At 52.0% G+C, this 142,601-nt stretch overlaps 1 protein-coding gene across 1 annotated transcript; it reads left to right on the forward strand.

Moving 5' to 3' along the window:
* Positions 1-19,695: 19,695 nt before the first annotated feature.
* On the forward strand, positions 19,696-116,386 carry CNIH3 (cornichon family AMPA receptor auxiliary protein 3; the record flags this gene model as incomplete). Its single annotated transcript, XM_071219568.1, has 7 exons — positions 19,696-19,742; positions 25,066-25,111; positions 69,985-70,053; positions 72,702-72,749; positions 102,649-102,761; positions 106,553-106,696; positions 110,243-116,386. Coding segments are annotated over 7 exons (495 nt in total), but the record flags the coding sequence as incomplete, so codon positions are not given.
* Between the last annotated feature and the right edge of the window lie 26,215 nt (positions 116,387-142,601).

The raw sequence follows: 142,601 nt of genomic DNA on the forward strand, positions 1-142,601 counted from the left end.
TCAGTGTAGAAGCTTTTTTATTGTTTCTGGGAAAAATGATTGGCCTGTGCTCCCCGAATTACCACGCCGCTCTCGGCCTCGGTCCCGATCCACGCAAGGGCTGGCGCCAAAGGAACCGTGTTCCCAGTACACCCGGGGAACTCTGGGCGGCCCAGCTGGGGACTCTGGCCAGGTTCTGCCGTCACCTTTTCAGGTCACACAGTCACTCAATGCAGCAGTGGTGATGGGGGCCAGTGCAGCGTCACCTCATTGCATGGGATTTCCTTAACGGTCATGACTTTGACAGTGGTGACATTTCACCACTGTTTGAAACACTGTGCCCCATGCTCGCTCTGCAGTCCTCCTCCCTGCCCACCACGGTCGGGAGGTCTGTCTCCGGCAGAGCACGGGGAACACAGGATAAAGGGGACACAGGGTGCAGGACATAGGACACAGAGAACACAGGACAAGGGAAACAGAGGACATGGGACACAGGGAACACGGGACACAGAGGACACAACATGGGACACAGGAACACAGGGCACAGGAAACAACACAGGACATGGGACACAGAACACAGGACATGGACACAGGGAACACAGGACACAGAACACAGGGGACACGGGACACAGGGAACACAGAACACAGGGGACACAGGAACACAGGACAGAGGACGCCAGGAACTCAGAGCACAGACACAGGCAGGAAAGGGACAGCAGGGGGCACCAAACCCGCACACTTCTGCCTGGAGATGGAGCTCCCGAGAACGGCAGCCTCTCAAACTCCTATTAGCCTGTTTGCTCAGCGCTCTTTCCCGGAATTTGGCCACTTCTTCGCATTTAAGTTAGATTCCCAGCGGCACAGCAGAGGACATCCTTTGTAAAACAACAATGGGGCCACTGCCCCCCTCCCCGCCTACCTCCTCCCGCTTCTGTTCTGAAAAAAAGAAACACAAAGCTGCCCAGAGATGGGAGGAGTCCCTAGGAGGGGCTTGTGAGGGTCTGGGGCTCAGAGGTCAGGGGCCCTGCCTCCAAGCAGCAGAAGCTGTCGCCCCCAAGAGCCACCTTATTCACCATCCTTTGATTTGCATTCGTTCCTCTTACAGCAGGAGCCAGAGACCAAGTGCTGTGCCCCAAACGCACATCCCCCCTCCCCCTCCCCCTCCCCTCTCCTCCCCTCCCCACCCAGCGTACCTGTTGAGCCCCAACTCGAAGGGTGGTGGTGATTGGAGGCTAGGCCGTGGGGAGGGGCTTAGGCCCTGAGGGCGGGGCCCTCATCAGCGGCGTTAGGGAGGGCTTCCTTGCGCCTACTGTGGACACAACGCTGAGAACAGGGAAGCCCTCACTAGACCCTGTATCTACCAGCACCTTGATCTTGGGCCCTGCAGCCTCCAGAACTATAAGAGAGATGTTTGTCGTGGAAGCCACCCAGCCTGTGGTATTTTTGTCATAGGGGCCTGAGTAAACCAGGACCCAGGGCAAAACCCGAACTGAAACGTGTCTGCGGCCTCTTGTTTGCTGTAAGGGCTTTACAATGTTTTAGTTTACACCTGACTGAGATAAGAATAATTGTGGTTTCCGACCTGGGCACTAGGTCACGGTCATCTATTCTATGACAGTTACATCCCACCTCTCCAAATTTGACATACAAATCGGCACTCTGGTTAAATTATTTGCTTAATATTTTGAAACCCACTCACATAGAACTCACATAAGTTGATTTTAAAACAAAACCACGACCATCAATAGAAAACTAGTATTCTTCAAACACATATTCAGATGAAGAGTTACCATTAAATTAAAGTCATCTGGGACACCTCCTTCGCTTTGCGCATGGGGCACTAATGTGACTCGCCCCAAATCTCTGTGAGTGGCAGAGCTGGGATCAGCTGGGTGTGTTTCCTCTCTGGGACGTGGCCATGGCCAGGGGGGAAAGAGTCTGGTCAGACTATGGGTAGGTCTTACGCCCTGGGCTTGTCTCTGACAGTTATGAAGATGCAGTGCCCAGCCTCCTTTCTTAACATTTTTCCTCTTGTGGCTGAGCGAAGAAGTTCTTGGGCAGTACAGGGGGGTCTACGTGGGGATCCAGGCAGCTGAGGGTTGTTGCATCGTTAGCAGTGGCTCCCGAGAGGCTGGTTGCCCGGTGTTAGCAGTGAAAGTGTGCAGTGCACACCCCCCACAGAGGTGCTCACTCATTTGTGGTTTTATACACACACTACTGTGCCACCAGTATACCCTGCTTGTTAGAAAGTATGCATACCAATGCATAAAAGGCACGGTAAAGATAATGAATGTAAACAGTATTGTTAAGTGTCTTGTTAATTGTGCCGGTCGTTAGCTAATATCTCAGGCACCTGTACACTTAGGATTCTGTTCCTCATTACCAACCAACAGTCAAGGTAAAGCTGCATTTCACACGGTCTTCTAGGCAACTTAAAAACCTTCTGGCTGACTTGGGGGATCTGATTATACTGCCATCTTTTTCCATTGCAACGTGGCTGACTCAGAACCGGTCAGGCTTGCCCTTTTCTTCTTGACCACTGCAATCCGTGTCTTCTTTAAAAAAAAAAAAAAGTAAGCCTTTGCCCATTTGGGGGATGGTCAGTTTAGTGACAAACTAGACCTACTCTATAATCCCACTCACCTTGGCTCGTCTAAAGCAGGTCACGTGGTGCTAGGTGGGAGCCCAGGAGCGAAGTCGCCACTGTCAGCCTGTGTCCCCCCCTTCCCCCAGAGTCCCTCAGACCCCCGACAACTTGTGATCGCTGACGTGTGGACCAGGTGGAAGCTTGAAAGTCATTGTTTATAGTGAATACTCATAGAGCTCAGTTTGTTTGGTGTTTAATCATGTAAAAAGAAATGTATAGATATTTCATTACTTCTTTCCTTCACCCTATGGATATCTTTTGCAGCCCACAAAATCGGAGATCGTAAATGCAGAGACATGGTCCAAGCGCGCTGGCTGGCACGTGGAGCCTTTCACAGTCCCGCCGCAGTCGCCTTTCTGGCTTCATATTCAAGGCGGAAGCCTGTCACTTGGCCACATCTGTGAGCTTCGTGGGCACCCTCTTTTTCCTTGTATTTTCAGAGGCTCGATGCCTCAGGGGGCCAGTTCTTAGTTCCCAACACAAAGGTGCTGCTGTGAGGAGTCATAGGCTGTCTGCCTTTTGCTCTGGGCCTGAGCAGACCGCAGCACACTCCGGACCCTGGGGCCTGGTCCTCCCCATCTCTCCAGGCTTCTCCAGGCTTTTCCAGGCGCCCGGGCCCCTGCCTGAGGCTGCGCAGCAGGAGCTGATGGGCCGCTGTGCGCCTGCCACAGACAGCAGCTCCGAACAGATGGGGCAGACCGCTGACTCTGTGGCACATTTCCCTCCCCTCTGCCATCCTCGCATCACCCCATAGGGCTCCATTTGTGTAAGCTTCAGAGACAGGCAGAACTAGTGTGTTGTGTTAGAACTCAGGTGGGGGGAGGGGAGGGAAGTGGGGTCGTGATCGGGAGGCGGCGCACTGGGCTTCTGAGTGCCCTGGTGGCGTTCTGCGTCCTGACCTGGTGATGGCTTTGCTGCCATGCACACCTTGTGACAATGTCCTGGGCTGGAAGGACAGGGTTTCTTCACTTCTCTGTAAGTCAATAACATTTTTAAAAAGTCTTCTAATCATAGACTCTGGAAGAAGAGACATGGTATGAGAGCACGGATCACCGATTCATTACACTATTAATGATCCCCTGGGCCGCAGGGCCAGAGGCAGATTGGCTGAGCCTTCCCACTCCAGGCCACAGTTTTGAATGTCCCGGATGCAGAGGATACCTCAGAGACCATTAAGCTGAAAAGGAGGGTAGAGTCCTCAGGCTGCTGCTAACAAACAGAGCTCCCAGGCCAGATTCTAGATTAAGGACAATATCTGTTGCTTTGGTTAATATCCCATGAAACGACCAGATGCAAACCAACCAAGAGTAATAAGTACTGAGTTTCTGAGGCAGTTGTTTTGCCAGAGAAATCCCAGCATGGCCAACGAGGGCCTGTGGTCGCTCAGCCGGAGTCCCAGACCTGTACCATCTGGAAGCAGGTCACTACAGGACCCTCCCCAGTGTCCCCGCTCAGGTGTGGAGATGGAGGACAGTGAGCAGAGGGAGCACTCCTGAAGCACAGGGCCAGGGTCGTCAGGTGGGCTGGTTGGGGACCTCACTCACCACTGGTGCATGGGTCCTCGGTATTCTCCACCAGTGGAACGCGAAAGGGGGGGAGGACTTCTGACATCACACACTGTTTCCCCCTTTCATTTCCGAACGGGAGACCCTGTCGTGTTACCCCATGTTCACCCCTGTGTGCAACAGCACTGTCGTCTATGGCAGGAGTGCTTCCATCTCCCAGTTAGTCTGGGGGGTATCAACAATCTAGGAGGTGCCTTATCTAGATCCCACGGGGTGGAATCTGCATGACGCAGAGGCCCTGGTCGTGCAGCCAGATACAAAACAGGCCGTGACGTGGGATGGTCTGTGACCAGAGAGGGCTCTTATTCACCGCCCATCTGTTGGAGGAATCCTGGCAGCCACCAAGATAATTTTTTAATCCTGACGGAAAGAGACAAAGTACTTTTCTTGCCGCAGGAGGCCTGACCTTCGTTTCACAAAAGCACCGGTGAGAGGGCCGTTGGGTGAAACTGTGAACTGGGCCCGGTGGTTGTCACTAAGGCAACAAACTCTGAAAGAGGGACTGACACTGATAAATCCTGAGTCACATGAGGGCTGGTACTGACGACACAGGTGCTGGTGGCGGGTTCTGTTTGACAGACATTCTGCTACCAGCGCCTCCGTTGTATTTATAGCATGGCGTGATTTACCAGAAATCTGTAATGGATGTTATATGGAATTTCATACAATGTCCTCTCTGAAAAGACTTCTCAAGTCATAGAAAATTGACCCTGGTATACTATGAGGCACTAAAACCAGGCCCCAGTACATAAAGTTTGTAAAAACTTGTATGTATGTGTACATGTGTATAAACACAGATATATTTATCCACATCTATGTTTGTACCTCTACACACACACAACTAACAGGGAAACGTCCTATGTTAATAGTGCTTACCTTTAGGTCACGGGATTACAAGTGGTTTGGGTTCTTTTGCATTTCCAAACGTTCTATAATGATTATGTAGTACTTTTCTACATGATTATATATTTTACGATTGGAATACGAAGACGAAAAATGTTTTTTAAAAAGAATGAACTGAAACCTCTAAATGGTAGTAATGTACCTGGAATTGTCATAGTGGGTCAATGTCTCAACTCTCCCACATTTTATTTTATCTTATTTTATTTATTTATTTTTAGAGAGAGTAGAAGGAGAAAGAGAGGGAGAGAAACATCAATGCGTGGTTGCTCCTCGTGCACCCCCTACTGGGGACCTGGCCTGCAACCCAGCATGTGCCCTGACTGGGAATCAAACCTGCAACCCTTTGATTCACAGCCCGCCCTCAATCCACTGTGCTACACCATTCAGGGCTACTCTCTCCCCCACTTTAGAGACCACCCACCTCGAGTGCGGCGAGTCTGAGTCATCACATGGCCTCGTGAATATGGGTCACCAGCTTGTTTTAGTTCGGAGCAGCTGTTCAGCCTTGGTCTTCCTTTGCTTGTGCTGCGCTGGGATCCAGTCATTTATTGGTACAGAGAAACTGAGTCTTTCCCCTTTGATACATCAATCTGTGTCAACCTTCCGGTATATTTATCAGAATATTTGCAAGAAAGTATGTATGTGGTAAAAGGAATGAATTCAGGTATGTGCAGGGTGTGGATGCATAATTATTTTATTCCATCTTATCAGGGCAGGGGTTTTGATGGGAGGCAGGAATGCTATTAAGTGGTCGATACTGGCAAGAGGGAAGCGGTGTCTTGCAGAGGTGCCACTCTGAATCACCAGGAGGACCCAGCACTTCCTCCAGACTCACACAGAACCGCAATGAGCTGCTCCTCCAAGGTATAGCTGGGACCCTATTGGGTGGAGAGTCAGTGCGACAGGAGAGAGGGAACTATGGGGAGGAAGAGATAAGGAGTCAGAAAGGGCAGATGATTTTCCAGGGCCCATCTGAGGAGTTCCCTGTGTGGACTCCTTGGTGAAAATAAAGAATCCTTTAACTCTAGTTATGCCTAATCTGCTAAAAGTAAAACTTCTTTCTGGTAATGGACTCTAGCTTCATGCCCTACCAGGTGTGATGGGCACAGTGAGGGGTTAGAGGTGTAATCCTACATTTCCACCTGCTGATTCAGGCATAGGAACCAAGGCTGTTTAAGCCACGGTTTGCCTGAAGATCCACAGAGGGGAGCCTGCTTGGCCCTCCTGAACACCTGCTGTGTGCTGGCATTGCTGAGCGCCTGACCTAAGTTTGAGAAGAGGTTAGACTCCATTGCCTTGTAGGGGTGGAGAATAGAAAGAGGACATTCCAAGTAGACGGAAATGTTCTTACCAAGTCACAGAGTCGGGATAGAGAACAGAGCATCAGAAGAGCATTGGGGACCAATCTGGCTAAACTCAGGGGCTTACCTGTAGTTTCCCATGGCTGCTGTAACAACTTACCACAGACTGCATGGCTCAAAACAATAGAAATTTATTCTCTAACGGCCTGGAGGCTAGAACTTCAAAGTCAAGGCATCAACGTCAAGGCATCAAAGTCAAGGGCCATGTTCTTTCTGAAGGCTCCAGCGGGGAGTCTGTCCCATGCCTTTCTCCTGGCATTTGGCGTTGCCAGAAATCCTGGGCATTCCTCACTGCATAGGTGCATCGCTCCAGTGTTTGCCACATTATCATCTCTTGTGTTGTCCCTGTTGTGTCTGCCTCCATGTCTCTTCTCCTCTTAAAAGGACACCCACCAGTCACATTGGATTGGGGCCCACCCTAATCCGGTATGACCTCATCTTAACCATCTGCCAAGATCCTATTTCCTAATCACACCCACAGGTACCCAGGTACCTTATAGGTACTTCAACATATTGTTGGAACTTCAACATATTGTTTTGGACATGGGTAAACCCATCGCATCTGCTGAGCAAATAATAGATGATTAGTTACTATTTGTTGAATGAATGACACCTATTGGGAATATGGTGTGTACACGGTTAAGTGAGATTACTGAGAGTCTTAAATGCCAGGTGGACAGGTTTGGACAGTGCTTTACCAGGGGTGATAAAGCTCATTAATTCAAATGCTGAGTTGATTTGATAGGGCCAGGCACTGAAGAATTATAATTTATAGTTCAGATTTAAGAATTTTAGATCTTTAATCTTTCTAAAGATGTCACCAGATTTTTGTCCTTTGATTCTATTTAAAAAAATGACTCAAAAATAGCATTTGCCAGCTTGGAACACCCAAGTAGCAAGTCTGTGGTATCAAAACAGAGATTATTTCTCTTGAGTTAAAGTCTTTGAAAGCAGCAGGAAAGCAAACATGGAAAAAGCCAGTGGCAAGACCACCGTGAATGTGCTGTCATTTTCCACAATGACAGAGTTTAAGTGTAGCCTCCGCGACGACACATCAGCACCACAGACAGCGCCTTCCACCTGCGCTTCCTAGGTCGTTCACAGGCAGGACCCAATGCATTGCACTTCGCAGCTTTTCATGACAGGGGCTGATGTTTTGGTTTTACCAGTAGGACTGAATCTGTAATGAACAAGTCAGGAGGAGGCTGGTCTCTTCTTGAGTCCCCGTATCAGCTCCCCAGTGGCAGGTGCAGGTGCTGTGCTGGCAGGTAGGAATCAGCTGCAGGCAGCACGCTTTGAGGATTCAGCCTCTTAGAAACATGGGGCCTTCATAAATACCTAGCAGCCTCAGCTTCTGAACCCACCTGTTATGAGTTGAGTTATGCCTCCCCAAAAGATATGTTGCAATCCTAAACGCCAGGACCTCAGAATGGGATCTTTTTTTGGAAATAGGGTCTTTGCGGATGTAATGAAGTCAGTATGAAGGGATGAGGTCATGTCCATAATCCAACATGACTGGTGTCCTTATAAGAAGAAGGCAGTCTGAACACAGACCCAAACGGAACACCATAGGAAGGGAGAAGACCATGTGATGACAGAGGCGGAGATGGAAATGCTGTTGCTCAAGCCAAGGAAGGCCGAGGGTTGCCAGAAAATGCCGGAGGCTAGAAGAGGCAAGGAAGGAGTCTTCCCTGTAGGCTTTTGAGGGAGCAGGGCCCTGCCGACCCCTTGATTTCAGACACCTAGCTTCCAGACCTGTGAGAGAAGACATTTCTGTTGGCGGAAGCCCCCTAGTCTGTAGCACTGTGTATGGCAGCCCTAGGAGGGGAACACACTGTTCCTTTCACCCCAGTTTCCCTGTCTTGCGCTTCCTTATGTCCTTGTACTCTCAGGTTAACTAAGCAAACTATTACTAAGCTGTTTGTGGTTGTTGATGGCATCATGGGGTGCATAGGGAGCTGCCGAGCATGGCCTGGTCTGTAGAGGGACCTTGTTTGGTGGGTCACCACAAATGTGGAATTGAGGAGACACAGGAGTAAGGGAACTAATGGGGATGGTGAGCAATGACTACCACCAACTGGGGCTAGTAAGAGAGGGCGTCATTACCACCCTTTGGCCTGAAGGAGACAGGGTAAGGACGACAGTTACCAAAGCCAGGGCCAGTGTAGCTGTGGCTGCAGGAGATGGCTGCCTAACAGGACCAGTGGCCTTCTGTCACCTTCAGCACAGCAGAGGGGGAGACGGGGTGGGCTGTTGTTCTCCTACCCTGTGGTTTCTGTTAGCTTCACCCCACCTGCTGCTGGAGGGCAAGATAGCCTTGTGGATGCTCTCTATAAAGGTTGTTCTCCTTGGGGTACAAAAATGGGTGAGTGAGGTTCCCAGGAGGGGGGGTGTGGGGAATGTATACTGACCATGCCAGACGGGCAGGGGCCAGCGGTCAGCAACCCACTACTCCCCTCAACTGTGACTTGCCCAGTCTGAAAAGTTCCCCTTCAAGTCTGTTGGCATTTTGGTGGTACTTTTATTTATTATTATTATTGTGGGAAATAGCTGTATCTTAATGCTCAGTCCTCATACAGATTCTGTTAACGCTCAAAGATGATGGGGCAGCAATGGAGGCAGACACTTGACCAGGACGGGACAGACAGTGGTGGTCTTGTTGGAGCAGAGGCAGAGACCGCCAAAAGGACAGTGCTGGCTAGGGGTGCGGGAAGTAAGACTCACGCACAAAGGAAGAGGACGCAGAGTGGGTTCCAGTTAATGGAGAGAGCGAGTGAGAGGAAGACTTGGGAAAGGGCCCCGGACCCAATCCCAAGAGAGAAATTGGTGCAGGGAGTCTCTGAGTGTGAGAATCAGGGGGAGCACAATAGTATCCTCTCACAGGGCTGGGTGAGAAGCAAACGAGTCCATGGTGGAAAAGTGATTTTTAGCCATAAAGCATTATACAGGATACATATTAAGTGTATAACAATTAATACGATACCAGGCCTCTAGTTTGGGGTACGGGGAGATGTCCGAACAGTTTCAGCTAACCTGATGGATTGTGCATGGCTACTCATGGTCAGCTCCACCCGTAATAAATAAAAGGGGCTCTATTTTCTCAATGCAAGGTAGAGGACCCAGGTTATGAAGGCAGGAAAGACCTAAGAACAGAAATCAGACACATTAATCGAGAGGAAGAACCTCAGCTTTGCCAACCCCCTGGATTTGTTCCCTGTTTACTTCACCCCACGAGAGTCTCATGCATGTGGTCATTTTCGGTATTGTAACTGACTGGCCAAGAAGAGATGCTTCTGAATCTCTTACAAGCAAGTGCATGGAGGAGAGCCGGGGTCATAATCCCATTCCTAAGGGGAAACCCTGTTTAATTTGTTTGGTGAGGCCATAGCAACAACAAGTAGCAGTCTCAAAGAGCTCTCGAATCCCCAGCCTCCCCGTGCGTCCTTTCTTTAGCTCCCAAGCAGAACAGTCCTCTGGCTCTCTGGTTCCTTCTGGTTCCATCTCTACTTACTCTTCAAATGTAGCTTCCCTCCAAATTTCATCTTCCTCTCTTTTCTCCTCTTGCTCAGGCTCCCTTTCGGAGGTGTCTCACCTATATCCACTGCTGAATTTCTTGTGGTGAACACAGATTTCCAGGGGTCTCCTGGAAATCTTCACATGCATTTCTCAGCAGTAGCTAAACCTGACCACATTTCATTCAACACCATGCTGCTTCTCTTGCCATATTTATTTGTCATGGCTCTTGGGACTTCCACCCTTGTTGTCACTTGGGCTGGAAACCTCAGTCATCTTTCATTGTTTGCTCTCCACTCTTTCTAGACTCCAGATTCTCTTGGCATCTAGATAATCAGTTGCCAAGTCCGCCCCCCCCCCCCCACCTTTTCTTCCTTTGAACTTCCTTCCCAGTCCAATGCCTTGGTTCTGCTCTAATTTAAGCACTTACTAATGCTCGTATGGATTATTTCAACAGCTTTGATATAATTCTAGGCCATTTTCTTCATTGTCTTATGAGTTATCTTCCTATAACACAGGTCAGTTAGTTTTACACTCTCAAAATCTTCAGTGGCTTCTTCTTGCCCAGAGTATTCGGTTCAATTCCTGGTTGTGGCTTCAAGACTCTCTGGATTTGTCCCAACCGATCTCTCTGGATTTACCACCCACTGTGCCTGCCTTCACGCTCCTACTTGTCACACCGCACACCTCGGCCTTCCCTGAACTTGCCCTTCAGACCTCTGTGTTTTCACTGGTACTGCCCGTGGAATCTTCCTCACTTCCATTCAAATCCACGTCTCCATGTAGCTTTCCCTGAGCCGCCTCATTGGAATCAATCATCCCGTTTCACCTTCCCACGGTATTTTGCTTACTCCTCTACTAAACTACACTTTGTCACTTTGCTTCATGTGATAGCTACCTGCCTTTCCTCCAGATCGGGAGCTTCTCCAGGGCAGCCACAGCATCTTATTCCCCTCTGGGTCCCTGTGGCTCTGTCCCACACAGCTTTTACACATAATGGGCTCTCGATAAATGTGAGTGAGTGAGCCAGTGAATGCTATTCAAATTACACAATGTGGGTAATTGAGAGTCTGGCTTCAGAACTCCTGATCTTCCTTCGCCGTAGTCAGAAGTTCAAAAGAAGAGACTCCAGTTACTGGAGGGGCAGCCAGTGGGACGTCTGAGATGGAAGTGCAGCTGCACTCTCGTTCTGTTTGGCTCCGGTGGTTTTGTCCCATGGCCTTGACTTGACATTTCAGTTGGAAATTTGCAATGCAACCAAAATAGTTTCTTCTGTTTCACCCAATAATAAGGCTTTCTAAAGCCCTTCATTTTCACTCACACATTTCCCTTGAAAATCAACGCCGCTGCAAAGTGGGGCTAATTCAACCACCACCCATGCGGATGTGGTTGTGAGGATGACTTGAAATGGGACATTTTTAGACTCTCCAATATGTCAACAAGTTAAGCATTTCATTCACTTAAAAGATGTAAATAAATGCAGCTGCATCTGTCTATATGAACAATGAAAGTGAGATCGCAGTGCTAAGCCAAGTGAGAAGATGCTCTAAATTGAGAGAGACACCCAGCTTTTGAGGATAATTTAAGGCACGTTAATAAATATATTTAGAAAACTCCTGTACCATACATAACTCATAACTTCAGCTCATCTTTTTGTCCCTCTATGAGCCAGCAGAATTCATAACGATAGTGGAAGAACAACAAATAAAGAACTGGCTGCTTCCCAAAACCAATTAAAGAGCGAGAAAAGGAAGCGACATGCATTAGACATGCATGTTGAAATTTTGCATTACAATACTAAAAATAATTATATAACTTCATATCCCTCATTAGGGTCTTTTATTGAATTAAGCAGTGTTCAACTTTCAAGAACTAGATTTCCAGAAATCAGTGTGAAAGGCTGTTTGTTTAGAGACATAATGCATTTTCTGGTAAAAATGCCATTATAAATGCAAGTAGGTACCCAGGCTGCCCACTAAAGCCATTTAAACTCACAATATTGATGCCACATTGTATCTTTGCAAGTAAAAAAAACCATTTTCATGGCAATATTAGCATTTATGTAAGTAATTTACTGTCTCATCCCTGAAATGGATGAAGAAAGGTTTTCCTTTTTGCTAAATGATAACGCTGGTGAAAATAGATTTAATTAAAGAAGATGAAAATGTGGGTTGGTACCGTAGTGGAGAGTCTGAAGGGGAATTTGGGCTCTTTCCCAGGCTTTCTTATTTGATGCTTTGGTTTTTTATGACATTCAATCTCACTTCCAAATGTAGGACCTTCCTTTTTCCTCATGTGGATATATCACTGGCGCTGCTTTAAGCCTACCATTCAAATTAGGGTCATTTTCCTTTGGCTCCCAAATGCAAGGAAAAGGGGGCAAAAGGGGGGGGTCATTTTCCTAGGGCGAGTGAGCAAAAGTTACATGAGAGCAAAGAGGGAGAAGAGTGTGCGTGCCTGTGAAAAAGAAATTTCCCACGTGGGTAAAATGGGGCTGAGTCAGCAAAAATGCATGATTTCCCCTTAAAGGAGAAGAAGCCATTCCTTAGGTTTGAGAGTTTCCCTGCCAGTCATGGTCATGCTGCGGCCCCCTGAAAGGCAGGCAGGACCACAGAAGCAAGTGGAGAAAGGACAAGCACCACGTGCAGCTGGCTGCTCCTGTTTGTGGGATGTTCACAACTTGGTTGTTTGTAGCTTTGAGCCTTACTGTTTATTCTCATTAGCAACTTGAATTTTACAAGTATTATTATGATTTCTTCCTTTTTCATTTTCCATTAACTGCTGTATCCTTTTTTAAAAAAAAAAATTGAATCTACCTCTCAATTTCCATCCCCATCACCTGCATCCAGGTTGCTACCACTCTTTAGGCTCATTGGACCTTTATGCAGCCAGGAAAACTCCTACAGCTTCCTCTTTTCTTCGAAGGTTGAAATTTTCAGCCAAGTGTTCTGGGCTCCCATGGATAGGGCCTCACCCTTCCTAGCCAGGCCCATAGCTGGCTCCAATTCAGTGCCTGGCACTTGCTGTCCCCTCTGCTTGCACATCTCTGCAGGGACTTCTCTGAGGGTGGAAGTGCTCTTGGTCTTGTTCATCTTTATACACAAGATCTAGAACATTCACTCGATTGGCTGATTGATTGGAGTCGCATAGGTTACTTGAGAAACCTGCTGAGTCTCTTCATTATCATTCTGCAACCAATAGGATCAACTGCGAGACCTGACTTTTTAGCTAGATTGGCCCTGTGGCTATACAAGAGGTTCTGTTACGCTGTTAGAGAAGCTTTGTGGTTCTCTAACCTTGACATTTACTGCTGAGATCCTAAAGTCCTGAGTTTGTTTTTTCCTGTGAACTCACCAGTGCGTTCAGAAGCAGCCAGCCCAGAGCCTTTCTAGCCATTACTCCCATCAACGTGGTCATTGACAGCCTCCCCTTGGTCTGCTGAGCCTTGGCTTTTGTGAGCACTTCCTCCCACGCAGCCGCAGCCAGCAGTGATGGTTTAAGTAACCATTTGCCACTGCCTGCCCTGGACTCCCAGTATCCCATTCCCGGCGGGCAGTGAGGTAATAACCCTGCATCCCCGTGACGTCAGTTCAGATAACCAATACTGATTTTTGCCTTTGAGTCAGTTTCCTGCGGCTATTTTAGGAGTCAAGCATTAGTTTAGTCAGGGAACAAAAACTACTCTAGAGCTTTTAAACAGAGGGAATTAAACACAGGAAATTGGTATCAAAGGTCTTGGAGCAGTGGAAGAACAAAAAGGGGGCTGAGTCACTCAAACCTTGGTCATTTTAGAGCCACTCCACCACTAGAGCTGGATACAGAGATGCCATGGTGTCGGCAGAGCTCACGACTGCCATGCTGCTGAGGCTGGCGGCTAGAGCAGGAACCTGGGAGCTCTCACTCGCTCCCGCCGCTGCTGCCACCACCACCATTATTGCTTTGTCACTGCTGTCACTGCTGCCACCGCTAGAATCGGGAAAAAAGGTGACTTCTCCCTTCCTGCTGCTTTCCAGTGTCTTCCCCACGGTGATGGGACGAATTTGACCGGGACACAGCAGTACTCTGCATGGAGTACACTTTTTTAGTCACATAGCCTATGACAATCATAAGTTAGAAATAGACACTCTTCCATTTTGTTGGACATAGTAATTGACAGCTGTGAGATGCATGAGTGCTCACTGGCCCACCTGAGTTCATACCTGCCAGCTGTCCCCATGTTGCAGGCTGAAGGAGAGAAGGGGTATTGATCTCCAGAATTGCAAGATTTCCTAACAACTAGAGATATCCCAGCTCCTCTGGCAACTTGACAAACGACTGGGGAGGAACACAGAGGGCCCCGCAATCCTCAAGTGTTCTGAAGACAATGCCACAGGTGCCCGATGTTTAGAAACGCTCCCTCTCCCTTCGCTTTCCTGGGCTTTGCCTGGTACTTGTACCATAAATGTCCTAAGGGAGGCAGTGCTGAAAGGGACCCAGTCCTCAGGGTCACCGTAGCCCAAGGCCTGGTGGGACAGGGGGGCCTTGGACTGGAAAGAGCGTCTCCTCCGGCTTCTCTCACTGAACATGGATTCCAACCGAAGTTTATTAGAATTTAGTTTAGTGTTTCATTCTCATCTTATACTTGGTTCATGATTGTTCATGTCAACTGTGATTTCACTGATTTATTATTAATTACTGAAAATTCAGATGTCCCCACAGAATTGCTTTTTCTGTCCATGTTGATTGTGTAGTGCTCTTATTAAAGGAAATCCCTAGTTAGGAAATGACAGTGGTTTCCAGCTATATCTCAAGCTAACCAAGTGGGATTTAGTAGAAGTCCATCTGTCCGTCCATCCATCCATCCATCCATCCATCCATCCAAATAGCCATGTACCCTATGAACCACCCACTCACCAGACCTGCATGGGACACCTGTATTGATCACCCCCTATCAGACAGGCAGTGAGCCCCCCATCACTGGTGGAGGGGAGCACGATTGCCCCGGCACGCTGCAGTGACACAGTTCTCGAAATTCTCACTGGATAAACTGGAACATACCAACGGAGATGGATGTGCTGGCCAGTTGAGGGGGAGATGGTGAGATGGAATTGGAGGGCTGAAGACAGCAGCTATCAAGGAACTGAAGAACGACAATGAAGGCTAAATGTATTAATCACCACTTAGAGGCTAAGTGTGGAAGCTGCAGCCAGGTGGCAGAATAAATCTGGGTATCAGCCTCAGATCTTAATTATCAGAGTAGCAGTGTCCTGAGGAGGTAGAATTCTCAATTTGGTCAAGTCTGCTACTCCAAGGTCAGGGCCTACAGTGGGGCAGAGTGAAGTCCTGAGACATGCAATGGGGACATCTGGGCAGAGAAAATCTTTAGATCCCTCTGAACCTCTGGGCCCATAGAAGCAGCCCATGCCTCTCTGTGAAAGGCCAGCACTCCCTTTCACTCCAAGATGATGCCACTGGGCCAGGAAATGGGCTTGAGTCATAACATAACCTGGCTGGAGAAGTATGGGGGCTGCTACCCTAAAGGAGCTGCAAGAGGGTTTACTGGCAGGAGCTGGGGGGTGCACATGGGCAAGGGTTCTGAGGGTTCTCGATCAAGAGAGGACATAGAGTTGGTGATGGAAGTTTAGCAAAGTGGGACTACGCTGTTGCGGTACAGGACTTGATATCTCGGCCAGCATCCTGGGAGACGGTGCTAATACGCTGCTAGAATAGTTCTCAGAAGCTTGGAAGAAGCGATGGTTCGTGTTAACTGAAGTAGAATGTCAGAAATGCTGTGGCGGACAGCGAAAGAAGGGACCGAGGGCTCAGAGAAGTGGGCGTGCTAGAGTGGAAGTCTGTCCAAAGCTGGAAACTCGCCGATGACTGTATTTGGTGGGCAGGTCAGAGAACACTGTTTACCCAGATAATAAGGTAGGACGAGGGGAGCCCTGGCATCATCGAGGAGCCTGGTGGTGATTCTCCTCCACAGGCCAGGGCTCATATTGGGAGATACTGTTACAGAGCTGAGCTCTCTTATAGAAACGGAGGTGGTAGGCTCCAAAATAATGGAGGCCAGGAGGTGGCACTTATTTGCCAGAGCAAGATGGAGTGTTATTCCTGTAATGAGAAGCAAGGCTGGAACGAGAGCCATGGGGAACAGACACTCCAACCCATGTCAATGCTTAACAGAACTCAGCACCCCTTGGGGCAAGGTAGATGGGAGCCACGGAAGTGATTGAGGATGGGTGACCAGGAGGCCGAGGGCAGCTGTCCCAATTTACAAAGTCATCATCTTTTGCCTAATTCCCAGATATGAGCCGGTTTTCAGACCCCAAACCGACTGACAAAGAAGCCAGGGTTCCATGGTCTCTGCCATTGGATGGCCCCGCCACACCGTGGCAAGAGCGTGTGGCAGCCGTCCTCCCAGTCCTTACCCAAAGTGGCCTGTTGTTGTTTACTGGAGTAACTAACTGTTTACTGGGGAAAAGGAAATGTTCCAGTATCTCTGTGACGGTGCAGTATGGGCCTGGAGTTGAAATCGAGTCTTTGGAGCTCAAGGTATTCTCATATATAAGGGCCCTCTGTAAGACTGGGGAGCAAAGAGAAGCCAGGCAATAAATGCAGCCCTGGCCCAGGTCTGGCTCACAGCATCAGCAACAGAAGAGGCCCTGAGGGACCAATGAGGTGGAATGGCCTGGCCAGTTGGAGTCAGCTAGTCTCTTCGTCCGTCACTTCAGTGCTAAAAGGCGGTTAGAGGGTGCAGCTTTGTAGACAACTGAAAAACAGTAATAAACTAACTTTTTTATCACTGTGTGCCGTCAATTCTAAACACTCCATAAAGTGTTCTTCCTCCCCCCCCCATCCCCCAGCACCCTCCTCCCACCACTCCTCCTGCTTCCTCGCTTCGGGAGCCCCTGGTGTGGGAGGGTCGGGGAGAACCATCACAGCCCACTCTGGAAGCAGTCCCGGGGTGACGCGTGGGGAGTATGCTGTGGGGAGCAAGCTTCCCTGCTTCCCTCTTCCCTTTAGACCCAACACCGCCGCTTCTGAAAGACAGCAGTATCATTTTCAGCTTTTAAAGTCAGTTAATTATACTGCTGTGAGCTAGTGAAATAATTAATAAATGTTAACATTTGCATGTCGTTTTAATTAAGAAATAAATGTCTCTAAGAGAAAAACTGCCTGCTAGCTTACCCATTAATTACCAGAGTACTGAAGGCACCCTTTGCAAGGTGGCACCGAAAGTACCTTGGTAAAATTAGCCATCCATCATCTCTTGGTAACGTGGGCTCGGTGCCATTTTTCCTTGAAGTTCAAACTGCCAGCCAGGTGAAGAGAGGGGAGCCCTTACCTGGGTGGAGCAGAGACAGAGGCAGCTCGACTCTATGCATTTGGGGTGCTAGGCAAAGAGTTTTGCTGCAAAGGATGTTCCTATGAATAGTACCTTCTGTTTTCTACTTCTTTTGTTGTTGTTGTTTTTAAAGAGATCAAAATGCTTATCATATTATGGAATTAACTTGTGATTGGTCTTCTCTTTCCTACATTTCACTGGGGTTTTTGAATATTCCCGATCAGACAATAAAATGTAAGTGGTCAGGGGCTGGAGCTAGGTCTATCTATAGGGGTCCTCTTTTTTTTTTCAAGTTAAAAAGCTATATTTTTTTAAATTGTGAGATATAATACAATTAGTAAAATGCATAAAAACAATAGTAAGGTTTTCAAATTATTATAAAGCAAATACTCAGGTCAAAAACAGACTATTGCCGGCGTTCCTGCGCCCCTGCTCACCCCTTCCTAATTGTATCCCTTCCGCTCTCCCCAAAGGCGGCCACTGTTCTGACTTCCATGAGTAGCGTGTCTTTTCTTTTTTTTTTTTACCACTTAAATATGAATCCCTCAACACCAAATTTTAGTTTCATCTGATTTTGAACTACATATGTAATCCTAGAGGAGATTGGGCTCCGCTTTGTATTTGTGAAACTTACCGATATTGTCAGATGTAGTTTCGGTGCATTAACTTTCACTGTGGCGTGCGGCGGGGTGAGGATGGCACAACTGATCCACCCGTCCGACTCGTGGTGGGCATTTGCCTCGTGCCAGTGATGCCGCTGTGTACATTCTCGTACATGTCTTTTGGTGTAGATATTATGGAGTATGGGATGCCCCTTCCAGATGCTTCCATACTTAGGAGTGGGGTTGCTGGGTCATAGGGTGAGCATGGTGGCGGACACTGGAAACAGTTTTCCAAAATGATCGAATCCTTTGCGCACCCTTCAGTAACAGCACATGGGGCTTCTGTCGTTCCACATTCTTTCCCAAGCAGGGTGTTCCCTGACTGTTTAATTTTACCCATTCAGGTGAGTGTTTAGTGATATCTCATTGTGGTTTTAATGTCTTCTCCCTCGTGATTTAATGATATTGAGCACCTTTTCATAAATTTATTGGCCATTTGGATATCTTCTTTTGTGGGACTCCTTTCAAGCTTTTTTTTTCCCCTACTGGGTTCTCTGTTGTTGTTTTATTTTTAATTGGCTTTTAGTAGTTTTCCATGTCGTCTGGTTATGAGCCCCCTTTCTGGCTATATGTGTTAAAACTACGTTCTCTCACTCCGGTTTGTCTTTTTATTCTCTTCTGCGTGTCAAAACAAAAGTTCATGGTTTTGACAATGAAAGTTCTTAATTCTAATTATTCCCACAAACCCCTCTTTTCCTTTAAGGTTTGCAGGTTTTCTTTCTTGGTCATCAATGCATTCTCCTGTATCATTTTGTAAAAGCTTCTTTTTGTTTGTTTTAAGTTTTTGTCTTCCGTAGTTTTTGGTCTTTCACATTTCAGTCTTTCATGTTTAGTTCTACAACCCACCTGAAACCGATTTCGGTGTGAAGGAAGTCAAGTGTTAGCTTTTTTCCTCATGTGTACACCCTTACTCTGACATTCACACCAAGGCCACACCTGCCCTGGTCTGTCCCCTGTCCCCTGGCTGCGCATGGCGAGGTTCTAGCGCCAGACCACCGCTGCACCCTCGTGGGCTCATCCAGGGCAGACCTTTGCTTGGAGATTACTCACCTGTGAGCTGGGACTTTCTCAGCGGTGCCTGTGGCCTGAGGCTCCTCCTTCACAATACTCCTTCCACCTCCCACAGGCATCAGACCTGTATTGTGGCCCAAGGCTCTGCCTGCCTCCCCCTGCTGCCTTCCTCTTCATCCTTCAGAGGCACTCCCCTCTCCCTCAGTCAACACCTGGCATGTCAAACCCTGTCTCAGCACCCGCTTCTTGGAGGACCCAAGCTGACACACAGTGGGTAGATCCTAGAGTAAGAGACAGAATCACACTTCAGGGTCAAGGTGACACAGGACAGAAGGAGGGCAGACTGAAGGACTTCCTGAAAGAAGAACGCATGGCCACTAGTGGCTGGCAGTGTGGAGGGCCAGGGAGGGGCTGGGGTTGAACACGGCTCCACGATTGAGACTAAACCCCTGGGTCGTGGAGGTGGAGCGCATCTGGGGAACCATGGCTCACCCTAGTTCTGCGCTAATGAGATATTTTGGTCGTGAAAAAATTAAGAGTCTGTTGAGTTATCTTCGTATTGGGCTTTAAGTTTGCTGAGTGCATTTGCATATCATCTATTCTTTACCAGGCTTTCGGATAGGAGAGAAAAGGGGAACAATTAAGGGAGGTCCTGTGTCTCTCTCCTTCCCTGTGGTTTTAACTGTCACCCTTTACTTCTGTTTCCAGGGGCAGAAGGTTCAGCTGAAGCAATCGGTCAGGTCAGGCCATCTCTAGTCCAGACAGAAGAGCAAGGTAGGGTTAGCATGCGGGAAGCCTGTGTGTGGTGGCTGGGTGAGGGTTGGAAGTGGGGGGTGGGTGAGTGGTGATGCTGATCTGTCTGGGTGGCAGCATATTTCATAACAGTTAGAGACGCTGACTTCACAGTGGGGGTGAAATGTTGACTTTTAGGGGTTACAGCTAAATGGTGTCACTGTCAGAGGAGAGAGAAAGGGGATAAAACGTGAAGAGGTGTACGTCAGTGAGAAGGGCAGAGCATTATGGGTGGTCTGGCAGAAGGACGCTGATACCCTGAAACATTTTAGATACGGATACATACTCTGGGTGAGTGTGTTCCTGTGTTCGTGTGTTCGTTCTAGCCACAGGCAGGGTAATTCAAAAGGAATTTGGTGGAGGGAAAAGAAGAGTGAAAGAGGTGTGGAGTCAGAAATGTTCCAGAGAACTGTAACATCCTTAGGATTTGCAGGCTTTCACTAAGCCTCGGTCCGCTAGTCCCTGGTAGGCACCACCCGTGGCTGCTGGGCTCTACTGATGACGCAGATGCTGTGTCCAGAAAGGGAGCTAGACCTCGAGGTTTCTTTCCATTCTAGGATTGGACAGGTATTTATTCAAATGAGCCAGATGGTTCAAGAGAGTTTCTAACTTTACACTGTTGGGTACCAGGTTTCCAACTAAATTTGGGCTCTGGCTTTCAGCTTTCCTGTTGGCCTTGAATTGAGAATAGCCTCTCGCTTACCAGCCATCTGGTCTCCCCAAGTCCCCGCTTCTGAATGACGTCTTCCCATAGAAAGGATGAAATCTCACACAAAATCTATAGGATGAATATATATTTTTCCCATAGAGATTGACAGGTGGGATCCTAGAGAGGAATAGGTTCCTGCATTGAAAGAGCCCATGGGGTGTGAGTCGTATTTGTGTTTGATTTCAGAGGGTGGGCTCACGTGGTGAGGGGTGCCCTAGATGGGGCAGTCCATGGCCTGTGCTTCTAGATCTTTTCTTTCTTGAAACTTCTTCTTCTATACACACAGACTCTGGTAGCAACTGTCCATAATCTGGCATCAAAAATGTTTGTAAATGCCTGCTATTGCAAGGCTGTGGTGGCACAAGGTGGTAGAAGGAACAGTCACTGCCAGTTTGGAACATGTCTCTGGTTTTCAAAGGTGACAACGAAAGGGAACGACTTAGCTTTAACCATAACGTTAATTATTTTTAGGAAAGTAACCCATTATTGTTTCTATCAGGACTGGTCTGGGCAGAAGGCTGTAACCAGGGCATGTAGACACCTCAAGACCAATCACAGCACACACTGTCTCTGCTTCCCACTCTCGACCCCTGTCCCTGACAGCCCCGTGGCTTTTCCTCCTCGTGAGATCAGGCCAAAATGGACGTCAAGGGCCAATTGGAAGAGGGTAGGAAGTCACCCAATGGAGCCCGGGACCAGAGGGGCTGCATAGAATTAAAAGGAGATTTTACCACTTGGTTTGCTCTGGGAAGTCTGGAGTTAGTGGGGAGGGGGGTGGGTGTGTGAGCCTCAGGCCCCTCCTCCCAGGCACCAGATGCAGAGCCGCGCACACCTCGCTGCACACCACCTGCCGCCTGGCCCGTGCATCTGGGTGGGACCCACACCAGGACGCCGCTGTCTACCAGGAGGAATAATTATAGCTGCAAAAAACGTGCGGCGCCACCTGGATGGATATGGCTCAGTTGGTTCCTGACAGGTCGCTGGCTCGGAGAGCCTGCAGCAGCTGAGGTGCCGGGCGGGGAGGGTGGATGATTTAGGACTAGACCAGAGGTGGGCACACGTCGCCCACCCCACGGGTTGGAATCTCTTAAGTCTCACATTACAAATGCCCCGAAGACTGTGTGTGAGCAGATCTGGAACCTAAAAGTTCACTCGGTCTAACCCATCAGGTTTTCCCAATAACAACGGGGCAGTCTGTAAGGCTGGTAGCCACTGCCCCGAATGACCTTGCAATGCTTGGAGGCTCCTCTCCATATCTAACGGGCGTGTTTTAGGAGCAGTAGGCCTGCATGTACGTATATGAGTGTGCCGAAGGGAACCCGGTGCCAGTGTTTTTCTCCTGCAGACCTTTTAAACAAGTCTCGTCATTGTGCTTTCAGCTTCTATTGTCCAGCCACTCACCCTGAGTCACGGTCTTGTCACAGCCGTACGTCCTGGCCTGCGTCACATCTGCAACCAAGGTGGAAAATATAGGCACGGTGCCTGAGTCATGAGGCGCTGCTCTTAAGGATAAGGCTGTGCATTCCCTGGGCTTGTCGAGTAGGCTTAAGCCACGGGGAGCGTGACCCCAGCGCTGCCTTCTCTCATTCTTTGCTCCAGGCCTTTCTGTCCAGCGTGCTTCCCCTGTGTACTGCACTCTCTGAGCCTCCCTTCCTGCTGCTCTGCAGCCTGGGGCTATCTGCCCCTTGCTCCCAACGCCCTACTGTGTCAGGCTAACTCTGCCTCCTCTTTGGAGTCTGAGGAGTTGCTCCCCCTTAGGTTTCTGAGCCCCAAGGCCTGGTGCTGTGTGGCAGCCCCTGCTCATTTTATCACACCACTTATCACATCCCCTCCAGCCTCCCGCCTCCCTCTGCTTATTCCTTTCCCTTACTAAGCTGCGTTCTCCACGAGGCAGGGGCTGTGTTGATTTTCTCCCAGCAGACGGTAGGCACTCGAGCACTGCGTGAATGAGTGAACCCTCCCGGTTGCTTCCCTGACACTGCTGAGGTCTGGCCAGCTCCCCTTCTTTTTCTCCTGTCCCTCATTCACATCTCCCTGTTCCCACGCCTCCCCGCTCCATGAAACACAGCTCTTTTCTGGCCTTTTTTTCCTCTTTGTTTTCATTAACTCAGAAATTTCTATCGTTCATCCCTATATCCTACCTGCATGCCATTTCTCTGAAGCCTGTTTCGATGAAATAATAAAACCCTCTGTGTGTGTTTGTGTTTCCCCTGAACTGCATGATGGTTATGGGAAGACAAACGCAGAGCTGTAGGGAGAAGACCTACTTCCGAGCCCTTATGCTGGAAATGTCAACATTACCTGCAGCTCTCTCTGGTTGGGGGCCCTTTTGTGTGACTGATGTTTTCGAGTTCGTTTAGGGATTTATAACATTTGGGCCAGAAGATAATCCCAGGCAGACATGAGCAGGCCATTATCCGCCCTCCTTTCCTGTCTGTTGTAGACCGTGTAGCGATGTGGAGCGCCAAGGCGGGCTCCACTGTGCCTCGGCTTTTATTCTGCCACCATCGGGCGGTGGCTCCCCTCACAGTGGTTTCACCGAAGATGTTTCCTAGTTAAAAGTGGAATCAGTGTGGGGGGAAGGGCGAAACCTGTTCGATGTTTATTTTTAATAAAGTTGGCATAAAGGATGGGGGCGGGGGGGCGGGAGGGGCGGGAGGTTTGGAACGGGAAGTGGGGGAGACGTGTTAGTCCTTGACTTTGAACAGACCTGGAATGTGATCCTGTGGCATTCTTCGATCTATCAACAAGTGTGGGAGTTGCGAGAAAGCCACTGTTTAGTTTTGCTCAAATCTGTTCTAAAATATTTATAGTGAGATGAGAATGAGGAGAATGGTCACTTAGCATGCTCTATCCACTGTGCCACGTTATTTTACCGAGTCATCATCTCTTTCATTGTTTTCATAAAATATTGAATAGCTTCAAAAGGATATTAATAAAACATATGCGACACGTACGGAATTATAATAGTGAACACCTGTGCTCAGCTTTACCTTTGAAAGGCCATCCTCCACCTCCATCAGATGCAGCCATTCTCCAAAGTTTTGTGTTTATCATTTGCTTTCTTTTAAAAATGTCTTTTTCGCTTTTCATTATATCTCAAAACAATGTATTGGGTAGTTCTGCGTGTTTCTCGGCTTTATGGAAACGGACTCCTACCGTATGTATTTTCTGCGACTTGCATCTTTCACTCACGTTTGCTTGTGACATTTTCCCATGTTGCTGTGCGTTGCTGTGATTGGTTCCTTTTCTCCATCATATCGGGTCAGTCTGTAGGGCGGCCCCTCAGTGTGTCTGTTTGTCCTAACACGCGTGGACACTCGGGCTGCTCCCATTTCTGTAATGGCGCTTGCGGGCGCCCCTGGTGCCCGTGTTCAGGAGTTCCCAGGTATACATAGTCCTGCTTGTGGAACTGCCGGGTGACGGCATGTATGAGCACCGTCACTCTGCCCAGGTAATTCCAGACGGCTTGCCAAGGGCTTGTACGAATTTGCACCCCCGCCCCGCCCCCGCCCCCCGCCGGCAGTGTGTAAGTGTTCTGGGTTTTCTATGTCATGGCCAACCCTCGATTTTGTCAAACCTTTTCACTTTTGCCAAGCTGGGAGGTGTGAGACAGTATTTCATTGTGGTTTTCATTTTGCTTTTCCCCGATGACAAGTGAAGTTGAGCATATTTTCATTTGGCTGTGGCTATTTATATTTCCCCCTTCGTGATGAGCCAGTTCAAGTCTTTTGCCAACCTTTTTCTGTGGAGATCTATGTCTTTTTCTTACAGATTTGTAGGAATTCTTGGTAGATTTTAGCTACTACCTGGGCTCTAGAGAGGGCGGGCTCCTGCAGTCTCCTCGGGGGTAAGAGTCTGACCAACAGCGTGTAGGAACTGAGGTGGAAGGAGGCGCAAGGGGGTGGAGGTCCCTCAAAACCCAGCGTGTGAACCTTCGACTCATTGCCCTCATACCTTTAATACACTACCCCTGGCCTCAGTTTTTCTTAGCATCCTCCTTTTTTGCCCCTTCCGGTGAGGAAGCCCTGGTCTTTGGCCAAGCAGTGCTAAGGGGACGAAGGGGGCGGAATCGGGCTGCATCTTACCTAGACTTTCGGTTGGATCCCTGTGCTCAGCCCCAACTTCGGCTCCGTTCTCCGAGGTGCTGGGAGTTGGGGCAGGGTCTATCCCCCATTGGCCTTCTCACTCAGTCACCGCTCACCCACCTGCTTTCTAGTCCCACCATTGCACTGTCCTCTGTCTCCTGTTCTCTTTGGTCCCAGGTGTGGCCTTCCCACAAGACTCTTTCCCATTTTTCTGGGGGTTTGTTTTTGAGGGAACAGAGGCTGACGATTGTGTTTAGTCTGCCATCTTTCACCCCTAGCCCTAAAACTTCTGGAAATAAAGAAAGCATCTTCATAGGGAAAAGCTGGGGAAGATTGCTCCAGTTGTCTTAGTCCCTTCTACCCCTCGTATAAAAGCCTGTTGCTTTTGTGTCTGAATTTCACAGGGCTCTGCTATCTGCTAGTTTATCTGAGTGTATATTTTGACTAATTAACTGGTGCGAATAATAATCAGACCCATAACAAAGTACTCATTGCTCGTGTTTTGCAGACTACGCGAAGCCCAAAGCGTGCTGATTACCTCCTCGAGTGAAGAGGTAAGAGAAGTAAACTGTACTACGCTTTTGAAAACATTGCTCTGGCTTGCATCATGGGGAGAAATGAATTGTCTTTCTTATGAGCCCGTAATTTTGTTATTGACTGCTTGGCTTTTTACAGATGATAGGCCTCATTTTTCTTGTCTTGGAAGATGATTTGTTTAGGTCATAGTCAGCTCATTTGCTTTGCCGCGGATCTTTAGGGATGACATCTAAGTCGCTCATAAATCTAGAATTTGAGGGACAGGCTGTTCATATCCAAATTACAGTGCAAGAAGGACTCCGGGAAGCCTGGAGAGGAGGCAGCTGCAGCTGCTGGTCCTGGGTGCCCTTTGACATCCCTGGGAGCAGGCTGGACATGCCAGCAGTAACATTCAACATTTATCAGTACAGATGATGGGGCCGGTGAGCACAACACAGGAATGAAGACTGGCATCGATAACTGGGCAGAGGGCACACGGGGGAATTCAGGAGTTCTGGGTGGTCTGTGAATTTGTACTCATAAAGTTGACACGCACCTGGCTTTTCTGCTTTCAAATGTGCGAAGGGCCTGGGGTTTCCTTTCTTCTCTCTCTTCGTGCCTCCGCCAGCTCTTCCTGGGTTTATTTATTTCTTTTAACTGCTCTTGATGGGGATAGCCTTAGGTGGCCAGGCCTTACAGTGTGTTGGTGTGTTGACATAAAGTTTTGGAGAAAAACATTTGTATTTGCCTCTAAAACACAGGTAGAGACAGGGGCAGCCAGGCTTGCTCTCGTAGGGTTTGGTGGGGACAGCCCGTTAGAAAAAAATAGAAAAGAGCAAAACATAATACTTCTGTCGCTTCATGTAGCTACCAATGAGTTTTAATCTAAAATAGTGCAGAGGGACACTGAAATATCTGGGGTGCAGATACATGGGTGAATCACTGCTGAATTTCCCTCTCACTTATGTAAGTCAGGCAGCCAAAGAGACTTCACCCACCCGATTCCTCCTGGGCAGGGGGAGTGTGCATTGGAAGGCACATTTTGAGAAGCCTGTTGAGGTCCGGCTAGGGGACCCCAAACGACATGCTCAGGAGTCAGAGGTGTTCCGGACGACTTCTCAGGAGGGTGAGTCCCGCCAAGCGGAGCGCCTTGTTTCTCTGAATACCGAGATGGTCAGGTCTCCACTTGGCGGTTAGGAAACTGCTTTGTGCCTACGCTGCCCTTGACAGTGGAGCAGAGGAAACTTTGACTTCATTGTCTCACTTATCTATTTGTTATTGCGGACATCCTCACTGAGCCCCTTCTCTCTGTGTTACTCAGCCATATCACTTCGACCGGCGCATCCCTGGTACGCAGTATGGGCCGAGGGTAACGATAACACAGCACACCCTCCTGGGGGCTCGGTGGACTCCACAACACGATTGTGGAGAAATCACAACTCATATGCATACATTTTAAAAAACATTAAACTTTAAAGAACTTGCCCTAGGTCACTCGGGTCTATGCTTTTAGACACCCACCCTCCATTAGGTTATATACTCACCTTCCCCAGGTACACACAGTGCTGTAAGAATTCCGAGGACAAAGGGATGCTTTCTGGCAGCAGACAGAGTCATGCGTGGCTGCAGGAGGCTTGCTGGAGGCGGAACTTGAGGTGAGTCTCGGAGAACTGGGAGTATCTCTTAGGGAGTGATAGATGATGGCTGGGGAGAATGGGGGCCCAGGTGAGGGGATGGCATGAGTCCCAGCCCCAGTGGGGAAATGCCAGCCAGCCAGCCAGCGGACCGGTGTGGCCGAGTTACAGAAGAGTGAGGGCTCAGATCTGAACTGCACCCGGATTCAGTGGGCGAGAGCCAACTATCAGCTGTCCTGTTCATTATTGGAAATTGCTGATGATTTTGGGTGTCATCAGAGATGCTTCAGGGCACTTACTGGGGGAGGCTCTGCAATGGTGGAGGCGAGCGGAGAGACTAAGTTGTTTGGTTTAGTGATCGCTACTCAGAGATCCACTCTGGAATCACCCAGGGAGCCTTTGAAACTGCCTGGGCTGGGACCTCCACCAGTGGAGATGCTGAGATAGGAGGTCTGATGTGGAGCCCGGAGATTCATATTTGGAAAACCTCTTCAACCATTTTCTTGCCTTCCCTGGTTCCAAAACCCCAGAATGGGAGGTGATCGCAGCAGCCGACTTCTCATGTTGTGAAGCTCGGGTGTAGGGCGGTGGCAATGGAAATGGAAAAGAAGGGCTCAGTTTGAAAAGAGGCCCCAACGTGGCGTTCGAGCCCTCCCCGCTCCAGCACTTGTGACGCTCCGAATCACGCCCCTACCTGTGCACATTCGGGATGGGCACGCACTGGGCTCCACAGCTCCTTTGCGACTGCATTCACGTCCCCTAGAACCCTTCTCTGGGAGGGGTTCCACAGACGCCTTCATTCTTTAAGAGCTTAGTGGACAGTTCTTTAATCGTTATTAATACTTTAAAAAAGCTATTTCGTCACAATTCCCAGCTCCGTTTGTGTCCTCGTTTCTCTCGTTTTAAAGAGTTAAAATAAACAGGGCAAAGGCACTAGGTAAAAATCTTCGAGTTTCTGTTGCACGGAGGCACTCGATCCCTGTAAACCCTGCGCATCCAGTTTGTCCTTGGACATCCTTACGATGAGGGGAGACTCGGAGACGGCGCTCTGCCTGGAGGTACTGACGACAGCAAGGCCCTTCCTGATCGTGAACAAACTGGATCTGAGTCTTTGGGGATTAGGGAAAAAAAATATAACTGGTTCCATCACAAGCCCTTCATGCCAGAACAGACAATGTTTCATTAAAAGGCTGAGACAAAGTGCTGATGTAGACCCTTCCTTTTTGGGAAGCCGATTCTTTTTGTCATGGAACAAAGACCGATAAAAATATTCACATGGCCATCACCAGGATTACAAATCTGAATCTAATGAACAGACGCACTTATCATTTTGTTGCTGTTGTTGTTGTTACGTGATTCAGCATTTTGATTTGCAGTGACCATTTTGAACAAAATGAAACATGTCTTGGTAGTGGCATTTGTTTCTTTGGGATGTTCCTAGTTTGCAGCCTCGCTGACTGTATAAATGGTGTTTTCCTTACACCTTCAGTGTACGTGGGGCATCTCAGAAACGTCAGCGTGGGCTGGCCCAGCATGGCGTCCTTGAGGGTAGGACCAAGGGACGTGTTTAGGAATGGGGAAGACCCAGCTACAGCTGTTGCCATCAGTCTCAAAAGGTCAGGGAAGACCCTCAGGTATGCTGGCCTGCCCCCTAATCTGATACAGACCAATAAAGTGTTAAATTGTAGGAACAACCCCAGAAGCACACTGTTTTAAACCTGAACACCCTCTTTCCGCTTCCTTCTCGTTAAAATCCCAAGTCTCTGGCACATCACTCCAGCCCTTTAGTGTTTGCCTCAGCTTTCCCTGCCGGTCTCCAGCCCTCTCCTTCATGCCTCCGTGCCTGTGTTATTTTTGTTTGTTTTAATCTTCACCCAAGGCTATGTATGATTATTTTTTAGAGAGAGAGGAGGGGGTAGAGACAGAGAGAGAGGGAGAGAAACATCGATGTGAGAGAGAAATATCGATTGGTTGCCTCCTGTACCCAACCCAACTGGGGATCAAACCCACAACCTAAGTTTGTGCCCTGGCCAGGCATTGAACACGCAGACTTTTGGTGTATGGGATAATGCTCCAGCCAACTGAGCCACCCACTGGGGCGTGCCTTTGTTCTTTTGCTCTTTGCTTATAATGCCTTTCTTGCCCATTTTCCTTAGTCAAAATCCTACTTGCTTATTTTTCAAGGCCTGACTCAATGTCATCTCTATCATGAAGCCTTCCCGACCCCCACAGCCATTCAACACACACATCGTGAGCATCTGCCATCTGCCAGGCATGATGCTGATGTTGTAAATAAAGACACACAACGCACAGTCCCTGCAGGGGACCACCTGTGTGCTTCCATAGCCCACACAGCAGATGTGCCAGGTGGTATACTGGCATGATTACCCCAGAGCGCAGCTCCTCCATTCCTAGAAGTCCCCAGTGACCAGTGGTCACACATGGAATTGGTGGCTCGGGAGGGTGCAGAAATGGGTGACGTGATACTGTGATTTATAATGAGAAACATGCATTTGGTCTTCGCCCACGGTTTCTGGCTCACAGCTCCCCAAACCCTTGGCATTTCCTGAGCAATAGGAGCAACTTTTGTTATAATATTAGTTGTTTGGTCCTTAGTTCCTGAAATAGCTGCTAAGCCATAAAGGTGAAGTGGGTGTCTTGCTGTTCGTAACAAGCCCTTTTCAACCACACTTGAGTTTAGGTTAATGAGGTGACTTTTGGAAAGTCCCTAGGGAACTTCAGGATGAGGCTGGGTTGCCAGGGGAACCAATCGTGACTAGTGCGTTGGAATTTTCGGTGCCCCCTCCCTACCTCTGGTGATGGGAGCGGGGCTGGAGATTGAGTTCAGCCATCAGTGGCCGATGATGTAATCAGTCATGCCTATATAATGACGCCTCCAGAAAAACCCAAAAGAATGAGGCTGGGAGGTCTTCCAGGTTGGGGAACCAGAGCACATCAACGTTCCAGGAGGGTGGTGCACCCCCAACTCCCTGGGGACAGAAGCTGCTGTGTTGGGACCCTTCTGGGCCGTGCCTTGTGTAGCTCTCCATCTGGCTATTCATTTGTCTCCTTTATGATCCTTGGTAACAAACCTGTCGTCTAGTGAGTAACCTGGTTTCCTGAATTCTATGGGCTTCTCTAGCAAGTTAATCAGAGGAACCTCTGAGTTCTGCGTAGCCAGCTGGTCAGAAGCACAAGTAACAACCTGGACTTGTGACTGGCATCTGAAGTGGGGGAATCTTATGGGATCTGACTCTCTCTCTAGGTAGACAGTGTCAGAACTGAGTCAGATTTAGGGTAACGCAGCTGGTGTTGCAGAATTGCGTGATGTGTGGGAATCCTCACCAATCCCCTCATCGCTCCCTCCCCCAAGCATTTGGTGATCAGAAGAGCCAGCAGCATTCGGAGCACTATGTATAATGCAAGTGAAACCGGTAGAATTTCCCTGTGGATGATCTGGTTCCCCTTGTAGGATCCAAACCTGGAACTTCTGAAGGGGATCTAGCAACACCCAGATGACCTGGGGGCTCTGGAAACTTTAGGGCAAACACTGCTTCCCTGGGGGGCTGTGAGCCTCTGAGAGAAATTCTGGATCTGGCCTGTTTTTAGATCATCCTGAGTCGTGGGTTGAGTAGTGCCCTCCCTCCCCGCCCCAATTCCTGTTTACCTGGAACCTCAGAATGTGACCTCACTTGGAAATAGGGACTTAGCAGATGGAATTAGTTAAGGATCTCAAAGTGAAGTCATCCTGGATTTGGGGGGGGGCCACACCCAATGGCTGGTGTCCTTGTGAAAAGTGGAGGGACACAGCGACACAGGGAAGAAGACCGTGTGAGGGTGGAGGCGGAGATTGGAGGTATGCTGCCACAGGCCAAGGACTGCCAAGCGACTAGAAGCTGGAGGAGGCATGGAAGGGTTCTTCCACAGAGACGTGAAGGGAAATGGCTCTAGCGACACCTTGATTTCAGAGTTCGAGCTCCCAGAACTGCGGGGGAATGAAGTTCTGCTGCGCCAGGCCCCCAGTGTGTGGTGCTTTGCTGCGGCAGCCCTAGGAGACCGACGCAGCGCGGGGCAGTGGGCAGTGCTGGGCTTCAGGTCGTGCTCTGCTTGCCCACCCCCAGGCACGCCTCCAGCGGGATCAGAAATTCTCACAGCCTGAGTGGGAATGCCGACATGCTGAAGAGCTGGTGACAGAGATTCAGGCATCGGGCAAGGGAGCCATGGGAGAGGCCCAGGACGTCAGCCCTGGGGTGACGCATGGTGCACCCCAGCACCGAGAGGGAGCAGCCACAGCCGTGGACACTGAGGGAGGATGTCAGCATCCAGCTGAGACCAGGATCCCTCTGGAGAGGCCGGGACAGCATGTGGGCCACAGGTCCATGCCAGATGCAAGCAGGGTACCAGGTTTACCCCTGTGTGCCAATGCCATCTCGAGCAGGCAGTGGGTGTGTGGCCCCAGCTTCTTTGGAAAGGGGAGGCAGACCTGACAGGGAATTTGAACTTGGAGAGAGAGAGAATATTTATCTGAAAGAAAGGGTTCTAACTCAGAAGAGCCCAGGTTGTTTTTATTGGAAAATTTAAGATTTGTGTGTATGTTGTCACTGGGGGCAGAGCGCAAGGTAAGAATAGTCACAGAAAAGATTTTATACTTCCTGCATGTTTGAGTTTTAGTGTGTAAATGTCAGCCTCAGTTCCGCTCTGCCCCTAAACATGTACCGCTTTTGGCTGGTTTCCTCCACTGCCCGGGAACTCCTTGTGGGCAGGGCGATGTCATACACCTTCAAATGTCTGTCCCCAAGACCTGATGGGACAGTCATGACACATAGTCTGTTCTCATTAGATATTTGTGGAAAGAATGGAAAAATTCCAATTGTGTAAATAATAATTCCTTTTATTTTTCCTAGGGTTTTAAAAGTTTTTTTAAATTATTTTTTCCAGTTTTACTGAGATATAATTTGGTAGAACATTATATTAGTCCAAGGTATAGCACAAAAGGATTTGCTATATGTATATATTGCCCCATGATTACCACAATAACATCATCAGCTCACATAGTTACAGTTTTTTTGTTGTGATGAGAACTTTGAAGCCTCACCCAGCAACTGTGATGTGCAGGACGCAGCGTGCTTCCCGGCAATGCCCACGCTGGGCCTCAGATCCCTAGAAGTTACTTATCTCACGACTGGAAGTTGGCACCTTTTGATCACCTTCACACACTTTTCCCCAGGCGTTAAAGACTTCAGGTTTTCTCAGGGCCTCTGCCCGGACCTGCACATCACGGAGCGCGAGGTCGGGGAGCGGGCACAGGGCCCGGAGGAGCCAGGAGGGTGGCGGCCACGCTGGTTACGATGTCTGCGGGAGAATTCCCAGCCAGGTCTCTCCAAGCACCAGAGTCACGGCCCTGTGTCAGGGTGTCCTGCATCTGTGACTTAATCAGAGATGAAGGAGAGGACTTTTTCAGAAACAACATCGTTTCTGGTAGGATCTTTGCTGCTACTTTAAAAAAAATAGTATTTAAAACTCCCACAGTATACATTAATTCAGATGTAAATAACCATTCAGACAATGAGGAGTTTGACAAGCAGAGCTGTCTGCCAACATGTCCTGAGTAATTAACTGGATCTTCGCACTTGCTTCATTTTGCTGGCAGCGCTTTGCCACTCTTCCTTTTTCTTCACTCTGACTTGATGGTGCTGATTCTAGGAGTTAAAAAAAACCTCGGATTTTGGTGGCAGGCTTACTCTGGCTGTGGAACCTATTGCGAGAGGAAAGGTCGGCCCTAGAAACTTCTGTTCTCAATTCCGAGGCTGATGTAGCATTAAGCCTTGGGCCAAGCCACCAGCTTCTCCCTGACCCACTTTTTTTTGAGCCATTTTACAGGGGATCAACTTCCCAGATCTCTGTAAGAATTGATTAAAGGCCTGAGCTCTGGAGAAGAAAGTGGCTAAGTGAGCACAATTCTTGCTGTTCAGAAAACCTGCAGATGTACCAATCGAAGCTTCCTTATCTAAGTTTGGTCATGGTTTTGGCTCACCTTTGCCCGGATGTTAGGGCAACTGAATAATTCTAAGGGGCGGAAGCCCACGACTTGGCTATGCACAGGCTCTGCCACCGAAGGTCACGGAATTCCCAGCATGTCCATGCTCACGTCCTGTCCAAGGGCACTTAAAGGTATGACACGTCATCTTTATTATACCTGCACATTCTGATTCGAAATAACAGCTTAGTCTCCTTGGATGGGGAGGAGTATGTGGGGTCCAATGACATGTAAGCTGCATGTCTTCCTGATTTTGTGCTGGGTGAGCTGCAGGCTGCAGCCTCTTTTCAAAGCTGACTCTTGGAGGGTTTGCTCTGGGCTGCTTTTGGCATGGATCGTTTGTCGACATTTGGACACTTCGGTCTCTGGTGCCTGAGCTGTAGGTCAACGTGGTATTTCTGCCCCAGACTCAAGTTCTGAGAGGAGAAATGATTTTAAATCCAGAAAACACACACACACACACACACACACACAGCTGCCCAGACGCCAGCAAGGGGCTCCCTGGAGGGGGAAGGGCTGTCCAGCTCCTCCCAATCGGGGCTTGTCTGGCTGGGAGGTTTGAGAATTACCAGTATATTAGAATGTTTGATTTTCAATCCTAACACAATACTTGGCATATGGCAGATCATGAGCAAATGTTTGCTGAATAAGTCATTGAAGCCCTAATTCCGCCATACGACCTTGTAAAAGATTTTAGGATATCTGGTTGCTTGGGGTTATTTACTCCTATGACGTCCTGCCCTCTCGCTGCGACAGCTCTCCTCTCATCCGGGAGCATGGGGTGAATGTGTGCCCCAGAGGTCCCCTTTCCATGCCTCTGGCCCTGGCCCTCCCCTCCCAGGTGGCAGGCCCCGGCTGGACTTGTGACAGCTGTGCCCCGTGGTACTGCTGGGCTTCGTTTGTGCGTTCCACTCCCCTGTGAGGTCCACAGGGGTCTCGCTGCAGAAACAGCTCCGCCCCTGCAGTGACCGACGTGCACCGGAACATGATGTGGGAGGCCAACTGGAGAAGGTAGACCCGAACTTCTCTTAACTTCCCTACAATTTAATCCAGGTTAGCATTCGAGGTCCCCAAAGCTACTTTTTACTGTCATCTCACTCCTGCGTTAGCTCATAGCCAAGCGGTTCTGTTCGGTGATCAATGAAACAACATGCACGTTGGCACCTGCCCCCTCCCACTTCCCTAAATCCTGCCTGCTCTTCCAGGTGTGGTTGAAGGGTCATCGCCTCTGTCAACTTTCTCCTCTTTCCCAGCCACTGTTCCCTCTGAACTGTGAAGTCATTTTTGATGGGCTTCACCTTCTGGGTGGTTAGTCCAAGCCCTTTGTGAGGTGTGGGGTTTGGGAGCCAGCTCTGTGCTCCCATTGTCTGGGTTTGAATCCTGCCCTTCCCTGTACTAGCTGTGTGTTCTTGGCAAAGTTACCTAACTTCTCTGTACCTCTGGGCCTTACCAGTGGTTTCTGTGAGGAGTTTGGAGTCACTGGGAAGCTGGGTTTCTTGGAGGCCCATTTCAAAGAGTCAGGAGAGACCACAAATGAATCAGGTCCAACTATCTTGGCATCTACTCCTTGTCCTGCACACCAGGACACAAAGGCTGGTGTGGTCCCAACTAGAGAGCTTGTGTTTTCATAGACCCCAGACACTGAGCTGTAAAGCAGCCCATCTTCACTCTCAGAGGCTTAGCTCCAGGTTTCTCCCGTCTCTGTCCAGGAAGCCAGCATCCCTAGGCCTCCAGCTCTGGGGTACAGTGAGGGGGGGTTAGAGCTCTGGCTTTAGAGTCAGATCTGGACATGAATCCTGCTGTTTACTGTGTGACCTCAGCTAAGTGCCTGCCCTCTCTGAGTCAGTTTTATCACTGGTCCCATGGAGATGATAATTCCCACCTCGCAGGGTGAGAATGAAAGGAAACGGTGTCTGGCAAGCGCTTGCCCCAGATCTGGCACCTGGGGAGCCATCGGTACTGGTTGCTGACAACCACTATCGTTAAACTGCGTTCATGGAACACAGAGACATTTCTGCTGTTATCCGCTGGGCTCATCACATGACATCTGGTACGAGAGGAAGTTTTGAGAACTTCTTGTTCGAATGCAAAAGGGCTTCTTTCATTCCAAGTGTGTGCATGTGTGTATATGTACAGACACTCTGTGTGTGCGTGCACATGCACAGTCCTTGCATGCGGGCCTGTATGCACACAGACACTGTGCATGTGTGCACGCACCCAGATACTGTGCATGTGTGTGCACAGATGCTGCACACATGTGCGAGTATGTGTGCAGGCAGGGTGTGCATGGATGCTGTGTGTACAGGTGTTGTGTGTGTACATGTATTCTGCACACGTGCACATGTGTGGGCACTCTGCATGTGTGCGTGTACAATGCGTGTGCGGGCACTCTATGCATGTGTGCGCATTTGTGTACAGACACCCTGATCTTTACAGTGGTTTCAGACACCCATTAAGGGCACTGAGGAAAATGAAGTAATCAAGTGGCACACCTTTTACAACCTGAAGTGCTGGCAGGGCACAGAGGGATAGGAGACAGGAGAGCTGAGCTCAGCAAGCAGAGAAAGGACTGTCAGGGCATCCTGGAGTCGGGACCTGGGAGGAGAGGAGATCATGGCATGCATACTCAGACTCCGTAAAATTAGATCCACATTAATCTTGGGAGTTACAGGCTCATTAGCTGTGAGGCTAAACTTAATAGCCTGAGCTTCTCCCCAGGACGCCTGACGTTGTCATAAGAACAGCACAGCCACTCTCAGCACGTGGAAGCCCGGGAAGGAATCACATCTGATGGAAAAGCTTAGGCTCTCAAGTTTCCTATCTGAATTAGCAAGTAGAAAAAAAAACCCAACGGCATCACAGAGTTCTCCTGTTGTTAACAGTGCTAGCCCTGTCTACTGCAGCACCCATACCAATGTTTCAGGAGGGTAAAGAGCCAGACCGAGGGGCTGGGTTTTAGACCCGCAGCTGGAGGGTGTGCCATCGCAGACCTCCAGCACACACTGTTGAGCTCCCCACGAAAGCTCAGCAGCTTCTGAGTAAGATGATTTCCCCCAACAGGACAGCTGCCTCTTAAGCAGCATTGTGAAAACTGAAGCCGCATCTCTGGGTGTGGAAGGAGCCAGGGCCCAGAACTAAAGGGGGTGTTTCTAGCAAAGGCTAATTGTTTGCCATCTGTTTACAGTGCCTGTTTAATGGTGTTAATAATAGGAAAATCACTTAATTTCCGCAGAAGGCAGCGTTCGTGGGAAGATGACATTAAGATGAGTTAGGAGCACAAGCAGGAAGCCGGGTCCCATTACTCTGCCTCCCTAACTCAAGGATTCTCTGAAATCATCACTTCTGTGATTAGAGACCCTCCTCTGTGCCCCCTGCCCCATCCCCCTGCCGCTTCTGTGATGAAAACGTGGCTTCTGCATTTGCTGCGTCCTGGTTGTCACGTCAGAGCTCATCCACACCTGCAGGACGCCAAGAGATGAAGTTACTTGCATAGAGCCAGCACAGCTCGAAAGTGGGAATTTAAGCCCAAAGCTTGCGACTGGCTTGTCATCTGATTCAGTTTAGCGAGAAGTACGTCTGTTGAATATACATGATGTCGGAGCCTTGTGCTAGATGCCTCCATGGCGTCTGCACTCCTCTGCTGTTCTTCTCAAAGTCGTCGTTGGCTCTGTGCGACTGTGTCAGCTTTTGAGCTCCTTCCAGGGATGGGCCGTGCCCTGCTTATGGTGCTTACAGGGCAGTAGAGGTAAGTGCAGAGTAGACACGGCCCTTGTCTGCATTTGCTCCTCATCTGGCGCAGCAGGCTTATTGAGGTCAGCTGACAGTCAGTCTGTGGCAACTGCATGCATCCATCCCCTCATCCATCCATCCACCTAACATTTATCGGGCGTCTGTTATATGCCCGACACACCGAGGGATAGTTATGATGGAAAGACAAATAAGAGTCTCTGATGCTGAGGACTTCCCATTTTATAGAGGGAGATGGACATAGGAAGAGTTAAATTATGAGGCAGGGTGGCATCCCACTTGTAGAAGATGTCCAGAGTAGTCGAATTCATAAAGAAAGTTGAATGGTGGTTGTTAGGGGCCGGGGAAGGGGAAATGGGGATTCATTGTTCAATGGTCTTCATTCCGGGTCATCCCCACTGCCTCTGCGCTCAGGCTCCCCAGAACTGGGTCTCAGGGGGTTCATCTGAGGGCCCTCCCACTGTCACCCAGCCTTGCTGGGTGGGGCAAGGCTGTTGACCGTAGGAGACGATACACTGTGGCTGTTCCTTCTAAACCGCCTGACCACAGCATCCGGCCACCAGCTCTCTGGTGGACAGGGCAGAGAGCTGCAACGGCCTGGGAGAAGGAAGCCCTGAGAGTCCGACGGACTTGCTAAAGGTTGCACAGTCTCTATAGAAGACCAGCGCTCTCCTCGGTCCTGTTCTCTGCCTCTCTTCCTGCTTCGGTTCAGAAGCACTAGCTCAGGGTCCTAGACTCAGGTGGGCCTCACACGGGGCTTCATGCTCTGCTGTTGCCATCCTGAAATTCTTAACAATTTTTGTTAAACAAAAAGAAGCCCTACATTTTCCTTTCACACTCAGCGCAGCCAAGTATGTAGCCGGTCTTGACCCAGAGGCAATTAAATGCTGGTCTGTTGACCACTTTGTTCACAGCCATTGGACTTGCTCCTGTTTCTGCACTTGCCACCGAAACGCATCTAGTTTCCAAACTGCAGGTGCAGCCAGACAGTGGTGAGAATGTTGGGGTGTCATGGAGGGAGTCCTGGATTAGGAGTCTGCAGACCTGACTCTGGTTCTGCCATTAGCTAGTTGTAGGACTGGCTAGCTCCCTGTAACTCATTCCTTCCAGCTCCTAAGGGCATCAAACCATATCTCGTGGACTGTGCGGCTAGCATACCAGGACGGGCACCCGTCAGCTATTCATTTCGTGCCTATTCAGGGCAAGACGCCAGGTGCTCTGAGATTCACCCCAAGCCGTGTGTGGTTGTAGTCTTTCCCCCGGATCTGCCCATCACTTTTCAGGGTATTTCCCCTTGCTTTCTGTATTTCCTTCCTTATCTGAACCCCAAGCTCTGGCTGGAACAACAGTAGCCGTGTTCACTGCCGTATGAGAAATCCCGTATAAAGGACACAAGACGCAGTTCCAAGATTCCAGGCCCCTGGGGCCCCGTGTGCAGATGGCAGCGCCTACCGTTTACTGAACGCGTGCCGAGTGCCGGGCTCTGTGCTAGGCTCTTTACTTCTGCACTCATTCAATCCCTCAGCGGGCCTGGGAGTGCTGGTCTCCCTGCTTTTCAGACACAGGCACCGAGGTTTAAAGAGGTTGAGACACTTGCAGTTCCTAAGGGGTCTGACTCCAGAGGCACATCCTCTGGACAGTCCCTCCAGACCAACACCAGTAACGCAGAGCCCACGTTTCTGCTTCTTCAGCCCAGAATAGTGCACGAAGTCTAGTTTCTCCAATCCCAAGGTCAGAGGCAGGGGAGGGTGGGGGAGTCGAGGGAAAGCCGCTGATGGAGAATTTTGCCGGGGGTAGGAGCTGCACCGCCAACGCATTCGGCGCACCAGAATCATTACAGAAAACCCAGGCGAGCAATCCTGGGCCCAAGGGCTTGACCTGTATCCCCAACCAACACGAGCGCAGCTTCCTCTGCCTCCACTCTCCCACTCGGGCGAAAGCTGCGAGAACTGGGAGGGGAGGCTGACGTCTTGAGGAGGCAGGTACACACCATGCCCTTCCGCAGCGTCCCACCTCCTCCAGACGCACGTGTTTAAAAAGTCCCTGATCCTCCCCACGTCACCCGACCCCACCAAAGCCTGGCCTTGCGCAGCTGGCCTCAAGTTTCCTCTGAGAGGCCGGCGCGCACAACTGCAGCAGCGACGGCGACCCAGCGCCCAGCGCCACCCGGCCACCCACCTTTCCCAGCCCCCGCCGCCGCAGTCTCCGCCCGCCGGGGAGGGCGTGCTCGGCGACGCCGGAGCCGAGGGTGGGGCGCCGAGAGGGAGGGGACCCCGGGCGCGCAGCTTCTGTGCTCGCTGTGGCAGAGGCGGCGGCTGCAGCAGGTGGAACCAGCTCCGCGGCGAACAGCTCTTGGCCTTGAAATCCGGCACTAGAGCCGCTCGGACAGGAGAAGGCCCGCTGGGCTGGAGCCCGTGGCACCCACCACCAGGGTCCGATCCGTAGTTTCGGGGAACTTGGGTGACCGAGGCCGGCGGGCCGAAGCCGCAGCTGGGGTCGGGCGCGCCTCGGGGTGCACAGCTGCTCTGGAAGCCGCGTTCGGAGCTCAGGTCCAGGGGGACCTGGCTCTTCCCGGCTACCTGAAGAGGAGCCCTCCCGGGAAAGAGCCGTTGCCGGCCCTGGGATTTGGGAGGAGCTCGGAGTGCGCCCGGGCACCTTGCTGGACGCTGTCCGATTGCGCCTCGGTGGCGCGGAAGGGTCCTGAGCGGCGCGCTAGCCTCCCCTCTTCGGCGTAGGAGTGGAAAGCAGGGGGCTCTTCCTGCGTTTCGGGGAGACGGAGGCTGCTCGCTCTGTCCTCCGCGGAGCCCTCGCACCCCTGCCGTGCTTGTCCGGAGAGGCCCGCTGGTTGGCACCAATCTGCAGGAGTTCTCCACTGATCTGATTTCTTCAACAATTTGGAGACGGTTCCCCCCAACGACGCTGGACGCATCTTTCCCCGTCTGTGCGGGCGGGCTGGTCCCGCAGGTCGCTGGAGCCTGTGGAATCCTGTTTCTCTTCACTGACCCTCGAGTTTCACTCCGCGTGGCGTGCCACCTCCCAGACACTGGCCTCGAGGGGAGGGTGCAGGCGTGGCTCCTTTCTGTTCCCCTTTGGAGGGGGCGCGGTCCTTGAGGGGAACGTTGGCCTTCTGGAGTCTCCACTGTGTGTGGCGGGATTGGGGTGCGGGCGGCCCGCCAGCTGGCCATGGCCTTCACTTTCGCTGCTTTCTGCTACATGCTCTCCCTGGTGCTGTGCGCTGCGCTCATCTTCTTCGCCATCTGGCACGTGAGTAGCCGGCAGCGGCTTCTAACTCTTCTTTCGCCCTGAACGCACTCCCGTCCAGCTCTTTCCCCGATTTCTCTAAAATGCCATCTCACTGTCTCCACATTGCGAGGGTGGGAGGGCGGAGAGACCAACCGTGGCGCGTCTGCCGGTTAGACCCCCGGGCGCTCCCTGTCCCGCGGCTGGAACAGTTTGGGGCATCCGAGGCCTGGGGCGCCGGGGGCATCCTCGGCGACCTGGCCACTGGAGGAGTCGAGGGCGGCCGGTTCCTTGGCAAGGCCCCCTTGCCAGGGCCTGGCCAACGTCTGGGCCGGGAGTGGTGGTGACACCCCCACCCCCCAACCCTGCCCCCTCCTCTCTTGCCCGCGGGAGAAGCGCAGCGGTGGGGCCCAGCAATTAGTCAAGTAACTATAACAACTAAACATTTAAAATGTCAGCATCTGTGGTGGGTTGCATTTAGACATAATTGGAGACAAAGTGGAAAGACTACAGGAGTGCCTTGTAAGAGAAAGTGGAGAGAGGCTGGGAGGGGGAGGGGAGGGGAGGGGCCCCCAGGTCGTGGGGGTTGAGGTGGAGGATGCAGAGAAAAGCAGGGAGGTGAGGGAGCCTGGGGAAGGACAGGGAGGAGGGAGGCGGTGGAGGAAAGTCACGCAGAGAGGCCAGAGGAGCAAGTTACCTCCTTTGCTCTCCCGGGGCCTACGCTGTCCCTCTCCCAAAGACCACCTGCAGGTGGCAGACCACGAGGGGACCCCCAGCATCCCAGGGGGGCAGCAGCTTTCCTACCATCCTTCCAGAGGGCTACCCAGGCTGAGGGCAGTCATGGCAGGTCCCAATAATGCAGGTGTGCTGTGGGAATGGGAGATGGAATGCAGGGAACAGGACCGAGAAGAGCGCTGGTCCTCTTACGGAGACTGCAACCTTTGGCAAGTCTGTTCGACTCTCAGGGCTTCCTTCTCCCAGGCCGCTGCAGCTCTCTGCCCTGTCCACTGGAGAGCTGGTGGCCGGATGCTGCGGTCAGGCGGTTTGGAAGGAGCAGCCACAGTGTATCGTCCTTTCCTGCCGTCAAAGGCCTTGCCCTGCCCAGCAAGTCCGGGTGACAGTGGGAGGGCCCTCAGATGAACCCCCTGAGACCCAGTTCTGGGGAGCCTGAGCGCACAGGCAGAGGGGGTGACCGGGAAGGAGGACTCGAGGAGGTTGCAGGGTAGGTGAGATGTGCTGTTTAGTAGAAGTGGATTCTAGAATGTGAGTGTTTATCTTGCAGTAGAACTAAGCAGCAGCATCACCTCTTACAAGGAGGGGAGGGGACCTCGGGGAGACACATTGAGGAAGGCTTTTAACCAATGTCACCTTAGGTATGAGATTTGCTCGTCCCCTTCCACATCTCAAAAGTGAGAAAGTGGAGTCCAATGATCTGCAAGCTTCCCCTCATGTCCAAGGCGGGGCACGTTGGTGAGTCAGTCGACGTGGGAATCTGAGGGTGAGAAGTAGTGGGATTTTGCACCCTCTCTTCCTCTGCCCCGGAATTCTGGGTCTAATCTATGGTGGAGAGTTGAGACTTGCAGTTGTTGACAGGTGTGTAGGAAAGAGAACACTTGACCCAATTTAGAAGAAAAGGGAGTGCAGGGTGGATCATACCTGAACAGTACCGCAGACAGTTGCTCATGGGTTTTAAAGGAGCTTCCCCTGCTTCTCTGGTTTGGGGAAGTTATCTGCATTCTAGAGGGCTAACTACAGCACTCCCTCTTTGCGGCATAACTTCATTTGCTTTCCCTTTATGTGTTTGCCTTGGCCGGAGTGTGGCAGGTACCAGAGAGCTCCAGGTATGGAGTTCTCTGAACCAGCCCCTGAAGCAGAGCAGGTGACCAGAAAGAATCCTTTCCTCTCACTCAGGGGAAGATGAGAAAGAATTCAAGAGAGGGTTGATTAAATGGACAGTTTGTGCCACTGGTTGACTAATAGACATTTGAATCAAAACCAGGCGTGGCCGTGACCCCATGTTGGCCCCTGCTCGCCGGGTCTCCAACATTCACCCCCTTCCCAGGGACAGCTGGGTGGTCGGAACCCAAGCCTGGGGCAGGTCCTGATACCAAGTGGAAATGGCAAGATTCCAGTTTCAAAGAATAAAAAGAATCAGTGCTCTTTGAATTCAAATTACAGTAACACCTCCCAAGTCTCAGCTCCCCTTCCTTTCCGAGTCCTTCTTTCTGCCTCTCCAAATCAAATACCCTGAAGCCCTGCCGCGTGGACCTGGGGCCTGGCTATTGAGGGGGAAACCCGAGATGCACTGATTTCAGGGCGCACAGTGTGTGTGCAGGCGTCGGTTATCTGGGGGAAATGATTTCAACCAAAGTTTAGGACAGTGAGCTCTGTATCAGACTGTGTGGCTGCTTTCTCTCCAGGCTCCTGCATTCCATGTGTAGTTCCTGATCTGATGAGCCATATCGATCGCTTAGCGTATGCTGACATCCCAAATAGGGAATTGGGCACTTAGCAAGACACCGCAGTCCAAAGGCCTGCCCCACAGCCACGTCTGGGCTGTAAGATGTGAAGATGACACGTTTTTCTTATTAAGTCTACAGTCCTGCTTCGGGACAATGAGGGTAGCTACTACTTAGTGTCCACAGGAGGCCAGTTCTAGGCATCCTAAAGACTTCGCAGATGGGTCTCCAGCTGCTTGCCTCCCCCTTCGGCCCACTGCGGGTCTGGGAGCAAGGATGGATGTGGCCAGCCACGAGCACAACACGTTTTTTGAGTCTTGTTTTTTACGTTGAAAATTTACCTGCATTTATTTTCAAGTGAAAATATTTAAAATTACCAATTCATTATTTTTTTAAAAAGATTTTATGTATTTATTTTTAGAGAGAGGGGAAGGAAGGGAGAAAGAGAGGGAGAGAAACATCAATGTGTGAGAGACACATTGATGGGTTGCCTCTCATGTAGCCCCAACTGGGGGCCTGGCCCTCGACCCAGGCGTGTGTCCTGGCTGGGAATCGAACCTGCGACCCTTTGGTTTACAGGCTGGCGCTCAATCCACTGAGCCACACCAGCCAGGGCCCAGTTCACTTATTTTTATGTCAGCCACTATCTTTGAGTACATTTGTCACATTTGGAAGATGCGGAATAAAACCGAATGTGTGTGTGTGTGTGTGTGTGTGTGTGTGTGGCTTTGCGTACCTTCAGGCACAGTCTCCTACTGTCCAGGCAGCCCTTTAGTCCTCACAACCAACATTTTACAAATTAGGCAACTATGGACCAGAGAGGTTACGAAACTTGCCCAAGGCTGCCCAGCTGGTATGTGGTGGACCTGGGATTTATGCCCATGTCCTTTTTCTGATGCTAGTGACTGTCGTTGGATTGTTTAACTTTGATAATAGTGGATAATGTTTCCATCCAAAGGATAGAAACCATAGTATAAATAAAATATTTAGAGTTGGAAGTTCTGGTCGGAGTTACAACAAGATGCTAAAATATATATTCTTTTTTAAAAGAGGAAATTCCATTTCATTTTTTCAAAATTATGTTTTCTGCTTATAAAATGATACAGGGTTCTTGCTGAAAATTTTGAAAATACACAGACATATAGTGGAAGGAAAGCACCACTAATCTCATCATCCACAAAAGATTTGGGTGTCTTCTCTTCCAGTCACTGTGTGTCTGCGTATTTCTAAAAACCGCATACGGACCTTTAGAAGGAGAAAACGTGGTCTGATGGGTTTCAGGTATGAGGGGGTGTCTGTTTCCAGCCCAGACAAAATGAACAGTTCACCCACAAGGGCCCTCTCAGCTCCAGCTTGGTTGGGCCCGTTTGCAGATTGTCTTGTCCATGTAAACACAGATGAAACCACCCTTTGAAAAGATCGAGGATTCAATACCGATTATTTGAGGGGTCTAACTTTTAAGGTTTTTTTAAATATGTGCAGTCACGTTTTAAAACCCCAAGTTGTCACAACATAGAAGTCAAATAAACTCCCAACAATATTTCTTTGGGTTCACGGCAGCACTTGCTGTCGGAGAGTTTTAATGGGCCCCGACTGATGCTAACAAACACAGGCTCCCCGAGAGGCAGTTCTGCTCGGTGGAAGGTCCTTGTAGCGGAGCCTTTCGGCCAGCTCCCCCCTGTCACAGATTCAGCCGCTAGGAACCGAGTGAGGCTCAGTTTCTCAAACTGTCCATCTGGAAACAAACAAACAAACAAAAAGGGTCCAATGACATGATGGGACGCCCGGAGTTGACAGTGGCTTCTCTTTTGAAGACCCTCATTTGGCCATAACTCACTTGATCTCCACTTCTTGTTCTGCTCAAGACTTCCCCAGCCTCCTCTGGCATCACGCCTGCAGATGTGACCTTTGCCCCTCTGGCCTCCCCTCCGCCCCTCCTCTGTCATCCTCCCACCTGTCCATGGCCTCACAGCGGTGGTCTGAGGATGCTCCATGAGGGTGGTGACATTTGCTGATTCCCTGCTGTTTCTTCGGAGCCCAGAACAGTGACTGGCACATAGCAGGGGCTCAGTAAATGCTCGTGGAGTAATTCCTGCTTCCTTCTGGCTTGGCGCACTTCCGGCTGACTTGGTAACTCATTTCTGATTTGGCTTTTGGCTGCTTCCCAGGGACTGCTCCTGGGGCAGTTTGGCTACATGTGTGTTCCCCTGTACCCTGGCACTTCGGAGCCTTGGAAACTGGAGTCGTTACCAAAGACAACGGGCTCTTACCATGAGGTGTAGGGGCCATCTCGATGACGGTGCCACTGGGCTCCTGCAGAGGCACAGCCTGGGGAGCAGTACTGGCTGTAGCTGGGGACAATGCCTTCGCTAAGGTGTGACATCTGTGCCCTCTGGGCCACCGCACCCTTGCTGGCATTGAGGGGCTGGCTGGTGATTTCCCAGCCCTCCCTGGAAGAGAAGCTTGCACCCATATCAGAGGCCTACCATGGTCAGGTGGAGAGAGGGGAGAGAAGAGGGCAGAACTCAGAGAGGACCTAAAACCAGCCGGCACTGGTCCCCGTTCCATCTGCTTGGTGAGATTTCAAGGCCTGTTTGTGGTTGGACGTTGTAGGGAGTGGTAATGCTTGACTTGGACCGTAGAGGTGCTGAGCAAACGTGGAAGGCAGAGGAGGCCTTTGCCAGGTACTTGGAGCCTCCACCCCTCCTGGTCCTGCAGCCACGCCCAGGCAGAGTGCCCTCCTGAACTGCAAGGCCTGATGACCTCACTCGCCTCATCCCAGCGCCCCTCACATGGAGTGGCTCTGTGCTATCGTCTCCGCACTCCTGCTAGGTGGTTCCTCCCCCTCGTGGGAGGTCTGCAGATGAATTCCTGTGGCGATGTGCTCTCTGGACAGGGACCTTACCGGACTTCCTTGTCGCCATCATCTGGAGCCACCGAGGACTTGGCATCTGGTCACAGTCACACCCCCTTATCCTCTATCCTCCATCCCAGATGCTGCTGGTGACCGTCACCTCCAGCAGCCACTTCCTTCCCTCGGGGCCCACTCCCTGGGCCTGCCTTTCAGGTGTGACCCCCGGGCTTTCTCAGCCCCACTCTGCTGCCCTGCTCTTGGCCATCCCTGTGACTGTGACGTCTCGCCCTTGAGGCTAGGGTCCAGGTCCTGCCCTGTGTCATCAGACCTCACGTCCTCCACCCAGCTCTTAGCACTACTCTCAGCACTGTGTCCTGTGTGCTGTTACTACCCCTGGGAAGCCCTCGGTCTCCCAGGAGCTGGCCCGTTCCCCCCCTGCCCCCACCACCTGGTGCCTGAGCTGCTGGGGCAGACATGAGTGACATCATCCAACCTCAGGACCTCAGCCAGGCCTCTTATGGCCTCCTAACACATCAGTGTGTCCCCTCCCAGTTCTTTCGGCTCCTACAAAATTGTTCTAGGCCTTTGGCATTTTCTCAGGGCCCCCTGTAGCTCCCCAAAGCCCCTGACCACTTCCTCTCCGCAGATGACTTTGCCTCCAACTCACAGAGAGTGTGGAGGTTATCAGACAGGGCACCCCCCCCCCGCCGGGGGCTCGGCCCCCACCCCCAAACTGCCCCAAGCCTGTGCACAGTTCCTCTTCCTCCCCTGACTCCAAAGGGGCAGAGTCTGCCCTCCTGATGGTCCTTCCTCCCGGCAGGTACCAAGGCGGGACGTCTCTGAGCTGACAGGCCAGCCCCTTTGTGCCCCTGATGCCATCCCGCCTCATCCCTCACAGACAAGTTTGGCTCCACCACGTCCCGCCTGCGATCCTCTTTTTATTCCACATCAGACATGCAGAGAAGTTCAGAGACCCATAAAGGCTCCTGCAGTCCCCGCCCAGGATTGGCAGGTGTTAGTGTTTCGCCGCCGCTGCTTCTCTTTTGTAAAGGAATTAATTTCTCCCTGGCCCCTGCCTGTGCCCTCATCTCTGCTCTTGGCATGGGCCCTGGGTCCTCCCAACGTGGCCTCTCGGTGCCTTTGACACATCCATGTCCTCTTCTTCCTGCGGCTGTCTTTGTTGCTTCTGTGTTCCTCGCCCCCCAACTGTCCCCCTACCTGCCCCTCTGTGGGCTCTTCCTCCTCTCTTCATCTCTCCACTGGCGGCCCCGCTGCCTTGCCCACCTGTCACCCATGTAGCCTATCCCACGGCCTATATGGGCCGCCTATCCCACGTCCCATAATTGGTCCCAGGCTGCATGCGTCTACACGCCCCCCTTACTCCATAGCCCCAGTGGGCCCAGGAGCACCAGTGTCTCCCCACTCCTGTCTGTCCTTTCTCCATCCCTTCTTCTCCCTGCCTCGGTTCAGGCTCTTACTGCTCTTTCTCAAAGAGTCGTGTCTCTTCCAAGCTGGTCTCCTTGGTTACCCCCCACAGATCAGCCAAGAGTGCCCTTTCTAACACCCACAAGGGTCTCTTTTTGTCATTCCCATACCAAGCATTCATCTGGCTTCTGTCCCTGCAAAGTTTAGGGGCCTGCAGGACCAGGGCCTGGATAGCTGCTCAGCCTGGTTTCTTGTCTTGTGTTCCGCACACCCTCGACTGCTTGCAGTTATCTGAACAGGCTGTTTCATGCCCTTGGAATGTCCTCCACCCACCCCGTTCTTCACCTGACCAGCTTCATCCTCAGGGAAGTCCCACTCTCCCTTTTATCCGAGCCCCCTATCCTGAGCCCCACTTTGCACTGGTCACGTGGTTTTGTATCTGACTCTCTGACTGCACCATAAGCCCCTCCTGGACAGGAGCTCCGCCCTCATTTGTAGCCTCAGTGCCTAGCACAGAGGCGGCACAGTGGCCAGAGCCCGGTGAGTGAAGAATACGCACTTTCAGGCTCCGGTAGCTTCCTGTAGCCAACCCAAGTTTGACAAGTTTGCTTCATGAATGGTTACCCAGACTTACCTGGTTCCATCAGGTGAAACGCACATTCCTGGGCTCCACTGGAGGCCCGAGGAGTCCCAGGCATGGCGGAAGGGTCACCAAGCTCAGTCCAGAATCACCAGGCTGAGGGAGACCTGGAGGGGCAGAGCAGTCCGGCTGGAGGTGAGGAGGGCCCCGCTGGACTAAGGTTCAGTAGGAACTGCTGTCATTGGAAGGGGCTGTCACACAGGGGCCTATGCGCCCTAGGGCAGAGGACGATGTCAGGGCTGCCATCAGCTGTGTGGATTTTATGCCTCAAGATAGGAGTCCGTGGTGTTTTGCGGTACCCATTTTTGGTCAGGGATGACGGGGAAATACACCTGTCTCCCATCCCTTGGGGACCAGGTACAGAGTGCTTCTGGGTCGCTCCCTCCGCTCGTCACTGGGGGGTCCTTAGGGAAAGAAAATGGCTGGCTTGGTTCAAATGCCGACATCATGCCTGCAGGTCACAAACTCCCACCCGCCGTAGGGGGCTGTGGGGGGACAGTGGCTGCTGGGGCCTTTCGGAGCCAGGGCTTCTGTGTCCTGACGTGGGCGACTCAGACTGGCCCTCATGCCGATGGCACATGGGAGCTGATTAGTTCCCATAAAGGTCACCTAAAACTTCAAGTGCACAATTAAATCCCGAATTGCTCTCTGAATACCAACTCAGAACAGAGTGAGGAGGCTGGCAGGTACTTTTAATCTGGCATAGAGAGAGAGGCAAACATGAGGCATCCTCACATATGCTACAGTAAAGCCAAAATAGAAAACACTAAAAAAGTTATCGTCATCAAGAGGAAGCTGATAGACTGTCCCAGTCGCTGACGTTTCCGTGTGCCCAGCATCACAGGATTGAAGGACTTCAGGGTCTAGGTTGGGGCCACCCCTGCCCCTGGGTGTGGGGCCTGAAGACTAAGGGTGGGCACTCCCAGATCTAGGCTAGTGGCCGCGTCGGCTTGGTGTTGGAGGCCCGCCGCGTGTCTACCCTGCAGTCGGTCTCTCTCTGTCCCCCCATCTCGTAGCCGCAACTCCACGGGGAGTTGCATGGCCTCCAGTCCAGGTGTGTTTATTCCTCTTCCCACACAGATGCCCTTGGACCTAAATGCTGCGCGTTCTTTCACTGTCTCAGCATTATCACTTTGCAGGACAACGCCCGGCCAACTGAGCCCACCGGTCAGGGCTCCGTTCCCATTCTTGGAAGGTTTGGGCTGCCTACCACCCAGAGCTCAGCTCCACTCCCCTGCCCAGCAGGTGCTCCTGGGTGGTTCAGGAGAAGGGGTCTGGTTGTTGGGGTGTCCCTGGCCTCAGGGACTCCTGGGCATTGACTGCTTCCTTATCTCCTTCTTCCCTTCTTTCTCGTTACTTTTGACCTCCTCTTATTCCTCTCCTTCACAGAATTCCTAGATCGGCTGGAGGTCAAGCAGGGTTACTTAGCCCAGCCGGAGGGCCCAAGGGCAGGGGAGTGAGCTGATACCACATCCTTCCCCCAAGCTGCCTAGAACCCGGGACTGACATTTCCAGAAACTCAGCCTTAGGTATCTCTTCTGGTTTTGTGTTCATGGGGTCCATTTTGCCTATGGAATATAGCTCTCCTGCTGGGAAAAAAATGCAGGGGAGGAAAGCAGAATCTTGGAGCTGACTTCCTTTTTTTTTCTTTCCCCATATTGGCAACTGATTCACAAACCCTAAAAAAGGAGTTGATAGCAACACAGCTAGCTAGCTGTAGCAGCCCAGATGGTCCCCTATATAATAGAGGCATTTGTATCTGGGGTAAAAAGTATTTAAATGAGTTCTGTGAGCCTTATTGAGGAAAGGAATTAGCAACTGCAGCCAAGGGTTGTGGGTATGGACCTAGCGAAGTGACTCTAGTCCCCCCAGAATTGAAAGATTAAGAAAGAGGATTAGGAGGTGTGAGACATGGATAGCAGGGAGCTCAGACGGGGAAGTGGGTTCTGAGCGTGCCACACTGCACTGTGTGTAGGCCTGGGATAGCTGGCCCTCGGGTGTATCCGGGCACAGGTGTCCTGTCTGGATGTCGTGTGTGTAGATGGTGCTACCTGTCCACCCAGATGTCCTGCTACCCCGGGGTTGGGGGCTTAGCAGCAGCTGTAGGCAGACCACGGCCAAAGAGAACAAACTTGTGCCAACCGTTTCTAAATTCTGCCCTGACCAGATATGTACAGATGATCCTGCTTCCCCACTCCCCCTCTCTGTGCTTATCCAGAAATGGTGCAGGCTCCGGGAGTCTCACAGGCGTGCCTGAAATCCCCATACAGCTTTTACTGTTCTCATTGTCCTCGTCCTGGGCAAGCCGCTGGGTGGGGCTTGGAAATCTTTATACGATAGGGGTTCTGAATGGTGGGGGCATCATCAAGCTGACGTTGGTCACTTCGTGAGGACGGAAGGGAGGTGACCTCGGGGAGGGATGGGTCACAGCCACGGAGCGGAGTGTGTGTGAGTGGCAGTGGATGGGCAGAGACAGTCTCCTGGAGCACATGGGGCTGTTATCTGGGGCTGGGAATCGGAACCAGACGCTGTGGGATCACAGCCACTTCATCCTTGCTGGACCACGGCTTATCCTGGGATAATTTTCCTTGGAGGCCCTGGAGAGCGATGAGGAAGTGCGTGGAAGCCAACAGAACAACAACAAACAGTGTGTCCTGACTGGAGAACAGTGGAGAAGATCGTTTTCCCTGTTGACATCCTTCTCTCTCTTTGGCTGACGGTCTTAGAACCAGAGTCGTGCCCTAGAAAGGGGCTGGCGGGTAATGGGGCTGCGGCTGGGTGGCGCCCACAGACAAACTGCTCCCTGGGTTTCGACTAGTGCGTGCATCGCCCTGGGCCCTTTGTGTGCATAAAAGGAAGGAGCCCAGCAAAGTGGTCTCTAAGCTCCTATCCATCCCCGAATTCTGTGGTTTCTCCTCTGTTTGCTACCGGTGTTTTGTTCTCTTCCCATGGCCTTCCTGGGCATTCGGTGTCAGATGTCCGTGGTGAGAAAGTAGCAGTTAAGGTTCTCAGAAATCAGTTCTGGCCACCTTCATCCAAACAGGGAGTCACAGAAAGGGGACAACAGTGCCTGCCCCCAGAATGAATGGCAAGTCCGGAAAACCATACTGGACACTACAGAATAGCCTGGGTTTAGATCGCTGCCCCTCCCGCTTTGTCCTTGAACTACCGTTTCTGAGGAGGGAAAGAGTCTTATGGGCCGAGCTTGGGTTGGTGGCCCTGCTGGCAGCGCTGAGTGGTGGGTATGACGGGCTACCCCCGTGGAAGGACAGGCACCTGGATTTACCGTCCCACCCGGACTGCACCCAGAGGGAGAAATCCCAGAGGGAGTCCCACAGTGTAGATGCTGGGTGACCAAAAATGACAGATGCCCACCGCCTGAGCTCTTCAGATTACCTCTCACCTCACCTGTACTCAGGCTCACTTCTCGTCGCCACAGCCCCTGCGACACGCTCTCCCGTGTAGCTGCAGAAGAAGGTCTGATTTATCTTCTTTCTCAGCACGATGAGGAGTGGCTGTGTCCCGGCCAGGGGGCGGGACCTACTGGTCTTCTGGCCCCAGTCACGTTTTCCCACCCGAGTGCTGGCTCGCACTGCCCCTTAGCCACATCTCAACTTCCTCATCATTAAAGCAACACGCCAAGCTTCCACGGCACGTGGCTGAACCTACAGCTTTGACAGAGAGCACGTGGATGCGGGCTTGGCGTGACCTAGCAAAGCACATGCAAGGAACAGCCACTGCGCAACTCAAGAGTAATCAGGAAAAGGGTGCCTTGCCAGTTTGCTGTCTCACAGCCTGTTTCGCCCCAAATTCCAGGATGCGTGAATGGGAAAGTGGAACCCTGCTCTTCCTTTCTGCTTGGAAAGGCAAACTCCTATCCCCCAGTTCCCTCCTCTCTCTGAGAAAGCCCCCCATTGCCCCACATCAGCCTGTGCTGACAGTTGCTCTCAGCTTCAGCCTCCTGTGCCGTGCAGAGGCAGGGCCCGCAGGCTCCCTGCAAGCCGGATCGGAACCGCTTGGCATGCACCGTCTGCGCGTCCCCAGCAGGAGCCACTCTCTGGTAATTAGTAAAGCTGGCAACTTCCGCCCCTGTACTGAGTGCGTGATTTTGCTCTGTAAATGGGAGGCAGCCTCAGCCGTCTCCCGGGGAGCAGTGATGTTAGGGCTCAGAGCTGCACTGTGTGCTGGCTCCTCCCCCGTCCTACGACAGGTGTCATAGAGGAGCAAAGTACGGTTTGATGTGGCAGCGTTGTTAGAGCCCAGTGAGGAGTGCTCCAGGGGCAGAGCAGTGTCAGAAGTCAGTCCCGCCGAGCCACGGGGCGGCAGGGCAAGTGCTGTCCTGGGACAGGGACAGAGGAGCACCCCCTTGGGAGAGACAAGTGCCCAGCAGGGCCACAGGGAAAACTTGGTTGCTCTGAGCTATTTCTTAATCCATGTCCTCCCCAGGTTTCCAGCTTTTCCTTTCTTATATTAAAACACCAACAGGAACATTTTATTCAAGATGAAGAATTGATCAAACAAACGAAGCCCAATCCAGTAAAGGGTTTGGGGTCACGGCTCGGCCAGCGTGGCCGGGGAGTGTGCGAGTTGCTCCGCTGACCGTGCGCTTCTCCTGGAAAAGGGGCAGAGGTGGCCCAGCCGGGCTGACAGTTTGCTCATCTGGGGCATTTCAATTTGTCTTACATTGGTGAAAGGGGAGAGAGCCCTGTGGTCGTGCCGTCCTCGGATCCTGGCAGCTGAAGGGTCTGTCCTCACATTCGGAAAGGAGGGTGCTTGAACCCAGGGCGTGGGGGGACAGGCCGAGGCCTCAGGCCCCGAACGGCAGAGCCCTGGGCAGGCCCGGAGGTTTCCGGATTCCCAGGCCAATGTTCTTCCCCCAGTCCCAGGAGGTTCCGTGGGGCAGCCGTCTGTGGTTCAGAGCAACGAGATAAAGACGAAAAGTGTGTGTGTTGATCTTTACAGCCTTGCAGACGAAGGGTTCACGTAGTAAGTCCTCACTTAATGTGGCCGTAGGTTCTGTGAGGTTCAGGGGAGGGGTGTGGGAGGAAATCACTTTTACCACAGGCCAATCGATATAAACATCAACAATACAATGGAACGGTGTTTCTCCGAGGAGCCCTGTGCGTCCTCCACAAAGCAAATTGGACTTTGTGACATTTGATGGTTTTCTGGGCGGGGCCAAAGAGCACAGAGCTGATTGAATTAAGAGAAGAGGGATGCGTGTGCCCTTCTGCCAGCCACAGGTTTGAGATGTTGCATAGTCCTGAGGAAGATGGGAGTTGGAGGGCCGTTTAAAATCCTTTGTTTATTTAATGTATTTGTCTTTGAGAGGCGCCTTTTCTGCTGTGAGCGAAGGTTTCCACTTGAGAGTTCTGGTACATGCGTGCGCAGTCCTGACTCAGAGCCGTGAGACAGAATATGTGCTGTTCCTGGGGGCCTGCGGGGACCCCAGCACCCCCGACACACCAGTTCACCCCTCTCTTTAGTCATCGAGTGGGAGGGTCATTTCTTTCTCCGGGTGTTCTACAGTGGGGTCACCCTCTCTTTGCATGGCCTCAGCAGAGCTTTCGGGCAGGACCTCATGGTCAGGCACATCCAGGAGAGACTTGGTTCGGCACCGGCCACCCCTGGTCTTCAGAAGGTCTTTGTAAACAGCTGGGGATGCCATGCCCCTTCTCCCTCTCTTCCCCTGGCTCAGTGCGGCCTCACAGGACAGGTGGCCGTGAGTTGGGCGATGGCAGGCCGGTCGCCACGCGGCCAGCTGAGGTCTTGTCACTCACAGCGCAACCCCTTTCGGCTGGGTGGAGACAAAGCCCTGTGGCGGCGAGTTCTGGGCGGCCCCCGCCGAGGTCCTTCATTCTCCTGGTCTTTCGGGAATCCCTTTGGCCGACTGACCCTTCCAACTGCGCCATGCCCCAGGACCTGCCCTGGGCTCTCCTCCTTGCCAGTGGCACAGGTGACCCTGCTTCACAGAGGTCTGTCACATGCGCCGGTGGCTTCCATGCTTTTCCAATGGATGCAAGTGGCATTTCTTGTTTGTATCGTTTCCAGGATACAAACCCTGCTTTTGTGTGTAACTCAAGTGTTTCCTGCCTGAACCACAAAGGAAAACACTCCCGCACGGAGATGGGAAGAGCGCTTTGCAGCTGGGTTTGCGGAGGAGGTGTGGGCGCCCTGGTGGACCCGGCAGGGCTAACCAGGGCCTCGGACTCCGGACCGCTGACCGCCGTTGTCAGGCTTCCATCTGTCTGGTGATGTGGGGAGAGGGCAGGCAGCGTCTGCTGACGATGCAGGCCAAGAGGTGAAGCCGGGGGTGATTCTCAGGGAGCAAGGGAGGGGACAGGGCTTTGGCCCAGCCTCTGCCTTCCGGCTGGATGGGATCAGCATTTTGGGGGACCCCCAGGAGGCTTGCAGCCCCCGCCTGGGCCCTGCTTACTGGGGCATGGTCCTGGCATTCTCCTCTGCCTGTTGGAGACCATTCTTCCCCGGGTCATGCCAGGCCTCACCTTCCAAGCTGGGCTCTAGAACTCTCCTCCTGTTTGCCTTGCCTGATTTTGCAGCCTCGTTCTGCAGTGCTGGGCCTCAGCTTCCTGCTACATAAGAGACAGGAGGTGAGGTCGGGGTTCCCACAGCTGTCAAGCCCCAGACCTGTCTCCCTGAAGGCCCAGGGTGGGCTCCGGACCCTGAACGTTACGTGTGCCTTGTTGCTTGGGGTCCTTAAGCAACAGGTGCCCCAGAGGCAGTTTCCTGGGTGCTGCTTAGAAAAGCCCCCCCTTTTTTCCTGCAAAGGATGTTGGTGTCAGGTTTGCCCATGGCAGCCACATGTGATTCAGACTCTCAGAGCATTTTGTTCCTGTGATCGTCTGAATAATTTATTTACCCGCAGCATCCCCACCGCCTTTCCCATCCATTCTCTGCTCATTAGTGTCTGCGCCCAGAGCGGGGCTGGGGCTGCAGGAGTGAGGAACAGGGCCCCACCCCCGTGCTGTGAGGCGGGGCAGGCAGGCAGCACTGAGCCTAGGGACAGGAGGTTTGGGTGATGACGGGGGGACCTCAGCCACCATCTGCCAAGATGCCCTCTGTGGGAGCTGTCACCAGGGGTGGTTGAGCGGTGGTTAAGGGGCGGGGGCTGTGGGGTGGGCTGAAGGCCGCGGCCTGCCGTCCCCTAAGCAGCAGCTCCCACGGTGAAGGCAGAAGGAGCACTCACTTGGGACGAAGAGTGGAGGTGACATATTCCCCATGAGACAGGTGGCATTCGGCAGGTTGCACCGACTTACTTCACTTTGCCTGTTCTACATGTGCTTCCTCAGTCAGGCAGGTGCGATTCTCCCAGGCCCCTGAGGCTCCTTTGCAGAGCAGTTGGGATACATAGATGCTGTGGTCAGAGTCTCCGAGGCATCATGTGGTGGCACAGCCACGGAGGGGAGTGGCAGGTGCTGGCACCACCCCACCTCTGCCCTGAACTGCGACACCTGCTGTGTCACAGGGGCTTAAGTCCACCTGTGGGAGGAAGGAGAAGACTGGGGACCATGAGGTTCCCTCGGAGGGAACGCCCATCCTTATCCACCAGGATCCCTCCCCTCCACCCTGGCCCAGCTGGCCTGTCTGGAGTGCCCACCTCTATTCCCCGGCACCCAGGCACTGAGCCCTGGACACAGCCCTAGAGAGCTCGTCCTTGCCTCTCTGTCCACAGTCCCATCAGTGGAGAAGCAGGGCCTTGTCTGTTCCTTCCAGCCTTTGCTTCCCTGTCCAGTCACCGGCCCAGGACCCCAGTTCCTCAGGCCCCGAAAGAAGCTGGGAACCACCAGCCCTGTGGCCCCTCAATATCACGATGTCTGAGTGGAGCGTGTTGCTAAGAGCGCGGTTTCCACAGGCGTGGCATCTGCAGGGCAGCTCTGGACCCCAGGGTCCACTTTGAGCCTGGGAGCACTTCTCAGAGGGAAGACAGCCAGGTAGGGGCGTCTCCACACAACACACCTCCTTTCTTCTCTCACATCCTCTTGGGCTTGTTCTAGCATCTCTCCAACAGGATGGGGGTGTTGGCCTGTCCCCCCTTGGGGAATTCCTGAAGCTGCCAGGCCCCCGCTTTCCTGTCCCGCTGGTTGTTAATGGGACATCAGTGGGTTGCTGGTGGTGAGACTCCTGGGCACACCCCGAGGTTGAGGACTGTGGGCCGCTCTCTCCTTCCCGCTGCTCTGTCTCTCTGGTGGTGGAGAACTGACGAGAGATGGAAAAGCGACTTTGTGAACGCACCAAAAGGTGGTGCGCGACCTGCCTCTAGCTGCCTCGTGGGCCCTCCTTCCCGGTGTTTGGTAAGACCAGCAGCTCTCAAACCTCACTGGCCACCGGAATCAACCAGAAATTTTCACAAAATTCAGGTTATTTTCTGCCCCTGGCGATTCGGGTTTGTGTAGGAGGGCCGGCTGTGCTCAGTTTGGACACAGATGTGTTAAACAGCAACACTTTTCCTGTACTGCTGTTTTCTGCAAGGCCACGTGTAACCAAGCAGCCCCGTAATAACGGCTAATACGGAGTGAGCGCTCACTCTCCCAGGCACCGCTCTAAATCTAGCCACTCATTTAATCCTCGCTGTGTCCCGTTGTGCCGACGCTGTCATTGTCTCCCAGAGGAGGAGTGGGGCACAGAAAGGTTGCCCACAGGGACACAGAGAGCAAGTGCGTGGGCCAGAACTGTTTCAGGCAGCCCAACCTATGTGTGCACCCCTTACCCCTGCGCCCCTCGCCTCTCTGCTGTGCCGCGCGCCCCGGGTAACTGCTTCAGTGTCCAGTTGCTCTCTGGGTAGATTGTTTTTAAAAAGACAATGGTCAGTATTTCCGACTTCTCGTGGTCCTAGAGCTACACCTATATCAGAGTATCTCTGATGGAATAAAACTCAAAGACAGTTAGATCTTCCGTCCCAGGATGGAAAGCCTGCCCCAAGGAGGTAAGAGGCTGGGCACTGGGCAGGAGAAGTTGGGACTCTGCCTGAGAGAGCTCTGAAGGGATGCTTGTTGATGCAGCTGAGCAGAGAAGTCATAGAGTGGCCCTGGCGTCTGCCTGTGCCCACCAGCCGTGCCCTGCAGCTCGGCCACGTCCAGCCTTCTGTCTTCTTGCTGGCGGTTGTGGGCGTGCATTTGGAGAGCATGCACTTTGGTGTTGGTTCTTAGATCCCTGTCTTCACACGCATCGGCTCATTCCACAATGCTGGTGTCCATCTAGGGTCCCGGGCCTCGGGAATGTGGGGGAACAAAACGAGGCCTGCCCTGAAAGAGACAGCAGTCCCCTGGAGAAGATGCATATAATACGAGCAATTCCACTGCAGAGTGGGGGTGCTCTGTCCACCAGGCACTCTGGACACCGGACGTTGGTTCCAGCCGCGCTGACACAGAGGCTCAGCTACACTTACGGAAACCGGAGGGAACGCAGTGTGTCGTGAAATAAAGCCACACTGGTCCCGCTTTGCCTCCTGTGGGCCAGTCAGCTTGACTGAGGTGACCCAGGTGGGATGGTGGAAGTAAGAGCAGGTGAGGCAGGTTTGGAGAAGGGAGGGAAAGGCCTGTCTTAGTAAAGGCCAGGCGGCCATTTCCCTGTGGCCCAGACGCTAGGGGAGAGCCACGACCAGGCAAGGTAACCCGGTAACTCTGGAGCAGGGAGGCAGGTGTGGGTGCCACCCTGGTCCATCTGGTGGGGCGTTTGAATGGTGGCAGAGGCTGGGGCGCCCCGGGGACCTCTTAGAACCAAAGGTCTGAGGGCAGGGCCTGGCCTGCCTTGTTTTTAGCTCCCGCCCCAGTACCTAGCCCGCGTCCAGCATGCAGCGGGCATTCGACACGTGCTTGGCGACTGGACGTGTGGGAGAGACTGTAGTCGTCTCTGTGGAGTAATCGCACGTCCAGAGAGGCAGCTGTGGAGGAAGGCTACAGAGCATCGCAGAGAGTGGGCCGGCCGGGGTGGCGTCTGCGGGACCGTCGGCTCTAGCGTTCTGCCTGGCACGAGGAAACGGCATATTTGTTGAACGGAAACGAATGCTACAATTCTAGGGAGAAGAAAAGCATCTTAATCCTCACCCATTTATCTTTGTTGTCATCCATTCTTAGTCAAGTTTCTCCTGGATGCTTGAAGCGATGACTGTCCCTTGCCCTGCCAACACCTGCCTGTTCTGAACAACCTTGTCTTTAGTTTGAGACCCAGTTTTCCCTCCACCAAGCTGTAATGCTCGCCCACTGCCACTAGAGGGCTAAGGCTTTGCACAACCAGGAGGAGGCCTGCAGTTCAAAGGTCTGAGAACGTGGGAGGGAAGGCAGGCGCCAGTCCCGCCAGCCAGCTTTCTTCAAGAGCTGCTTCAGCCACCTGCACATCTGAGTTTCTGGCGCAGGAGAGATGCAAACGCGCGGTGCTCGCTGGTGCGGGCAGTGGCTGAGGTCTCTGGGTGGCTGGGGGGAATGGGGCCACGTAAGGGGCTGCCCCACCGCATGGAGCAGGGAACAGCGGGAAACTGCGCTGTTTCATTGCGGTCAGGGCTTCTTTTATTAGAAAGGAGCGGGAATACCCAGAAGGGCGTGAGGTCTTTACCAAGAAACATGCCGGTGTTTTGCTCTCTCCATCCCCCTCCATCCTTTTCCGTCTCTCACCACCTCTCCCTCGGCCTCTCCTGGGCAGCTTTTGTTCCTCCCTCCCGTCCTCTCTCCTGGGTTGCCTTTCCGGGTTTTGCCTTGTTTGGCGTGTGGTCATAGCTGGGTGTTGCTGTGGGTACTCAGGTCTCCAAAGGTGGCAGAGTGTAGAGTGTTTCAACCTGCTCTGAAGCCAGCGCTGCGCACTCACCTGTACTTATGCCTGGGACCTGTCCTCTGTCTCCAGGGCGTGCGTTCCCGGGTCTAGAGGGCAGTGAGGTCCAGGCTCCTATCCAGCCGACATTGTAGCACAGGGAGCAATCCCAGTCTGGAAGGCTCTGCTATGGCCGCGTGTGGCCTTGTGGCCCTGGTGGCCAGTGGATGCTGACATCTACTGTAGCTTAACAATTTAAAGAAAAGCACATCCAAAATCCAGTTCATGTCTGCCATTCCCCACCCCCACCCCCAAATGGAGGACTTTGTGTTACAGCATATTCTCTTCCCCACCATCTTTCCCGAGAGTAAATAAGGACTGAGCAGGCCAACAGGCAGGAAGCAATGGGAAGATGCAAAAGAGAAGCATGGACCATGTATAATTCATAAAGCACATAATCTCTTGCCCTTGGCAATGTACAGGATATTTTTGGCTCTATGTGGGGTAGCCTTTTAGGGAAACTGGTTGTATTTAATTCTATTCCTATTTGTTGAGCACCTGTTTGTCAGTCCCTGTGTTGGGACTTACAGGGAATATAAAGACTAAGATGAAGGTCCAGTCCTCAAGGATCTTAGATGTCCAAGGTCATAACTGTAACGTAAGGCAGCAGAGGTCTGGGATGGAGGCTCAAATCAAGGTCACATCTGATGGGGGCATCATGGAGAGGTGACATTTATCTGGGCCTGAGCGTTTCGACAGATGGAGAGGAGGAGGAAGATGGGGGGGATGGGTTTGCATGGTTGGGATGCATTTGGGAAAACTCTTATTCAGTAGTCTGGCCTGACTTGTCCATGGGGTATGAACTTTGACTAGAGAGTGTCTGACCACCCCTTGCCTGGGCCTGGGGACCAGGGGTTGGCAGAAGTTGGCTCCGTGGTTACTGGCAGGGACTTGGTTCTGTGTGGCCAAGGCTGCTGCAGGAAGCTCTCACCCAAAACTGAATGTTAGGAAAGAACCAAAGCGGTGAGTTGGGTCAGAATCCCAAGGAGAAGGTAAAGCTCCGAAACTTGGCAGAACTTAAAAAAAAAAACCCAAAAAACAGTTGTCCAGCCATGAAAACACTTGAAGGAACCTTAATGCATGTTGCTAGGTGGAGGAAGCCAAGTGGAAATGTCTATACACTGTATGATTCCAACTCCGTGACATTCTAGAAAAGGCAAATCTATGGAGACATAAAAAGACCAGTGGCTGCCAGGGTTTGGGGGGAGCGGGGGATGAACAGGGAGAGCACAGAGGATTTTTAGGGCAGAGGACTATCCCTGGAACCTGTGCCTATGCTACCTTGGTAGGAAGAGTGACTTTGCAGATGCGATTGAGTGAAGGCCACGGAGATGGGGGATTATCGGGGTGGACCCAAAGTAACCACAAAGGTCCTCTCCGGAGGGAAGCAGGCAGGATGGCGTCAGAGCGGGAGCTGTGAGGGCGGAAGCAGAGGCCAGCCTGGCACGCTTTTCCACAGGATTGAAGCGTCCTTGGGCTCCAACCAAGCAGGGAGGGAGGCGAATCCTATACAAACGTCCAAGGAGTTGCACAAGCTACCCAATTTGGTTTTAAATACTTGGAATTAGGTCTCTGGAGACCAGCATGCAAATTTATGTAGAATTGTATGCAAATAAGCACCGGAGCCAAGTGGCCTGGCCCTAGTCCCTTCCTCAGAACAGCGGCCCTGATCCTGCTACCCTCGTGGTTAGCTCTGCTTTGGGCTCTGGGGTTGTCGTGTTGGCAAAACATGGCCTGGGAGGCCCGGGGAAGGAAAGACTGCTCCAATTCCAACAGCGACAGCAACGAAAATTCTGTTAGCAAATTGGCAGGCCGTTGGCAAACTGCTTGCTATTCACACGAGGCTTTGGAGGCCTCATGAACTCTCTCCTTCGAAGTAAGAGGTTAGGAAAAGATTGGTCAGGACCCAGCTCCTGGGAAGACGGTCGAGGAGAAGGCTGCTCAGCTGTCTGGTGGACCCTGTGGGTGCTGTCTCCCGACCTCAGGCTGGGCCGCCCCCCCGCCTGGGTGAAGGTCAGGGCACCCTGGGCAAAGGCGAGGAGGAAGGTGGGGAGCCCCTGTGTTCAGCAGACACCAGCTTGTCGGGGTCTTTCTGTGCAAGTCCTCAGTTTTCCCAAGCGCTTGTTCAGACAGTGGTGGGCAGGAGAGAAAAAGAGAAGGGGGGAGGGGAGGAACATAAAGGTAGAGACCAGGAGCACACTCAAGTGCGTACACACACACACACACACACACACACACACACACACACGGCAGAACTGATAAACTCGGGCGGGCGCCATGGACAGCCGCCTCCGTGCTGCAGTTTATTTGGTTGGAAGTAGTGAGTTTGGAGTGACAACTAGAAAAGCAGGGATGTTTAAAAAAATGTAATAGTAAAAACTCCTCGGCCCTGGTTGTACAAACCCCATCCACACAGAAGGGGCAGGACTTCGAAGCAAGCCCACGGAGCAGAATCAATCTGGGGCACCCGCCGGTGGGGCCTGGCTGCAGCGTGCTGCCTGTCCCTGGGGAAGACGGTGTAGAGCCCTTAGGCTTCTGCTCGCCTAAACCTGCCTGGCGGGTGGTGAGAGGGCGAAGGCGGTGGACACTGGCAGAAGGAGAACTCTCCAGAAGTGTCCTTGTCCCCTGATGGTGAGGCCTGACTCCGGGAAGGGAGAACATTTCGTGCCAGCCTGCTTGAGTGCCCAGCCCGGTTTTGATAGCAAAAATAAATTTTTGATGAGGCTACGTTTTTCTTCTAAATCATCTTTGGCTAATCACGTTTCAAACTGGGAGGACCTTACCCTTACAAGTGGCTGCAGTTTGTTAGGCACCTCATCTACATTGCACGTTTTCTCCCTTAAATTATGGGTCCGCGTCGTCTCAGCCGGTATTTTACACGAGGAGCAATTGGATTTTAGGCACTTCTACATTTTTATCGATCACGTTTACACACTTCTTCATGAAGGCCCCTGTTGAAGAAAATGAAAGACGGTCATCTCTCTTCAGCTTTCACCCTGTGACAGGTGGAGCTGTGTGAACTCGACATAAACCCCCAGGTACTTCGCTTTCCCACCGCCCTGCAGGTCGGGTGGACTCCGCCGCTCGCTGCCAGGACGGGTATCCGTTCTGAACAAAGCCAGGCTGCCGTGCTCCAGCCCGTTTCCTTTTCGAAGCTAAGCTGAAGATGTGCCATTGCTTTTGGCTAATTTGGACGCATGACTCCTTGCAGTAGGTCTTCATTTTATGTATATTTTTGTCCTCGCCCGAGGACGTTTTCACTTGTTTTTTTAGAGGGAGAGAGGAAGGGAGAGACAGAAACATCGATGTGAGAGAAGCAGCATCGATTTGTTGCCTTTGCACACACCCAGACCAGGGAGCTGTGCCGGGACCAGGGATGAACCCACAGCCTAGGCATGTGCCCCGACTGGGAATTGAACCCGCAACCCTTCAGTCACAGGACAGCGCTCCAACCACTGAGCCACACCGGCCAGGACTGTTAGGTACTTTTAATAACAAGGATCTTCCGTATGCTGATGGTGGTGTTTTTTTCTTGTTGCACTTGGTCGTAAACTAGGAGCAGCCTCCATACACACGTGTTTCGGCCATTGTCTGAAGCCTAGTTCTAAAATGTCTATTGGTTATACCCGGTAACTGCATACAGCAGGCCTCTTCCTCGTGTTTCTTAGGGAGCCCTTTGCAAGTACTTCATCCTGGAGAACTCATTAGGAAGCCGCATTGTCCACAGCCGGGTATTCCACAGCAGCATCACTGAGATCTAAAAAACAAGCAAGCAAACAAACAAATCCTTTGCTGAGCAACTAGGCAACTAGTAACTAGCAGTGCTTGCTTGGAAATTTTTCCAGGCCACATAGTTTCCTTCTCTCCGGCATAGACTGTTGAGGACTCAACCATGATCTGTTCACGTGCTGGAATGTCTCCCAGGGTATTTCTTTACTTAACTTTTAGGAAAGGCAGTGCGGCCTAACATTCTGGTCTCTTGCAGCTCTTGTGTCAGTGAGGGTCCCAGGAGAAGACAGATGGCACACTCTGAGGAGGTAATTAAGGAGAGTTTCACGAATGGACCGATTGATGACAAAGAAGAGGCAGGATGGAGCAATCAGCAGGGACAGTGAAGCACCAGGACCTACCAGAAGGGGGCGCTGTCACCAGCCTGGGTCTGAAGGGGCAAGGGGAGAGAGCAAGGGGAGTCCCCGAACTTCCTGAGAGGTGTAGGGGTGGGGTGTCCCCTGACAGGAGCTGTGGCCTCGGGTGGAGGAGCAGAGATGCTGCCCAGCCACAGTCCAATAGAGAGGGGAGTAAGTAAGCTGCTAGGACCCTGCAGCCCTCTGCTGGTGCTTCCGATTGGCCTAACAACATGGAAAGCCAGAGGGCAAGGAGACGGGTGGGTGGTGGGGAAGCATGGGGAGGGATCTGGAGGGGTCGATGGAGACTTTCTAGCACAGCTCACCTCTGGACAGAAGGAAAGTGGACGTGCAGGCAGGAGGGAGGAGCCCGGTTCGATTCATTGATTTTCACAAATCATTGTCAATGTTGCTGTGGGCACACGGGACCTCCAAGCTGCAGAGGGCCACCGCTAATGAGCAGCTCGAGTCACCTGGGGTCTAGGTCTTCGCTGAGGAACCTGACCTCCAGGTCCCTGTGCCCCAGTTGTCAGAGGCCTGCTTGGGAGACACATCAGTGGGAGACCACCGGAAGCACATTGGAAACCAGGACGCACAGTCTCATCCAGCCTCCCAGAGAGATCGTTCTCATGGGGTCGCAGCTCCGCGCTGCGTTCTCGGCAATTACGAGGGTGGCTGCGGTAAAAGCCTCACGCCTGTCGCTGTGTCTGCTGTGCAGCGTGCGTGTGCACTGTGCTGGAGTTAAAACCAGTGCAAAAAGTGCGTTTCTGACGTGAGTGCCGGGGGCAGTTTGTTTCCCCCCCCCCCCCACCCCCACCACGAGAGGCTAGCGGGCTTCCTTTGTGACAACTTTGAGAACTACGCAACTGGTCTCTCTTCGCCCGTTAGCTTCTGGGCAACTTAGATCCCAGATTTCCAGCCAACTAATTTGGCTCTTTGGGTCTTTGTGTGTCTGTGTGTGTGTGTTTCCCCCTCTAAATTTTTACATTTTGTGTAGGTTTGAATTTCGTTCCTGCATCTAATTTTTGTGTTCAAGTATCTTTCACTATTGTATGTGCTTCTAGTATACCACCTGAAATAACTTTTCTGGAAGGTAGAGCATTCTCACACACTCCTGAATGTGGGAAAATTCAGTTGGTTAATTAGTGGCTCTGGAGGCTAGTGGCCTGAGTGGAGGTTCTGAGTCCCGGGACGTGTGGGGAAGACATGTGACTCAGGGAGCTGCGCCCCGCACGCTGGCTTGCCCCAGGTGCCATCTTGGGTGCGGAAGCAATTTGTCGTTAGGCACACACCTTCCCACCTAGGGAGGCCTGTCTGCTAGATGACCTGGGCGGGTATTTGTGATCCACCCAGGAAGTTATTTATGAAAGTATTTTGAGAAGTTTAAAATGTTTCACATTTTTTTCCTGTGCTCATTTAGCATTTTTTGCAAACACTAGGCCACAGATATAAAGATGGGTAAACTCACTCATTCATTCATTCTTGCAGCAGATACTTATTGAGCAACTAGTGTGTACTCGGCCCTGACCCCGGGGGCTAGGGATGGGGCAATAACCAAAACAAAGTGTCTCCTCTCTTAGAGCATCACATCCTATAATCCCCGGGACACTCATAACCTAGTGGATCCTTTGTGTCTTAGAGGCAAGGAAGGAGTCCTTAACTAAAACTTCAAAAAGTATAAACTGTAAGGCAACAATGGATTGATTTCCATTCAGTGAAGGATGCCACAGACACAAGTTAATTAACAGGCGGCAGATGAGAGAAGGTATTCCGTGTGTCTAAAACTAAAGGAGGGCGCACATCTACGACGTACCGGCAACAAGTGGAAATCCAAAAGAAAAAAGTAGTGATCCCACAGAAAATGGGCAGAGCGGCTAAGCAGACAACCTAACAGAAAGGAACCCCCAAAGACTAACCGTCATATGGAGAAAGGCTCTGCCTGGAGAAATACAAGTTAAAACAACAAAAAGATTACTTAAAACCCGTTAGGGTATAAAACCTAGAGCTGGAAGCTGCCAAGTGCTGGCGGGGTGGTTGGGATGCAGCTGGGGAGTACTTAGTTCAATTTAAAAAACCATCAACAACGGGGCCCAGCAGTTCCATTCCTAGGTATAAATCCCAAAGAACCTGGCACACCAGTCCCTACGGGGACATGCGAGGGGATTTTGTAGCATTGCTTGAGGGACACAGGTCTAATCAGTCTCTGTCTCTCATTGGAGAGACCAAATGCAGTGGCTACACTTGACCACACTGCCGGGTGCAAACAGTAAGAAAGAGAACGAGACACAAGTTAGGCCCGTTAAAGTATGTGCACACAAATAGATACGTTCTTTGTAAGAGCTCAGTAAAGAAAGGTACACGTGAAACGTAAACCAATGATCCTCTAGGGCGGAGGGAAAGGGCGAATAGGATAAGAGGAAATGAACGAAAGCAGGACTAAGAGAGGGCCTCGCCCAGATCCATGGCGTTCACGCGCCAGGAACCAGGGAGTAGGGTTAATTTGCCCTCGGCCCCTGAGAACCTCAAAAAGAACAAAAAGCAGCTCACCACAACCAACTTGTACAATTTTAAGTCCTGGCCCAGAGCTGGGAGTCCTGCCTCCCTTTTTATACACGGTGCCTTCAGTCTGATTGAGGAATTCACAGGCACACTCAGAGCAATCAATGCCTTCTTCATAGGCTGCTATTCCCTGAGGCTGTTGCTTTTTCAGAGTTAATGCAAGAGAATGAGGTTCGAGGAAAGGAAGACTTCATTCAAAACTATTGTAACAGGGGAGAGAGATCAGACTCAATTCTGAGTACAGGGACACACAGGGATTTGTAGCCATGGAGCAGGGGGGAGGGGTTGGCGGGGGGAAAATTATTAAGGGGAGCCCTCCAGGGCAGGGGATTCTTCCGGGAGTGACTCCATAGGATTCCTGCTGGAGGCAGGCCTGGTGACCAGATACCAGGGGTGGGGATTCTCCCTAAACCAACTTGGCAGGATTCTCGCTAACACGGGACTCTGCCAGGGTGGACACGGAAGCCCAAGGCAGAAACGTAGTTGAGGTTTGGTCGAGGACAGAGTCTTTGTCACCAGTGAAGGCCAGAGCCTTGGCTGCCTTGCTTTTTGTGGCGTCTCCTCCAGCTCCTACCACGGGCCTGGGAAATGGGAGAATGAATAATGATGGTTTTTCCAGGAAGATACTTTGGGGTGTGGGAGCCCCCACACCCCATGCACGTCCACACTCTCTCTCAGACCTGCACGTGCACTCCTCCAAAGCTTGGCCGGGCTGGCCGAGGGGCGCAGCAGGCCTGGAAACTAGCAGAGCCACTTGCTTGCCCAGAGGAGCTGGGGACACCATGACCAGGAGGAGTAGTTCCAAGAGCCTAGGGGATGCTGAAGGCCAAGCAAGACCCAGGGGGCATGTAGAGGGTCACTTAACCATGTGGGCCAGAAATTGCTCCTGAAGTCTCCTGTTTGGGAATGCCAGAGCAAGCATGAGTCTGGTGGGGGACGGTGGAGTCTGGGGCTGGAACGGTTACCGGAATAGCAGGCTCTGAGTTTCAGGCTTGCTTGAAGTGGCCTGTGGTGGTGCTGGGCGGGCTGGATGAGTCAGAGGCCGGGTGGAGCAGGGGGCTGTGGCTGCCCAACTGGGACCAGGGAGGCACCAGAATGCTGCAGGCTGCTGCCCCCACCTCTCCTCCCTCACTGCTCATATCCTTCAGAGAGGCTGCTCCCACGTCCCCCACGGGTCGGCAGAGTGTGTGGGCCTTCTCCTTGGCCCCTCTGCTCTGGATTTTACCGTGACCAGGACGGCCGCCAGCTGGAGCCTGGGACACTCTGCCGAGCGTCAGCAAGAGCCAGCTGGCTGGGCCTGCCCCATCTCCCGCTCTCTTGGCTTCTGTCCCAGAAGTGCCTGGCTCTGGGGTGTCATTGTTTGCTGTTAACTAGACGGGACCAGGGAAGCAATGTTGGAACCAGCTAGGTCTTCAAATTCTGGCAGAGACACCGGTGCATAAGCCATGCCCTGTGTTTCCCAATTTGTTCTCACACCCGGGTCTGGGACCCATCCTGAGGCAGCTGGTCCCAGCCTCCTTCCCAGCATCCACTGCTCCGCCTCCCACCTGGACAGGACGGGCGCTGCTTTCACACGCCGGTGCTGCCCCTGGCTCCTACCCCATCCCCTTGCCCCACTTCCCCGCTGAAGTGCCTGGTTCCCCTGGCTTGTGTGAAGCCGATGACTGTGCTGAAGGCCAGGGAGGGAGGAGAGTCATGAGGCCAGGCAGGTGGGGCCCAAAAGTCTGCATGGGGCAACTAACTGCAGCGATGAAAGTGATCATACGGATTGAGACTGACATTGTGCCCAGGCTTTGTGGGTGTTGTTTTATTTAGTCCTCATTGCAGGGAGACGAGAAGCCTTGGTTTGACCCCTGACCCCAGAGCAGTGATCCTGGGGAAGTCATTTAACTTCCTTTGGCCTCCGTTCTTTCATCTCTAAAGTGGGGGCAGTAATAGCACCTGCCTCACAGGTGATGGAAGGATCAAATAGTAAAAAGCCTGGGCAGCGTGGAGCCCAGAGCCCGGCACAGTGAGCGTGTAGCAAATGGTAACAGTTGTTAGAACCATCTCATTATAGCGCTTGACACGTTGTAACATAGTGATCCATTTATGTGCCTGTCTCCCACTCCCGACCAGGAAGCCGATGGGGCCAGGAGCTGTACCTTGCGGACTTTGGTCTCTGCAGGGCTGACCCAGGGGCCATATGTAAAGGACGCTCACTGAGTGACCGTCAAGCAGTGAGCGGTTGCCACATGTGGGTGGGGACACTGAAAGCCTGTGTCCCCATCGTGTACCTTCCCGGTTCCATCACCAGGAAGCACTGTGAAGGACCTGCTTTCTCACGGAGCTCGAAGGCATAAGCTACTCTTGTGGGCTTTCCTTCCTTTACCCCTTCCTCTAGGTCAGGAGCTGAGGGAGTCAGCGGTCACCTGTTCTCCAACTGGCTCGGCAGCTTGGAATCCCCCGGGACCTCTCCCCCCGAGTCAGTCCAGACCCACCTCCCAGCACTTACAAGGGGACACGGGCACAGGTCAGGACTGGGGTACAGGGGTGTCTCCAGCCACAGCCACGATGTGGACGCTTGACTTTCCTCCCTGGGTGCCCGTTCTCTTCAGGGAGCTGATATGGGGTGCACCAACAGTGGGGGGTTCTACAGCCACCCAGAGACTTACTTTCAGTTGGCTGGATCAAAATATGGTGCCTTGTCTTTATAATTGGGTAGACACTAGGCCGAAGGGCTGCTGACGCCGGCCTCGAGGGAGCTAGGGTGGCGAGCTTGGGTCTCTGCCCCCCGTCCTGCTCGCTTCGTGTTTATGCCAGGCTGGAGGTGAGTGTGGACGCTGAGGACGTCATGCCCGCTAGGATTTGTAGTTGGGAGACAGATCATGTCTCAGCAGACTGAACCCGCGGACCAGAATGAATAGGGAGGAATTCAAGAGATAAGTCTGTTTCTGCACTTAGGCCCCCAAACCAAACATGGTGCGTGCAGTATGAGGTGAGTCGAGTGCATGCAAAAAACCCCAAGGCTATCAGGCAATGCAAGGCCAGTGTGAAGCCAGGGGTATGATGTGGTCCCCAAACCAATGCTATCAGGTTGCATTAACAGAGGCAAAGGTCACAGAGCAGAGGAGGTGACTGACACTTTTACTCTCCGTTCTAGCTGGCCTCCCCTTGAACATGGCGTTTCGTTCTGGCAGTGCCGTTTTAGTGCAGACATTTACCGGGAAGGTCAGTGCAGGACTATGAGGATGACAAGGCGACTGAGCACCGCTTTACAGAAACCTGGGTTGGAGGGAGCCGGGCCCCTGGCAGCGGGCAGCCCTCACGGGGCGCCTCCGGGAAGGGGGCTCTGTCCTCTAAAGCAGTGCTGTGCACCGGAACCTCCTGCGATGCTGGAAGTGTTTTCCGTCCCTGCTGTTCAGTCGCTGCTAGACAGATGTGGGTTTTGGGCAATTAACATGTGGGAACTGAATTTTTAAATTGAATGTTAACTAATTAAAATTTGAATTGACGTAGCCACATGCGAATACCTTATTGGACAGTGTAGCTCTAGAGGGCCCATGAAAGAATAGACCAGGATTGGCAGCTTTTCTTGGGGTAAAAGACGTGATAGTAACTATTTTGGGCTCTGCCGACCACATGGTGTCTGCAGGAACCGTTCAGCTTGGCCCTTGTAGTGTGGACGTGCGCAGGAACGACGTACGAAAGGATGCATGTGTCTCGGTTCCAATCCAACTCTGTGAAAGCTAGAATTTTAGTGCAATGTGCTTTTTACACAAAATATTATTCTTCTTTTGATTTTTCCCAACTATTTTAAAAGTGTAAACCCCACTCCGCGGCTCACAGGCTGTCCCAGAATGGGCGGCAGCGGGATCTGGCCTTCGGGCTGCCGTTGGCTGACCCCGGCTTAGACAGTGGGCGGCAGCCTCGGGGAGGCCTGTGTATGTCAGATACAGGAAGACAATGATTAATTAGAGGTGGCCAGGAGTGGGATGAGCGTCCTCAGTAAGTGATTAGTTTCTTGTTACCAAAGGGTTCAAGTACAGCCTGGATAATTAGCTACCTGGCAAGGAATGGTATGGAAATGTGGCTATCGGATACAAATTATACCAGCATTTTCTCCTAATTCTGTGGGAGTATTGAAATCCGGATGACATCCGACTGCTTTAAAATTACGCCTGCTTTGCAGAGGGAAACAGGTTGTTTTTGCTCACGGGGCACCTACTCTCAGCCCCGTGTCGCTGGAACAGGGGCGCAGTGGTGGTATGCTGGCTGCATGGCTTAGGCAGCTCTGCCAAAGTGCTCGGAGCCCCCTGGGATGTGCAGTCCGGGGGGGGCGGGTTGCTCTGTCCGTTTACGTGCAGCCCACTGGCCAAATACCACCTTGTTCTGTCACTGAGTCACCCTTCTAGGGACAAGGTGGCTGGGGTAGGGAGCTTCACCTCTCGTTAGTTCTTTCTGCGGACATGCCATGTCTCATTCTGGACCTGGAGAAGGTCACCTCCAGTGTTCTCTCCTCCAGACAAATGGGGAAACCATTGCTCTCTGGGGAGCTCTGAGTCTCCGTCCAGAATGAACTTGACCCAAAAGGCCAAGCTGAGAAGCCTTGACTGTCCAGGAGTTGGTGATCCAGCCCATGGGCAGCCACAGTGGGGTCCTTTCTATGACCGGTAGCTCTGCTCTTGCTCTTCCCCCCCTTTTTCCTGACATCTGTCCGTTTTACTTCCAATCGGTGTCTCTACCAAAATAAACAAGATAAGAAATCAACAGCTTCTTCTTGAGATGAGAGAAGCCGAAAGTGCACTTTTTGTGCCTTTATCCAACGCCCAACCCGCTCTCACCATCATCCGTGTAAAGCACAGAAAGCTTAAGAAACTTTGTTTTGGGGATCTTAAAAATCAAGGTATATCTGACCTGCAACATCGTGTGAGTTTAAGGTGATACATTTTATTGCAACACGGTTGCTACTGTCGCTCTAGCTAACGCCTCTATGCCACCCCATAATCATCGTTTCTTCTAGTGGTGGGAGTAATTAAGATCTACCCTCTTAATTGTTATGATAACACAGTTTTGTGTCTAGAATCACTGTCCTGTGTGTTGGATTTCCAGGACTTATTTATCTACAAGTTGCAAGTAGGAACCCTTAGACCAGATCTCCCCCGTTTCCCGTTTTGGGGATTTTTAAGCAAACACGGAAGTAGATAGAAGAGTGCAATCAACCAAGTGCCCATCACCAGCTCTGAGAGCAACTGACTGCTGGCGGGTCCGCATCATTGACACCTTCTTCCTGCCTCTTGTATTACTTGGAAGCAAATCTCCAGGAAGCTTTTGACACATTGTATTGACTCACCCTTGCACTAATGTCGTCATCCTATGTGTTTCATTTCAGATCATTGCCTTTGACGAGTTAAGAACGGATTTTAAGAGCCCGATAGACCAGTGCAACCCGGTTCATGCGGTAAGTGGAGGGCGCTGGTGGCGGGAAGGGCGGTGTCACCGCAGGGCAGCCAGGGCCTAGGGAGGAGGGCGAGGTTTCAATGAGCAGGATGAGTGAAGGACATTTTCAGCCCTGGCTGCACCTTCACGCCCAGCTCAAGGCTATGGAGCAGAATTGCTGTTCTTGAGGTTGCTGAGGTCTTGGTTTATCCTGCGAGTCGAGTATAGCAGTCCCAAGAACCCAGGTGCGCTGGGGCTGTTGAGTCCCCAAGGCCTGTGTTCTTATCCTCTGCTTGACGTTGCCTCTTTAAGAGACTTGATTTTATAAAACCCAGGCTCCTTGGCATCGCACCCTTTGATTCTCTGAAACGGAGACAAACCTTTTCAAAGTCCACCGTGCAAAGCCGCGTTTTGTCACTGGAACAAACCTCTAAACCCCCCTGAACACGCACTATATGTTGTGTGTGTGTGTGTCGTTTCTGAAGCCCATCGCGTCTCCATTGCCCACCTGTGCTGCCTTGGCTCCGGCAGACCTGGAGGGGCGGCCCGGGGCTCCCTTCCCCCTGGATGTTTCTGTGTTTGGCACCAAGGTTCGCATCTGGCTTGTCAACATCTGCCAGGTGCCCAGGGCTGCTCTAGTCTGGAATTCCAGGGAAGCCGCTTTCCTCCCTCCGTCTGTTTGGGCTCAAATTAGAAAGCGACCCACTTAGAACGCCCAGGTCCCTCTTGAGTGGTCCCAGGGCGAAGGCTGGTGAAGACGTTTGTCCTGCCGCTCAGTTCCGCCATGCACATCCCGCCCTGGGGTGCGGATGATTGGAGGAACCCCGGGGCGTGTCCCGGAGCCCGTTTCCCCTCGCCACGCGCGTTCCTTGGCTCACATGGAACGAAGAGAACCAGGACCAGCACAAGTCCCAAGGAGCCGCCCCGAGAGGTCAGGGCCGGAACAGAGCCTGCACACAGCAGTAGCGGTTCGTGGATGAGAGAATGAATGGCAATCGAAGGGTGAAGCTGTGTAGCATAGAAGAAGGACCTCCACTCCTTCCTGCTCTTATTAAAGCCACGCTTCTGATTAGTTAGTGAACTGACTACGTGGCCCGGGCTCTGGAGACCAGACATCTCACAGAGAGATGGAAACCACCAGGGGAAGCCTCTTGTCTGAGGTTTCAGAACAATCCATAGAAACCTTCAGTGGAAGAATATTAGACACATCTTCCCAGTTCTTATACTGTCATCCCTGGCAGGAAGTTAAATGCCCTGGGTGCCTCATTTAACTCATCTGCAAGCTCTTTAGGGCTGTGAAGCCCCTGACTTGAGTGGCATTTCAGGACCAGGTGGCTTGAAAAAGCTGCCTCCATGGTGGGTGACAACAGCCCCGGAAGAACGTGTGTCACGAGGAGCAGCTGAACGGTGCGATGCGTTTCTGAATGAACGCTCAGGAGGCCGGCTGGTTCTCTGGACTAAGACCCCCTGAAGCTGCAGCTGCTATGGAGCCCTCCCGGGATGTGGGAAGGAGGAAAAATGCTCTGTGTCACTCCTAGTTCCCCTTGTTTACCCCTCCCCCTCCACGCACTGCTGGGCATTCTGTACCACAGGAAGGTGACGAGAGGTGGCCTGTGGGGGCTCCGGCTTGCTGGGGGAGGCTCTCGTGTGTGTCCTGTACCACCGAGTCACACCTGGCATCCCACCCCTTTGCCCATTGCTCTCCACGTAGGCGGCTCTGACGCTGGCTCTGTGTGTGGACACATTGCGTGTGCGCATATGCACGCGTGTGGAGGAGCACGTGGTCTCTTTCTTGACATGTGGGCACTAATTTGTCTTGACCTGGGCTCTTTCCTCTGGGCTTGAAGGGTGCACAGGAATCCCTGTATTTATGCTTCAATTAGGGGAACCAGAGTGTCCCTGCCGCCCGTCTTCTGCAGGCCCCTGAGGAGTCTCACTGCCCTTACCACGTCCGTGGCAACCGAACTGCCTTGGTATTGAAGGAAGCCCGGAGAGGCCCCAGCTGTGCTCACAGTGGCTTCAGAAGCCAAGGAAGTCACTGCAGGAAAGGCGAGGGGCATTTAGTGTGTGGGACGAGCATTCTCACCTGCCCAGCATCTTCCCTCGGCAGTGGGCCAGGCCTGGGAGATGAGCTTGGACGGCTTGAGAAGTCTCAGCCCTCGACTGGAAACGGGGCACGGCTGCTGACTAATGCAGCGGAGAGATCACGTCCTTTAAATATACTCCCTTTAGAGCAATAAAGCCACGGGCAGAGCACGTCTCTGTCCTAGCCACCGATCAGGACAGTTCTGCTCTTTGAGACCCAAGTGGGAAGTCCCCCGGGAAGGCTGGCTGCAGGCTTTAGGATGTCGGTGCCCGGTCAGCAGTCTGAGCACCTTACGGCACCGGGGGGCTGAGAGAGGCTTGGCCTGTAGAGAGAAAGGCAAGACACCTCTGCTGGGCTGAGAGGGAAGCTGGGCCCGCATGGTTTGCTGGGAGAGTGGTTATGAGCAGGTGACTCTGACAAGGTAGATGGAAGAACTCCTGTTAGGAAAAGCTGCCGGTGGGAGCATGCAGGCCGTCTGGCTGGGGGGGGCCTCTGGTGGGTTCCGCCTCCTCTACCGTGGCGCAGTGTGGAGGCTTGTCTCGCTCTAACCCTTGCCCTCCCTTCTTTCTTGTGCATCCTGACAGAGGGAACGGCTGAGGAACATTGAGCGCATCTGTTTCCTTCTGCGCAAGGTCAGTGCAAGAGCGCCGGTCATGTGTGGTCACTCAGTGCAAGTGGCCGGGCAGGCCCAGTGCCTGCTCCCGCCCTGTCACCCCAGGAGAGAAAATGGTGGCGGGGGACGGGGAGGTGAGGGCCAGTAATGGGTGTTTTGAAGCCTCCAGGGACAAAAGAAGCTAATTAAAAGGGGTGGCCATTAATCAAAGTGTCGGGACAGCACTGGACACGTGAAGTGCCCTCTGGGTGGATCAGAGGTCATTCATGTTTGTATAAGGACGGCCGCACTCGTAGCTGACGTCGCCTCACGGCCTGTGCTCCTGTCCGGGCTGGGCTCAGGCCCGCCCCTGCCTGCCTGCCTGACCCGGGGAAGTTTTTTACTGGGTGGTGGGTTTCCTTTGAGGGTTCAGCTCGGCACTTTGATGGGCAGCACTGTTGGGAGTGTCAGCGGGTGGGGTGGGAGTTGTTGTTTCAGGGGCAGCCAAGTGTTCACTCAGAAAGCTGCTCTGAGTGGGTGGGCGGTGGGTCACCTCTGCCCCAAGTGTGTGCGGGAAGCCATGTGTGCACGCGTGTCCATGGGTGTGCATGCAGCTCGAGCTTGGTATTTAGCACAACTCTGCGACGTAGCCCGGGGGCCAGAGAGGCCAGTCTGCCCCTCTCCAGTCAGGAAAGTGTGTTTTTACAGCAAACTCCAGAGAACAGCAACTTGCATTGTCTACAGCCCTGAGCCCGAGGATGCCCCTGCCCCCTGTCCAGCGCAGACGGGCTATGGGACGTGAGGAAGCTGCCTGTCGACTCGAAAGGAGGCTTTTGAGTGTTGTGTGGATAGGAGAGGAGCCAAATGCCAGGCCAACACCGAGAGTAGGGAAGCGATTTTGCAAGTTTTGGAATGTTTTCTGTATTTCTGTAATGATGTCTTTCATTGAGAGAGAGAACTCAACCAAGAAGGTAATACTTTTCTAGCTATTTATTCTCCTTTTAAACTTAGTGTGTTAGAGTTCCATGTCCGGTGCCTCATAGGTGAGGTTCGCTCCAAGAGTGAAAGCACACGCGGATTTCCTAGTGAACACTGAATGAGTAGGAAATAACCCAACAGCATTTGGTACTAAGGGTAATCCACGAATTTGTAGGTTATTTTCCGGGGTGATATCCTGGACACCAGTAACCCACTCCAGCTGTCGCTTCCGTCGTCTCTGGTTTGTTCCTTAAGATTCTAAGGAATGTCACGCTCCAAGTTGCTCTTGTTCCCCCGTGCTGAAGGTACCCTCCTGAGTTCTCTGGCAGAGTGTTAATCCCCACCCGTGACATTTTAGCCGGGCTCATCCTTCCACACAGCTTGATGATTAACTCTGGCCAGCCAGTTAGCAATGGCTTGTGGCTGCCTCTGCCCTTGGACCTTTCAAAGTCAAAGCCAAGGATATCAAAGTACGCAGGCTGTGTGATAATTAGCTTCGTCATTTGCAAATTTGCATGTATTGGGCATATGTTTCTATAAGCGGTAGACTGAGGCACTTTACTGTAGGAAGAGGTGCTGCAAGGGCCTGTTTCCATTTTCCGCCCTTTCCATCCTTTCCACGTACCCGCACTCCTTCTTCTTCACATGCTGCCGCCTCTGCTGCTTCTGTGCAGCCCACTGCGAGTACTGTTCCTTGTGGTGGGAAATGCCACGCGGGAAAGTTCAAGGTCGGTGAAACACTAACTCCAAGACTTGGGGTGTTACAACTGTGTCTGATCACACGGTCCGCAGCCTAACGGCATTCTGACCCCTGCAGGCAGCTGCACTGGGGGGCGAGCACCCCGCGATCATCCTGAAGCTGAAACAAGCCACGTGCCTGAGGCTTTACTTCCTTGTGGCGTCTTCCTCCTGCCCCGCTCCTCTTGCCGTGAGCGCATCCATCTTTTTGCCACTTGGCTGTTAGCTCTTCGCCTCCGTGTCTCTGTGCCCTGGATTCCCAAGGCCATTTCTCATCGACACAGTGTGATTTCTTTCTGAATGTGATCTTAAACTGTTGGTGTTTCTGATGGTCTGGCCATTGACGTCTTGTTTTTTAGCTTGATTTGGTAGTTCTCTGTATTCCCACAGACACGTCGGGGGCATGTGGGTCTGTCTCCTCCCACTGGACGACGACTTTGTTCTGGTCACGTCACCTCTAGTGACATGGGAGGGAGAATAGCCATGGCCTGCCCCTGGTTCTCAATAGATATTTATCCAGTAAGTTCATGGCTGAAGCTAGTTTTCTGGCCCCTCTGTAATCTACATCCTTTTTGGGAACACTGGGATAATCAATAATCTTTATGGCTCATCATGTCAGCAGTGTCCACGACATACATTTTTTAGTACATTTACTTCTTACACAAGTTTGTATTTTACAGTCACACTGAACTGTGTTGTATCCACTGTGGACACAGAGGGTCTCTAACCTACACTTTGTCCGTCCCGTTCCTTTCCGGTGTGTTTCCACCTTCTGCCCTCTTTGTCGTTGGCATTTTACTCTTATTAACATCTCTCTCAGCCGATTCTGGTTCCTGCCACCCAAAAGGTGGTGGCGGGTGGTGGTGGAGTACTTAGGCTTCTGCCCGATTAGGTGCGCACCCCTCAGTGCGACTCTGAAGTGGGGGTCACAAGAATAGCGTGTGCCTCTAGCTCATAAACGCTCAGCATGTGTCAGATGTTGTTTTTATTACTATCCTGACCCTGAGCTGCTGCCTGAAACTCCTTCTAACATCCCTGAGCCCACACTCGGCACTGAAGCAGGCCGGGGTCGTCCTTGGCTGGCGGCATCCCCCTTAGCACCCGCCCCCCAATCTCTTAGGTGCGAGTCGTTTGATAGCAGAGTCACAAGGCAGGACGGCCCAGGCCGCCGGCCTCCTGGCTCTTTCCTTCTGAAGGGGCTTCTGGGTTCAGAGTCCCGGCCGTGAGTGCATGTTGGGGATGGTGGAAGGTTAATGGGTCTAGTCAGCACCACCACCTTCTGGGAAGCGCACCTTCCAAGAAATTTGTTGGAACTAGTCTCCTAAACACCCCAGAATGTGATGCAGCTCAGCAGTTGGCGGTCGTTAAACCACCCCCTCAGCTTTCTCCGGAGAAAGGAAGGGGTTTGCAAAGCGGATCCATTTTTAGCTCTGTAATTATCAGAAAGTGTGTTCTTGGGGTAATTGTCTGAACTGCAGGATTCTTGTATCGACTTGGGCTTATGATTCATTTTTTTTTCATGGCAAGAGCCACTCCTCGCGCTGCTCTCCTCCCCCCGAGCACATCGTGGGCTCCGTGGGTCGCTGTGAAGTGCAGGTCAGAGAGCAGGCGGCACCAGGCAGAACCGAAGATGCTCTCACAGCTGCTTTTGGGCACGCAAAGGGCCCTCGTGGGGAGGAGGCTGACGAGGGCCTGCTGCTGCATCTCCGGGCCTGGTTCCAGGAAATGAACCCAGGTGAAAGCCTGAGACAGGAATGAGAATAAGGAGAAAATTTCTTTAGACGCTGTGGTCATCCAGTGTTTGCATTGGCCGTCCCGGGAAGGTGTGAAATGCGCACCTCCCTTAGGCCAGGTGAGGCAGCCTCACGTCTCGGACGCCGTGCGGTTAGACTGAGCCCGCCCGAGGGGGGGCACCTAGTGGCCTCGTTTGGGATGCCCCTTCTGGCGTGGCAATTCTGTGACTGGCCGTTTCCCGCCCTGACGTCCCCAAGAGCGTGTCCTGTCTCACCGCAGGGTTGTGGACATTGGTGGGCATGAGAAGCTCTAGCGGATGGACCACTCTCCCTCTCTCCACCGAGCGGCACCAGTGGGTTGAGGGAGGCAGAGGAGGCTGAATGGGTGGGGGCTGTGGTGCGTGGGGGTGTTGAGTTCACCTGGGAGGTGTGACCCGGCGGGAGGGGGCAGGCAGGGCAGGTTCAATTCTGGAAAGAACGTGGCGGTGGTCAGGCCACAGACGTTAGTGCTCATGGCCGCCTACACCCCTTCCCTCGAGTGCCTCGGAGGCCCCTCCCTGTCTCAGGGAAGGCGTCACGGTCTGAAGTGAGTTTCAGCTCAGTGGGGTGAAAGCGGCAGTGAACCTCGAGATGTGGGAGCCAGTGAAAATGATCACTCCTCTGGAGTGATTTGTTACGCAGCATTATTATGGCAATGGCTGACCGATACTGTAAACGTGTGCCACTTTCTGAAGGGGGAACATCTTCTCTTTCCCCCCGCAAAAAGCGATTTTGTTCTGTGCCACAGATAACCATTTGCTGACTCTACAGAGTTATAAGCAGACAGTGTCAAACTCTGTCCCAATTTCTTTGACCCAAGAGGAGGCTACTCAATGCCTTTATCTGCCAGAACCCAGAGAAAGACCCACGTGGCTTTGGAGCACAGCATTTGTCATGCAAATATTGATACACTCGGAAGGACGGTGAAGACCTTGCTGCGTCTCTAATCCCTGGGACTCCCTGCCACAGGGATTGACTCCACTGCCAGTGCTTCTGTCTGCTAACGCAGTCCTTCTCGCTGCACTCAGGAGAGGGCGGTGCACTTTAACTGAGAGACGCAGTACGGTGGGAAAAGCCACAGAAGCTCACAGGCAGCTGCTTGGAATGCCTTCCAAAGCCCAGCCCTGGCTCCGAAGTTTTCCAGATCAGTATTCTCTCTTTCCTGGAGGGTTTCTAAAGCATGACAATGGCCATAGCAGCTCGTATTTCTTGAGTGACTACTCTGTGCCTTTAAAATATTAATGCTTTTAATCCTCACCACCCTCTGGAGTGGCCCCACTTAACAGATGAGGAAATCAAGGCTGAGACAGGTTAAGCATATATCCCTGGGTGTCATGTGTCGTAAATTAGTGGAGCTGGGATTTGAAGGCAAGTCTGTCTAACCAGCGTCCACGCTGTTAATCAGCCGCATTGCGGGGGAAGTTGTTGGTTCTCTTTGCAACATGCTCCTTAAGGACCATACCTGCAGTAATATTGCTCAGCTATTTGAAAGGGAGGATACCAATGCCAGGAGCCACGTGGGGCCTCAGGGACCCTGTAATATGCTTCGCTAACCGTGATGGGGCCAAGTGGATTCCTTTACAGCTCTCTTCTAATTCCGTTTAACTTCTTGGTAGGATAGCTCACCACCCCTAGAGGGAATGTTTGAAGTAAAAATATCCTGGAACAAAACTTGCAACTAGCTCAGGAACTGTGTCTCCTGCATAATTTATTTTCAGATACTTTCTGTGGCAAACTCCTGGCTAGTCTGAGGGAAGGATGGAACATTTTCTTCGCTGTGTAAATAGGGGTGCTGCCACGGGGTTGCTGACCTGGAGGCCGGAGGGGGCTGCATCCTCATGTTGCACCCAAGGCTGCAGCCAGAGAAGCAGAGGACATCACAGCAGTGCCCTCACGTCAGGGGCCTGGGTCGCTGGCTGGCCTCATCCTTATTCGTTCCCCACTGCCACGGGAATAGAGTGCTCAACCAGCCTACCACAACCACGATTTACATTTCTCACTGGCCCCGGGGTCATCTGGTTGGTGCCGTGGATTTGGGCTGGGCTTGTGTAGAGAAGGAGGTGTTATTCTGGGTTTGGCTGGGGCACTCAGCAGACCATTAGCTAATCTGTGATGGCCTCAGCTGGGGGCGGTGGTGGTTCTGGTCCACATCTCGTCCGCCAGGGACTAGCCCAGGCTTGATCTCATGGTGTCGGAGGGAAGCAAGAGAAGATGTGGACATGCACAAGCACTTTTTCAAGCTTTAGCTTCCATCACATCTACCAGTGACTGATGTCGCCTGAGTGAGTCAGACGGCTAAGCCCAGAGTCGCAGTGGTACAGGGCAGAGGGCGTGGATCAAGGGAGGGTCTAGTTGTCTGTGCTTTGAACATGCTGCAGATGCGCCTCCCCTGGGTGGCCCGCGTGGAGGAGCACTCTGGGCACCAGTAGGAGACTCTGACGATTGGTGCACGTGCTTTGACTCTTAAGCAGTTCCCCTAGTGGCTCCCGAGGGTCCGAGGAGTTGGATCTGCTGTGGGAGAGAGGACAGGGAGAAGGCCTTCCAACTGCAGAGGCTGACAGTCACGGGCAAATGCAGGTGGCTGCCAACTCCACTGCAGACGGCCCAGGAGGAGCTGGGCCCTGGGCTCGGGCAGCCTCTCCCAGCCTGCTGCGTCCCACTGTGTATGGGAGGAGCTCCTTACCGATCCACAGCATGACAGACATTGGTTCTGGGTTAACTGTGGGGCCGGTACGACCAGCTTCACAAATGGCAGAGGTCCGGTAGTCCTCAGGGTGGTGCGGGAGGAACCCTGAAACTGTCGGTGACTTCAGGGGCACGCTGAGAGTGGCCCCCAAACTTGGCTGGGCCTCAGAGCATGTCTAGAGAGATCATTGAAAGCACAAACCCCTGAATGCCCGTCCCGGTCACGGTTAGTTTTCAATGTGTCCGCCTGGTGTGCCACAGCACTCAGATGCGCGGGCGGATGTGATGCTAGACGTCGCTGCGAGGGTGTGATTGGCAGACCCTGAGAAAAGCAGATTCCCTCTGCAATGTGGGTGGGCCTCATCCGATCTCTCGAAGCCCCACCCCTCCCCTGACCCCAGCAAGGAGCAATTCTGCAGCAGACAGCCAGACAGCCTGTGGGCCCGCCCTGCAGAACTGACTGACTGAACCACTAAAACTGCAGGAGCCAGTTCCTTCAAATCTCTCTGTCTCTCCATATAGATACAGATATAGATAAAGAGATAGATACAGATAAAGAGATAGAGATCTACAGATTAGACATAGATATAGACATACAGATAGATATAGATACATAGATACAGGTAGATATAGCTATATCTACACACACATAGATACATCCCCTTGCTTCAGTTTCCCTGGAGAACCCTAATAGTCCCCGCCCCAGTCCCGGGAAGTTCAGATTTAGTAGGGTTTTGGAGAGGCCCAGGCTTGGCTCTGTCACTAAATCTTCACAGCAACCCTGTGAGCTGGGTGACATCTGCCTTCAGCTTGCTCAACGCCACCCAGCTCACGCGTCTGGCTCCCGAGCCTGTGCTCTCTCTGTCTGTGCCTGGCTGCTTTCATTTGCTTCCCTCCAGAGGAGTCTGTGACTTTCCACACCTTCTACAGAGCTGCTTGTCCCTCCATGGGAGGCCAGTCTCTGCAGGCCACTAACCAAGAGTGACAGTCGGTCAGTTCCTCCCGCAGTTGCCACAGACGGTGGGAGCAGAAGAAAGAGGCCGATCAACGTATTGCGTTCATCAGCAAAGCAGATTCTCCCAGGCTGACCGTCTGAGCAGTAAAGATTTATGGACTCCTGGCAGTTTTGCTATGAGGAGTCACCCACTCATTGACCGTTCTGACAGAAATAATTTGGGTTTCCATCACGACTCCCTCTTCTCATTAATATAACAAGGGACTCCAGGCACTGCAGGATATATGGGTGGTAGGAAAGCGTTCGGACATGGGCTCTACTGTGAGTAAAAGACACGAGGGGGCCCACTGTGTTGGGGGTGCCTGTGCAGGCCGGGGGGTGGGGGGTCTGCCTCCCAGGGTCATCTGGGGCTCCAGGCTGCTCCTGCCTTTGGAACGCTGCATCACGAGAGCATTTCCTTGAACCCGTGGTTATGAGGACATGACACCAGGACGTCCTTTCAAGCAGCAAGATGGACAAGGGCCACTCCTGTGAAGGACATGACCCAAAATTCACACACACCACTTCCACCTAACTCCTCAGTCAGGTCTTAGGCAAATGGCCACTCCTGGCCTTATTTTGGGGATCTGTATGCTCAGCCCCAAATCAGGGGTTCATTCCAGAGAGCAGGGAGAGTGGACCCAGGAGGACAGCTGCGGGTCAGCCTAGGGGAGGAATCCGGGCCGCAGAGCAGCCAGTGCAGGGCACTCTGCCTCTGACAGGCACCCCAGGAATTCAAGGGCAGTGGGAGGGGGCATGGTTGTGAGGGAGGACACAGGCTGGACATGAGAGGTCGAGGTGATGTTTGATGGTGCTTAGAGCAGGCTGTGTAAAATGGGGGTCAGAAGGGTCCTTGGTGTTGGCCTTGGTGGGTCCCAGTGAGTACTGTATGAGTTCATTCATTTGCTCAGCCAGAATTCATCCGTTTAGCACCTGCTGTGTGCTTGCTTAGTCCTGTATGATGTGCTGAGGAGGGTGAGTGTGTGTGTGTGGAGTGTGTGTGTGGTGTGATGTGTCAGCTGTGAAGGCATGCTCGGTCCAGCTAAAAGTGGTCTAGCTTTTTCTCTGAAATCCTGCTCGACAGCCTCTCGCCCTGCATTACAGTCGCTTGCCCATGTGCTGTACACACTCGTATCCCTGAAGGCAGGAATCTCAGCCACCTAATTTTTGTATCCGTTGCGTTGCCCAGCGTGGTGTCTGATTCGCGTCAATTAGCAAAAGGGATTAGTGAGCTGGAGCCCAGCAGCCGAGCAATGGCTTGAACTATTGTTTTTACAACGCAGAATTCTGCAGGAGGCAGAATTCTTACGGCCGAGCCCGGGATTAAAGCAAGGCTGGGAGACCAAAGGAAGGCCAGCGGCAGGTGTGAGGTGCCTCGTCCTATCAGAGCATCCCGCCTGCACAGTGCATTTGCACAGTTGTGGAGGTAGCAGGAGCCTCCCACCCCCAACCTTGGCTGCACGTTGGAATCAGCCGGGGAGCTGGGAACCGTACTGGGCCTGGGCCCCACCACCAGAGTCTCCATTTCTTTGGTCTGGCTTGCAGCCTGGGCACTGGGGTTTACAAAGCACCCTCGCCTGCTGACACCCCTGGCGATTCTAATGTGCAGCAAGGCTGCACGTCGCTGGGTTGGAGGGTAAGCCAGGCTGCAGCAATGCAGGCGAGGCGGCCTGTTCCTTTCTCAGTCCTCCGGGGTATGATTTAGAGAGCTGTCATTTTCTAAATGGAACCAGAGTAAAAGCAGTAATTTGCTACCGGGTGCCTAAGTGGACCGAAGGAGCGAGTCCCCACCTTCCTACTTCCTCAGAGATGGTCAGCCCAGCGGGACGGCTCTTTGCCAGCATTCCGCGGACAACTTGTTTTTCTTAGTGGGAGCTTTGCTTCCAGAAGCTCCCTCTTCCCAAAACGTGATGAGAAGTAACAAAATCTATTTTTCAGCCCTCCAAATGCTTGCCCTTTTCCAAACTGCTGAAAAAGCAAGAAACATTTCTGGGTTATGTTTCTAGGCCACAAAATGTGCCAGTATTACCAAATCCTCACAGCCACTTATTCCCTGTAGCGTGACCCAGCCTCTGCCTCTCCCTAAAGTTAAAACGGGGCACCACCAGCCTGTTCCCAGGCAGGGCCCACAGAGAGCCCCGAGACCCTGAGGAGCCTTTCTCCGGAGTCGATCCCGGCGCTCCAGATGCAGCTGCTCGCCAGGGAAGAGCGTGCTGCTGCGCTGTCGTGCCGACTCCATTTGCCACACACAGGCGATTTGCTAGTCTTGAAGCCATTTGGGGCACTGGTCCCCCTCCAGCACAGAGCATCACTGGCTCCAATCCCTAAGCTGTCTCTATGGCACAGACAATTGCAAAACACAGGGAGCTGTGTTTCATTTGGATCAGGCCAGGCGGTAGGCAACAGAACGCACAGAATATGTTCTGTTTGCTGTAGAAATGCAAAGTGCCATTGTTCCAAAGGGACAGAAGAAGCGCACTGTTTCCGTTCTGTATCTGCCCAATGGTCGGAGCCGGGATGCCGTCCTGGAGGACGATGCTCCCCTATTGTAGCACAGGGAGGTGGGCGGCCGACCCCCTGCAACCACAGCTCTGCTGCCGCGGCCTTCCCTCGGTGACCTCACTGCTGCCAGCGTTCAACACACCTGGGCGAGATGGTGTCCATGCCACCGAGGTCCTGGTGGGGACCCCATAAAGCAGCCACTTGCACAAGGTTCCCCTCCACAGGGAAGACACGCGTTGTTCAGATCATGTCGGCAGGGCACAATGATGAAATGACAAGCGAGGCGCCTTCTGCGAGCTTCTGTGAAATCTGTCTGTGTCAGCGAGACCTCGGTGCCCGCCACTGAGCGCTTCCCGGTCGTGGTGACACGCAGGGCTAACAGGAGCCAGGAGCGCTGGGTGTGGGGTCGCCGTAGTTATCGATAACGTATGGCGAGCACAGCTGTTCTGGGCTTTAGCGGGAGGGCGGTGTGAGAGGGGACAGTCAGAGGTGCACAGTTTGTTAAGTGTGGGTTTGCCTCAGCAGATGGTGAAGCTGGCGAGGGCAGGTCAACTGTGTAAGCTCGTCCCTGCTCGGCCCCATACCTAGGAAATCGCAGTATTTCTCTTTCTCCTCTGACAGCCCTGTGCGGTGCAGGTGGGGACCTGGGGCTCCAGGCCTCGCGTCACTTGTCCAGGTCACTCAGGTGGGGCGTGCCGGGTCTGGTTTCAGATCCGGCTCTGCTTCCCCAGCCCCTGCCCTTTCTCGCAGTCCTTACGTCTCCATGCACTAGGGATGAAACTATGTTTCCCTGCATTTCCCAGCACAGTTCTGCACCTTTGGGTTTTTTCAGAGCAACTTGGACACCACCCGCAGCAACCCAGCCTTTCTGCATTCACGCAATCGCCTGTCGGCCACAGGCGCCCACGCACTGTGCTGGTCTCTGATCTCGCCCCCAGCCCTTCTCAGCTGATTCTCATCCTCCAGGTCAAAAATGGGCTGAGAGGTTTTGATCAAAAGCATCTTCTCCATTTTAAGAGACTGTTGGGAAATGGGTGGTTTGGGAGCAAGAGCCTCCAGGAGACTCGGCGCTCTCTAATGCAGGGTCCCGGGGGGTCCGTGAGCCCACTTGGGCCGCCATGACAAAGTGTCACAGACTGGGGGCTGAGACAACAGGAACTTATTCCCCCCTGTTCCGGTGGCTACAAGACCCAGGTTAAGGTGTCGGCAGGGCTGGCTTCTCCTGAGGCTTCTCTCCTTGGCTCGGAGACCGCCAGCTGCTCGCTGTGCACCCACAGGGTCGTCCCTCTGTGTGTGCGTCTGTGCGCTAGTCTCCTTACAAGGACCTGGCTCGGGTGCGCTTCTTTTGCTCACCAGTCATTTTGGATCAGGGCCCGTCCTAACAGCCTTGCTGACCCTTAATCACTGATTTAAAGACCTGTCTGCAAATACAGTCACACTCTGGGCCCTGGGGCTAGGCCTTCCGTACGTGAAGGAAGGGAGAGGGGCAGTTTGTCCTCTAACAGGATCTGCGCACCAGAGAAGTATCTGTCCGGAGACAGCATCCCCTTGGTCGGGAGAAATGGTTGGCCTTACCTGGAACTCTGTTCCGCAGCAAATAGCAAACAGAGTGGACAGCGAGCCCCGGGGTTTAGATCTTACTGGTGGTTTCCCGTCATCCCCAGGTGTGATCCCGTGAGGGAGAGGGCGAGACTTTGATTCTCTGCTGGATTTTATTGCATGTGTATCAGAATAAAAAGCAAACTTATCCCGAGCAAAGCCTATGCAAAATTACTAATTATAATAGAAACTTTGCTAATGCCCAGCCAAGGATGAGTGGATAAAGAAGATGTGCACGAATGATATAGCAAAGGTACAAACTTCCAGTTACAAAATAAAGCCTTCCTGGGGATGTCCACACAGTGTGGCCACTACAGTTCATGGTACTCCATCCCATATTGAATGTTGCTGAGAGAGTAGATTAAAAGTTCTCATCATAACAAAAAGATTCTGTAACTATGTATGGTGACAAGTATTAACCAGACTTTCTGTGGTGATCCTTTTGCAATATATACAAATATTGAATCATTATGTCGTATGACTGGAACTAATATAATATTGTAGGTCTATTACATTTCTAAAAAAAGAAGGATGGGCCCATCTCCCACCATTTTCCAGGGGAGATGGACCGAACACCCAGGACTGGACCCCGTGTCTTCACACTGCCTCAGCCTGTGCAGAGAGCAGCGTGCCAAGCCCGTCATCCAAGCTCAGACCCTTAGCACAGGCTGAACAAGGTACGGGCAGTTATCATTCTAATTAGCTGCGGCTCCTGTCTCCCCAGCAGGCCCAAGGTCAGGACCAAATCCATGTTCGCAATGTGAGCTTTGCAGAAGTGCCTGTTGCGGAGGTGGGCCAAAGTTACTGTAACTGTTGCAACCACCTTCATTTATAGAGCATCCCCTCCCAGGAGATCCCAGGCGCTTCCCTGCCCAGAAGTTGTCACTGGGTGGCAGGGCGGCGTGACGCAGGCCGGGGCTGGAGGGAGGAATAACGAACGCTGCCTGCCCACAGGGCTGTGCAGGCCGCACCAAGGAGTCATCAGGCTGCCGCGGCTCCGGGGAAGGCCGCCATGAGGCGCCCCTCTGCAGTGCGGAGGGAGGACGGGGCTTTGGGTGCATTGCCTTTGCTCACCTTGACTTAGAAGATTGGCCCTTAGTGGCTCAGGACGAGGTTTTTCCTTAACGACAATGTCGAAGTTATCCTTTGTGGCTTGGAATATGCTGGACATTGTGCAAAGTGGTCAAGTGCGTCATCTCACTAGGTCCTTGCCCTACGGGGTGGGCCTCGTTCTGGTGTGGCCGGCACCGTGGTCCCCAGCACTGATGAGGAGGTCGAGCGCAGAGGGTTGAGGGACTAGAGCCAGAACCTGCACAGCCAGGATTTGAATCCAGGTGGCCTCGTCCCAGAGCACGCTCTTTGGTTTTTCTTTATTGTTTTCATTATAAGGTAGCATGCCCCCATTTTGACTAGAAAACGATGCTAAGCTAATATAAAGAACGTGCCAATAAGCTGCTCACCCCTCTCTGTCCCCAACTCTCCGACGTGACTACTGTGAAAGCTTGGGCCCAGGAACTCCTGATACCTCCACGCCCGTTCAGACACAGACAAACACACTCCCACACTCGTATTCACACACACTCAGCGTTGGCTGTTTGTCTGTTTTCTTCTCCCCAATAATGGAAAAATTGTTTTTCTGTAACTTGTATTTTTCCCACATACCATTACATGCCCCCCCACCCCCGCCCAGGTCACTAGTGGTAGATCTAACTCTTACAGATAATTGCACAGCCGTTCACACTCTTCCACAGCACACTATGTATTGAGTCATTTCCACACGTACGGACCGTCTGTCCGTTTTGGTCGTATCAGGCCCCTGCCAATGACCTGGCAATAAGCACCTTTCTGCAGTCGGGCCCCCGGAGTGAGGCCGTTGGGTTAAAGTGCAGGAATTCGTGCTTTTCTAAGAATTGCTAGGTTATTTTCTCCAAACAGACGAAGCAATGTTTACTCCCCCTGTGGAGTGACAGGTGTCTGTTTCCCCATATGGCCGTCACCATGGCTACACGTCACCACGGAGCCCCGAGGCTGGCTTGCTGTCCTAGTGCCCCAGGTGCAGCCCAGGCAGAGGCAGGCTTGAGCGCCCGGGAAGTCCTTCTCGAAGACCGGAGTTCCACGGTCTGGGCAGCAGATCTCCTGGGGGGCTTTTTAAACCTCTGGATGTGGGTTCCCGCCCCAGAGAGCCCCAATCTGTCCATGGGGCCACAGCACAGGTGTTTTCAGAAACGCCCAAGAGGATTCTACCGTTCTGACCAGGAGGGGGCGCTTCAGAGGGGGACCCTGTAGACTCGGGGATTCTAACCTCCCTTCTCCTCCACCTGGGGTCCTCTCCTTGCAGGCCAGGGGAGACATTACCGGGAACTGAAGGCTTTTCCTGCAGCCAGCAGCCTCCCACTCATGTGGCGGGCCTGCAGCAACACACCGGTTGTACGGGCTGACTTGAGCCCTGTGGCAAGTCCCCCCCGCTGGCTCTCAGAGCCTTCAGGGTCCCGCAGGCCCGCACTGCCCTCGAGGGAGCTGCCCTACTTGTGCCAGAGGGCAGCACTCTTTCCGGGGGACACAGAGGTGGGTATCCACTCCTCTTTATGACCAGAGGTGCATCAAGTCCCGGGGATGTCCCTGCGCTAAATAGGACATAGGTCATCCGTTCTTCCACCTGGCACCCTGTCCTTTCTTACTGGAAGTGTCTGCTGGTGTCACCACGAGGCTGACTCCAGGCTGGCAGCCCAAGCCCTCCCTGAAGGTGCACCGAGAGGCGTGCAGACCGTGTGCAGAGGCTGACACCGAAGTCTGGCCTCTTCCGCGGCACAATTTGCTCAGAAACTCTATTCTTTTCTCAGCTGGTTAGGGCCACTTGCAAGAGGCAACCAGGCAGGTAAAGACACCGTGACCATAGGAAGTCAGTAGCTGGCCCCCTCGTCGCCAGGCCCACATGGTCATTAGCCGTGACGTCTAACGTCTGCCAAGTGCTCTTTGGGGCACGGTTTTCCAGACTTGGCTGCACAGTGGAATCCCCAGGGGGGGGTTAAGAAGCAGTGATGTGTGGGCCCCCTCCCCAGAGATTCTGACTTAATTGGTTTGGGATAAGTCCTGGGCATCAGGATTTCTTAAACTAGCTCCCTCGCCCACCCACGCCTGGGGTGATTCTAATGTGCAGCCAAGTTCGAGCACCTCTGCCAAGCAGGTTCCAGCTTCTTGCATGTATTTAAGCGGCTCTTTGTGGCCTGGCTCCGCCGGTGGCTGGCTTTCACCTTGGCCCTCCCCGCCCCTCCCTACCGCAGTGTCAGGTGGGGTGCACAGGCATCTGGTCATTAGTGCCCCCAAATCTCCTGGTACCTCTGACAGCTGGGAAAAGCCTCCTACCAGCAGGGATGGGTAGGCCTGTAGAGGTTGGAAGTGTTTCTAGGTCAGACCTAAAATAGGGCATGTTCTTCTCTCCTGAATGTAGGGGAGCGCCCTCTTGGGAATGCTCATAAAATGAACATGCTGAGGCCTGGCCGCACCCCCCCGCCCGAAGTTTCCAATGCAGTGGTGAGGTTTGCACGTGGGACCGTTAAAGAAAATCTAAGGGTGTGGGGAAATGTCCACCATAGGGCGATATTGCCAGATCAGTGTAAGGAACACCCGTACAGCCCGGAATGGAGTCGTTTTGTTCACCATCGTTTCAGTAGCTTGTGGATGAGATGCTGCGACAGCTTCCCTCTCGTTTCTGCCGGTTAGCCTGTGGTAGACCTGGTTTCTCTCAGATACGTCGTCTCTCGCAGAGGCACAGAATCTATCGACGCCGTTAGGTAGGGACTCACTGTGTGGTCTTCACCAAGAGTCGGTACTTGCCCCATGTATCTGTTCCTCCCTCCCCTCTGGGTATAGAGCATCACCTGGTTTGCTAGATCATTCAGTGACACACTCCATGGTTCTCACCCGGAAACACAGTCTCCAGTGTAACCACACTGCCATGATCACGGCCAAGGCTGTCGTCGTAACTCACAGTCACGGCTTCCCTATCTCCCAATAATGTCCTGCGTTTATCCAAATCCGGGATTCAGTCACACACCACACCTTGCATTTAGTGGTCATGTTTCCCATAGTCTCCTTCCATCCAGAACAGTCTCTCCACCTTCTTCCATGATGTGGACCTGTACGGAGAGCCCCCGGAAGTGGGTGGTTTGTAAAATTCCCCCGGCCTTTCTACCGAGTCACAGGCCACTCTGATCAGTGCATGTTCTGGTTGCTCCGCCTCATCCCCCCCTCCCAGGATCTCCTGTGCCGGTTCTGTCTCTCCCTGTCTCTCTGTCTTGTGTTGGAGGTTTAAGGTTGGCTCCCTCCCTGCTAACTAGGTGAGACGACCTCACAGAGGTGGGTGGGGGAGTGGTGGTGTGCTGCCCCCCCTTGGGGACAGCAGTGCGTTGTTGAGAAAGCTCCGTGGGGAGCATCTGCTTCTGGAGCCAGCCACAGGGCCTTGCTCCCGCCACCCGGTTCACTCTTGCCCCCTTCGCTTGTTCCTCCTCTGCTTGTTTCCCCCTTTTGTTTGAACCTTTCCCTCTGTACTCAGCTCCGGTCACCACCTGGAAGCCTTCTCCCCCTTCCTCAGGTGGAGTCTGCAGGCCCCGTGGACTGAAGTCCACCCTAGCCCTGACCAGGCAGCTTCCAATTTTCCTCTCCCCAGCTTGACCCAGGGCTGCTGAAGGACGGGGCCTGAGTCTGCTGTGGGTCTGACTCCCCAGACCTTAGCCAGGTGCCCCCACATCGTACATGTTCAGTCCGCACTCGGTGAGCAAACGAAAGGAAGTGGCAGGGAAGCCGGGTCCAGTTCTGAGAATCCTACAGTCGCAGTTCTCAAGGGCAGAACCATAGAACATTGGAGCTAGGAAGGACCTAGTGAATTCTGGTCCAGTGCCTTCTCTGGAGATAAACAAAAGTGCAGGGAGAAAGAGACCCTCTCGGTGCCGCCAAATTGCAGGTAAGTCTAACTCAGTATCCTCCTTATGCTGAATCTTTTCACCACAACTCACTTTGATCTCATTGGGCTGTTCATCCATTTCTGATCTCCAAATCCCTTTGGCTCTCCATCCATCATGTGGGGGTAATACTTTATGTTGTTATTTACTGCAAATGTGCAACCTCTGATTGGCTATGTCTTCTTTCCGACCACGAGAAAGGGACGTTCGTTTTAATACAAGTTTCATGACCAGGAGAGCAAATCTGTGGGATGAAAATCTGCAGTCACAAAACACCACTCCAACCACGCCTCCCTTCAGGAAGGGGTTCCGGGGGGCTTGGGAACTTCACGGGACGCCCTTAGTCGGTGTGGACGGCTGAGAGTTAACCATAAAGCTGACGGGAGCAGTTTTCTCCTCTCTCCTTCCCGTGGAGTTGGCCAGAGAGCACCCGGAGTCCTGGCACAGCTCCTGGAGCGTTGCTGCTCGCGTGGTCCGTGCACCAGCTGCGCGGGCGCCACCTGGGAGCTCGTGACAAGTGCAGAATCTCGGGCCCTGCCCAGACCTGGGGGTCGTATCTGCATTTGACAAGATCTCCAGCAGATTTGAGTGCGTGTGATTTTGAGCAGCATGGCCGAGACCCCTGGCGGTGGAACAGCTGCCTTCTGCACTGCCTTCAGCATCTACCGAGTGTCCACTGTGTGTGGCCTTTTTGGCAGGTACAGCAGGAGGGACCCCTGGCCCTGACCCACCTGCCTTTCCCGCTCGCCGGTTGCCCTCCCTGAGGGAAGCCCAGGCCCTGCCAGAGACTGCCTCTGTCTGCTGGATCCCTGCCCTCACCCTGCAGCTGGACCCTCGCCGTCACCGGCAGCTGGCCTCTGAGTCATCCCCACTCCTGTCACACCGCCCCCGTGGCTGCTCCTGACTTACCCTGCTTTCCTTAATGTCCTCACTACTCTGCAGTTTTCCCAAGTGATCAATTATGCTCGGGAGTAAGTGGGGGCCATCGATGTGGGGAGCCCTGTGTCTGCCTCCCCCTGCTTTACATCCTTATCCCTCCAGTCCTTCTCTCCTGTGTCAGGGCCCCTCTTCACTCCACGTTAAGGCTAATCCTCCGCGGGGTCCCTTGTTCAGGCTCCTTCTAACACATCTGGAGCAGATCCAAACTAGCTCCCTCCTTCTGGAGGACCTTCTCTTTCTCGTTGCTCTCTGGCTCTTTCCCCCCACCTTCAGACACAGCTACTCTTCCTTGTTCTACACAATTTCATGGGCCTTGGGAGCCCTTCACGCTACCGACCCACACGTTTCTCCCTTCAGATGTTGCAATGTCTGGAGTCATCGACACTCCTTCCCTGCACTTCCTCACTCCCACTCATCTCAGAATCCCTTGCCTTGTGGCAGCTGCTCCTTTCATTCCACTGAGACAGATATCTTGAAGGTCACCGATGAGATCCCAAATCCAGTAGGCTGACTTCTTTATTCTTATCCCCCTCGACCTTTCTGGAGTGTGACACCCTTGTCACCTCCTTCCTTTTGGCTTCCTGGCATAGCATCGTCTCTGTCTCCTTTGACTCCTCCTCCCTCACACCCCAAATACAGAGCCTTATTCATGTTCTGCCCTTGACCTTGTTTTCTTCTTGTTCTCTAATCAGAGTTGCAGTCAGCAGCCTGTGGGTCATATATGGGTTTGAGTGTAAGAGTCCGCTTTCTCCTGAATGCATCCCCTCCATTACTGCACCTTCTGTCATCATTCATCTCCCCGCATCCCCCAAATCTATACCTTCTCTCCTTCCCTCTCTGTCTGGAATTCCAGGAAAGCATGTTAAGCCATCACTGAGCATCTTCACCCAGTCCTACTTCTTGTACCTCAAACTCAGTGTTGGGGTTAGGGTGCCGATGAATCACACTCCTCCACCTCTTTGGGTTTGAATCAATCAAGAACAGACACAAGAGTCTAGACGAGGATTAAAAAAACAGAGTCATACCCAGGCAGCCTTGTGGGCGGTCATGGCAGGACTGTCACCTGCATGGAGAGTGACAATGACAGTGCCTCAAAGGGCTGGGCTCCAGGCGTGCTTTGCCGAGGAGGCGGGCTTTGGACGCTGAGTGCACAAGCCTGCCCTGTGGTTGAGAGGGTGCAAGAAGGGAACTGTGTGGTTCAGGGATGGGAAGTCACTGAGCAGGATAACCTTGGCCACAGTCTTCGTCCCTAACTCTGAGCAGCATGTGGAAATGGTTGGTAGGAAGTCCTGTTTTCCGGTTTTGAGCAGGAATAATACAGAGGGAAGAATCGAAGGGTTCAGAGTTCACCCTTCATTCAACCTGCCATAAGCTCGTTGCTTTACCGCCTGCTTTTTCAACGCACCCACCTTGGTTCCCTGCGAACCTGTCTTCCATGTCACCCGGTTTGGGCACCGCATCCGTTGCCGGTCTGCGGACCCTGCTCCAAAGTGCTTCATGAATCAGAACCCTCGCCCCCTAAGCCACCTCCACAGGAGCTCACACTCTCACTTCTCTTGCCTGCACTGTTGAGCAGCTTCCTTGGGGGTCCCCCACCCAGCCTTAGGTCTGTTCCCTACCCCTCGTCCCTGATTCACCCTGCGCGTCATGGTTGGAATGATCTTAGCGAACTGTGACCACATACGACTTCCTACCAAAGCCACCTCTGGCTCCCCAGTTTGGAGAATAAGTAACCAGTACTTAGCACTGCTTCTAAGTCCCTCTGATGTCCTGCCCTATCTCTACCTTCCTGAAATCTACTTCCTGTCAAGCACTCACTTGCTCACCCAACATTTGCCGAGTACCTACTATGTGCCAGGGATTGTGCAAGTACTGTGTGAATAGAGATAAAAGACTCAGATGTTGTCTCTTCCAGGAGCCTTCTCTAATCCACCAAACAGGAGATAATCTGTCTTCTGTTTCACTGGGGTTTTTTCTTTATGTTTTTCCTACATCGTGGTGTCTTGTCTGCACGTCTGATCCTTCACCTGGCTGCAGCCTACCTGTGGCCCAAGCTACATCTTCCACCTTGAGTTCCCCGAGCCGCCCCCGCAGTCCCTGCACTTTTGAGATGCCCTATCGATGATTGACTACAAAACTGCGTTCTCACCCAAGTAGAAAATGGAACAAACCCAGGGAAAAGTGTTCTGAAACACAAATAAATTAAGCACAATCCTAGGTGTTACTAAATATAGCTGTCCATAGACAAACATGTCACGATTAATTAACAACACATTTGTGAACCACCTACAGTCTGTTTTTAAATAAAGCAGTACATAGAAATGCGAAATGCTGTTTCTCCATCTCCTCCTTGTCGTCCCTCCTGCAACCAACTTGACTTTTTATCTGTTTACTCCGAAGATCAGAGGCTTCCTTATTGATTTCTCTAAAGCCAGCTGCCAGCCTTTGCCATCACAACTCTGCTGAACTGGTTTTGCTAACACTGCTGTGCGTGTCACTCCTGAGCTCAGAGGCCTCTGATGGCTCTTCATTGAGTCCCAACTCTTTCACTAGACCTTCGAGACCCTCCCCAGGCTCTTCCCAGGCTGTCCTCCCGCTCCTCCCCAGCTGGGCCACGCCCCCTCCATTTGGGTGCTGTATCTTCCCTGGCCTGGATGTAGCTGCTGTTTCCCAACCTGGCAGGTAACGCATCAGAGTCAGATGCTACAGCATTTAAAATACAGATCCCTGGGCCCCACCCTCTGGACATTCTAAACTGGAGTTCGGAAATCTGCATCTTTATAGAGCTCTACCCAAAGATCCAACAGTTTCCAGAGCCAGGAACTTTGTGACTTCGCCATCATGTGATAATCAGGCCTTGTGCTGCGAGTATTTACACATCTGTCTCTCTCTAATCTCTCCTTCTGGACTCTTCCGAGGGCAGGACTGTGTCATTAAGTCATCTGGCCTTTGGATCACCTGGCAGGGTATTTCTCACAGTAACAGGATGTACTATTCTGCATGTGTTTGTTGAATGAATGAGTGATTGAATGCATGTGTGGATGAGAGACTTCTTTGAAGAGGTGAGACATGAATGGGAGAAGGAATTGCAATGTAACCAGGAATTGAGAGCAAATTCAAGTGGAGAAAGCAGCTTTTAATTTCAATATTTTGTGCAAAATGCAGGTGATAATCAGAACTCTGGGAGGTCACTTTGAAATCTGTTCACTTCCAGGGTCCAAATATTTCTCATAGATTGAGTCGTTTCTGGTTTCGAGAACAGGCTCCTCTTTATAAGTTTCTGATGTGTACCTTATTATTTGGTTGTTTCATTTCTATCCTTCCGATGATCAGCTGGGTGTTTTTAAAATAGAACGTTTCGGCTCTTCCAGCACCAGGTCCTCCGGTTGCTCTGGCAACCACCTTGAAAGCTCCAGGAAGCTTTCTCCTAAGTTTCCAAACTTCTTGGATTTCCCAGCTACCACACCGTTTTTGAACGATGTCCTGACTGAGAGGCTAACATTAAAAAATCTCCATTAATTAACGAAATCTCCTGAAAGGTCCCCCAATATACTTAGTGTCATTCTTGTCACACAGCCCTTTCCTGGGGACACTGGTATTGAACCCCGGATCCTCAGGGAATTCCTTTAGCTTCCCGTTAACCAGGCACCCAGCATGCCCTGCCTGGAACCGCCCTCTGCAGTCTGGTACTTTATTTAAAACATAATCACTGCACCTGTGGCTTCCAGAACGCATCTCTGTTATTAAAAAATAATTTAAAAACATTTTTCAGTTAACATTGATGTGTCTCTGGTTTTATCGAAAAGTCAAAAGGGGAAAAGCACATGAAACTTCCGAGAAGTAGGTGTGGTTTTCATGGTCATGGCCAAGTCCGAGCAGCTCCAGCAGCACTGAGGCCATCACAGCTCTGGCCTTGCTTTGTTCAGCACACCTCGCCCGCGCGGATGTGACTTTGAATGTCTGGGGTTTGCGTCTGTAAGCCCACGCTCAGTAGTCCTGGCTGAGTCACAGAAGGGCTCTGTGACCTTGGGCAGGCTGTGCTGACTTCTCTGAGCTTCCATTTCCTGCTCTGTAAAAATGATCAGAAAAACAACAGCTTCGGAGGTTGCCGTCAGGAATGGACGAGATAGGGTGGTAAAGCACTTCACAGTGGCTGGGGGATAAACATGATCTATCATTATTATTACTATCAACCAACACATATGTGCACAGGCCTCCTTCTTCAGAAGAAAGGACAAGAGCCTGCACCATTGTCTCCCCAGTATGAAATCTGTTTATTGGTACCTGGGCCGGACTGGGTTTTGCTCCTGTTGCAACGAATTTTTCATGGGTCTGCAACCCAGCATTAATGCTATGCATCTTCTCAGCAGCCTCTACAAGGCCTGGTCTGCCTGAAATTGAAACAGCCCCCAGACACCAGCTTGGGAGTCACAGACAACAGGGTACCAGAAGCCCCTATCTTTCAGTCAACCATTTAAACGCTTTCAGAGTTTTCTATCAGAACAGTGGCACAAAAGCATGTCATATTTAAACTCGCTGGGAATCATCTCACTGAGACCATTTCAGTGGCCCAAGGGAAATGCGAAAGGGAGGAGGGCGTCCAGAATGATAACCTCGACCCGTTCCCTGTGCTCCCTGCACTGCCCCAGTGGAAGGAGGCCGTGGTCTGGAGGGCTGGCTGGTACCTCCTGTGCCCTCAGTGTGCTCGGTTTGAGTTCTGGCCAGTCCAGGGCTCGGGTACTCGTGAGGCCCTGAAGATCGTCTGTTGAATAAGTGGATGGAAAGAATGAGCTGGCCCCCACTGCAGTCCCAGGTGGAGTGATTAATGGGCACATCTGACCTGAGAAGAACGGTAGGCATAGTGCCGGTCAAATGCCTCTTCTTAGAGACAATAGTCAGTATTTATGGAGTGTTACTAAGTGCCAGATGCTATTTTAAAGTCTTCATACGCATTAACTCATTTAACACTCATGAAAGTCCTATGAAGTAGATATTAGTATTACTCCCATTTTACAGGTGCTGAAACTGAGCCCGCTGAAATGAAATAGTTTACCCAGTTCTGTAGCTTAGTAGATCTTGGGCCCAAACCTCTAATTAGCCCTTACTGGAAGCAAAAGCTACTACTACATTTTGCCTTTTCTTCCCAGCGTGGATTTGCTAAATCAAACTCTTGATAAAGCTTGGCACATTCACACCGACTTCGGAGTAACGCTAGCGAGTGCTCGCACGTGCTCGCACCAGACCACCCCCACCGGGGCGGCCTGGTTTCCCAGCTCTGTCCACCGGTCTCATCTCTGCACTCAGGTCTCCGGGATCCTGTGCATGTCCCGGTGCGCGTGCTGTCAAAATTCATTGATGGTGACAATGACAGTTTGCTCTCCTTTCCCAAGTGCCGGTACCTGTTCTCTGACTCAGTCACCCCAACCACCCTCTTTTGCTTGTTTTGAGCAAAATTTCTCCAACCGGCTGAATGTAATAAGTAATTAACACCACTTAATAGCTGTTAAGTAGGGTAATCATTTTTTTTTTAACCCTGGAAAAGGCTCTCCTTTCGAAGCTAATGGTGCAACTTGAGACCCAGGCTGCTACTGCACTTGCTGTACTAAGGGAGGATCCGTGTGGCAATGAACTAAACCCCAACCTTGAAAGCAGGAGCTTCCTGTTACATGAACTGGTGGGGTACCAGGGAAATTCCCCCAAGGGGGCAGGGCAGCGGATTAGGAAGGTGTGGCCTCTGGAATTCAGGACCCTCTTCTCCCAACAAGAGTTGGGGTTCCTTCCCTCCACGAGGGGGTGGGAGGGCGTAGGTGGGGCATGCTGCAGAGGGGAGGGCAGGCTGGCAGCTGGGCCAACATTCACTGGTCCTACGGTGACACCAACTGTTATCACCACACGTTCAGGCCGTTGTCACAAATAAAGGCAGGAGATGACTTATTTCTGCCCTGGGCCCACCTCCTGCCACTTGGCTTTCCCTGGTCAGATGAAGCCCTCACAATAATTCCCCAGAAGGCGAAGAGGCTGCTGTAAAAGATTCTGGAAGATCTGGAAGTGATATCTGGGAAATAAGGGAAAGAGGAATCTCAGACACCCCCATGGAGGGCGATGCTGAGCGCCCCTGGGGATGCCCTGGGCCTCCACATCATGTCTCTCCCCACCTCCCCCCCAAATCCCAACTTCCTCTAAAATTCCAACTCAGAGGCAATTCTCCTTTGAGGAGCCCTCCCTCGTTTCTCCTCCCTCAGAATAAGGGTGTCTCTCTCCTTCCTTCCTGCATCCGGTGGCTCCCCGGGTGGCCTCTGTTAGCACGTCTGTCCCATTTTGCTGTGCCGCAGAATCCGTGATACACACGCTCATTCTCGTCTCAGGCTCCCTTGGCTAGACGGCTCTGCACCCACCACCGCGTCACTGCCGATAATTAAGTGCATGCTGAATGGGTGCGCAAGTGGGCCTCGTCAGCACTGGGAGCTTGCTAACCCTCACCCCTCCGCCCTTCTCCCTCTGTTCGTGTCTCTCCTCTCAAATAATCCAAATTTGTGCCTAATCACTCCCTCTATTTCGAATAGGGTTCCTACTCCCGTATCCCTGCCTTAAAGGAAAGAAAATGAGTGGGTAGCTAGCTGCTGGTGTTAAGATGCCTCTGAATTGCCAGCAGTTGTGGGAGAATTCTGTCCTTTGAAAAAGGCGGCAGGATTTGAGAGAGTGCTTTTATTCTCACCTCCTCCCCAGGGGGCAATTTAACAAGTGAGTGAGGAAACTGGCAGAGAGGCTTTTGAAATTCGAGTGTGTCTTGAAGCTGCATGAAAACAATGATTAAAGCCAGGATGGGGGGTGAGACCGGGACAGGACCAGAACCCATGACGTGTCCTAAAAGGAACCAGTCGCTTCCCAGCAAAGTCCATTGAGACCCAAGGAAGGCCAGAGACAGGGAGAAGGAGCTTGTTGGCGCAGAGATGGCCTGCCGAGGACAGACAGAAGACGGTGCAACTGCAGGCTGTGGGTTCCCGAGACAGAGGAAGGAGCTGGAGAGCTGACCTCTGTCCCAGGGAGATGCTGAAGGTGCCAAGGCCAACCCTTCAAGAACAGAGACCTCCGGCCACAAGGGCTCAGGGGGCCTTGTGGGTGTCCTTTCACGTGGTCACGGCTGGGAGAGCTGGCGGGCCAGGCACTGCCGTTCTTATCTGCGAATGTTGCCTGTCCTGACTCGACCCGGTGAGCAACAGTTAGTGACAACGCACTGTGAGCGCAGGACTGTCACCCCCAGCCAGGGGACTGGGGTGAGAACGGGGACCCAGGGTCTTCCAAAAGGATGTGTCTGTCCTGTGTGCTCTTCCAACCGCTGGTCTAGGAATCTCAGCTCAAATGTTTAACAAAGTCACTGGGGATGCTTCCAAAAAATGCAGATTGCTGGCCCAGAGGGTCTGTCCCCGTGGGCTGGGGTGGAACCCGGAAATCCACATTTTAAACCAAGGCCTCGAGCGTTCTGATGCAGGGGCCGGTGAGCCCTGTTTTGGGAATCGGTGCTAGCACCCACTTGTTAAACTTTACTGTGCATCTAAGTCACCTGGGAATCTTGTTAAAATGCAGATTCTGATTCAGCAAGTGTAGGGGAGGAGCCAAAATTCTGCCTTTCTTGAGTAAGCGCCCAAGTGACTCTGGTGATGCTGGTCCTGGGACCCACTCTGAGGGGCCAGGTTCTCAGGCGTTCACCAGGGAACTGGTTACAAAATCAGACTCCCAGGCCCCACCCAATCTGAAACTCTGGGTGTGGGGCCCAGCCATTGTGTTTCAGGAGAACCTCGGGTGGTTTAGAAGTTTGAGAACCACTGCTAGGTAATGGGGATGCGCAAAGAAATGGGCTGGGGGGGTGGGGGTGGTCAAGGCTGCAGAGCAGGGAGCAAACCCGTTCCGCCAACTCTTCCCGGCTTCCTTCTCCTGCAGAAAGCTGAGGCCCCTGTGAATTCGGGTGAAAGGAACCGTCTTCCTCTTGGAGCTGTGAGCGCAGTTTTCCTCCCTGTCAAAGAGGGAGGATTTTCTGGTCGGCCAGTGGCCCCAGCGCATGTCCCTACTGATGATGAGGCCCCGGGAAACGGGAGGGAGACCAGGGGCACCGGAGCCAGTCAGGCTGGCAGCTGGTCCCCAGGGAGCAGTCAGGACAGGAAGGACCACGCAGCTCCAGGGGCTCTGGGTGGGGCATGGGGAGGCAGAGCGGTCCACCGGTCCACCGTGGCAGGGAGTGCCTGGAGCGCGTGGGCCAGTGCCCAGCCAAGTCCCGACAGACACCTCTGGGCTCACGGGCCAGGCTGTCAGGAGCAGTGCACAGTGGGGGTGTGGACTTGCCCCCGCCTTCTGCCCCTGGGTCTTGTTCTCTCTGTGCTGCTGGGTCCCGGTGCAGAGGTGACAAGAAAGCAGCAGAAACTTCCCAGTATGGATTAAAAGTGCTCTGGGAGGGTGGGGAGAAACCTGAGGGCCCCCTGGGGTTGGGAAGTGGGAGGCCTGGAGAGGAAGCCCCCCTGGGTTTGGAAACCACACTCTGTGGCCCCTCTCCCACCCCTGTGTCCCAGGTGACCACCGGGCTTTTCCAGGCCAGAAGGAGCATACTTTGGCCGTCAGGGCCTGGGTCACTGAGGCGGGAGTCCCTTCTCTTGCCCTCACCCTCCTATGTTCCTACATTCCTGGTGTGCAGGAACAGGCCTGTGGGATAGATTTCCCTCGAGGCCTGGCTCAGTCCCTCGGGGTCAGCCACGCTGGTCTGATCCTGATAAGGTCACAGTCACGCTTGGCCCAGGCATTTAGGAGAGCGGCTGGCGGCAACGAGCTGAGAGCTACCTCCGCAGTCCTTGGGGTACACGCAGCCGGCCTGCGGCAGAGTCATGTTATGGGGACTTTTTCTGTTACAGTTCCAGACTGGGTGATCCTGTGCTAAGTTGTTTATGTGCTGGGGTCATTGCTCACCCCTTAAAAATATCTGATACACGCTGGTGCAGAATCCAGGAGGCCGGCTGGTTTTGCACGCTGGCACCATCCCATAGGCAACGCTCAAGTGAGCGTGCAGCGGTTGTGGAGTATCCTGATGGAACCGTCTGCCAGCACGTGGCAGCTGAGGATGAGACTCTGGACAGGAAGCCAGGACAGGGGGTCCTCACCCGAGGCCACGTGCGTCCTCCCGGAAAAGATGGAAGAAGCTGAGCAGTGGGGGGAATCTTCGAGCTTGGCTAGTGTGCTCTGGGAATTTTACCTGACATTTGACCTCTGTCACACATCAGGGTGGGATGGGTGGTGGGAGGAGGGTGTGTTGTCATCACATGCTCAGGACAAGCCCCCACCCTTCAGCTTGTGGTGGTGACACCCTCAGGCTCCAGCACCAGGAGTGAGAGGACTGGTCCTCGAGGGAGGGGATAAAGCAACGCTCACCCAGCCCGTGGCCCTAGTCAGGGCCGACCTCAATGTCGGTAACAGTGGATAAGCGGCCCTTGCCGCGGACCCTTCGAGCAGCGACCACCATCGCTGTCTGCCTTGGTTTCCCTTCCTGCAGTGCTGACCTCTGGCCCCCCCACACGGTCGGGTTTTCCTCGTCCTTCCCGCTTGATCGGAGAACCTTCCGTGAGCCCCTGGTCGGAAAGAACTGTGGTCTTTTCAGCAATCCCACAACACCTATGCTGAGGCAACTGATTGAGCGATATTTATGTCGCTCTCAAGCAGAGCAGGAAAAGGCAGGGGATTCAGTAGGCTGCGGCCTGCGTGAAACAGTTCCTGTTCGTTTGTTCGAAAGCACGAGACTGGTGCCACTCAGCAGCTCCTCTCACCGAACAAACGGGGTTTTCCAGGCCTAGGGGGTGACTCTGGGCCGTGCGGCGTGGTCGGCGCTGCACTCGGTTCTTCTGAGCTTTGCCCTGTGGATTCTGGGGTGGTCTTTATGTCACAGATAAGCCCAGGGTTGGGAGGGGACCTCTACTCCAGCTGTTGCCACCAATGGATAAGCACTGTCCCTGCCTGGTGGTCATTCAGCCCTGCCAGAGCCTGCCCAGCGCTTGTGGGAGGAAGGTCTGGCTGTGGATGGTCGGGGGGGATAAAGGGCCAGGAACACCACTCACTTTCTCCCATTGATCACTCATCCTGTGTGTGGCAAGATAGGTGAAATTATGCCGTGGTAAGAAATGACTCTCAAGTCCCAGTAGCTAAAAATAGCCCAAGTGTGTTGCTCACCCACGCTTCACGTCCGTCACCGGTCACCCTGGGGCCTCTCACGTTCATGTGTGGTTTCAGGGTGATGGGGCACCCAGCACCCTGTATGCTTTCTGCTCTGTCAGAGGGGAGGAGGAGAGACCCCAGAGCGCTTTGCCTTGGCTAGGAAATGCTCCGCCTCCTCTGCACATCAGTTCTGGGCCCAGCCCTTCTGCCCCACCCCCACCCCCAAGGACAGAGAGCCTAGAAAGGGGGTCTCCCCGTGCTCCCAAAGGCAGAGTGCGTGGGGCAGCAGCGGTGCCCACCCAGTAGGACTGGTGTTGGTCCAGGAGGAGAGGGTTCCCTACAACTCCCACACCGTAGCGGCAGGGACAGCAAACCGGTGTGTGTGTGAGAAGGGCCCCATCGCTTCCCAAAGTCTCCCCGGGTGAATTTGAGGAGCCACTCCCACTTGTGAGGATCCTGTTTGGTGACCGTGAGAGGCGATTGGGAGAAGCCCCGAGACAGCAGGAGGGATTCTTCAGCTTTCCCAGCCCCCACCCAACAGGCTGGCCTCCACTAAGCAGTTTTCGTCTTCACGGTGACTGACCGTGAGGAGTCCACCTGCTCCGGAGGTTGCAGCTTCCAGTGTAAAGCAAGCCCCGAGGAGGGGAGGCACGGTGGTGATTAACAGAGGAGCCTGAAATCCAGGCTGTAATCGGTCAGAGACTCGCCACCGTGGTTAGAGACGGGGAGGGTGCCTTCCCGGGTGATTCAGGCCTAGGGTGGCCGTCTGTACCCCTGTTAATCATCTCCACCTGAGTGGCTGACACCAATGACGTAAAAAAAAGGAGAGATGTGCACAGCAGAGGTGGAGGCTTCCTCTCTGAGCAGACGGAGGCAGGGCGGTGCCTTAGTAGGCGTGGATGGGGTTGGCGAGGTCTTGTCGGGTGAAGATAGGGACACGCCCCCTCCCACCAGGGACACGCCCCCTCCCACCGGTTGGCTGAGGCTGGGAGCGGCTGGGTGTCCCTGGTTCGCCCATTCAGGTCACTGACACCAGACCGATGGCTCTTTCCCGTTGATGCCGGGTTACTGTCTGAGAATTCTAAGATGTGGGCCCATGCAGGTTATCTTCCCTGGATTTGAGAATAAAGACAACGCCACTTAGTTACGAAATGCTTTCCTTACATGTGTGCCTCTGCATGTATTTATTTTTAGTGCGTGTCCCCCCTCACACACACACCTGTATCTGCGGCCTGGGTCAGTCAGCTCCGCCGACCAAGGCTAGAGATGAGACCAAAGTCGTGCTCCGCACCCAAACAGAACAGTGTGAGACAGCCTGTCCCCCCTCAGGAGAAGTCTGGGTTTGTGACTGCAGGCTGCACCGCCAACACCAGCCAGCCACGCCGCAAACACAGGCACTGGGTCCATTCGGATCGTTTCGTCAAATCCTTGTTAGGTCTCTGTAAGTGCGCAAAAGCACTTTGCAAACGGCGATGAGAAAAGACTAGAGCCCGGCCAAGAAGGCTAATGGAAGAGCGGAGCGGATCCACGTGCGCTGAGAGCTGGGAGGAGGGTGACGACCCACAGTGGGTAGGGTGCGGACAGCACGCCAGGAGGAGGTCGGAAAGCTGCTGTGCGGCTCAGCTGCAACGGGGGTGGGGGGGCGGGGGGGAGGTGGGCAGAGCTTCCATTAGAAAGTGGCATTGACATGGGCCTTGAAGGATGGTTAGAAAGGTTTTGCTAGAAGACCAAAGACTTCGTGATGGTCCAAGCAATAGGTAGGTGCTATAACACACACACACACTCCTATGTGACTGGGGACGATGGTGCATCTGTATCTCCGTCTTGGAGTTTCCTGTCTACTCCTCTGGAGACCATATTTCTCCTTTGCAGTCGCTTCGATTTCTGTTCCAACTCTGTTGTCTGTTAAGATGTAGCAACCCTTGGGAGAGGGGTCACAATCATTTTAAGCTCTTTTTACCCAGTTTACCCCTGCCCGTATGAATCGGGGGTGGGGAGCCTAGTCTTCCTGCGGGTCACCGCCCACCACGGACTCTTCTTGGGCTGGGCCACGCCCTCTCCCCAGAGGCGGAGCCCCCCGCCCTGCCCCGCCGTCATCACAGCACGTTCTTTCCCTTGGGTCCTGTTGGTCCTGCCTCCGGCAAGCAAAACGCTCCTTCTCCGTTTTCCCCAGCCCTCCTATGTTTGCAGTAAACACACGTATTTGCTTTCAGTTTGTGAGTTTCTATGGGGAGATGCACAGGGGCCAGGAAGACAGGAGTGGGGCAGGCACAGAGTCACCAGAAACCCACGAGTTTCACTCGGGTCAGACCTCACAGGGACGGCACTACACGGCCTCTTCCGGTCCTCCTAGGGATCACCCTTGGGGGACCCCAGAAACACGGGCCTATTCCGGGAAGTAAGGTGCCGAGGGCCTGCGTCCATTCAGGGCGGGTATAAAGCAGCTCTGGTGCCAGAGCTGCATCCCGGTGGAGGGGCAGCGACCCTGCTGCTGCGGTGGGGTGGGGTGGGGGGTGCCGTGTGGCCAGCAGGCCGAGGCTGCCCGTCCCTCTCTCTGACGCTGCCCTGGCTCTCCGCCCCCTCCAGCTGGTGCTGCCGGAGTACTCCATCCACACCCTCTTCTGCGTCATGTTCCTGTGTGCTCAGGAGTGGCTCACCCTGGGGCTCAATGCGCCCCTACTCTTCTACCACTTCTGGAGGTAAGTCCGCCCGGCCCGTCTGTCCTTCCCCTTCCCGCGTGGGCAGCCTGCCCTCCAGAGACCGCGTTCCCCAAACAGGCCAGCCCCCTGGGGGTCTTCCTCTCGCCTTTTCCTTTGGGAGAACCTTTCTCCAGCACCTTCTTCCTGAGCAGCTCTCGGGCAGCCAGTCCCACAAGGGGCAGCCCCTGTATAGGCTCTGCCTTCCACAGCCTCCGCCCTGCAGGTCCGCGTTAAAAGCAGCTACAGCATAGTTCGCAAGAGCTGCAAGTAGAAACGCCGCAAATGTGTGCCAACAGGTAAATGGATAAACAAAATGCAGTACACCCTTACAATGGAACGCTATTTGGCAACAAAAATCAGTGAAGTGCTGGCACACGCTACACCGTGAATGAACCTGGGAAAAATTCAAGTGAACGAGGCCACTCACAAAAGGCCATTTATGTGAAATGTAATACGAAATACGTACATCTACAGAGACAGACAGAAGACTGGCGGCTGCCTGGGGCTGGAAGGGGGGAGTTAGGGGGGCTGCTAATAGGAGCAGGGTTTTTCAGGGAGAGGAAAATGTCCTGAAATTCGATACTGGGGGTGGTCGCGCAACTCTCTGAATGTGCTAAAAACCACCGCATTGCGTGATTTCAGAAAGGTGAATTTTTTGGTATGTGAATTGTACCTTAATTAAACAAACGAAAAACCGCAACACCTCCCAGACGGGCTGGGCTTTCTGGGGCAGTTCTGGTGTTCACGACTCCCTTCCCTGCAGAGACCTTGCATCAGGCCATGTGCTTTGGGCTCTATGGAAAACGCAGTGACCACAGGGACGTGGGGGTAGGAAGGGGGTGCAGAAGTAGTCAAGAATGCAACTGTGCGGATAAATTAACCACCCTGCACCCCTTGCTCCCGGAGCTCTGACCCCCCAAACATCTCATCCTTGTCATTCACATAAAATTAGTCTGTATTTAGTCACATCCTGAGGATTCAGTCCTTCGTTCGGCAGACGTAGGGGACACACACCATGGGCCAGACATTGCAGGGGAGTCCAAGATGAATGTAAGATGGAACCTCTGCCCTCGAGGAATGTGTACCCCAGTGGCAGAGGGAAGTATTGTATCCTTAACAGGTTTATGAGGAATTCACGCGGGAGTTTAGAGAAGTGAACATTCAAATTAGACTGGGAGGGTGATACCACAGATTCTGGACAAGCACATTCCGGTGGAGGGACCCGCCTCTGCAAAGGCTCAGAGGTCAGGGAGCGCTGGGTGCGTCTGGGGAGGAGCAGTTGTTCACGGTGTAGGGACCTTCCTTCCTTGCTGGAGGGAAGTGAGCAGAGATGGGTTGACAGACAGCGGCGGGGGGTGGTGGGGGGTGTCAGGTGTGGAGGTCTGAAACCATTGGGTGAGGAAGTTGGGATTCATTTATTCTGTGGGGAAAGGACAGCCCTTGGAAACTTTTGAGGAGGGAAGTGGGGTTACCTGACCTGGCTGCTGTGTGAAGGATGGGCCAGAGGATGAAGTTTTGAGGACAAAATCCAGTTAGGAGGTTATGATGAAATCCCAGGTGAAGAGCTCCTGGAGACTCCAACCAGGCAGGGGAAGTTGGAGTGGAGAGAGGAGAGGGTTTGTGGAGGTAAAGCGGACGGGCCATGGCCAATAGTTGGGGGCAGGAAGTGAAGGAGAGGGAGCCTTCGAGCTGGGTGGCTGGACGGATGATGCGGCCTCCGGCCAGAGCGCAGAGAAGACGTTGCAGGTCTGGGCCGGAAGGGAAATGCTTTGGTCACATGAGAGAGCCCTGCTTTAAGTGCAGGTGGTCTGAAGCCCGAGCTTGAAAGGCATCAGCCAGACCCGCTGTGGGCTGGCACATGTTGCGTACCCACTCAGGAACTTTCTGTGCCTTCCTCTCTCAGTGGCCCCCAAAAACTGGGTGAGGAGGGCTTCCTTCTCTATGTTACCCACGGGAACACAGCGACTACTGTGTCACTGCCCGGAGTCACTCAGTTAGGACATAGCAGGGCCAGGGCCAGCCTCTGGATGGCACACTGCCCCAGAGAGCTGGCTCCTCTCTCTATGAAAGGCGTTGAACCCAAGGTCCTAGGAATCACGCACCTCCATTCCAGGGCATCACTGGCATTGACCTTTGCGCTGCTCCTTAGGGCAGCTGCTCCTCCAAGAGGGGAAAAGGGAGGGGCAACCGGCGTCCTTGGACTTGGAATGTCACCTTGGCATAAGAGCCACGGCAGCCTCCTTGCCAGGAGGGACCTTGTCTTGCTTTTCTTTCTGAATCCTTGACAGGGTCTAGCCTCATTCTGGCGATTCATAAGCTCTCAGAAGATGAAAGAGAAAGGCAAGAGAGGGTAGGAATCCTTTAAAACCGGAAGTCCTTAACTGGCCTCTTTTATCCATTTCTATTTCTCACATGCACCCCCACCACCACCCTCCACCAGGTCCAGTCCAGTGATGTTTCTCGTGCAGACAGAGCCCCTCTGCCCCAGCTTTGTTTGCTTAAATACAAGTAGAATTGCAGAACTTCTGTTCAGTACCTGTTCTTTGCGGACGATTTGTATCTGTCCCCTCTTATTATCATCACAATAGGCCTTCGGAGTAGGCAGTTACACCCCCATTTTACAGAAGGGTAAGTTGAGGCTCAGAGAGCTTGATGACTGACCCGAGGAAGGTCAGCCCGGGGGCCGGTGAGCGGCAGAGCCCTGGCGCCCCTGCCTCCACTGAATGAGGTCACCTGGGCACAAGGCCACAGCAACAGCGAATAGGCTTTGAAATCTGCCCCTGGGGAGAGGAGAGGCAAGTGGCCCGGGGGGGGGGGGGGGGGGGGTATGGTCTGGCGGATGTCATTGGATCTGCTTGTGACTTCCTGTGAGCACAGTGGCGATGGCAGTTCATGTCAGTGCCATGCTGTGAAGGGGAAGGAGGAGGGAGCCATGCATTTGCCCCCTGGCCTCCCGATTCCTTTACCAGACTGACGGAGAAGCAGCCCCTGCACGACCTCCGCTGCACTGATCCTTCAGAGGGGCTGTGGCTGAGGCCCGGGGCTGTGTCAGTCAGAGGAAATACCCCGGGGGCGGCCCTCGCCTCCTGACCCGCCACGTCCTCAGCCCGAGGGTCTCTCTGGTGCTGTGAGCAAGGCCAGCGCAAGGCCAGCCCACGCCCAGCCGCCGTGCGAGGCACACAGTCTGCTCCCTCCTGTGTCCCGCCTTCCACACACTGTTCTTCCGCTCCCCCAGCATCCCCTGGGCTCCCCTCTCCCCGAGATGGCCACTGCTCTTTTTGCTGATCTGGGTCCTTCTGTCACTCAGGTGGGAATAGAATGCCCCTCCCAGAGTATTCAGGATTTTCAAAGAGGGTCTGGGTGGAGGACGGGGTTTAATCCACTGTGGTTGATGACGAAGGTGGCATCGAGGCAGTGACGCACAGCTCGATGTCTGGCCACACCTCCACCTGTACTGATAGCCACGTGGGCACACAGCACGGACCCCTTGTCCACACCCCAGCAGAAAGGAGGCCATTCCAGGTATCTCCCAGGTGCCACCAGGTGACGTTTCCCCTCTGTGGGAGCAGCGTGGTGTGTGGGTGAAATCGCCATGACGCCGGAGACCCGAGTAGCTAGAGAGTCACTAGAACCCGCCAGATGGCAGGGCCCGGGCTGTGGGTGAGCAGAAGGCAGACATCTGCTTAGCAGAGCTTCCCAGAGGGCAGGCCAGCGGTGGCAGGGCTCGGCCCCAAGGACTTCAGAAGTCCCTTCCAAACCCCCTGGTGACGCCACATGCTCTTCCCCCGCAGGTACTTCCACTGTCCGGCGGACAGCTCCGAGCTGGCCTACGACCCGCCCGTGGTCATGAACGCAGACACCCTGAGTTACTGTCAGAAGGAGGCCTGGTGTAAGCTGGCCTTCTACCTTCTCTCCTTCTTCTACTACCTGTACTGGTGAGTTCACGCCCCTCCGGGTGGGTCTGACTCGTGCGGGAAGTGGGGCGGGGGTCTCAGGCCGGGCCCCTGGTCTTCGAGAGATGGCCTGTGACCCTATGGGATATGACACCAGCTGTGTGACTTGGGGTGGGAGCAAGGGCTCCTGTATGAAGCAGCGAGGGACGAGGTCCTGCAAGAAGCCTTGCCTGCTGACCTGTGCGCGCGTCCTTAGGGCCCTGGGCGGAAACACTTCCTGCACAAGGTGTATCCTTGGGAGGGGCGGGCCCACTGCCCACAGGGCGCAGCCCCCAGCAGCTGCGCAGAAGGCTGCCAGGTCCCCCGTGGCCCCGAGGCCCAGCCTCTTCGCCCCTTGCCCCCACTTCTGCTTGTGAGCATTCTTGGGACCATCACAGAGACCCCGGCGGCAGCCACGCTTCACCAAGGGGCGTGTTATTAAATGCTCACACTTACACCTCTCCCAATACGACACACCACCATTCCAATAAAGAAAAACAAGCCGACATTGCAAGTCCGCTTCAGGTATCTCCCCACCCCCAACCCCCTTTCACGCCTTCACCCGGAACATCCTAGCTAAGCAGATGGCTATAAACAGACTGTCTTCTGGTTTCATACTCCAGAGAGTGCCTTTTCTGGAAACATCTCTTCCTTCTTCCTGTTCCCCTTGGAGCTCCTCTCTGAGGTGTCTCACCTGTCACCTTGCTGTCCTGTTGATACCTGTGGCAGGGCGTGATATCTTCAGGTGTCCCAGCACTGTCTCCACAATGGCCTGGCTGACAGCAGCGGGTGAGGAAGAGGAGGGTGGGGGCAGGGTGTTAGACGCCAGGGCCACCTCGGTATTCGGGCTGGGCCAGAACAGGATGAGAAATGGCCACGTTTGTCCGGCATTGAAAAACGAGCCAGGCTTTGGTCTATAAACTTTGCAAGCCTCACTCGGTTTAGGAGCTAAATGCTATCATTTCCCATATGTTAGCAATGAGGAAACGGAACCCGAGATAATTAGATACTCTTCCCAGGGACGGTTAATAGTGTCGCAGCTGTTGGCCCATCTCAACTCTGTTCCCAAAGACTGAGCTCTGAACTGCTGCCTGCCTTAGGAAACCTCTAGAAAAGTCTTGATCCAGGTGTGGTCTCTGGAGTTCCTGCATCATAGTCGGGGGAGCAGGGGGGCGGGGCAGGGGAGGGAATCCTTCTTAAAATGCAGATTCCCGGGGTTAGAGCTGCTGATTCAGAATTTGGCAGCTCTACAGCTCACCTGAGGGTAAGACCCACTGCTCTGGGGTGCTGCTCGGTTCTGCCTCCTGTCCCCTCTTCATCCTGTGCCCAGAAGACTCAGGGGTCCTGGGTGGTTTCCCCTGGAATAACCCAGCCTGAGAGGGGAGTCAGTTATTCTACCAAAATCTTCTTGGAGTCAAGGCTTGGTCGGGGCTTGGCCTCTTTTGTGCTCCTGGATGGATGGGGTGTCCTGGAACATGGCCTGCTTCACCCTGCAAGGAGCCCGCGGATCTCTGAAGCCTCTCCGGAGGTTTCCAAGGTGCCAGCAGGTTCCCCCAAGTCCTCCAACCCCAAGTCTGACTGCCCTGGCCACTAGAGCTTGCTCCGGCTGGCTCCCGTCTTGGGGAACCTGCAGAGTAGCCCTGGCCCTCTTGGCGACTCGACTCCTGGATTGCCCTGGAGGTTGGGTCTCTTCCCTGGATATGCTTGACCTCTGTGTGTGAGCCCTGTAGACTGTCCCCTGCGACAGAAGCATAGACTGAGTTGCCTGTCCCCAGAGCCAGCCAAACAAGGACGTCCCTTGGCTCCTGCCCCGTTAGCGTGGGGTCCACCTCAGCCCAGATGGGGACGAGGCTGGTCGAGCTCCCGCATTTCAGTTTTGTTGCAGTAACTGCTGAGCCCAAGGCATTGTGGGGAAGAAGGCAAAGGAATTCGCAGACAGAGCAGAGCTGCCGTGTGTGCGGGGCTGTGGGCGGAGGGGCCTGGGGGGTGCTGGATGTGATTATTCTGTGACTGATGGTGTTCCAGACGTCCTGTTGGACTGTCTGTCCCTCAGTTCAGTTTGGCGCTGCTTCATGAGACATTTGTTAATTACTTTGTATCCAAAACAGAATTTGAAACAACTGCTCCTGGGCCTCACTGGGACCCTGGGTGGCTGCCAGGCTTCCTCTTTCTTCCTCTTTCCCATGGGGGCTCTTCGAGGCTCATCAAAGGCCTCGTTTCTCTTGCTTCAGGAGCTCCCAGACCCTCAGATCCAGAGCTGGTAGAAAGCACAGGCTTGTCAGCCCGTGCCACTGTCTTTGCGAGGGAAGGGGACCCACAGGTACAAAGCTGTGTCTGAGCTGAGCAGAGGATGGAGACTCCAGTGACAGCAGCTGGAACTCTGTCCATGCAGGGCCGAGGTTCCTGAGGACCTCAGAGTGAGAAATGTGTCTGAGGTCTCAGCTGACAGTTAGCTCTTTATCTGGCCCTGGAGCGTGGGCTCTTCCCGCAACACTGCACCAACCATCCCTGCTCCCAGAGCCACCCCTCCTCAGGTTGCCCTGTGGACCAGGAGGGGCTTGCAGGTTACACAGGATGGGGACGAGCTATTGCTAATGCTAATACCAATGCTAATACTCATACTAACATACTTACACCAATACTAGCTGGTTAGTCCAGTGTGGACTCTGCCTGCACAACAGAAAGATCTTTTCAAGTCAGGAGTCCAAGCAGGCTGACTCTGTCTGCCTAAAGTAGCACCACCCTCCTGCCCAGTCATATGGTTTTCTTGATGGTAGAGACCTCGCCTGTTTTATTCACCTCTGTGTCTGCAGTGCCTGGCACATAGTAGGTGCTCACTAAACCCTTGGTATTGCTATGGGGAGGCTGAGCACTCCCCTCAAGGTGAGGACGGGGGCTGCACACTCACCATTGTCTCCCAGCACCAGGGGCAGGGGGCTGGGCAGGCAGGAGGCACACCATCAACAGGTGCTCAGATATGGGGCTTCACAGAAGAGCTCTCTGGGGCTTTGCAGCTGGGCAGGGCTGGAAGTGAAACATTTCAGGTTTTTCCCTTTGGTTTTCTTCCTTGGATTATCCTTCTTTCTCTCTCCCATGTAAAAAGGTGCTGTTTTTCTTTCTGCCAAATCATTAAAGTGTACATTTTGTACAAAACGTTCCTTGGTCTTGCAGAGTTTGCCTGCACTGACCTGTCACCCAGTCCAGGCTGGGAGGCACTGCACACGGCCGTCCTGGGAGCACAGGGTGGCCAGCAGGATAAAGATGCCACCGCAGCCTCCCTGCCCCCATCCCCGGACCTGCCGGCACTGGGCAGAGAGGACTAACAGCCATAATAATCAGCCTGGTGAGAGCAGTAATAGGCACTCAGAGTATCACATCTTTTATCTAAGCGACACAGTATGCTCTCCTAACAAATGTTTTGTCCAATGAGATGCTCTAGTGACAGGAAGGACAAGGGGCTGGCTTTTGGCGGGTGCCTCTTTTGAGGGCCAGTCTGAGTCCTCCGTGTCCCCCACTAATGCTTTCTCTCCCCCTTCTTTCTGCATTCAGCATGATCTACACTTTAGTGAGCTCTTAAAGACCACACACGTCATCAGAGATGGGTATGGGAGAGAGCTGAGGCTGAGAAGTCATGTCTGCTGGCGATTGGAGAAGGGACCCGAGTGGGGATGTATGAGAAGGAGACCCAGCCGACAACTGACCCAGAATTGGGACAGGCAGCCGCCTGGAGGCCGCGTCAACCGTGTAACCCACTCTTCAGCGTTCACACCGCACTCGGGTGGGGGACCCCTTCTGAGCAGCAGGGGCCTCCTGAGCAAGATTTCCTGCTTCCTGGATCCACTTCATCAAACAACTCCCCGCAAGTTCACTCTGATTTCCTGGACCGTGGTCGTGGGGGCTGGAAGTCTGGGAGGTGCCTGCTAAGGAGCGGGAAGACCCAGAATCAAGGCTGAGTTGGTGGGACCCACTGCAGGCCTCCCTGATGCCGTGGGCCGCCCCAGGCTCTGGTGTTGCTTCCAAGCCACGGCCATGCCCTTCTCCTCAGGGGAGTGCCTGGGGGGGGGGGTGCCGGCCGCTGCCTTCAGCTGTGACCAGCCTTGAGCTTGAGGGGTGTCCGTGCTCGTGCCCTGCTTTGCGAGAACCCAGCTCAGCGCTGTCTCGAGCTGCATTTGGTGCAATACACTGGTAATGAATTACGCCCGAAGTCACGGACGTGGGGCTGGGGGGCTGGGAAGGAGGAATCCTAGCAAGAAAAAGATTTTTAAACCATTTCCTGCATGTTCAAGGTGTCACCACCCGAAGACATCACGGGTCATGGAATGCACACAGCTGTCTCCACCAGTTAAAGCGGCTGTCCTTCAAGGAACCCCTGGCAGCTCCGGGGCCAGGAGGTGCTGGAGCGGGGCCCAGAGCTGGGGGATTCAGCAGCGACGGCATAATGAGACACCACAGTGCTGGACTCATTAAAGTTCCAGCTTTATTTCATGATGCTGCACCACCCGTACTGTTCGGTTCAATGTGAGGATGTTTGCTTATTTAGAGTTCTCCCCGTGACGTTCCCTCCTCTCCGAGTGGGAGCCGGGCTGGGAGGTTGTGAGTGACGAAAAGGTGGAGGTTTCTATGATGCTGAGCTTGGGCACAGCGATCATTGACTATTCCCCCAACATCCCTTCTTTTCTTCTGTTTGACACACACAGGCTATTTATCCGTGTACCCAGCTCCCATCTGAACCCCGTGACTTAGGCTTCTGAATGGTGTTTGTGTAATGCATAATGTGCTTTGTTTAAAGCGTGGCAGCTGGAGTGGCTTGCCTACCTGGCTGTCTCATGTAAACCTCACTACTGGCTGGGTTTGTCTCCATATGGTTGGTAAGCTGGTAGGTAGAAAGAGCAAAGTTTCAAAAAGGCATTTTGCTTCTAAATATTCCACAGAAAACAAAATGCAGATGTTCGCCCTGAGGCCGAAGATATAAAACCAGAGCATTCGAGGTGGTATTTTTGGAAGCAGGCTTCCCCTTGGCCAATCCCCACGGTCCCAGCTGGGTAAGTGTGGTTGGGATGGACAGTTACCTTCAGGGCTGGTTGGCCTTGTCTGTGACCCCACTCCTGGGAGGAACCTCCGTGTTCATCCAGAGAAACCGCACTGGCGTCCAGGCTGCACATGGCGATCTGACCCCGTGGCCATCTGACACATGGAGCTGAATGGGAGGGGAACGTGGCCCAGGTCCCTTCTCACCACGGAGCTATTTTGTTTGTTTTTATATTGGATTGGCCAAAAAGTTCGTTTGGTTTTTTCCATAGGGTGGCTCCAGTAACCCTTAGTTGTCTTTAACTTCATTCAAAACAAATGTTTTGTCAGATCGCATTGTGGCAGCTGTCATATCAGCATGCATTAAAAAACCAGCAAAATTGGTGAATTGTTTGCAACCATTTTAATATTGAAGATGGAAGAAAACATGCAACATTTTCGGTATATTATGCTTTATTATTTCAAGAAACATAAAAACGCAACTGAAGCGCAAAAAAAAAAGAGATTTGTGCAGTGTATGGAAAAGGTGCCGTGACTGGTCAAATGTGTCAGAGGTGGTTTGCGAAGTTTCGTGTTGGAGATTTCTCACTGGATGATGCTCCACGGTCAGATGGACCGGCTGAAGGTGATAATGATCAAATTGAGACATTAATGGAGAACAATAAACATTATATCATTCAGGAGGTAGCCGACACACTCAGAATATCCAAATCAACAAAGTTATTGGTGAAAATGAAAAATGTATCTTTTATTTGATGGAAAAAAAACACACAAACTTTTGGGCCAACGCAATAATTTGCCTTCTTTCAGAAAGGTTTGAAGTAGCTTATAATAGCAGACACCACACAAAGACCGTTAAAGTGGCAATGGAAAGTCAAACTTACAAAGAAGGAGGACACAGAGATAGCAGCTTCCTGAGATACTCTGTTCATTGTAATTGAGCATTGAATTAGACATTTCTCTTAACAGTGAATAATAGCAACTCACAGTTACACAGTGCTTAACATTGCTTTCACACCTTCTCATTTGAACCTCTTCACAATCCTATGAAGTTGATACTATTGTTTTTCTCATTTTCTAAGTGAGGCAAGTGAAGCTCAGAGAGGGTAAGCGACTTCCCTATAGCCACATAGCAGTCACAGACCTGCCTTTGAAGCCAGGTCATATGACTTCAAAAAAAACCATGCCCTTTCCATCACACCTGAAAGCTGGCAAAGTAGCTCAGGGTCCTATGAAGTTTTGATTAGTAACATGAACTTTTTGAGAAAAGATTTTTAAAGTAGAGCAGAAGTGCCTGGTTTTCTTTCCCTCCTTCATGCGCCACCCTCAGACTTGCTCTGTTGTAGGAGGGTCTTTTGTATGGTGGTCCTCTGAATGCTGTAACAGCTGCAAGCGTCTCTCAGGCAGTTCTTACGGTTCTGAAAGAGAAGCATCAGATGTTTCCCAGGAGGGAAAGTTGAGCTGGGGAAAGAAATAACCCGAGTATTTTATTGGGAGTTTGAGCCAATTTTCAGTTCCTAGAGGCGCTAATCATGATAATAGAGAGTGAGAGTAATGGGCGCAGTGCCCTGGCCCGGTGGCTCGGTTGGTTGGAGCACCGTCCCACGCATCAAGAAGTTGCAGGTTTGATCCCCGGTTGGGGGCACGTGCTTGGGTTGTGGGTTTGATCCCCAGTCAGGGCACGTGCGGGAGGGAAGTGATAGATGTTTCTCCCATCGATCTCTCTCTCTCTGTAAAATCGATCGGCATATCCTTGGGTGAGGATTTAGAAAGAGTAAAGGGCACAGTCGGTGGGGCCCATGTGGTGTGCTGGGCACTGGGCTACCCCTTATACCATGATCTCACCCAGGACTCGCAATGAGCCTGCAAAGCAGGGTACTCTCACCCCCACTTTACAGACGAGGAAACCGGGCAGGCTCAGAGCAGGTGTGTCTTCCCTCGTCTGTCTTTCCTCAGTGACCCAGCCAGACGCAAGCTCAGGGCGACAAGTCAGTGGCCAGTTCTAACAGTAGCCATAAATTGAGGTGTCGGGCATGATTCTGTACACTTCACGTGCTTTTGTCTGACCCCCCTACCAAGACCATGAGTCCGGTCCCATCTCTTTTCTGGAGGGGAAACCTCACCTGTGAAGGTGAGTCCCGTGCAGAGAGCCAGGGCTAGTCAGGGGTGAGATTCCCACCCAGGGCCGCCACTGCCCTCATCATTTCATCTGCTCGGAGATCTCATCTCTCGCTGCTCGTCGCACAGACGTGTCCAAGGGGAGGAAGGCGAGGGAGGCAGGCGCCATGGCCCCACAGATGCATCGCACAGGGAAGGGTACCCTTGGGTGACGGAGGCTCCCCCTGCCAAGCTCGAGTCTGGGCGTCCAGGAGAGGGTTTCTCAGGGGGCCCAGACAGCACAGTGTTGGTGACCTGGCTCCTTCCCCTCAGGGAGGCAGAGTGCAGGCCTGGCATGGTTGTGCCCGACAGTCCCAGCAGGACGTGGGGGACGTCGCTGAAGCTTCCTCCTCACTCGGCCCAACGCAGTGGGCAATGGCACCCGCTGCCCTGATGTTGGAAGGGTGCGAGGACGTCATGTTTGCAAAGAGCTCAGAAGAGGGCCCCGCCCACAGCAAGCACTACCTAACTCCTCGCAGGGGCAAGTTGTCCTCGTTGCCCTCGCTGCGCCCTGTGCCCATCCAGGGCAAGGTCCTCCAGAGGGAGGGACATCACCGGGGAAGTAGGGGAGACCCCTGGACCCAGCTGCCTCCCGATGCCTTGTTCCCTGAGTGGAGGTCAGGCTAGGACCCGAGACCTTTCAATGCCACACTCTTTAGCCTGTAACGATGACCACTGCTGTCGAACATGAGCCGTGTCCTGGGTACCATGTGCAGCTTACAACATGCATGTTCTCCAGTGCCCGCAACATCGTTACGAAGTAGGAACTATGAGCACCCCCAATTTACCGTTGAAATCCTAAAGCGTACAGAGGTTAAACAAATGAGCCGAGGTCATGCCTACTACTGAGTCCCGGAGCCTGGACTCCGGGCCTTGACCGCTTGTGTATTCCTGAAAGGGTGGGACAGCCCAGGGAGGGCAAAGGGAGGTGAGAAAGACGAGCAAGGGGAGAAGGAGCAGCAGGCGTGGGGCTGTCCCAGAAGCGTGGCCCTGCTCCGCTCTGGTGTTTCACAGCAAGCACCTCCGTGCAAGTTTGTAATCACAAAGGTTTGTGTTGTGGGATCTTGTGCAAGCCACTTCACCTCCCTGAGACCCCGCTTTCCCAGCTCTGAGACGGGGGTGATGATATCTGCCCTTTGAGTGTGGTTGAGATGAAGTAACTGGTCAGGGCCGCTCAATGACTCTCAGGTGGCAGCGCTCCGCTCCAACACCCCCCTCCGTACACAGAGTTAGGGCGAGGGTTGTATCGAATAAGACGGCTTCTCATAGTAACACATGGCAACGTTCAAGGAATCTTAGCTTCTTTCCTTTCAACCCTGGAGGCACACTGTCCCAAACAGGAGGCACGGGTAATGGAGCTCAGCCCTCCTGAGAGAAATCTCCCCTTGACTTCCTATTTTTAGGCTTGGTAATTGCACCAACGCTGAATAAAGTTGTCACGTTCCGACAGTTCTGTTCTCCTACAGAAGAGATGAACGCAGCCGGCAAAGTGCTTTGACAACAATTAATTGCACTCGCGCTGTGTCGTTTCATTGCGCAGGTCTGTTGCATAACATGTTCTTTCTGGGGCTCGGGCCGCTCCACTGCCAGATGTGCCCAGGTGCATGAAATCTGATCTCCGGCCGCCTCCGCCTGCCCCTCCCCACCCCCCCAGACACCCCTGGGGCGGCCTCTGCTCCCCAGGCTCAGGCAGAAAGCTGCGGTCACTGTGGGGGGTTCTTCAGGACACAACCCGGCATTCCTAGGGAAGGATGGGGACGTGTGTTAGCTTCGTGCTGGTTAGGAGCAGGGAGCAGAGTTCCCCTGTTCCCCAGAACCCTGCCTGGGATGGAAGTACAGTCCTACCTTGGTCCTTGTTGGCCTTGGAACTCGTCAAACCCTGTACTCGTCGCATTTTGACGAGGAAAACATGTTTCAGCACTCGGCGCTTGCTCGGGACTCATGGCCCTTGCTGGGACTGGTATGAGTCACCACGCCGACCTGTGAGAGAAAATGCTTCATCACCCGTCACTTAAAAAATTTGTTTGGTGCTCGTCCATCTCGGTGTTCGTCACCAGTTCCGGGACGAATTAACGACGATCGCCGAGGTACCACTGTATTTTGCACGGCTGCATTTGTAGAGGGAAAGGGTCTTCGCACTAGCCCCGTGGATTGCCGTTCATTGCTTCAGGAGGTCCCGTGATAGAAGCAGGATGGACACAATCACAAAACAGTATCTTCCGGGCTTGGCCCCACCCCTCTGTGATCATTTCTGCTCCTATTAACTTCTGCCCAGAGAGCTCTAGATGCCCAAGAGTATCTTCCTGTTCTGTGAACTTGACCTTGAGGACACCACGCGATGCCCATGTCTTCTTCCCGCCCAGCTCCTGGTGCACTAGAGCTTTCTCCTACAGGCTTGTGAGAGCCAATTGTCAAAAATTTTAAGGGATTTTGCTGAACAGTTAAACGCAGCCATTATTAAAGCTGGTTATGTAAGCTTACAATTAAATAAATTCTGTTAAAAACAAAGGTAATATATAGTCAACATTTATCACCTCCTAATTATTTTGCTGCCCTTTACCGTCATCTGTGTCCTTGAACTTCTTTCTATTGTGTCTATGGCAGAAATACTATCTAACCGCCTGCTACTGTGCGTCTCCCTTATCTTTGTGTTCTGTGATGTCTCATTAGTAGTTTGAAACCAGCTACGGTGGGAGTATTTACACCACAGAAATTGCAAATGCTACAGATGAGTTCCCTCCTTCCCCTTCCCTCTCCAGTGCTGGTTGTTAACTGTTTACTGGTCCTCAAGGTTCACATTTGCTAGTCTGTACTGTTCTGACCTCTGGCACAAGGCTGGCCACACTGCAGGAGCCAGTGACCCGAGTGGCAGCTGGCAGCCAGTAGCTCTGAGGGCTTGGGCACCAGACTCTAAAGTTCAAGGCCCTGAGGGTGCTGTTGCCTTCATGGCTAGACCTGCCCCTGCCCCACAGCAGTGACACTGTGGTGCAGCCACTGAGGTTCTTTTTGTCCGCCGGAGAGGATGGCCAAGTAGCCTCTTAGGTTTTATGCACCATAGGTCAGGAGGGCGTGAGTGTGGAGATAATATAAGTGAAACATACTCTGCTGAGCATGAAAATACATTTACACATTGACCCTTGCCCTGCTGCCCTCGAATTTACTTGGGAGCTGTCACTCTTCCTGTAGGATGAGTCCCTTCCCAGGAGGCTTCCAAGGTCCTCCAGTGGCTGGGTCAATGCTTCTTGTCTGAAAGCTGGGGTGAACCCACCTTATGAGGGGGACTTAGTGATACGTGAGATGATGTCTGTGACGTGCCTAGTGCTGTGCTTTGCACGTAATATAAGCTCAGTAACTGTTCTCCTTCCTCTGCTCGTCCTTCCTCTGCTCGGCTTTGCCATTCACAATATGGGTGTGCCCTTCCCTGCCAGCCTATGGCTGCTAATCTTCAACACACACTCTCTCGGCCCTTGGCCTCCGAGAACCTCAGGGGGCAGGCACACAGCTCTCGGTCTGGAGTCTCAATGGCCCAAGGAAGCTGTTTTGTTTCCTGGAGTGTGGCTGCCGGCCTATCAGCGCAGAGAGACTGAAATGATGTGGCAGGCCGTCAGTTCAAACGCCAGAATGGGGCTCTGAGCAGTAAACCTGGCCTTTTCAGACATGTTCGGTCCATCAGAAAAACATCACCTTCCTGGTAGGAATACATTTCTGGTTTTCAGAGCAGGGGAAGCAGGGAACATGAGAAGCCAGTTAATACCAGCTCCCGCATTAAATTATCACGGAACACCTCGGTCAGGACCCCGTGCTTGGGAGCGTCTAGTTTGACTGCAGTGGTGAGGACTGCCGGGCAGCACTCACGGCTCTGGGGGAGATCCCGATGGTTGGTGGCCTCACCGAACCAGCCTTGTGATGCTCTTATTTTCCCACCACTAACCTGAGAGTGAAGTTGATGTTGAAGTAACTTTGTAGACCACGCAAGGGACAGAGAGGGCCTCTCAGGGACATGGAGACCACTGCACGGTCGATGGCCTGGCAGACGGGCCAGCTCCCCGAGGGGCAACTCAGAACCCTGCACCCTGGGTGACTGGTCTGTGAAATCAGCAGTTCTTGGTGCATAATTAATATTTATGATTGACTGGACTAGAACAACTGTGCCTCAAGATCTAGCACCGTCTGGCAGCAGCCACTCCTGGGTGAAAATAAGAAGATGAGGCCCAATCGTCCTCTCCCTTTGAGGCACGTGCCACCGAGGTAGGTCTGGGTTAGTAGGAAACCCCGATCACTGGTTTCTGCCTCATGGTTGGGGGAAACCCGGCCCAGCCAGGCCCGAGTGTTCAGCGCCATTGGGTGACCACACTTTCTAAACAGAGGGAAGCCAAGAACACTGGCCCGTGGATCAGCATCAGCCCGGATGGTGGAAGATCGTCCTGAATTGGGCGCCATGGACCTTTGTGGTGAACCCTGTCCTGTTCGACATTTATCATCAGTGACTTGGACAAAGACAACTGATCGATTCTGGGGTGATACAAAGCTGAAAAGGATTAAATCAGGGCAGAAACAGGAGATTTAAAAAATATCTCCCAAGCCCAGACCCACTAAAAGATGGAGCAGGCATAAATGGAAGGTGTAGAGGTTGTCAAAAGAGTCAGCAGCCTATGTGGGGGACCCCTCGCCCTAGCCCCCACCCACGATGAAAGCCAAAGTCAGCGGCTCCTCTTCGCTCTCCAAAGCCATTTTAGGACTTGGGAGACACAGGCTCCTCCTATTCAAGGTCTTTAGGGCCCTCTCCTTTCAGTCAACAGATGGGAAAAGAGCCGGAGGATCACGTGAGCAGCACGCATCACTTCTCACTTTCCTCTGCTTAGATCTGGCGGGTGCAGCCACGCCCACCCAACCCCACAAAAGGCGGGGGCACGGAGTCTCAGGTGGGGTTTGGTGAATGTGAAGCGGTCCCCATCACAGATCGATGGCTTTGAATACCAATTGGTCATTGAGGTGAAAAATGTCAAAGCATTAGGAAAGAGGGAGGGGACTGAAGAGAATGTTCTGGGCTAGAGCTGCTCATTTACAAATCGCCTTCTGGGCAATTAAAGGAGAAAAGGAAAGAAAAGGAAAAAGAAAACTCTATTCATAATTTTGATTTGTTTGATTTTTGTCATTGAGGGTTGCCCTTCAGAACCTTACTAGCAGTGAAGGGGTGTGTGTTGGGGGCAGGCTGAAACTGAGTGGGAGGGTGAGCACTACCACTCCTTTTGAATTACAGTCAGCAGTGTGTATACACACACATACCAACACACACCCCTCCTGCCCTTCTCAGCCTCCAGTGAGAAGGGAAAGGAAGCAGCAGGCTAATTGGAGAGGAGTGAAGGAGTCGCAGCCGGGTAAAGGAGAGGGGAAATCAGGCTATTTTAGTCTTCGCACAAGCCAATATTGTCTCCTTGCTAGTTAATTTCTCTTTGAATGAAGTTGAAAGGTACTCTGATAGGTTTCATTATCTCTGCAAATCATCAATTCAGATGAACTCAGAATTATGATATAGCATGTAGGAGGGGCTTAAGGTCTGACAAGGTGAGAATTATCAGCACTACACCGGAGCTGCCAGCTGGTATCGGGATGGTCCCCCTTGTATTGAAGTTCTCTGTGTGATGAGGAGAAAAGACAACTCAACTGATTTCATCTACAGCAGCCGGCAGACCAGGGCGGACCCGCAGAGCTGCGCGTGGATGTGTGTGGAGCTGGCAGAGGCTGTGTGCCCGGCTGAGAACTTCACAGGCACAGGACTCTCACATCTCTGCGACAACAGTACCGATATTCAGATAGGCAGACAGGAAAGGCATGTTCAGTTCCAGAATTCCACACTGCGGACTGAGAATCAGAACACATTTATCAGCACAAAAGTGCTCATTTGTAGTAGCTGCTGCCTTGCTCAGGCTGGAGACAAGCCCCCTGTGCCACTCCGCCGCCCCCAGATGGACGGCCCGAAGTGAAGACAGAACACACACGTTTGTCTCGGGGACCAGAAGGAAACATGTCTTTTGTAAGCAGTAAAGCATTGCTCCATGGTAAGTATACTTGAGCAGATGGACTGGCTTCTTCAACCCTGAAATAGGTATAAGCTTATGACCTAAACTCATGAATTTCAGGATGACTGTAATAGTAAATGGATAGAGTGCATACGATTAACGCTTGCAAGTTAATTCATCTGTTTATTAATTTGTATATAATGTATTCACTCATTCATTCATTTATGCCATCAAAGTTTATAGAATCTCTGCCACACTGAGTGTACAAAGATGAATAGGATAAACCTGTTGCTCTCAGCCCTCAAGGAGCACACACCTGTCTATTTCTCTAGCTCTGTTTCCATCCATCCATCCATCCATCCATCCATCCATCCATCCATCCATCCTTCCTTCCTCCCTCTCTTCCTTCCATCCATACATCTATCCATGATGCCCACTGGGGACTCAGTGGCCCTCAGAGATTCAACTGAGCCTCAACCCCCCGGCATTGTAGCTCTGTGAAACTCTAAAACTCCTCTGCTTGCCATATGTGTACCCCCCTCCTCTCTGCCTTTTAGGAGCCCTTGGACAGCCCTTATTCTAGAACATCAGTATGGACACACAGTCTTGCCCCCTCCCCCCCTCACTGGCTTAATGTCTTCAATTCACATGCCTCAGTTTTTTTGTGAATTTAGTAATTTGGCATGAGATGGGGAGGAACAAAGGAAAAAGGCACACCGAGGAGCCCTGACCTTCATCCCTTTCCTCTCCCTTTGTCTCACCTTCTTGTGTTTCTTCTAAAGTTACGCAAATAAACAAGACGTCCAGCCCTCCCCGTTCCCATCACACTCACACGCACACACAGTGTCATGCCAGATAAGTCATGGCCTAGAGGCTCAAATTTTCCCCACGTCAGCTGGTGAGACAACAGTTTTCTGAAGAAACCTGCCCAAAGGGGGTTCTAGAAAGAAAAATGACCCCCTCGCTACATAGTAATTATCTATGTCTCTTCTATCTTAAAACCCCAGTCTTAAGGCATGACACAGGTAGGTGACCATGTGATGGGAAATGATTGACAGGCAGGTACATAGGCAGGTAGTACACCTTAACACTAGGGTCAGCTTCTATACACCTCAGAAAAAGAAAACTTAAAAACTTCCACAATTACAGTTCTGTTTGCATTTTCTAGTTCTTGTGCTAATGCTTTGAAAGTGTCTTGGCCTGAGATCAGGTCTGCAAGGCACAAAAGTGCATTCAATCAAGTTGAAGCAAAGAGCCATGTATTCGTTGTCTATTGCTCTGTAACAAATCACCCCAAAACTCAAATGATGAAAATTCATCATTTCACAGTTTCTTCTGGCTCAGGGTGACTCCTGAGGTTATCGTGCAGATGTTGGCTGCATCTGTGGTCTGTCTGGGGTGGAAGATGGCTCTCACGTGGCCACAAGCAGAAGGCTTCTTACAACACGGTCTGTGACTCCGAGGAGAGGGAGAGATCACAATGTATCTTTGACCTTGTACCGATGACCTAGACTTCAAGGTGGAGGCTTGGCTACTAGTGGTGAGGCTCATTGAGGGCCAGCTTGGAGGCTGGCACCCTGGGGCATGTACTTAAGGGCTAGATTCTATTTTATGAATGTCTGAGAGCAAGAAACCAGGAGAATCAGAACTGGGAAGATAGGAACTCCTGGTCTCTTTCATCCCCGCTTCTGTCTAGTTCCTTTCCTTCTGCTACTGTTCATGACCTAATACGGTCACTTCAGGCTCCAAGTCCACATGCTTTGCAGCTCAACACTAACAGCAGCAGCAATGCATTTTACATCAGTATTTTATAGCTATCGTTGCAATGGCCGACAATTCTCAGGCAATCACCTTCCATGCGCTGTGGAAAGTGATTGCCTTTCAATTCCAAAATCACATGCCCATCTGACGGATGAGGAGACAGTAAGTGACGTTCAAGGTTACCTGGCTAGAGGCCCTGTGCCATTCATTTACATTTCTTTCGGCAGCATCTCACTGGTGTCACTGGCGGTCAGGTTTTCCTTGGTGGCCGGGAAGACGGATTTCATAGCAAGGGGCCGCTCCATCTCGGGCTGTGGGAACAACATACTAGATGGAAAAATGACGCATGGCAGGAAAATTAATTTAGCCTCTCTGCTCAAGTAAGCCATCACTTCGTTAAGCCTAAGGCTTTGCCTTAATTGCTGCCATTAGTAAATAGAAATCTACTTTGGCGGTGTGCGGACCGCAGCTAAAAGCACCAAACAGGCTATGAAAGGCTGTCTCTCAGAATGATTTTTCTCCCGGCAGTTTCGGGAGGTACTATCTTTATATTAATTTTTTCTATCTTGCGGCGTGCATTATAGCTCCTGGAGAAGCAGGGAGCTTTTGAAAGCTGACAAAAGTAAAAGTCCCAGACGAAGGGCTTCTGGTAAATGTGCATTTTAAATAGACCCGAAGGCCCCTTTGCTAATTAATGAGAGGGTGAGTCAGGGTTTCCCCATAAAAACTAGAGAACGCACTGAAATATTAAGTACTTCATCCCACTCTGCTGTATTTTTGTCTCATTTCATTTTTTTAAGTATTTTTACCCTGTTTCTGGTGAATTCTTATTCACCGGGCTGGCAAGTGGAGGAAGGGAGATGAGTAGGATCCATTACTGAGAGGGGGGAATGTCCATTCATTCATTCATTCCTTCAACACCCACTGAGCCCTGCGTGCGAGGTGTCATGCCAGGTGAGGGTGTGTTCAGAATTCACCTGTCATCCTCTCATTGGTCTTCCTGAGTGAGGGCTAGGGCCTGACACCCCAACTGAGGCTGTGAAGGTTTAAACAAGAAAAGAAAAGGGAATACGATGGGTGAGAGAAGCTTCTCGTTCCTAAAAGATCACGAAGTATCATCGAGACAATAAAATCAGCACGAAACAGTCAAGAAATGAAACAGGGAAGTCGTGAAGTGGGAAATCTGATGGTACAATCTCTGGGAACGCTAGGATTTTTGTCCAGGGGGCCCCTGAGTGGGTGGGCGGGGCTTCTCAGGGGCAGTGTCACAGGGGCGGGGCTCCAAGACCCCGGCCCCCAGAGCAAAGGCTCTGCCTTATCAGCTCACCTTCCCACGCCCCAGATGGAGCTAAGACTGAAACTGGAGGTGGTGATGAGCACTTGGGTTTGGACCAGGCCAGGTTAGAACCTCAGGGGCCCTGACCCTGCAGCCCACACCCCTTCCTAGACTCTAAAGTTGAAGATTTCGCCCAGCGGAGGGACCCCAGTCCTGGAACCTTCCGTCCTTCTCTGGTTGCAAACCTGAGGACAGGGCCCCATGGAGAGAGCTCAGAGGAGAGAGGCAGAGGGTGATGGTGGGAGAGTCGGCCTGAAGGGGCTGGTACTGCTCAACCCGAGAAAACTGAAGGATGAAATGAAACGACCCTTAAGCACATCAAAGGTCTGGCCCAGAGAGAGGCTGGCAACCGGCTCTGACTCGTCTGAAGGCATTTGGAGAAACCAAAAGGACCGTCCCAAGGCAGTTGGAAGGTTTGGGGTCAGCGTCATAGGGCTCCTGCCTGCCCTGACTCTTCTGTCCAGTTGTCCTGACCAGGAAAAACAGCCCCTACCCGACGGGGGTTGGGGGGTGGCGGCCACTGACTTCACCCTGGCTGCTGGCGCTCACACTGGTGAACTTACCATCTCTTGGCTTCCACCAAGGCCCAAATTCTGACAGTTAACCAGCCTGAAGTTCAGCTGGCAGAGTTCACTTCTTAAGGGGCTGCATCTCTCTGGAATAATTTGACATCTCAAACAGAAACGATTTTTTAATGAAATGGTTTTAATAACACTTAAGCATTCCGGCACGCTCGCTCCTGTGCTCAGCAGTTCGAGGGTATTGTTCCACTAAACTCTCATCATAACCCTCCAGGTGAGGTGCCGTCACTCTTTCTGTGTCACCAGGTGAGGACACTGAGGTCAGGGGAGGGAGGGCACATGGCGGTAAGCTGGGGACCCCAGCTGCTGTGTTTGGCTCCGGGGCCCACATTCTGGACTCTTCTATGTGCCTGGGCCAACCTGTCAGCTGAGATGAGTTTTAGTGACCCTGGGCTTTATCTCGGTGTCCAGAAGATACCCACGGTGACACTTACATTTAGCTCATTCAATCAGGAACTCGGGAACACCTTAAAATAGTCCCTGGGGTGGTGACGTTGGTTCTCATTTTGAAAGGTAGGGACATGGTGGCAACGAGAGGTTCTATTTAAAGGACCATTCCTGTGCTTTTGAATAATGTAAGACTACGCCAGGGTGAGGGTTTACTGGTTTAAATGCTATTTTTCACGAACATAATGAAAGGGACTGAGCTCGGGCTGTCAGGGGGGAAGAAGGAGCAATTCGGGGCCTGAGCTCCTCGTTGAAACGTTGAATTCTCAGACGGGATGGGGGACAATGAGTTCTAGCTGGTGAGGACTTTCACAGTGAAAATTTCTAAGTGGTTTGCCTCAAAACAGGCACCCCAGGGTCACATCCTGACTCAGTTCGGGCTACTATAATGAAGTCCACAGACTGGGTGGCTTATGAACATCAGACGTTTATTTCTCCATTGAATGCTGCATCCCCACAAAATTCATAGGTCGAAACCCCAAGTGATGGCATGGAACGTAGGGCCTTTGGTGGGTAATTAGGGTTAGATGAGGTCATGAAGTTGTGACCCCCCCCATGAAAGGGATCGGCGCCCTTTTAAGAGTCACGCAGAACCTGCTGCTCCCTGCTGTCCATCATGTGGAGACACAGCAAACCGTCGGCAATCTGCAGCCTGGAAAAGGGCCCTCGCGGGAATTTGACCATGCCGGTGCCGGGAGGCATTCTATAACTCGCCCTTTGCAGGTGAGTAGGAACATCGCTCTACCGGGAGGGCTGACCTGTATAGAAATCACGATGTCTAAAATGCAGAAATGGTGGATAAAAATAAGCCGTGCTCATTAGACGGCTCCCTGCCCTATATAGCTGTCCCCAAAACTGACGTCTTGTCCTGTTCAGGTGTAAATAGTCTCCCTATTTAGAAACGGCACAGAGAGGTGAATGAATGGGCTAGGGGAGACCAGTCATAACTTATCACACTGAGAAGCTTCAAACCCTTTATGGGGGAAAAAACTAAGGCCTGCCGGTTGTCGAAGACCAGGCTCTGTGCCAGGGGCCTTCCATACGTTATCTTATTTAATCGGCCCGCTGACCCTGCAGGGAGGGCTCTTCTGTTCTATTGCACAGGTGAGGAAGCACGCTCAGCCCAGTGACGTCGCTAGTTCAGGGTCGGACAGACAGTGATGGGAAACTGGAAGTCAGACACTGGTCCCTCTTGTCCCGAGTCCCTGTTATTTTCCCTGGACCCGCCTGCTAATGACTGGCCAGGGGCTGAGCTTAGCAGGTGTGTCATCGTCACTGGAAATTCTCGGCCCAGTCCTTGGCTGAAAGGCGCCCTGCAGTGAGGCCGCTTGTGAAGGATGAAGCCTGAAATGAAAATCCCTCTTGCTGTGGCCGAGTCCCCCCACCCCCGGCTTCCCTGGACCTCGGGGGCCGTGGGTCGGGTTCCTAGTCTATAAATGCCGGTCCACACGGGATGACCCTCTGGGGGCCCTGCCTGCCTCTGTGTGCTGGCCTTTCCTGGATTTCCTAATCGGAATGGCCGTCGGGATTTTTAAGCAGTTCAGTGAATAGTGCTCTCTTCCCCGTCCAGATTCTGCATCAGAAACAAGGCAAAGAGCAAACCAGGTGCAAGCCAAATATCATCTTTGGTACAGAAAAGGGCAAGATTGGGCAAGGCTGCCGAGCTTGAGAGCTGGACAGGTTTCTGTTGCGGGGTGGTGGGAAGCAAAACCTGACATGGAGATGAGGTGGCCAGGAGTCTGCTAGGGAGTTCTCCTCGGGGGTCTACCACCGTGGGAGGGAATTGGACGGAAGCAGGGCTGGCAGAAAGGGAGGCGCTGATAGTCTTATCAAAGCTTCCCGAGTCTCTGGAGCGAGCTGGGTCTTCTGCTTCTCTGTGAGCCAGTGATTGGGTTCAGGTGCCTCTAACAAGGGGCGTGATCTCGGGAGACCCCATCGTTATCTCATTAAGGGCATTTCCCAGGAAGGGCTACGTAGAGGATGGCCGTCAGCGGCCAGCTTTCTCAGCAGAGGGGGAACAGAGCCTTCAGTTCCCCAAGGAGGTCCTGGCAGCTCACTGTGGAGCTCACTTCGTTCAGTTTCTGGAAGCGGCTTCTCCGGGATGCCAGCAGAGGCATCTGAGAAAAAGGTTAGTGGAAGCTACTGCCTCTATCCTAGGAGCTGGTCATTGTCTTCCTTGTCCTCAGCAAATACCTCTGCTGGGCTAGGTGGCTTGCCAGCTGGTGACTGTAGTCCCATACCTTCCTTTGGCATGATCGCTCAATTTCAGTTGCCCCCTGCAGCTCAGTGGGAAGTTGAGTTAGGAGTAAAAAGATTGGTTTCAAAGGAGTGGGAGGTGGTTTCTGCTTCCACGTCTCTTATCATTCAAAAAAGTGGCAGATAAAGATGTTCAGAAATGGTGTCCTGAGCAGAGGGGCCTTGGTTCGCCTGCCGGCCAGGAGGTGGTAAGAAAAGATGCCAGGGAGGCTGGCCCACTTACAGGGACCTGGGCAGGGGGTGCTGCCGCCCGGGGACCGTGTGGGATGGCCCCAGTTGGGCTGAGCTTAGCAAACACTGGACCACCTTGGGAATTATTCAGAGACCATTAGGCACCTATTGCTTGTGGATTAATTAATTTAGAAGAAGGAAGGAATTAAGTGGCCCTTGAACATGATGGGAAGCTTTAAGATATTATGAATGGCAATTAATCTAGGCTCTCTGGCAAATTCATAAGCACACTTAGCAAATAATTGTATTTAATTATAATGGCAATTATGGCTGGAGGCTGCTGCCAGGGTCTTAGCACAGACAAGGCACAGACCCAAGGGCGTGCGGTTCGCCTCGAATCCACGTGGCATTTGCCAGATCACGTGAAGTCGGTAAAGGAGGAGGAACCAGGTTTTGAGAGAAAGGAGGAAAAGCTAGGGAGGGCGTAGTAGCGTTCCTGATCGAAATTCAGCAGAGAAGCCTAGCCAACCGATAACAGATTGAAGTGCCGAGCAAACAATTAAGATTTAAGCCTCAAATGAAATTAGTAAGCAGACCTTCCTTCACGATGCTGAACCTGTACTGACTTTGAAGTTAATCCTCATTTCAGTTGAAAAAGCACCTGGTCTTTGCCAGGGCATCCGGGAGACCACACACGCAGCTGCCTTCCATTTCATCGGCAATCCCGGTTTCTGGAAAGCTTGCTCACCTTCAAGGATTAGAGTTTCTATCTTGACACCTGAGGGGCAGTCTGTAGGGTGGGGAGGAGAAAGCCTTAGGAAGCTTTATAGAGCTACAGGGTTCCCACCAATGAAATTACCCAGGGAGTTAAAAACAAAAAAACCCCAGCCAAATACCCCATGGCCCCATCCCTCACAGGTTTTGATTTAACTGATCTAGGGGGGTTTGTGCCCCGACCTTCAGCCTGCGGGGGGTTAAACATAGCCGTGCCCAATGATCTGTAAAGGTGAACGGTGGCTATTCCAGCACCATTTGGGACAGCCTCCCAGAACCCTCCTTGATTTGCTCCAAATTGGCTTTTCTGCTCTGTCTGGGCTCTACCCGGCTCCTGACCCTCAGCTGCTTCTCCCATTCATAGCAGTGTCTGGATCTAACTCTTGGCTCTGACCCCCTGGCCCTAGCTCTTAGCACATGTTCAGGTCTTGGCTCTGTCTCCTCCTCCTGGTTCTTTATGGTCTGGGCAGCTGAGAGTGGACAGCTATCCCTGGCTTCTGCCCCTGGAGACCACGCTCCAGCACAGGCTCCTCGTCAGGCCTCCTGGCCCCCTACAAGGCAAGGCCTAGGGTGACGGTGGACAGTGATAGTGTCAGCAGTGAGGACATCAGTGTGCTTTTCAACACCATTCTCAGGCTTCTCACAATAACTTTATACTAACAGCAGCAGCCATAGCAACTCGAACAGCTGATGCTCTTTGAATCCACGTCACATGCTGGGCTCGTGGTATGCCAAATACTCAGTGGGACAATCACCTGTTTTGTTCCCCCAATTCTCCCGTGTGTTGCCTGGGGCCAGGGGTCGTGTCTTACCCAGGTGGCCACTATAATCTTAATGGAGCTAATGGTGCCACGTGGCTTTCAGCTAGTCCCTCCCTTTATAAGAGGTGGTACTATTTTTGTTGACTTGAGACATTTAAAGAGGAAAAATATTGAGCCACATAACAGGGCAGCCTTATGCCACACGGCATCGCTATGAAAGCCCGTGCTACTCCGAGCAGCTGGGAACGTTGTGTTGGCCGTCTGTCCTGTGGTGTGGTCGACACAGCTCTGAGCTACCCACAGTGCAGAGCCTCCGGTCTATTCCACAAAGCAAAACCGAACAAAGACAACGCAGACAGCAAAAGACCCACCTCGCTTATGAATCTAGATGAAGACATTCTAACTAAAACATGAGCAAATAGCATGCAATCATCCTCTGCATAATGCAGGAGGGACCATGCTGGAAATGAAAGGATTGTTCAGTATTAGCGAGTGTATTAATAGAGCTCATAAAAGACTCCGTGGTGTTGGGACCAGGAAGTGGGAGCCATGAGACGGGTTTCAATAGAGTGAAGCGATGTGGTAACTGGTGTGAAGGGATCATTTGGGCTGGCCAGGAGGACAGATTGAAGGAAGGCAGGAGTGGAAGGTGAGTTAGAGGTGGGGTGGGCAGAATAATACCCTCCCAAAGGTGTCCACATCCTCATCTCAGAACCTGTGAGTGTGTCGTTTACATATTTAAATTAGAGCATGCTAATTTACAAGGGGAAATTAAGGTTGCAGAGGGAAATCTGGTTGCTCACCAGCTGACCTTGAGATGGAGAGATTGTCCCAGATCCGTGTTGGGCCAGTGTAATCACAGGACCCTTAGAAGTGAAAGTGATGTAGCGTGAGAAAGGCTTGACCGTGAGCTGGGCAATGCAGGCGGTCGGTGGGAGCTAGAAAAGACAAGGGCACAATTCGCCTTGGAATCTACAGAAGGGACGCAGCCTCACTGCCACCTTGACTTTAGCCTGTAAGACCCACTGCAGACTTCGGACCTCCAGAACGGGAAGCTAATGCATTTGTGTTGTTTTAAGCTGCTACACTGTGGTAATTTGTTACAGCAGCAACGGGTGTGCCGCTGTACTAATCCAGGTGGGAGTTGGTGGTGCCTGGGACTAGTGTGGTGGCGGGAAGTAGCGGCTGGGCTCCAGAGAGAGTCCGAAGTAGAGTCACAGGATTTACTGCAAAAGTGAGAAGTGGAGGTGATCCTCCGCTGAGAGGAAGGACTCAGCGTTTCCTTGCAGAGCCGGGCAAAATTTGAAGAAGTCCCCGGGGGGCTGACAGCTTTCTTCCCCCTCCCAGCTCCTCCACTCTTCACACCCAAGGGCCGGGGCCCAGACCAGAAGCACGTCACATGGATTCTGTGGGCCCTTTTTTCTAGATTTATATCCTAATCTGGGCCCTTAAGATAGTGCCACAGTCAGTTACAAAGTAGTTACGGGGATGTAAAGTATAGTAGAGGGAACAGAGTCAGTGATATTGTAGTAACTACGTACGGCGCCAGGTGGGGGTAAGACTTACGGGGGGTCGCTCTGTAAGTGATGGAAATGTCTAACTGCGCCGTGCACTGAAAAGGGAGGGTATAATGTTGAATGTCAACCGTCACTACAGAATAAAAATTCACAAAAGATACTGCCACATTAATAAGAACTCATAAAGAAAAAATTAATTATGAGATTTGCTGTATCTTCCCCACCCCCCTGATGGTGAACAGTGACAGAAGCCCTGAACCCCCCTCCCCACTTTGCTTCCAGGGCAAAGTCTGAGGTTGTCAGCCCAGTGCCCAGGCTGGCTCCTCTAACAGGAGAGGCTGGAGCATTCCCAAGAAAGGAAGCAAATATCTAGTGGGAGAGGGAAAATAAGATCCAGGAGTGGGGGTGGAGGATGGTGGGAGGGGTCCAAACCGCTCGGACGGGTCTCGGGTGGGTGCTGGCCTTGAGCCAGGAATGAAATGGAGACAGGCTTTGAGCAAAAGGCATGTAACATAGATTGAGAGGGGAGGAAAGGGAAAGAGGATTTTGAGACTGTTGCTATAGTTTAGAACTATTTCCTCCGTGATGTTCTTTGCGAGCCTTAGTAAGAACCAGAATGGCTTTTAAGTACAAAGATGAGAAACATCTCCGTCCCTGTCCCTCATTTGTTCATACTCCTTGGCCACCCTCCTCCTGGCCACACGGTGGTCCTCTGGGGCTCAGTCTGTTCTTCCCTAGATGCCAAACAATGGAACTATGTCACTTAGCCTTGAAACTGCATCCTTGCTACTGCCGAGGGAAACAATCTCCGCAAGATATAATGCTCTCCACTTTCTCAATACCATTCTGCATCATAAAACAATTCTTGCAAATGATAGAGGCGGCTTGTAGGGAGATAATTCTGTGATTCTTTTTTTTCTTTTTTTTAAAAAGATTTTATTATTTTTTAGAGAGGGGAAGGGAGGGAGAAAGAGAGGGAGAGAAACATCAATGTGTGGTTGCCTATTGTGCGCCCCCTACTGGGGACCTGGCCCGCAACCCAGGCACGTGTCTTGACTGGAAATTGAACTGGAGACCCTTTGATTCACAGGCCGACACTCAACCACCGAGCTTCTTAATGGCTGTCTCACTGAATGATTCTATGCCCCGGTAACAGAAGAATGGTTACTTTATTCTGTTTTCTGAAAGGTGTAAATGCGAGGAGTTTTGTTGCATAGACCAGAAGAGGGTCGCTGACGCTTTCTTCTTCCATATGGATGGATATAGGAATAAGTAACACCTACACTTGGTTAGATTTCTTATTTTGAACAACAAAAAAAATTGGGGCATCTGGGTCCCATTCTTCACTAACAAAGACTTCAGTTTGCGGAACTGTGTTTCCTGGAGTTTTAGCCCGAGTGGGGACTGGCCTATGGGGTCGACTGAGGAACTCAGCAAGAACAAGGGTCTGTCAGCCCTAAGAGAGAATGGACCTCAACTGGCCTCAGTATGTGTCCAGGGGAGGTAAAGCAATCATCCCGAGTAATAGATTCCCACCTACCCCACCCGACTAGAAGCCACATAGGAGAGAAGAGCTGGGGGGACCCCAAAACCACCAGAAAAAGGACCCATGGTCAGGATGGCCTGTCCCACCCGGCCCAGGGACAGGCTCCCACCAGGTTTCCTCCCCCAGCCGTGGCTGCTCAGCTCTGTATTTGCAACCTTTTTGGGGTTTTGACCCATTTCGGGGAAGGGTAAAGTCAGAGGAGTGAGAACCAGTTGCTCCCCGGGAGGTGAGAGTGTGCGGTCCACGGTGAGCCATGTTTTGTTCATTCATTTGTTAGCTCAGTAACACTGAGAACGGCCACAGCCAAGGTTGCAGTATCAACTCAATTCATTATCGTCTCAAGAGAAATGTGTTCCCCCAAGTGACAGTGTTTGGCAGTGGTCTTTCCTCGGGTGTCCGGTGGGGGCTTGGGTCTTTTTTCAGGCGCCTGGAGCATCTTCCACTTGAATTCACAGCCCGCCTGCACCTTCAGGTGGGCGGGCTCCAGGTCCAAGCCTCTTTCCAAGGTGTTCTCCAGTGTCGCAGCCATCTTTAGAGAGAAACCAGCAGTGCAGTCAGACGGGAGCGGTGCAGCGGCTCAGCCTCCTAAAAAAAAAGAAAGCTCTTACATAAGACACCACTAGGAAAAAAACAATCACTAAAGATTGCAGAAATAATAAAACACAACACCTGTTTCTAATAAAAGCTCTATTAAAAATTAGGAGTAGATGGATGCTTGCTTAACCCAGTTAAAAGGCATCATAAGAAACAGTGAAATAATGAAGAACTTTGCATTAAACCAGGTACAAAAGTGAGGGAGCCCATAATCACCATTATTATTTATTTTTCTGAACACTCTGGCCAATTTAATAAAAGTAGAATAGAAAAATATCCTAAATATTATAAGAAAAAAGCTTATTTGCAGATAGGAATGTATCTAGAGAAAATTGAAAATTGAAAGTAAAATTGACAAATATGAAAATTAATGGTCTCAGTAGGGTAGCTGACTACATAATCAATACATAAAAATCAATAGCTGTCTTTTATAACATTAAAAACAAGTTATAAAATATAATGAAAACTGGGATTCTGATGATAATAACAAAAAGTATGAAATGCCTATAAGCAACCGTAACAACAAAATTTAGAATGTATTCAGAGAAAACTAACAGTGTTATTGAGAATTATTTAAAAACTTGGATAGAGCAATGGGATATTATAATGATGTCAATTCTTTACAATTTAACTACTCTAGTGTCATTTAATTCAATGGTACAATGTGATATTTTCATAAGTTGAAAAAAATTATGACTTTCACCTGGCAGAGAAAGCAGGCAAGAATAGCAATGAGTCAGGGAGGAAGATTAAATTATTAAATATTAAAATTCAGAAAACTTCAGTAATTAAAAGTGTGATATTCGTGCAGGAACAGAGCAGGCTTGCTACAAGCTATCACGATCCTCTATTTTTGCATACCTGTTAGACATATTATCATTAAGTATTGTTGGTTGGTTTGTTTTTAGTAAATCTGCTCCCTTGTATGGATGTCTCCAAGACCTAGCACAATGTCTGGCAAACAGCAGGCACTAAATACATATTTGCAAAACGAGTGAATGGATAAGTGACAAGAGGAAGCAAAGAAACACATTACATGTAAGAAGCTAACATCTCTCAAGCCTGGGCCGGGTGGTCTACTCCGTTGGAGTGTCAATTCCTGGTCAGGGCACATCTAGGCTGTGGGGTCGATTCCTGGTCGGGACATGTGCGGGAGGCAACTGATGGATGTTTCTTCCTCTTTCCCTCCCCCCGCGCCCTTCCTCTGTCTCTAAAATCAATGAGCATGTCCTCTGGTGAGGACTGAAAAAAGTATCTAAAATCTTTCAGTAAGAAAGAGACATCTGCAATAAAATTAGGTTAATGGTAGGAATTTGGGAGAAAAATCAGCTTATTCTCATTGTACGTATTAAACTGCTTTCTATACCAGCTCCGAATACTAACCTAAATTCTTGATGAAATAAGTGAGGAGTTAAGTATAAAAAATTCAAACTACAGAAAAAATGGGAAAGAAAAAGTAGTGGATATTTACCAACCTTCTCTAAGTTTAGGATAGAGGGAAAGACTGGCATTTGGTGATGTAAACTTTTAACACCGTTCTAGGTCCCACAACCACGCACATGGACGAGAAGATCCATGAAGATTATAATTTTCCATTTTGCAGAAAAGATAGCGGAAGTAGTAGGACACACCTGTCAGGTCCTTCAGAATATTTATTCCCTTTGAGATAGTAAAGTACCAGTATATTTGGATGGAAGGGAAGGGGTTTTGAAACACTAAGGATCTAGGCTGAGGTTTAGCTTTGCAACCTAAAGCAAATTAATGTCTGAGCTTCCATTTCTTCATTTTCAAGACGGGGATATTATTATTTACCCATAAAGATCTTCATGAATAATAGCAATGCAAGGAAAACCCCTGGAGAATAGTAAGTGCTCAGTAAATAATCATTATTTTTATTAGCTCTTATTACTATTTTGTATCTAAAAACCTCTCTCAGATCAAAGCTAACTATAAAATTAGCTTTATGCAAAAGGTGCTGATACGGACTCTTCATAGTCCAAAATATCTAAACATCCTCGTAAGGGGACGACAGCCTACACTGAGGTCCATTTTCTCACCGGAATACCCTGCCGCCATTAGAATGAGTTCATGCGTGTTATGTAACATCATGGGAAACACTCACAGCGATGGTCGGGGAAAAGCTGAGTGGGAAAATGTATTGATAGTATGTTTACAATGTTGCGAAAGAAAAAATATCTGCATGAATAATAGCCCAAATGGAAAAACACAAAAATGTTAACAATAACTACATTTGTGAAGATTATGGATGGTTTATTTTCTAGAATAATTTCCTGTGTTTCCAATTTTTAAAGTGATTACGTAATATTTTTTAATCAAAAATCTATCCATTTAGGGAAGAAAAACCAAGGACACGCACAATTTACTTTTGCGACCCGGATACTATTTAAAGAGTCAGCCTTGGGCCATCGACACCTCTTGCCATTTGCAAAGCCCTGGAAAGGAGGAAAAACCCTCTCAAGTTCTAGACATGAAGCCTTCACTGGTAGGTGACTTCGTCTATCATCAGGGCCCTTGAGAATTCCATTGGGGACCGCCGGAGGAAGAATCCAGAAGCACTGGTCAGTCAGGCCTATTGCTGGCAGTCAAGTTCAGGAAAATGGTGGAGAATACACGGCACGGTGGTTTTGAGGGCAGTTCGGCAATAATGTTGGTACCTATTAATTTAATAATCTCGCCGTTACAATCAGTCCCAATGAAATAAACAAATGTGGGCAAAGAGGTAAAACAATAAAAGATGCTGATCATTAAGCTATTTATCACAATGAAAAACTAGACACAAGGTTAAGTGCAATAGTGGGGAGCTGCTTTAATAAATTAATGTTTACATGATGAAGCAATGTGGAGCCATTAAAATTGGTTTGAAACACTATTATTATAAATGTTAAGTGGAAAAAACCCCCAGTGAACTATATATGCAATAGGATTCCAATTCAGGAAAAGACAAAATCCATATATATGAGTAAGTAGGTGAATGTGAGTTGACCAGACGGAGTACCCTGGGAAGCTGAAATAGTTCTATCTGGGTGCCATCGTAATGAGTGATTACTTCCTTTATGTTTTTACATGCTTTCTATTTTTTTTAACATAAGCATACATTACTTTCAGATACAACACAAAGCTAAATATTACCCAACAAACAAACTAGCAATTATCATGGGGATTGAAGAATATTTGTTTCTAGGGCGGTTTATACCCGAAGGAGAAAACTGTTGTTCACGTCCTTGTCCTTTTGGTCCTTTCAGCATCCGCGCGTCCCCGGCATCAGCAGTGATGCCAGCTGCTGGCTCCTTAGACTCAGCGGATGTGTATCAGACCCTCCTGGTGGCCCGACTTGTTTCCTGCCTTTCTGATGAAATGCCTACAAGCATTACTTAACTACTACGTGAGGTTCACGTAGTAGTTAAGTAACTGGCTCCCTCCTTGCAAAGATTTTGTGAATCGTCAGTCTCAAGCCCGTGTCCCTGCTTTCTGAGCCCAGAAACAGTTGGGTCATCTGGGTCCACCCAGGTGACAGGCTGAGAAAGATGTCTCTCGCAGGAGCAGATCTCGGGCCAGAATAAAAATGTTAGCCCTGCCCGGTGAGGGCTGTCTGTCTAGCTTATGGCCTCATGCTCAGCAACCCATATACCTACCTGTACATGTAGAAACCAATAGTATGTGAAATCATTTTGAATGAGTCAGCAAATGAGTAGAAATTTGTTTAATGAATGAAGGGAAAAACAACAACCAAGAAAGGGTGGTGTGTTAACATCCCATTACTTTTTTGCCATGAGAATCGGATCCTTGTGAATCTCTCACCATTCTTCACATCTAGACATCAATAGCTCATTGGCTCAGATTTACTCACATTCCAGGACAGTAAAGATAAAGATGTGTCTTCCTTCTCGGGGAAGATTTGTTTCCACTGGGGGGCAATAAAGATAACGTCTCTCTCTGGGGGGGGGGAGCAAGCTCGGGGTCCTCAGTTGTCAGACACGCGCCCCGTGCTCAGTAGTCACCTGGGTCCACCTCTGCATCATCCCGGTGGGTGGGGCTTGGGAAGTTAGGAAACTGATGCAAACAGGAAGCTTATATGTCAGCTGTGCTCTGAGTAACAAATTATCTGCAGCCACTGGGGCTCACTGTTTTTTTTCCTGGCTGAACCTACGGGGCTGTGATAAACAACCTATCCATGGTCAGCGCTGAAGCTTAGTGGTTTCTGGACTGTTGGATGTGCCTATTACGGTTTTGCTTGGTGTCCACGATCCAGATGAGCAAGAGCGTTGGGACGTAGCTGGAGTGCGTGTGTTATGGCCTTGTTGGGTTAACCCGTGTTAACTGGGGGCTGGGGGGCTGGATGGTGAGTCCCAGTTCACCAACAGACCGCTGGAGAAATAGAAACAGACGTTTATTACTGACAGGTCCTAGAGGAAGAGCACAGCACGCCACGAGGTCCAGGCAGAGACAGAGACACGGGACCTGGGCACATGCCTTTTTAGGGTTCAAGGGCAGAGTGCCTTTGGGTTCCCAGGCTAGGGTCAGATGGGTCAATTCAAACCCAAAGACCATGGGGCCTTGTCTAAGGGACACAGAGCAGGGTTTTGGTAAGCGCCATGGGGCTTGTCTAAGGGCCCCACAAGGCGTACAGGCCCTGGGACGTGGGGGAGACTGTTGATCACAAGGGCTGTTGGGGAGTCACGTCAGGAACTTACATGGGCTTGTGACTCTTTGAGCTGCTGTTGGGGGCGAGCGCTAGCGTGAGGGGCTGACAGCAGTTTAAGGCCTCGTGGGCCGCTTGGCCAAACCCAATGGAGGCCGACGCAGCAGTACCGCAGAGCCGCTGAGCTCATCTGTCAACAGTGTGCTTCATATTCAGACAAACTTCCACCCTGTGACCTTGGGCAAATCACTTAATGTCTCCTCGCCTCCGATTGCATATCTGTGAAGTGACTTTCTTATAGCATTGTCCAGATTACACATGAAGCCACCAGCATGGCGGCAGGCTCCCCGTTGTACCCCATCCTACAAAAGTTAATTTACCCTCCGGCCTCCAGGCCCAGAAATCATACTGCTCAAAAACAAAAACCCCACTGAGTAAATTGAAAGATCAAATCGACTTTATTCAATGATTCATAAATTGGGCAGCATCCCATCTAGCAAACAGAAAGGAGCTCTGCTGTAGAAGAAAGGCTTTTAAAAAGCAGAAAGGGTGTAGAAAGAAAAAGTAAATTATTAGTAAAGAATGTATTGTTTCGGGCGTGGTTGCCCCCCTAAGGAGAGCGGGAGGGGCCTGTGGGCTGGACTAGCTCTCGATGCTGAGCAGGCAATTCCACGTTGAGTGGCTGGTGAAAGGTGACGTCCCTTGGAAGCCGAAACTGTGTCCGGGTTCAGTGTTAGATCTTGGTTTGCTGAGTGGGCATCGTCTCTTTTTTAACAACATGTGACAGTTCACTCAATTCGCTACAGCAGACTGCTCGTTTATAACTTTTAATCTACAATTTCCACTTAGAATAAAAGCCCTTTTTAAAATAAAAGAATCATTTAATTTAAATTCTTATCGAACACAGTTAATGGATGTTTTTCACAGCCATATTAAAATACTTTCATAAAACAGTTGCAAATATGTAAAATGATACAGAAACATCCAAACTAGCTGATTGCACAAAGAGGAATCTTATTTATCCTTAATTCCCCAGAGGAACACTTATCAAGCAACAGCCTGGCAGCTACTCGACATGCATTACCTTATTCCAAGCTTTCAGCAATTTTCCGTTGCATTGTTTGCCAATGAGGAAACTTAGGCTCAGATATTGAGGAACTTGTCTAAGTTCCCACTGAGGTGGGACCAGGATTCGAACCCTGGGTCTATGTGTCCTTAGAACAGGAATTCTCTCCTTCACAAGTTTTAGGAAGCCATCTAGAAAGTATCTACTTTAAGCTTCTAGGCCTTGGCAGCTGGTTCCCTGCCCTCTCCTGTTAGGCTGGAGTCACTCAAAAAACCAGATGGTTGCAGTGAGCTAAGGAGCAGGGTTTATTAGCGGGGAATAAGAGGGAAAGTGGAGCCCACCAAGGGAGGTTAAGACTCGCTCAGTTGTTCTCAGGGCAGGGTTTTTAAGCACAAAAGGCCATGAAGGGTAACTGGTTCAGGTGTCAGAGTCTGACTGGCTGGAGCTGGTTCTGGGTGCCGTTTCTGCTGACCATTGTTCTTGATGCATCTTGTCAGGTTCAAGTTAAAGCTGCATCCTGTTATGCCGCATAGGCCGACCCCAGACCCCAATCTCAGCAGGGCAGCTGTTTGTCCTGCGTAGGGTCAGAGGCAGTTTCCCAGGCTATAGTTTCCCACGGTACGGTTTTCCCGCCTGATGATTTTCCATTCCTTCTAGGCCTGCCTAGGTCTGTCATCTCCCCCTGTCCTGTTAGAGGTCAAGCTCAGCTCTCCATGGTGCCTTATCACCGAGCCCCATTGCCCTCAGAGTGGCTGGACTTCTGCCATCACTGAGGCTGGAAATTCAGTCTTCTGCTGTGTGGAACCCCCTCCTTCTCCCAAATAGTGACTGAGAAATTTCACATGCACGGAGATTTTAATATTTGTTGGCTTGTTTTTGCCTAAGAGGAAGAAGGACCCAGTGACAAAGCTGGGGTTGAGAGTGACAATGCAGGAGCTATGGAGTGGGTGCTGCCTTTTTTGTTTTTTTTTTGTTTTTCGGACTCCCTGATTTCTGAATCCCCTTTGTATATCTGGGACTTCCACCGTGTGAGTGGAGAAGTTGACACAGGGTTGTCCTGGCCTTCTTGAGACCTCGGTGTGGCACATGACCAAATTCTGGGCAATTTGACAGACCCAACAAGGGCTCTGAATTGGGAACGAGTGAGCAGGAGGAGGTATGGGGCAGAAGCTGAAAGATGAGAGTCACTCACAGAAAGGTTAGCGTCAATGTCTGGGAACCATCGGCATCTCTTGGGGGGTTAGAAACAGTGAATCCACAGCAGGAAAGGAGGCCGAACTTCCGCTCTGCTCCTGGTATCCACTTGGCTCCAGCCCTGGGCACATGTCTGGTACCCTCGGAACTGTGGGTTCATCAGGGAAAGGGGCCTGAGTTCTGTGGGGGTGTCTCTGTGTCCTCCCGGAGGGCACTGGCAGTGGAGGGGCGTGGGGCCTGGGGAGGAGCCTGGAGCAGAGAATGTGAGCAACTTGATTCTGAGCACACTACCAACCGAGCCAGTTCAGTTCTTTCCATCACAAGAGGAGTCAGGCAGGCAGCCCGGAGCTAATGCTCACTGTCTCAACGACTCAGCTCCCAGGCTCCCTCTAGCCATCTGTTCCTCCACCTGCATTTGACTTCTGCCCCTCAAGGGGGCTGCTTAAACTCCAGCCACCATGTCCACGTTCCAGTCTGCAAGAATGAGAGAAAGTAGCAAGGGCATGTGTTAGCTATCTTTTAAGGAACTTTCCTGGAAGTCGGCCACACAGAACTTCCGATTCCATCTGACCAGCACTCAGCCGCGTGGCCACATCTAACTACATGGAAACATGGGACACTGGTCTTCGGGCACGCATGTGCACAGCTGAAAATCTGTCTAAGGAATCTATCTGCTCCCCCCCCCCCCCCCCGCCCATCTAAAGCATGGAGCTTTAAGGATGAAGTGCTCTCCCCTGACCCTCGTCAGCCTTTCCGCCCCAACAGTGCCTCTAATCAGGTGACCCAGAAAGACTCTTGCCATGAGCTCTGGGAATTTTTGTCCCATGAGCTCTGGGACACTGTCCAGGCTGCAAAGTGTCACCTATGTCATGAGAGCAAGTCACTGATTCTGGGAGGAAGGGCACACCTGTGCACGGCCAGGTGCATTCCAGAAGGCAGGTGCCGCCCTGGTGCGCCGCCCAGTGGTGACAGCCGTGCTGCGTGCTCTCGCTCGGAAACTGCCCTACCCAGGTGGCCTGACACCTGGAACCAGCACTCCCTGTGTAGCCATCATGATCCCACCTGTCTTCTCTGGCCAAGAGTGCAAGGACCAGTCGTGCCATGGCCCTCAGTGGGGCTGGGAAGGGAATGATGAAGAGATGGTGGGAGGTGGGGGCGGCGCGGCGGGTCTCGAAGGGCTGGTGTTGCAGGGTTATAAGAACATTCAGGGAGCCTTTCCTCTATGCCAAGCCCCATTCAGCACTTTATATTTAGTCCTCACTGTGAGCCTGGGGAGAAGACAGACTCATTACTCCTGTTTTATAGATGAACCTCATCTATAGATGAGATGGAACTTCCTCAAGGTGAACTCAGCTAATAAGTGACACAGTGACATTTTAAGTCCCAGGCCCTTGTGATCCAAGAGAGTTCTCCGGAACTCTTGCATTATGCCCTGTAGCCTTCGGAAGGGGCTTTTGGAATTTCTCACCTCTTTCTGGGCTACCTCACAGTGAGATGGAGCAGAGCAGGAGAGGCCCATGATGGCGTCTACTGTCATGGTGGCAGCTTCGCTTTGTCACAGAGGAAACCAGGGGGATGGGAGGGCTTCTGAGCAAAACCGATGCAACTAATTGCTGTAGATAAGCGTCTGCCCCATGTAAGCTTGAAAAGTGGCAACTTACTTCCCTCCTTCATTCCCACCTCTCTTCTCTCTGCTTTTGAGCCGTTGTCAGCAATGCTAACAAGCTGGCAGGGGATGTCAAGAAAGGGATAATTTATTCCCCTTCTCCAGCAACTGAGGATGCCACCTCCCCGGTGACAGCCGCTCTCTTCCCACAAGAGAGAAAGCAGCAAAATCTGGCATCCTAATTAGTGGCCAGCTGGGGTTTCGTGCCTCATGCGTGTGTGGTGACAAGGGACGGGAAAAGTTTTATTTCCAGGTATGTTTCTGTGTCATCTGAAGGATATTGGCCTGTGGGGCCCAAAGGCTGGTCCCAGGGACCCCCGTGAGCAGAGGTCCACCTGCCCAGCCAGCCAGCGCCGATGGCTCTGCCCAGTCAGCTCTGGAGTCTCCTCTGAGACCACCCACAGGGACTGACTCAGAAAACCAGAGGCCTGGTGTGCTGTTGTTTTTGTCTATTTAGTTTTTGTTTATTTCAGAAATTTTTGTAGCCCAGTTTGCTTGGTTCATATAGCCATTTTCCTCAGCGCCCCTTGTCGATCTGTACTCCCATCTATGGTGGTTTTGTCAGATTCAGACCAATGAGTAGACTTCACCAGAATCAATTCTTCTCCATGCTCCACAGAGTCCAGAAGAAGAAAAAAGTGAATCAGTTGCTCAGGAGACCATTCTTTCTGGAAACGGAAACCATAAAGAGGTTTCTTCTGTGGTTCTTATAAAGTGGCCTCTGTAGGGTAGTGAACAAAATACCTAGTGATAAGATAATCTCATAATTAGGGACACCAGGCTTAGCAAGTGAAAACCCAGGGCACCAGTTCAATTTGAATTTGAGATAAGTGATGCATAATTTTTTTAGTAGAAGTTATGGCCCACGAACTATTTGGGATGTGACTCATACTAAACAATTATTTGATACTCTGTGGTCTCACTTATGCGTGGAATCTGAAAAAGTCACACTCAGAAGGCAGCGCGTAGAGAGTGCTTACGGGGGGCGGGGCACTTGGGCCACGTGGTGACTTAGTTAATAGCACTGTGGCATGTCCCTGAAATCTGCTAAGTGTGCTCACCACGAAATCAAAAGTTGACTATGCAAGGTGATGGGTATGTTAATTAGCTTGATTATGACAGTCATTTCAGAGTGTTTACAAACATCAAAACATCACATTACATGCCCTTTTTATTGCCCCAAAGAAATTTGATGTTTACCTGAAATTCAACTTTAACTGGAATTTTCATAATTTACCAAGGAGCTTAACATGATAAATACAACACAGAGACTCACAGGGCTTCTTTTATTTTTATCCACGTGCTGTACACACGTGTTCAGAGTGTTAGAGAGTTCAGCATGGTTTGGTATGAGAACGTGGTTCGCTATAAATCATGGTTTCTCCACTGCTCCCTCTCTGCACGTCCCACAGTCCAGAAACAACTATTTCAAGCTCCTCTGGTTTGTCTCTGTCTGTCTGTCTATCCGTCCATCTGTTCTGGGTGAGGGAGGTTTAGCTCCATTCCTCTGAATGCCGTGCTCATATTGCTATGCCTTGCTTTCTCGGTTTTGGACATTAGCAGGGGCTTCCTTCTACAGAAGAGGAGAATCTGAGCTTTCAGCAGCCTCCTCAGGTATAAATTACCACGTCCCTCCTCCACATTCCCACACTATAGTCACGTGGTAATTTTGATCAGTCAGTAGTCAGGTCATTGTTACGACCATGTAAGTCCTATTCACAGCTGAGCCATTTACATTTACTTTGTGCCATAACTTTTGGGGAGTTGTTTTTGTTTTGTTTTGGGGGGGCAGTTAACAATGATGCTTATCACCAACTTGTCCCAAAACTCTCTCCCAATTATGTAAATCTCTTAATAGATTCAAAACACACTAGGTATTCCATCAACTTCTCGTTCTCCAGGAAGGCCTGCCCCCTTCCTACCTCCTCCCGCTTGAATTGGTTGATCCCTTGGCCAGCTCCTAGGGTCTCTGTGTCACCCTGGGGACAGTCCCTGTGCCTCTTGTCCTGGATCACCTGTTCCCTGGAGGCAGTATCTCCTATTTCTTGGGTCACCCACCATCTTGATAGAGGATATCTTCTAAAGTGCCCACAATGACGACTTGTACTAGAAAAAGAGTGGTTGGGTGCATGAAAACCACAGTGCGAGAGGCAAACGGTGGCCCCAGGGCCCTTCACCTTGCTGTGCACATCTTGTGGCACCTAAAACAAAATGTAGACTTGCCTCCCTGGCCCCTTTTCTATCCCCCTCCTCCATCTTGCCTCCCCAGAAGCAGGTGTCACACCAGGAAGTCTCCACGTTCCATGCAAGAGGTCAGGGCAAACAGCAGGAGTGAGTTAATAGAGGAGAGGCCCCCCGGGCTGCGGGCGGGGT

Source organism: Desmodus rotundus, chromosome 10 (genome assembly GCF_022682495.2).
Source record: "Desmodus rotundus isolate HL8 chromosome 10, HLdesRot8A.1, whole genome shotgun sequence".
NCBI lineage: Eukaryota > Metazoa > Chordata > Mammalia > Chiroptera > Phyllostomidae > Desmodus > Desmodus rotundus.